The 134,098-nt window shown below is 60.6% G+C and overlaps 8 protein-coding genes and 2 non-coding genes across 36 annotated transcripts in view; 2 read left to right on the plus strand and 8 right to left on the minus strand.

The window, feature by feature from the left end:
* Positions 1-391: 391 nt before the first annotated feature.
* Positions 392-19,424, minus strand: TDRD10 (tudor domain containing 10). 5 transcript variants are annotated; one of them, XM_054010953.1, is made up of 13 exons: positions 19,390-19,424; positions 14,847-14,875; positions 13,923-13,999; positions 12,275-12,336; positions 11,535-11,605; positions 9,705-9,891; positions 9,162-9,204; positions 6,929-7,010; positions 6,209-6,356; positions 5,479-5,624; positions 4,265-4,419; positions 1,085-1,155; positions 392-717 (listed from the first exon to the last, which is right to left on the minus strand). In XM_054010953.1, coding segments are annotated over exons 2-13 (1,113 nt in total). In that variant the 5' UTR covers positions 14,849-14,875; positions 19,390-19,424; the 3' UTR covers positions 392-648. The 5 variants fall into 5 exon arrangements, with proteins under 5 accessions (XP_053866928.1, XP_053866931.1, XP_053866925.1 ...); XM_054010956.1 differs by lacking the exon at positions 19,390-19,424 and adding an exon at positions 19,100-19,362 and having other exon boundaries at positions 9,732-9,891; XM_054010950.1 differs by lacking the exon at positions 19,390-19,424 and adding an exon at positions 19,100-19,362.
* On the plus strand, positions 15,876-29,238 carry SHE (Src homology 2 domain containing E). Its single transcript, XM_054010948.1, has 6 exons — positions 15,876-16,784; positions 18,468-18,594; positions 22,750-23,064; positions 23,581-23,740; positions 24,433-24,552; positions 26,092-29,238. The coding sequence occupies exons 1-6, from the start codon at positions 16,317-16,319 to the stop codon at positions 26,276-26,278; spliced, it is 1,377 nt and encodes a 458-aa protein (XP_053866923.1). The 5' UTR covers positions 15,876-16,316; the 3' UTR covers positions 26,279-29,238.
* Positions 29,239-30,742: 1,504 nt separating this feature from the next.
* On the minus strand, positions 30,743-41,658 carry IL6R (interleukin 6 receptor). The gene is made up of 10 exons (XM_054010949.1): positions 41,488-41,658; positions 37,896-38,135; positions 37,477-37,600; positions 36,481-36,662; positions 35,023-35,183; positions 34,043-34,187; positions 33,901-33,944; positions 33,343-33,418; positions 32,821-32,929; positions 30,743-31,939 (listed from the first exon to the last, which is right to left on the minus strand). The coding sequence occupies exons 1-10, from the start codon at positions 41,558-41,560 to the stop codon at positions 31,726-31,728; spliced, it is 1,368 nt and encodes a 455-aa protein (XP_053866924.1). The 5' UTR covers positions 41,561-41,658; the 3' UTR covers positions 30,743-31,725.
* Positions 41,659-44,195: 2,537 nt separating this feature from the next.
* On the minus strand, positions 44,196-69,783 carry ATP8B2 (ATPase phospholipid transporting 8B2). 3 transcript variants are annotated; one of them, XM_054010849.1, is made up of 28 exons: positions 69,581-69,783; positions 64,071-64,138; positions 63,122-63,180; positions 61,814-61,927; positions 61,468-61,566; positions 61,118-61,179; positions 60,807-60,879; positions 60,488-60,558; positions 59,554-59,633; positions 58,284-58,442; positions 57,945-58,033; positions 57,357-57,553; positions 54,395-54,603; positions 53,920-53,963; positions 53,533-53,698; positions 53,221-53,409; positions 52,673-52,788; positions 52,272-52,436; positions 52,065-52,176; positions 51,668-51,773; positions 51,388-51,544; positions 50,905-51,088; positions 49,957-50,180; positions 49,170-49,253; positions 48,473-48,718; positions 48,012-48,150; positions 47,449-47,579; positions 44,196-46,913 (listed from the first exon to the last, which is right to left on the minus strand). In XM_054010849.1, the coding sequence occupies exons 2-28, from the start codon at positions 64,099-64,101 to the stop codon at positions 46,629-46,631; spliced, it is 3,591 nt and encodes a 1,196-aa protein (XP_053866824.1). In that variant the 5' UTR covers positions 64,102-64,138; positions 69,581-69,783; the 3' UTR covers positions 44,196-46,628. The 3 variants fall into 3 exon arrangements, 2 of the variants coding, with proteins under 2 accessions (XP_053866824.1, XP_053866823.1); XM_054010848.1 differs by lacking the exon at positions 69,581-69,783 and adding an exon at positions 68,416-68,557; XR_008442936.1 differs by lacking the exons at positions 44,196-46,913; positions 47,449-47,579; positions 48,012-48,150; positions 69,581-69,783 and adding an exon at positions 68,416-68,557 and having other exon boundaries at positions 48,702-48,718; positions 51,685-51,773.
* A 4,927-nt stretch (positions 69,784-74,710) lies between these two features.
* Positions 74,711-80,724, minus strand: HAX1 (HCLS1 associated protein X-1). 2 transcript variants are annotated; one of them, XM_054010537.1, is made up of 8 exons: positions 80,519-80,724; positions 77,543-77,766; positions 76,994-77,199; positions 76,665-76,710; positions 76,199-76,314; positions 75,805-75,940; positions 75,490-75,643; positions 74,711-75,015 (listed from the first exon to the last, which is right to left on the minus strand). In XM_054010537.1, the coding sequence occupies exons 1-7, from the start codon at positions 80,569-80,571 to the stop codon at positions 75,525-75,527; spliced, it is 900 nt and encodes a 299-aa protein (XP_053866512.1). In that variant the 5' UTR covers positions 80,572-80,724; the 3' UTR covers positions 74,711-75,015; positions 75,490-75,524. The 2 variants fall into 2 exon arrangements, with proteins under 2 accessions (XP_053866512.1, XP_053866511.1); XM_054010536.1 differs by having other exon boundaries at positions 74,711-74,855; positions 80,519-80,723.
* A 1,123-nt stretch (positions 80,725-81,847) lies between these two features.
* Positions 81,848-87,114, minus strand: LOC128827315 (pro-interleukin-16-like). The gene is made up of 7 exons (XM_054011176.1): positions 87,039-87,114; positions 84,558-85,869; positions 83,769-83,922; positions 83,297-83,395; positions 82,922-83,162; positions 82,722-82,841; positions 81,848-82,175 (listed from the first exon to the last, which is right to left on the minus strand). Exons 2-7 carry the CDS (start codon positions 85,607-85,609, stop codon positions 82,021-82,023), a joined length of 1,821 nt encoding a protein of 606 aa, XP_053867151.1. The 5' UTR covers positions 85,610-85,869; positions 87,039-87,114; the 3' UTR covers positions 81,848-82,020.
* Positions 87,115-89,437: 2,323 nt separating this feature from the next.
* Positions 89,438-131,825, minus strand: UBAP2L (ubiquitin associated protein 2 like). Of its 20 annotated transcripts, none has more exons than XM_054010438.1 (29): positions 131,777-131,825; positions 126,186-126,315; positions 124,999-125,076; positions 124,178-124,288; positions 121,055-121,223; positions 120,589-120,684; positions 119,807-119,852; positions 119,379-119,488; positions 117,500-117,559; positions 113,764-113,816; positions 112,127-112,212; positions 110,886-111,057; positions 109,574-109,775; positions 107,898-108,175; positions 107,156-107,328; positions 105,110-105,287; positions 103,686-103,740; positions 102,940-103,114; positions 102,375-102,447; positions 100,745-100,940; positions 100,312-100,400; positions 99,191-99,244; positions 98,438-98,519; positions 95,962-96,179; positions 95,760-95,865; positions 91,919-91,986; positions 91,214-91,411; positions 90,727-90,777; positions 89,438-90,032 (listed from the first exon to the last, which is right to left on the minus strand). In XM_054010438.1, the coding sequence occupies exons 2-29, from the start codon at positions 126,273-126,275 to the stop codon at positions 89,937-89,939; spliced, it is 3,363 nt and encodes a 1,120-aa protein (XP_053866413.1). In that variant the 5' UTR covers positions 126,276-126,315; positions 131,777-131,825; the 3' UTR covers positions 89,438-89,936. The 20 variants fall into 20 exon arrangements, with proteins under 20 accessions (XP_053866413.1, XP_053866415.1, XP_053866412.1 ...); XM_054010440.1 differs by having other exon boundaries at positions 117,542-117,559; positions 121,016-121,223; XM_054010437.1 differs by having other exon boundaries at positions 91,214-91,408; positions 121,016-121,223.
* LOC128827584 (small nucleolar RNA SNORA58) lies at positions 98,612-98,749 on the minus strand. The gene has a single exon (XR_008443003.1). It is a non-coding gene; the product is annotated as a small nucleolar RNA SNORA58 (small nucleolar RNA).
* On the minus strand, positions 106,685-106,822 carry LOC128827582 (small nucleolar RNA SNORA58). Its single transcript, XR_008443001.1, has one exon. It is a non-coding gene; the product is annotated as a small nucleolar RNA SNORA58 (small nucleolar RNA).
* A 218-nt stretch (positions 131,826-132,043) lies between the features above and the next one.
* C21H1orf43 (chromosome 21 C1orf43 homolog) overlaps positions 132,044-134,098 on the plus strand; it is a 5,641-nt gene continuing 3,586 nt past the window's right edge. The window contains exons 1-3 of the mRNA XM_054010521.1: positions 132,044-132,154; positions 132,754-132,855; positions 133,724-133,841. Coding sequence (XP_053866496.1) covers positions 132,086-132,154; positions 132,754-132,855; positions 133,724-133,841 — 289 coding nt within the window. The 5' untranslated portion in view covers positions 132,044-132,085. The remainder of the gene's footprint in view (positions 132,155-132,753; positions 132,856-133,723; positions 133,842-134,098) is intronic.

Genomic DNA, 134,098 nt, shown 5'->3' on the forward strand with positions numbered 1-134,098 from the left:
CTTCCCCCTTCAAAAACAAACCAACCTCTGCCCTTAGCAGTTCAGTCACTCTTAAGACCTGAGTATTTGGACCCTGTCCATGGTCTGTCAAAGTAACAAAGTGGGGATTTGTACGATCCTTTACCCAAAGGAGCTTGCGGGCACAGCCTGCCCCAAGGCAGTGGCTGAAGTCTCGAGTCCTGCTGAAGAAAGGGCTGCAGGGCCTTGTCCTTATAGCACTGAGGGAACAACCTTCCCTCTGGCTCTTAAAGCTGCCAGGGCATGTGCTGGTCTAAAGAGGTGATTCGTGCAGCGGACAGGCACTCTGAACAGAACCACACCTAGCCTCAGCATGCCTGTAAACACATCCGCTAGCTGAGACAGCGTTATTGGGACTTGCCAAGCCAGGACAGGCCTTTCCAGGGTCCATTTAATAGTCAGGTGCCAGAGGGACAGTTACCAGCTCCCTCACAATTTTACAGAAAAATCAAAACGAGATATCCCCTTTTAGCTATCACTAAACCTGGAGAAATAAGAGATGCCCCCTCCCCCCAATCACACCACTGCCGCCAGTTAATAAGGCTGGTTCAGGTTGAAGACGACTTTTCCAAGGTCCAGCAGTTCTCTGCCCCCTCCTGCTTTGGGCAGCTAGAGGCAGGGGACTTCAGCTCAGAGCTCCTGAGGGTCCCCGGCTTCCTCTTCCTCCTCGGCGCAGAAGGTGAATGTCAGGATGTGAGGCTGGCACAAGGCAAGTGGGGCAGAGTTAGCCGGTCTCTCCCACCATTTCCAAATCCCTCTACAAAGCTGCCAGAGGCCTCCCTCCCCCTCCTCCCGTTCCAGGGAAGCTGGTGTAGGATGGGTAAAGATCTCACAGAGGTGTGGGAAGGAGCCCCAGGGGAACTGGTCACTGCTGTACACACACCAGAAAGCTGGCTTGGGTATGTACGTTGGGTGTGAATGTCTCTAAACACTGGCCCAATGAAATATGACCCCAGGGTTGTGATGACAGACGGGACCAATGGTCCTGTGCATTTTGGGGAGGACAGCATCCTCTCAAACAACACACGAGCCTTTCACACACCCCAAGTGCTCAGGGCTATGTTACCTCCAGGCGAGACGGGCCAACCACCTTCCCTTGCAGGATTTGCCGGACCATGGGTCTTGCAGAGACCATCTCTAAAAGACAAAGAGGGTTCAGTGAGGTTCTGCCCTGCATCAGACGGAGGAACGCAGGATAGTAACTCAGCACTTTAAACAGCCAAGAGATTCCGGAGTTTACAGGGACCTGGCAGGTTGGTCCTGTGTATAGGCTGTGGGCCCGGGAGGTGGGAGACCCGGGGTTAAGGCCCAGCTCCATGTGACTTAATTCTCCACCCGTAAAATGCGGACATGGTACCCATCCCAGGGACGTTGTGAGGATACAAAGACAGGCAAATAGAAACCAGTGCTTCTGTTTCCAAGCATGCTGTGGCAGATCCCATTAACGAGGTGGTATTTTAATCAGAGGCATTAACTAGTGATGGCAGGGCGAGGGATGCAAACCAGCAGGAAATGAGAATTCCCAGAAAAGCCAGTACAAGGTGGGCTTCCCATTACACCCAACCCACACTAGAAGCTGACCTGCTCTGAGGAGCAGCAAACATTTTATGGGAAATTAGGAGTTTGTGATACGTCATCACTAGGCAGCAACCCAGCAGCAGGAGTGAGAAAGGAGAAAAAGGCATCAAAGACCTTCAGGGTAAGATAAGATCTACTATGTTCCTGGAAAAGCAGGTGAATGTTTTGCCACTGGGGCTGTAAGTATTCAAAGCAGAGAAAGCCACAGTGCTTTTACAGCTGCAGAGCGTTCTTCCAGCCCTGGTTTGCACCTCCACATTGGGAATTGGGGGATTTATACTGAAAATACTAAAAAAAACAGTATCAGAGGGGTAGCCGTGTTAGTCTGAATCTGTAAAAAGCAACAGAGGGTCCTGTGGCACCTTTAAGACTAACAGAAGAATTGGGAGCATAAGCTTTCATGGGTAAGAACCTCACTTCTTCAGATGCAAGAAATAGAAATTTCCAGAGGCAGGTATAAATCAGTGTGGAGATAACGAGGTTAGTTCAATCAGGGAGGGTGAGGTGCTCTGCTAGCAGTTGAGGTGTGAACACCAAGGGAGGAGAAACTGCTTCTGTAGTTGGATAGCCATTCACAGTCTTTGTTTAATCCTGATCTGATGGTGTCAAAATGTGCAAATGAACTGGAGTTCAGCACTTTCTCTTTGGACTCTGGTCCTGAAGTTTTTTTGCTGTAAGATGGCTACCTTTACATCTGCTATTGTGTGGCCAGGGAGGTTGAAGCGTTCTCAACAGCTTCCACCCCACCATCAACCTCAGCCTGGACCAATCTACATGGGAGGTCCACTTCCTAGACACCACAGTACAAATAAGCGATGGCCACGTTAACACCACCCTATACCGAAAAACTACCGACCGCTCCGCCTACCTTCATGCCTCCAGCTTCCACCCCGGACACACCACACGATCCATCGTCTACAGCCAAGCGCTGAGGTACAACCGCATCTGCTCCAACCCCTCAGACAGAGACCAACACCTACAAGATCTTCACCAAGCAGTCTCAAAACTACGATACCCACACAAGGAAATAAAGAAACAAATCAACAGAGCCAGACGCGTACCCAGAAGCCTCCTGCTACAAGACAGGCCCAAAAAAGAAACCAACAGAACTCCACTGGCCATCACCTACAGTCCTCAGCTTAAACCTCTCCAACGCATCATCAGTGATCTACAACCCATCCTGGACAATGATCCCTCACTTTCACAGACCTTGGGAGGCAGGCCAGTCCTCGCCCACAGACAACCTGCCAACTTTAAGCATATTCTCACCAGCAACCACGCACCGCACCATAACAACTCTAACTCAGGAAGCAACCCATGCAACAAACCTTGATGCCAACTCTGCCCACATATCTACACCAGCAACACCATCACAGGACCTAACCAGATCAGCTACACCATCACCGGCTCATTCACCTGCATGTCCATCAATGTTATATATGCCATCATATGCCAGCAATGCCCCTCTGCTATGTACATTGGTGTCACGGAGTGTGGGGGAGTTAGGGCCCTGCACCCCCGGCTTCCTGCGATTCACTGCGACTCTCAGCCAGCCAGTAAAGCAGAAGGTTTATTTGGATGACAGGAATACAGTCCAAGACAGGTCTTGCAGGCACAGACAACAGGGACCCCCTCAGTTAGGTCCATCTTGGGGTCCCAAGGCATCCCAGCCCAGCCCCCCTTGGGAGGTCAGAGCCATCTCTGCCTCCCAGCCATCTCTCCAGCCTGCTTCCCACACTCTCGCTGCCGCGACCCCTCCCACAGCCTTTGTTCAGTTTCCCGGGCTAAGGAGTCACCTGGCCTTCAACCCCTTCCTGGGTTCTCGTGTTACACCCTCAGGTATGCGCCCTCGGGCTGTCTCCCATCCTCCAATGCAGACTATTCCAGCCACACTTCCCTGTCAGCATTCACAGACCACAGTGAGAACAGGCCCAGTTCGTCACAATTGGCCAAACTGGACAGTCACTACGCAAGAGGATAAATGGACAAGTCAGATATCAGGAATGGCAATATACAAAAACCTGTAGGAGAACACTTCAACCTCCCTGGCCACACAATAGCAGATGTAAAGGTAGCCATCTTACAGCAAAAAAACTTCAGGACCAGAGTCCAAAGAGAAACTGCTGAGCTCCAGTTCATTTGCAAATTTGATACCATCAGATCAGGATTAAACAAAGACTGTGAATGGCTATCCAACTACAGAAGCAGTTTCTCCTCCCTTGGTGTTCACACCTCAACTGCTAGCAGAGCACCTCACCCTCCCTGATTGAACTGACCTCGTTATCTCCACACTGATTTATACCTGCCTCTGGAAATTTCAATTACTTGCATCTGAAGAAGTGAGGTTCTTACCCACGACAGCTTATGCTCCCAATACTTCTGTTAGTCTCAAAGGTGCCGCAGGACCCGCTGTTGTTTTTTTAGTGTAATGGAGAGACAAGAGATTAACCTTGCAGCTGGTCAAATGCAATTCACCTACCTGGCCAGCAAGTGACACTGCACAACCAGAAGGTTGTTTCTACCAAACTGAAGTTTAAAATCAGTTACAGACCACAGCTGTTGCCATGGGAGGCTGCAAAGGACCCAACGCCCCAGCTGTGCAAAGCGATCCAGGCAGAGCATCAGTGGGAACGGATCCCTTTGCAACATCGGGGCCTTATGCTAGCACCTTTTTGGAACATGAAGGGCTGGGCCAGCGGTTTTATGTCCCAGAAATCGTCTTCATCCAGCTTCCGCAGTGAGTTCAGAGGGACAGTGGCCGAACGGCCAAAGTCCACAAAGAGAACTACTGCAAGATCTTCCACTTTCTCCAAGACCCAGCACCTGTGAGGGTCAAACAAGAGAACGTGAGCCCAGAAAGAAGCTACAGGACCAGGGTTTAATACAGGGGGAGGTAACCTATGACACGCGTGCCGAAGGGGGCATGGCAAGCTGATTTTCAGTGGCACTCACACCGCCCGGGTCCTGGCCACCAGTCCAGGGGGCTCTGCATTTTAATTTAATTTTAAATTAAGCTTCTTAAAACATTTTAAAAACCTTATTTATTTTACAGACAACAATAGTTTAGTTATATTATAGACTTATAGAAAGAGACCTTCTAAAAATGTTAAAGTGTATGACTGGCGCATGAAACCTTAAATTAGAGTGAATAAATGAAGACTCGGCACCCCACTTCTGAAAGCTTGACGACCCCTGGTTTAATATTTGTCCTGCAAAGAGGAGGGAGAGAGAGAGGCCAGCTGACTGCCTCAGGGGTTAGGGAATTTTTGTTTTTTTTTTTAAACAGTGCAGCTTAAAATCTCAGCAAAATGGAGTTTTGACTGCAATATTATCTCCTGCCATCTCAGTAACTCAGACCGGGAGAGCGAAGCCAGGGCAGGCCGGGACAATACCTGCATGAGAGACTTTCAGGGAAGAAGCCAGGTGAGACGAGCTAGTTCTGGGCACTCAGCAGGGGGCGCCTTTCACCAGCATAGTGCGAGGTGACACCGTGTGGCTGGTGAACCGCAAAGCTTGGCTAGAGCGACGTGTGCTTTGTTTGAAGGCGGCCGGGGGTTCACCCCAACATGGGACAAACCCCAGCTTGGATAATTGCACTTGCTGAGTTCGACTGCCCCTCTGCCTGGGAATTCCCTGGTCTCAGCAGCGGCCAGGCGGTGCTGGCACAGAGCGGCTGCGGCTCGGTAATGGGGACAGAGGCTCCTGCACGTGGTGAAGGTGCGCTAAGAAACCTGCAGACCAGGAAAGTGCCACATGCCCTCCATGCACAGTGCGAGGGGAACCGATATCAGCGAATGTCCCCCCCACTCCCCCGCCCCTTTGGCCCCAGCGCTGCCTCTCGCCCAGCCGGTCCATTCTGAGCATGCAGCTTGTTCCCTAAACCTGTTCCACGCCGCGCCGTCGTCCCCCAGAATGCACTCTGCCATGCACCGGGTCCCTCGCTGCACCGCCTGCTTCGGCAGGTAGGGCTGCTTGGATTCCTCTTCCGCCAGCTGGCAGAACAGCTTGTGCATGTTCGAGTGACTTTCCTGCCGAGGAAAGAGCAGAGCACAGCACCCACTCAATCCCACCCCTCGCGCCAGGCTGCCAGCGCGACTGCACATCCACCACCACTCACTTGTACTCTGGTGCCAGCCGAGGTTCTCCACTCCCCCCCGCATCCAGCCACTCTGGCTCACTCCCTTTGCAATTCAGCAAATCACGCTTAGCCCCCCGGGATTTCAGCATGTCCCTGGCTTGGGAGCGAAGACCCCAGAGCAGAAACCAAACAGGGCGGGGGGAGGGATTGGAACTTGATCCCACGGTGCCTTTTCCTCGTTACATTTGAGCCTTGTAAATTCAAAGCGCAGAGTTCCCAGTGTGAAACCGTGCTTAGAATGGGCATCAATCATCCCGTCCCCGGAAATCAGAACTCCCTGCGGTTCCCTTTGCACATTTGGCCTTTTCCTCGTGGGCCTACATAATCATTACGCAGACTGCTTGTAGACCCCCCAGGATGGGCTAGCCCAGAAATACGCGTGTTACAGTCGGATACACGCACCCCAAGAACAAGGCGACCGTCTCACAGGGGCTCCGGTGAAAGGACTCACAGCCCGGCTTTCCCCATGCCTACCTCTGTGAGGTGTATGGCCCAGAAGTACGGGGTCTGTGGCAGAGCATCCGTCACCAGCAGCCCCGCCTCTCCGTGCAGCTTTGCAATGGACACCAACCAGTTCAAATCCTTAAAGCAGTCTTTCAGCATGAGGGCCAAGAAGGAACCCCTGGAGTGGAAACAAACTAGCTTAAGTCAGCAAAGGGAAGGCTTCTCACGTGGTGCAGCCCTTCGCAAGGTGGGGGAGAGAGGGTGCGATCTAGCCAACAGAACGCTTCTCGTCCCTTTCTCTCCAAGGCCCTGCATGCTCATTGACAGGCCTCCAGCAGCGGCTCTGTCTCTCTTCACCCACCAGCAGATTCGACAGGTGCCAAGCGAGGAGCAGCGGCTGGAATGAATTCGTTCTAAGAGTTCCGAGACGACTGAGTCTGGCAGGGGGAGGAGAGGCCGAGGCACAGGTTGTGGGGTGGGGGGGAATCAGGGGCTAGGTACCCGGGTCGGCGGAGTTATGGCGTTTGAGCTATTGGGGAGGAGGCGAGCGGATTGGTGCACTGGCCTGGCCTGGCGGAGGTCAGAGAACTGAGATCCTCTAACGAGGTTACCAGCAGGATGGAACGTGGCCACCTCGGCCAAGCAGCCAGGACTGAACGAGTGGCAGAGTGAGGAGCATTAAACGTCACAGCGTCGTTATCCCAGAGCCGGTGATGCTGGCAGGCCGGGGTCCCTGGCACTGGGGCTTACCTCATTTCCATGGGAACCGCGTAACAGATCTGCCTCACTGCATCGGGAGGTGCCGGCTGCAGGGTTTGGTTCTCTGCCTTTGCTAGGAGCAGAGGAAGAACAGGAGGGTTTGAGATTTAAACGAGCCCTTTAATTAAAATCCGCCAGACGGGATTTCAGTCGCCTTCCCCTCCTGCTCCGGGAGCTCGCGCGACTGCTGGAGAAGGGGTTTAGAAACCTTACAGCGAGATTTAACCAGAGCAACTGAAACGTGCCCAGCGGCATTGGTCACCCCCAGAACCTCCCCCAAATTAGCTAAGCCAGTCCCTCGTGCGACCGAATTCCCTCGTCCCCAGCAGGCCCACGTGCACCAGTCGCAGCCGCCTTTTCAGGCAGGAGAGTTCTGGTGTTTGGAGCCGGTTTGGTGTTTTGGCAGCCACAGGGTGAGCTGCTGACAACAGGGACTAAGGAACACACAGGCGAGCTCCTGCAAAGCCACGAACCCAGGGGATGTTCCCCTTTGAGACCGGCAGGGGACACTTGGGAATTCGATGAACAGCGAGCAGATCAGGGTACAGGTGGCTGCTGAATTAGAAGCCACTCCAGGTTCCTGGGCCTACCAGCCTGTGCAACCTCCAGTGCCCCTGGGTCTAGGACAGGCCAGCCGACGGGGGGGGGCAGAGGGGACAACTGACCTTCCTGCCCGCCCTCGCTCAGCACCGCTCCGGGAAGCGTCCGGAAAGTCCCTGCGGCCCTGGGGAGGGGGTCTCCACACGCTGCCCCCGCCCTGAGCACCAACTCCACAGCTCCCATTGGCCAGGAACTGCAGCCAATAGGAGCTGTGGGGGCGGTGCCTGTGGGCAGCAGCAAGCGGAGAACCCCTGCCCCCCCCCCCCCCCCCCAAGCAGCTGCTGCCAAAGGGTGTGTGGGTCGCTTTCAGGAGCCACCCGAGGTAAGTGTCGACCCCCTGACCTTCTCCTGTACCCCGACCCCCTGCCCCAGCCTAGAGCCCTGCACCCAAACTCCCTCCCAGAGCCTGACCCCAAACCCCCCCCCGCACCCAAACTCCCTCCCAGAGCCCACACCCCTCCCCCCCCACACCCAAACTCCCTCCCAGAGCCTGACCCCGAACCCCCCCGCACCCAAACTCCCTCCCAGAGCCCACACCCCTCCCCCCCACACCCAAACTCCCTCCCAGAGCCTGACCCCGAACCCCCCCCTGCACCCAAACTCCCTCCCAGAGCCCACACCCCTCCCCCCCCACACCCAAACTCCCTCCCAGAGCCTGACCCCTCACCCCTCCTGCACCCAAACTCCCTCCCAGGATCTGCACCACCCCCCCTCCAAGCAACTCCCTCCCAGACCCCGCACCCGTCACTCCCCCCGCACCCAAACTGCCCCCCAGGACCTGCACCCCTCACCCCTCCTGCACCCAAACTCCCCCCAGGACCTGCACCCCTCACCCCCTCCTGCACCCAAACTCCCCCCAGGACCTGCACCCCTCACCCCCTCCTGCACCCCAACCCCCCACCGAACCCAAACTCCCTCCCAGAGCCCGCACCCGTCACTCCCCCCGCACCCAAACTCCCCCCCAGGACCCGCACCCCTCACCCCCTCCTGCACTCCAACCCCCCCCCCCCCCCGAACCCAAACTCCCTCCCAGAGCCCAACCCCGAAACCTCCTGCTCCAGCCTGGTGAAAGTGAGTGAGGGTGGGGGAGAGCGAGCGATGGACGGAGTGAGGGTGGAGAGAACAGGGGTGGAGCCTTGGGAAAGGGGCGGGAGAGGGGCATGGTCTCAGGGAAGAGGTGGGGCAAGGGTCTTTGGGTTTGCGCGATTAGAGAGTTGGCAGCCCTACTGGGCGGGCACATAAAAGCCCTGGCCGTGCCGGAAGAACGCAGCGAAGCCGGCAGCTCGCTGGGCACCCATCAGCGCAGGCAAAGCACCGCTCGAATGTCAGGCATCCGCGGCTTGTGCATGCGGGGGGGCGGGCACTGACTGTTCTGCCCTGGGGCCCGGAATTGCTGTCCGGGGGCCTGGGCCAGGACATCTCCAGAGGCGTGTGGAACGAGCCCCTCCCTGATCATTCCTGTCACACACAGGCTGCTCCGTGCAGAGCAAAGGGGCGTGGGGCAGCCAGATAGCTCAGCTTACGAGCAGCCACCCAGCTTCGTTTCCCCGTGGGGGTGGGAGGTGGGGCGCTGCTGATGGAACCAGTGCCCGGAGGCAGCAGGCCGGGACCCCCCAGCGCTTACCCTGACTCAGACCAAGCTCTCCTCTGGGGACTCTCTCCAAAGCCTGCAAAGAAAACAGAGCTGATCTCACCATGCAAGACACGAGCCCCCACGGGCTGGAAGCGCTCAGAGAGCAGGAGCTCCCTCCTGCCCTCCCCACAGCGGGCAGCAGCTCAGGGCTGCAGGTGGTCGTATTCCAGCCAGCTCTGCGGGACAGGGAACATGGTGCGCCGACACCGGGGCTTTCCTCCAAAGAGCCCAGCGCACTTTGCAAAGGGGGGGGAGGTTATTCTCCCCTTACAACAGGCAGGTCTCTGACACTGCAGCCATCCCCCTCCCCGTTCTCCCATTCACAAAGTGACAGAGCTGGCAACATCACCCCGGCTTCCTGGTTCCCAGAGCCCGTCCTGCCTCCCACGCCCCCCTTCGGGCAGCAGCCCCCGTGTCTGACTGACATCGTGGGGAGAAGGGAAGGGCAAGGGACAAAGTGAGCACAGGGCTCGGTCCATCCGAAGCAGCCTTGGCCAAGCGTGCCGACAGGCGGCCTCCCCTACAGCTAGTTACACAGCTCAGAGCTAGCAGCAGCCCTACGGGCATTCCCACGGTGCTCTGGGTCCCAGCCGGGTCCTTCCTCCCGTTGCCTGCGCCCGTGCGGCTCAGAAACAGGCGACGTCCGTTCACGAGGTGCCCGCTGAAGCGCTGGATTGCGGCCTGCACCTGCTCAGAGGAGCCGAGATCTACAAAGGCATAGCTGGGGGGGAGGGGAAGGTGCCACGTTACCCTGGGACGGTGCACGCCCTATGGTTTATAGAAATATGCTGATGAGGGTGAATATGATGCAACTGGAATATGCTTCATGCAAAAGGTCTCTTGTAAGGTATCATTACAAAGCTTATAATCTACTGAATATATTCCTCCTATTTGTGTGCATGTATCATTCTTTATCTGAAGCTAGAAATATGAAGTACAACTCTGAGGTCCTCTTGTAATTATCCAAAGTGTGGGCCATTAATGGTGATTTAGAATCTTGATGGCTCCCACTGATTAGGACAATTGTTTGTAAATGGTTTATTTACCTGCAAGCCTTCCTGTGGACAAGTGGGCCAGCCCATGGGGAATGGAGACTAGGGGTCTTACAGTGACGTGTGACCATGGCACCTGATACTGGAATCCATCTTAAATCTGGTACTTTTCCATTTAGAAGCAGGGGTGGGGGCCCAGAGAAACAAGAGTCCCGCCTTGTGCCAAAGCTATAAAAGGGGGTGGAGCAGGACAAAGGGGCGGCCAGTCATGAGAAAATCCCTGCTTACCACCTGAGATGTCTGCTGGAACTAACAAGGACTGTACCAGGGGAAGGATTGGGCCCAGCCTAGGAAGGAGTCTAGTCTGTGAAAGAAGCTGATTGGAACAGCTCTGAGGGTGAGATTTACCTGTATTCAGTTTCTTAATGTATTAAGCTTAGACTTGCGTGTTTTGTTTTATTTTGATTGGTGACTTACTCTGGTCTGCCTGTTATTACTTGAAACCACGTAACTCCTACTTTTTATCCTTGATAAAATCAGTTTTGTTTATTAATAAACCCAGAGTAAGTGATTAATCCCTGGGGGAGCAAACAGCTGTGCATCTCTCTCTATCAGTGTTATAGAGGGCGAACAATTCATAAGCTTTATACAGAGTAAAATGGATTTATTTGGGGTTTGGGAGCTGGGTGCAGGAGGCAGGTGACCTGCTGAGCTGTTTTCAGTTAAGTCTGCAGCTTTGGGGGTGTGGTTCAGACCCTGGGTCTGTGTTGCAGCAGGCTAGCATGTCTGGCTCCACCAGGCAGGGTTCTGGAGTCCCAAGCTGGCAGGGAAAACGGGCTCAGAGGTAATTTCCACACGTCAGGTGACAGTCCCAAGGGGGTCTCTGTGACCGAACCTGTCACAGACCCATCCTGCTGTGTCCAATAACAAGAAGCTAGAAATGGCCCAGCAATGAACAAGTGCCACTGGGCGGACCCGCAGGGAGCTCCCGGCAACGAGCCAGACTGCCATAGGGCGGAGAGAAGCCCAAATCAAGGGGCTTAAGTTATCTCCAGGAACTGTACCCAAGACCCTACTCCTCAGGCTGCCTTTGGCCTCCTGTCGCACTAGCTTGGTAGGGACTCGGGGGCGGGGGGGCAGGTGGAGAAAAGCTTCCAGGGTGACCCCAGAATGTTGTTCTGCTGTTTCTGGACAGAAGGGAGAAGCTAGGGTGCCAGCGGGGGGCTCTTCCGAAGACACTCCCTAGAACGAAATAACTTGATAACTACCACGACCACCCAATCTGCGGAGCAAGCTAAGGAAAGGCCATTTGCTCTCCCAGGGAGTGGGGACTACAGAACTACACTGAGGGCAAAAGGAAAAACAAACCTACCTTCTCAACCCGGAATGGCACCTTTTAATACGCTGCGGGTGGAAGTCCCTGAGCAGGAGCAATATGTCCTCCTGGGAAAGCAAAGGAGCCCACGTTAAGGGGAGAGGCCTCGTTACAGCAGAGGCACTGACAGCGGCCGCAGCAGGCGGTTTATTTGGAAGATTCAGGACAGCGGTTTCCCACAGGGACGGGAGCGCATTTTATTTTGGGTGAGTCCAGCGATCGTCTGTGCCGAGAGAGGCAGCTGACAAGGCTGCAGCGAAACCTGTTACACACAGAACAGCCGGCCCTGGAACGGGATCAGCGTAACGGGTCACGCCAGCGGAGCAGACACCAGCTCCTGGTTCAGAAAGACGTACCGTAGGGAACGGGAGCAGAGTAACTATGGGGAGCAAGATGAAAGTTCCTCCTGCCCTGATAAGAGTCACGGCCATTATATTAAACTGCTGGGTTCCTGTTGCAGGTTCCCCCCAAGAGCATCGCTAATCCCATGACCAGCACCAACCTGCCACCTCCGTGTCCGCACTTACACAGGAACAAGTGCGGATGTTTGCAAGCCAGCTTTCGTCTCCCTTGGAAGATTATTTGGCGGCAGAGCGGGGAAATCAATCCGCGTAACCGCATTTCACAAAGAGTTAAAGACGGCAGACTACGTACGACTCGGTGGGACGTCAATGTTAACTGCTTAACTTATATCACTAAAGCAGAGAACGCCCCTTCCAAAACAGCGATGAAGATACCTCCTTCATTTCAGGCGGGACATTTCCGACATAAACTTCCGAATCCTTTTTCTTGACGACACCTTGAAAAACAAGCAAGAAAAACACCGAAAACTCCATTTTGTGCTTCCGGCGAAGCAGGGTCTTGACAAGCTTACGGATAAGGCTGAACGCAAGTTGCAGGCTGCAATTTTCTTCCAGAAACAGCAACTTTTTTTTAAATAATTGCAGCAAATTTGACTCAAATTTTGGCCCAGTCATCCAAGCATCATGCCTGCCTGTGAGATCCAAGCAGGACACGCAGGATCTCCTCTGTGCCGCTGCCCTGCTGCGGGAGGAGCACACCTGGAATCGCCACATTAACAAACTGTGGCTATAACTTTTGAACAACCAACCAAACAACTTTCTTACAGCCTTATTTGTGGATTAACAAACCGGAGAGTGGTTTGAAGTGGCCTCAGGGGAAAGGGACAAATACCTATTTTGGTAAACAGCTCCCCCTCAACGGGTTACACCGACAATTATAGAAATACATTTTGGGCTAAGTTCTGATGATGGACATTAGCCAACAGATGCTAACAATGCCAAGAACTTTATTGTTTCTCTTGCATATCTGTGCACCACACACACACACGCAATATCTCTGGGGCTTTAGCTACTTTACTCCTCAAAAGATCAACAAGCTCTATTTTGACACCATCAGATCAGGATTAAACAAAGACTGTGAATGGCTATCCAACTACAGAAGCAGTTTCTCCTCCCTTGGTGTTCACACCTCAACTGCTAGCAGAGCACCTCACCCTCCCTGATTGAACTAACCTCGTTATCTCCACACTGATTTATACCTGCCTCTGGACATTTCCATTACTTGCATCTGAAGAAGTGAGGTTCTTACCCACGAAAGCTTATGCTCCCCATACTTCTGTTAGTCTCAAAGGTGCCACAGGACCCTCTGTTGCTTTTTACAGATTCAGACTAACACGGCTACCCCTCTGAAGCTCTATTTTAGTGACAATAAAATGCATCTTTTATCTTAAAAGCCAAAGATGGATTCCCCCGTCACTCCCACCCTCCTGATCCAGGTTTTGGTTAATAGTTTGCAGGATGAGATGCCTGTTTCCCTTGAAACCCTGTGAAAGGGTTTATCATGGACATTCAGGTACAAACTTAGGTCTTGGTCCTGCAAAAAAATGACCCACGTCCTTAACGTCTATTCAGTTTAACATCTGCATTTTATGGGTTTAACCGTTTGCCAGATTAAGGATTTAGCTTGAACCACCACCCATGGATTATTTTATATCCCGTTGGTTTTGATAACAAACAAAGAGCAAAGTTGGTCACTGCTAAGAGCATGAGACTGCCCCACAAAAGCGCCTGCAACTCTAACGACGGACTCGTTTGCAATATTAAAAGCGCAGTTGTAAGACGGACACAGGTACAAGAGAGACCCGGCCTGTCACAGGACACAGCTGTACATCACACAGAACGGCTGTTTGTAGAGATCCTGCTGCAGCATTAAGCTCTGTTTGAGCAGTGCAACACACAGCATTAAATCCTGGACACGCAGAAAGTTAATGATTCTCTCGCCTTCTCGTGGAGGATGCAAAGTGAACAGTCACCTGAGCAACCCCAGCAGTGGCGAGGAAAAGGAATCAGGGTCTGAGTTTACCTGAGTATTTGAACTGCTCCGGTTTCCCATTCGGCTTGTGGGGCTGGGGAGGACCCCAGCCACCGTTGTTGCTTGCCCTGAAACGGCAGAAGGAACAGAGGACACGCGCGCTTTGTGACCTTCTCACCCACGACCCTACAGTCGTAATGTGGAAGGAGGGTGACGTGAGAGGGAGCTCTGGGCGCTCAGCACCGCTGGGAAGATCAATAAATCAAGCCAGACACTCGCTCAGGGCCCTGGGGCAGTGCAACATGCCACACCCACGATTCACCCCTAGCTCCAGGGCCTCTCTCTCGCGCGTGTGTGTGTTTCAAGCCTTCATGCCACCGAAATAACCTCAAAACAGGACCAGGGCCTAGATTCACAGAGCCCAAGGCCAGAAGGGACCACCGTGGTCATCACCTCAGTCCTCTGGCCTAGCACAAACCAGACATTAGAACTGCCCCAAAATAATTCCTAGAGACGATCTTTTAGGAAACCGATGCTGTGACCTGTCCTGAGTTTGCAGCAGCCTGAAACAGGTGTGAACTGAGCTGTGCCGATGCCAGCGGAGGGCCGCACTGCCAGATTTAATTCCTGCTAAAGATTTTCTGAACCTGCCTCTGGACCTGGGGATGCTGCTGCAGAACTGGGATCCACCTGGCCATGGGGCCCGATACAAGTCTGAGCTGGGGGCCGGAGCTTTGCGCTGGGAGGGCCGCCCCAGGGACGGGGTTGCCCATGACCCTCCCCAAACCGAGTGGTGCCTGGGGTTGCAGCACCACAGAACCCCATGGGGCTCATTGCAATGCTGGCGGCAGGGGGGCAGGAGCTGGGAGGGGCATTTCCCAGCCCAGAGCCAGGAGAGCCCCCCAGCCCCAGCCTGACAGACACCGAGCCCCCCAGTTCCCCGCCAGCAGGAGCTCATCTCCCCCAGCTACTCACATGGTTCAGGGGTCACGGGGCCCAGCAACCTGCAAAGAGACCAAGAGAGACCCAGTGAGCGTCTGACCATGCTGCTCCCAAGGGTGGGGCTGGCCGGACCCAGGGAGGGGCCCGCAGAGCTGTGCCCACCTCAGACAGGTGTGCACTGCTGGGCACCCCCACCACAGGGCCCCACCTGGGAGGGGCACCAGGGGCCTATGGGGGGGGCAATTTCCCTCCCGGGTCCCCCCAGAGGGGGACTATATAAGGGGGCCAGTTAGCCCCAGAAAGCCACAAAGGGGAAGGGGTGGGACGGTTCCCCGGGGGGCTCCGATAGGGAAGGTTGGGGGGGGGGGGCTCAGCCCCGGCCCTGGCCACAACCAGCCCCCGAGTCCCAGGCACCTATCGGGGCCCTGCAGCCCCGGTTTCGCCGCTGGGACAGGGCCAAGCCAGCCCCATGGCCCGGCCCCGGGGTGCAAACCTGGCGGGCGGGATGAACCGCCACCCCCGGGGAGCACGAGCCGGCCCCGCTCCGGAGCCCCTAGTACCCGGGTGCAAGCGGCGCTGCTAATTGCAATTAGTCCGGACATGTGGCGTTTGCCCGCGCTGCTTGCACGTTCACTGCCTGCGTGCAAAGCCGGCGGGGCGACCCCCCCCGTGCACCAGCTGCAGCCGTTGCGCGGGGGCCCCAGGGCTCCGCGCGCTGACTCGCAGCCGTGGCCCGTTGGGCGCAGTGTGTAATGATCACCCGCGCGCGCAGAGGCTTCGCGCTGATTTACAAAGCGGGCCCGGCGGCAAAGCGCGCAGCGCACTGACCGCGCAGCGCGCGCGCCCCGACGCCGCTGGAAATCGCCCTGCTCCCTGCGCGGCAGGTTGCGCCCCCTGGCGGCGGGGGCAGCTCTCTGCAGGCCGGTCCCTGCGCCGCCCCCTCCGGATCTGGGCGGGGAGCCCGGGCAGCGCTGGCCGGCGGCCGCGGAGCTGCAGGGAGCGAGGCGCAGGAGACACGGAGCCGACCCCGCTGCGCTGCGCCCCCGCAGACCCCCTCCAGGCCTCGGGGCGCCCAGCAGCGCTTCGTGAGGCCCCCGGGGCGGGGCGACGGACCTGGAGCGACCCCATCTGCCCCCCCGGCGAAGGAGGCTCCCCACCCCCCTTCTCCTGCAGGTGACATTGTCTCCCCCTCCCGCTGCACCCCCATGGGTTAAGGACCAGCCCCCCCCCCCCCCGAGTGACTCCCGCTCCCCACCTCTGCGATGGGGGCCCCCTTCCCCTGACTCTCCCCCCCACGCCGGGACTGTGATTTACCGGGGGCGGGGGGGAAGCAGGACCCCCCCTTCTCCCCACCCGCATCCCCTGCTGGCACGGAGCTCCCCCGCGGGTGGGGCACGCGCCCTCCCCCCAGCCACCAGGCTCCAGAGCCCCCCCTCCCCACCAAAGGTCACAGCCCCCTCCCTGGCATCTCCCAGCCATAGCCCGGCAGCCCCCCCCCGCCCCATGGCGGCCAAGTGGTTCAGGGAGTTCCCCTCCAGTCTGAAGACGGCTTCGGAGCGGGCCAGGCCGGGCAGCGGGAGCTTGGGCAAGCTGTGCAGCGCCTCCCGGAAGCCCCTGGGCCCCGCCGAGCCGGGCCCCGGCCCAGTGCAGGGCAAAAACCGCAAGAACTCGGCGGCCGAGCTGGGGGGCTGCCGGGCGGCTCCGGGGCCCGGCAAGGATGGCGGCAGCAGGCTGTCCCGGGACAACCTGCAGGGGCTGATCCAGGCGGCCACGGGCAAGATGCGCAAGAACTCACGGGCGGAAGGCAGCCCCCAGGAGGGCGCCCCCAAGGGCCCCGGCTGCAGCACCTACATGAACCGGCTCATCAAGGTGGACGCCCATGAGAAGAATGGGAAAAGCTACCCCAGCGGTAGCCCAGCGCCCAGCCCGGCGCCGGAGGAGGACAAGGGCAAGACCCCTAAACAGGAGACGGTAAGGGGCCGTGGCCTAGCGGGTAGCGCCCGGGGCTGGCGCTCACGGGAGCTGTTGTGTGGGCTTGGGGAACTCACCCAGGGGCGTCTACACGGCAGCAAATGGCTGTTCTTAACTCGGGGTCAGCCCCCCGGGAAGACACGGCTGCTCCGCTTTTAACGGGCGTTAGCAGTGCGGGTTCGCCCGCAGGCCGCCCTCTGGGCTTTAGCTCCCGCTGCTAACCCGCGGTCAGGACGCAGGGGCTGCGTACCCTGAGCCTGCCCTGTGCCTGGGAGGGGACAGTGCTGCCCTGCCGGATGGATGAAAACCCCGTTCGCTTCGGCCAAGTACTGGTGCCCCGAGGGAGCCAGCGCCCCCTGGGAGAGCGGCTGCCCCTGTGCTTGGCAGAGCTCTGGTGCGTGGCATTGGGCAGGTCACGTTCTCATTCCCTCTCCCCGGATCCTGGGAAATGAGGGACCCCAGAGCAGGAGGCGGCTTTCAATGCTGTGGGCTCAGCTGATTAGCCCGGCTCTGAGCCCTTTCCTAATTCCCTTTATCCCAATCTCGCTGTAATCTGCCAAAGGGAGAATAGGCGCTCTGTCCCCCCAGCTAACTGATCCCACGCTGACCTCGTTAGTCCCTGCTGGCGGGGCTGCTCGTTATGAAAAGTCTGGTTGGAAGGACCCCGTTTGCTGGGAAGTGGGACACGCTGGGCTAGGGGCTACGGTTTAGCTAAATAAAGCGCCTACGTCCTGGAATCGGAGAGCCCCTGGCAGCGCTGGCCTGAACCTGGGTCCCGACCTGCAGCTCTCCTGCTGCCCAGACAGAGGTGCCCATGGCTGGTCAGCCCTGACCCACAGACTCCCCCCCCCGCCCGTTGGCTTCTGCAGCCAATGGCCTCATTAATCCCCTACTCTCTGCCCCCGCTGGTACAAGAGCCTTCGCCTGGGCGCCCCCCACTGCCTGGAACCCACGCGGGTCTCGAATTCAGGGGGCTGCGGTGTGCTGGGCGCTGCACCGATGCAGAGGCCTTGTCTTCTCCAGGGACACTGCCGTGCTGCCACGATCCCCGTGGGCACAAGGCCATTGTGGTTGTCATGTGCGTTAGCAGGCTCCCCGCTAGCATCACCACGACCGGCCAGCATCTGTGACGGCTACAGGCTGCCTGGTCTGCCCTGGGAGCTCCCTGTGTGTTGGCTGCGGTGTCGTTGGGACGCATCGTGAGAGAGGGCTCATGGGTCTGAACAGGCAAAGTGTGGGAGGAGAAACTGAGGCAGAGAGGGGGGAAGGGACTTGCCCAAGGCTACCCAGCAGGGCAGGGGCAGAGCAGGGGATAGAAGCCAGGTCTAGGTTCTAGTCCAGGGCCCTCCCCACCAGGCCACACCACCTCGTCTCTCTGTCCCTACCAGCTTCTGATTCCGCTGGGATTATATTGTCTCCAACCGTGAAGCATTCCTGTCACCGTGCGTGTGAACACAGTCGTGTCGCACGGTTGTGCCAGCAGCACCAGTGGCAGTGAAGCAGGGCCTGGAGCTGGCAGGGGTGCTGCTGAGCTCTCTGGTTGAAGGTGTGGGGCGCTGTGGGGCCCAGCACCGCTGGAAACACAGGCCCTCCCACCCCATAACTGGGCGCGCTGATGCTGTGGCCCTTAGGGGGCTTGTGGTTGTCCTGGCCGACGTGTTGGGAACTCTTTGCCCCCCGCAGGTCATCATTCTGGAGGACTACGCCGACCCATACGACGCCAAGCACACCAAGGGCCAGCGGGAGGCGGAGCGGCTGGGGGAGAATGACGGATACATGGAGCCCTACGACGCGCAGCAGATGATAACGGGTGCGTGGCCGGGGAGCCCGGCGGGGCTGGCGAATGCCAATTTGACCCCGGGAAAAGGGAAACTCGGGGCGGGACGGGTCAATGTTGAAATTGGATATTTAAATCTGCCCCCTGCCAAATGGGGGAGGCTCATTCAAGTGGCATGAGGTTCTCTGCAGGGGGGATATTTGCAGATGTTAAAGACCCACCCCTGAAGCCAGAGCTGGGTACGATGTGGGATTGCTCCAGGCTGGGCAGACTCCATCCCTGCAGCAGCCCTGTGGAAACGAAACCGAGCTGGAGCAGGAAGCCGGCTCTTCTGTTTCCTGTTGCTCTGCGGGGAGAGATAAGGAGTCGAGCGGGCTCTGGCCAGGGCCTGACCCAGGGGCCGATGGACTCTGACCTCCGCTCACGTCCCTCAGTGAAGGGAAGTGAAACAAGCAGCCCCCGGGGCGGAGAAGAGGGGAACGAAACGGGGAATCCCTCGCGATGGGCCCGATCCTGGCGTTCAGAGCTCCCATCGTACCTGGAGTCCTTGGCCTTGGCCAAGGGGGGGCAGGCTCCAGAGCTGTGTCCCCCTGGGCCTGGGCCAGTTCGGTTCCCTCCCCGCTCTCGCCTGTGTTACTAGGCCGGCCGGCTCGGCTCCGCTGCACAAACGCCTGGCCAGCGACAGCCCCAGCGCGCGCCGGGCTCCTTCCCCATCCGGTGAGCTGGCTGGCTCCTGCCTTCGCCCTGTGCCGGCCCACCGGGGCTGGGAGTTTTTCGTTCCCAGTGCTCCCCGGGGGTGGGAGCCTGTCTCTGCCTTCGGTCACTGACCTGGGGGGTGGCTGGGGAGGCTTGGAGCGTCGCACGTGGACTCAGGGGAGGCTTGGAGCGTCGCACGTGGACTCCCAGGGACTGCAAAGCTCGCACGGCGTGAGTGCACGAAGGAGCTTTGAATTCCCCGGGCTACTGCTAACACCCATGGAAACCCGATTGGTGCCTGGCTGTGGGTCAGGTCTGGGGACACTGGTGTATTTGCGAAGTGACTAGCACAGCAAAGGGGTGTGTCCGCCCCCTTCCCCCAGCTGGCATGCTGGGCACGTGGCAACTCGCACTGCAGCACCTCTGGGGCAGGGTGCGGGTGGTAATCGGTGCCCGTGAGTCCACTCTGCTGGGTGGGCGACGCCTTGGGGAGAAGGGGGGGTGACCTGCAGGGGGGAGCAGAGTTAGGTGCCCGGGGCTGTTTGCGGCTGGAGCCTTTGAGTCCGTCCTGATCACTGCCGGGTTCCCTGCCCCGATTCTGGGCCCACACCCGAGTCTCGCCCCAGTCGGTGGGGCTGGAGCAAGTGTGTAGGGACTCTGTCAGTCGGGGGCTTGGCGCCGTCCCAAACCCAGGGTGTGTCCATCTGGAGAGTCCAGGCCTGGAGAGCTGCAGCTTCCACTGGTCAAATTGCAGGGCTTCAGCAGAGCCAGGGTGCCCCGGGCTGGGCTAGCAGGGGCTGTGGGTCGGGAGTGAGGGGCACTGGCAGAGCTGGGTGGGGTGCCCCGGGCTGGGCTAGCAGGGAGTGTGGGTCGGGAGTGAGGGGCACTGGCAGAGCTGGGTGGGGTGCCCCGTGCTGGGCCAGAGGAGGAGCTGTGGGTCGGGAGTGAGGGGCACTGGCAGAGCTGGGTGGGGTGCCCTGGGTTGGGCCAGAGGAGGGGCTGCGGGTCGGGAGTGAGGGGCACTGGCAGAGCTGGGTGGGGTGCCCCGGGCTGGGCTAGCAGGGAGTGTGGGTCGGGAGTGAGGGGCACTGGCAGAGCTGGGTGGGGTGCCCCGGGCTGGGCCAGAGGAGGGGCTGCGGGTCGGGAGTGAGGGGCACTGGCAGAGCTGGGTGGGGTGCCCTGGGTTGGGCCAGAGGAGGGGCTGCGGGTCGGGAGTGAGGGGCACAGGCAGAGCTGGGTGGGGTGCCCCGTGCTGGGCTAGCAGGAGCTGTGGGTCGGGAGTGAGGGGCACTGGCAGAGCTGGGTGGGGTGCCCCGGGCTGGGCTAGCAGGAGCTGTGGGTCGGGAGTGAGGGGCACTGGCAGAGCTGGGTGGGGTGCCCCGTGCTGGGCTAGCAGGAGCTGTGGGTCGGGAGTGAGGGGCACAGGCAGAGCTGGGTGGGGTGCCCCGTGCTGGGCTAGCAGGAGCTGTGGGTCGGGAGTGAGGGGCACTGGCAGAGCTGGGTGGGGTGCCCCGTGCTGGCCTAGCAGGAGCTGTGGGTCGGGAGTGAGGGGCACTGGCAGAGCTGGGTGGGGTGCCCCGTGCTGGGCTAGCAGGAGCTGTGGGTCGGGAGTGAGGGGCACTGGCAGAGCTGGGTGGGGTGCCCCGTGCTGGGCTAGCAGGAGCTGTGGGTCGGGAGTGAGGGGCACAGGCAGAGCTGGGTGGGGTGCCCCGTGCTGGGCTAGCAGGAGCTGTGGGTCGGGAGTGAGGGGCACTGGCAGAGCTGGGTGGGGTGCCCCGTGCTGGGCTAGCAGGAGCTGTGGGTCGGGAGTGAGGGGCACTGGCAGAGCTGGGTGGGGTGCCCCGTGCTGGCCTAGCAGGAGCTGTGGGTCGGGAGTGAGGGGCACTGGCAGAGCTGGGTGGGGTGCCCCGGGCTGGCCTAGCAGGAGCTGTGGGTCGGGAGTGAGGGGCACTGGCAGAGCTGGGTGGGGTGCCCCGGGCTGGGCCAGAGGAGGGGCTGTGGGTCAGGTTGGAGGGGTGCTGGCAGAGCCGCTGTGTGAGCTGTCTCAGCACGTCTCACGCTTTCGCCTCCGAGGTTCCCCCGGGCGTCTCCGTGGGCAGCGTGCTGAGGGTGGTAGCTCTCCCGGGCTGTCCGAGGGGCAGCAGCGGGGGCACGGGGAATATCTGGGAGCTCTGCGGTTCCCTCGAGCCCAGGGAATCGCGGTAATTTACAGCTCGTTTTACAGCCAAGTCCCCGAGCAGCAACTTTCTCCCGCTGCCCTTTGAAAAATACATCCCACGGGCGCCTAGCAACCCGGCGTGTTTGGCTGCCCGGCTCCCAGCACAGCCGCCCCAAGTCAGTGCCGCGCTGCGCTGGGCCCCGGCTCGCCCCGGCCAAGCAGCTGGGCGGAATAACAGGAAACGAGTGGAGCGGAAGCTGGAAATGAAAGATTTGCTGCTGGCTGATGGTTTTTTTCCATGCAGGGCACTTTGTCAGGCCTGGGGCGTCGGGGTTCGCGGTGGACGGAGAAGGGTTGGGGGTGGGCGGGCGGGTGGTTTTATTGATGGCTCGGCTGTGCCCGCGTGGGCCCCGGCCGCAGGGTGGGCTCCTGTTTGGTAGGCGCTGGGCAGGGTCCCTGCCCCACGCTGCCCACAGCGGGTTCACATCCCTGCTCCTCCCGGATGAGGGAGTTCGGCCCTGGGCCCCCTTCTCGCCGGGGAGCAGCTCAGCTCCGTGACTTGGGGGATAAGGGTCCCGGTGCTGAGTGTGAACATGGAGGGTGGCCCGTGATGGGGGCCCGGGGCGAGTCCCCAGCCCCTGGCCAGCTGCATGCATGTCCCGAGCATGATCCCAGCCCGGCTTCGCTGCGCCCGCTGGCCTGCCCCGGCGCAGGGGCTCCTATCGGACAGCCAGGGCGTAGCTTCCTGCCTGCATTTCCTCCGGGAGCCCGTCCGCACGTCCCACTCCATTCTCCCAGCAGGAAGGATCCCTTTGCAGCTCCAGGATTGTTTCTGTTCCCGCGGCGCCTTGGGGAGGGGCAGAGAGACCCCAGACCTACCCTGGCACTCATCGGTACCCCAGTGCTAAGCCCTGGGGGACACGCCCTCTTCCCAGCCCCACGGCTAGGACTGTCTTCCCAGCCCCATAGCATTCAGGGACAGCACCTCGCCCTTCCAGCTCCATGTGCCGATGTCTCACAAAGCAGCGTTAATTCCTTGCCTCCCGGAGCTTGGCTTTGCAGAGCCGGGGTGTTCCCAGGACCAGCTTGGGTCAGCCCTTGGGTACTGGCCTGGCCAGCGCCTGCGGGAGCCCGTGGGAGTCTCCCAGGGCGGGGCGTGTTGGATTGAGCCCTGACATTGCAGGTTCCAGGGTGTTCACCCCCACCTTTGGGTCTGGGGGTCACCTGGGCATTATTATGGGGCAGGGGGCAGGCCCCCTTGCTGCCCTCTCCCCCCACCCTGCCTGCAGGGCTCTGGGGGGCTGCCTGACTCTGGTTCTCCCCTGGCCTTTCAGAAATCCGCAGGCGGGGCTCCAAGGACCCGCTGGTCAAAGCCATCCTGCTGCTGGACGGGCCCGGGGAGCCGGGGGAGGGCGGTCCCCGGCCGGACGCGGCACCCAAGCGGCAGGGCTCCAAGGAGCAGCTAGGGAAGGCCCCGCCGCAGCTCTATGACACCCCCTATGAGCCCGGGGAGGCACCGGCCAGCACCCTGCAGGACAGGAGGGCGCGGGTGGTGGACAGCCGGCTCCCGGAGAACGACGAGCGCCCTGCCGCGGAGTACGAGCAGCCCTGGGAGTGGAAGAAGGAGCAGATAGTGAAGGCTCTGTCAGGTAGGGGGTGGGGCTGTGGGGCACTGGCCAGCGGTGGGGGGGAGAAGGCTCTGGCTGGTGGGGTACTGGGGACTCTGGGGCGGGCGGGGCGGTGGGCCTGCAGATGACAGAGGCATATGGGCACATGCCTGGAGCCTGCTCTCAGGGCTGCAGGGGAGCAGCCGTGGGGTCGCTCTGGTTTCCGCATGGCCCCAGGCTGCCATGGGGAGCTGCCCCACTCTCCTGCTAGCAGAGGCCAGGGACTGGCTCTCTTAGCAATATGCCAGGGTGTCCGTCCACGCCATGCGGTGCCCGTGTCCAGTGGGCAGCGCCCTCCCCCTGGCAGGGGCCCCGGGGCCCGTCCTTGGGGGTGAGGAGGGGATCTGGGCTCCCGAGCTGCTGGAGAGAATCTGGGCTGGGGAAGCCCGGGAGCTGAGGTAGGGCAAGCACGAGGGAGAGGAGCGTGGCCCATTCGGGGTGGGGAGAGTCGGGCACTTCTCCCCATTGCCGATCGGCGAACGGAGCCCTTCCTTCCAGTCCAGTTTGAGGGAGCAGAGCGGGCGGGCGCCCCCAAGGATGAGGCGCTGCGGCAGCACCATCGCCAGAAGAGCTGGACTCCCAAGACCCTGAAGCCGACGCTCCCAGACCACGGCGAGGGCGAGCGAGTGGACCCAGCCCTGGCGCTGGAGAAGCAGCCGTAAGCCCCGCCCCCCTCTCCTGCCCAGCCCCACGCCTGTTCCCCTCCTGCCCACCCCCTTGCCCGACCCCCCCTCCCCTGCCCAGCCCTGCATCCCAGGAGCTTCCCAAACAAAACGAGGCTGCATTGTGACTTTGGTTCGCCGTTGCCCCTTCCCACCAGCCTGTCCCTCCGAGGGAGTCGGGTGTCCCTCGTCTCGACCCCTCTGCCCCAGGCTCTCCCCGCTTGCTTGGGGAAATCAATTTTTCTCTCCTCCCCCTGCCTCCAAATCTTGGCTTTGGAACAAGGAAGCGGAGGAGCTGAGCGGTGGCTCTGGGCCAGCCCCAGGGTTGGGATTCCAGTGGGATCCGCAGTTCGCTGGGCCCCCTCCTGGCCCCATCTCCTCCCATCCCAGGAGCTCCAGCCACTTCCTAAGGCTAATGAGATTATCAGCCTCCGATGGCCTGGATACCCAGCCCTTAAATGCATCCCGCCCCCCAGGGCCCAGCCCTGCTTCCAGAGACGTGCTGGGCAAAGCAGGTGCCTTTTACTAACGTGAGAGGAAAGATGGAGCCTGTGCCGTGCCGTGCACCCCCAGAGCTAACCGCCCCCCCTCCAACCAGCACATGAGGGGTCCCTGTAACCCCACAGAGCCAGGACTCGGGCCCTGCAGGACATGCTCAGAAACCCAGCCCGTTCTCTGCTCCTCACAGCTGGTACCATGGAGCCATCACCCGGGCCGAGGCCGAGAGCCGGTTGCAGCCCTGCAAAGAGGCCGGTTACCTGGTGCGGACCAGCGAGACGGGGAATGGCAAATACTCCATCGCGCTCAAGTAAGTAGGGGCGACGTTTGCCTGCAGGGGGCAGGCGGAGCAGAGATCAGGGCCCCAGCCTCGGGGGCGTTGGATGGGGCTGGCTGGGAGATACGGCTCACCTGTGGCCAGGAGGTTCTCAGCTGGCAGGGCGGAGGTTGGGATCCATCGAAATGGGATAAAACGTGGGGGGCGACACCCCTGGGGCGGTCGTGTCCCGGGGCATAACGGGCACCTTGCACTGGCCACTACTAGACCCCACACCCCACCCTGGGCCACAGATAGAACCCAGGAGTCCTGGCTCCCAGCTCTAAGCACTGCACCCCACTCCCTTCCCAGGTAGAGAACCCAGGAGTCCTGGCTCCCAGCCCCTCACTGGACCCCACTCCCCTCCCTGAGCCGGAAATAGGACCCAGGCATTCTGGGAGGGCTCTGTGGGAAGCACAGGCATTACAGAAACACCTTTCCTGAGCTGAAGGGTCTCTGGAGAGCAGCCTGACCCCCTTGGATTCCAGGCCTTGTGGGCGTGGAGCGCTGTGGGAAGCCCCCGTGCCAGGCATGGGGCAAAGGCCCCGCGCCCCCCTCGGCCTCCCTGTTGCTGGCTGTGTCCTGGGAGACGCGGCCCCGAGGGCCGCCCCGGGTCGCGGCAGTGCCCGGCCCCTGGCTCTCTGGCGCAGCGCTGGAGGATCGTTGTCGGCAGTGCTGGCGGCGTTTCCTTCCTGAGGAAGTGGAGCCCCTGGAGCCGAAACAATCGGAGCAGGGAAGGGAACAAACAGGGGCTGGGCTGGTGACGAGGCGACCGTGGGGCCGGAATGGCCCTGGGCAGCCCCTAGCCGGGCCCAGCCCAGGGAAACGGGGAACGTACCCAGGGACTCGCCAGCGCCTCGTGCGGCTGCTCCCGTCATGCCTGGCGGGGGCGATGGTGTCGCTCTGGCCTGGGAAGCGGTGGGGCAGGCAGCAGAGAGCCAGGCCCTGGCAGCAGGGCTAGCTGGCAGAGCCTGGAGGTGGTGGTGCCCAGGGCTGTATCCCGGGAAACACCCCCTGCCCCCAGGGCAGCACACTGGACAAGGAGCCGGCCTGTAGCTCTGCACCCAGCAGTTCCTGTTGGGTCTGATCCATGGAGAAGTTTCCCTCTGGAGCCAGTCACTGCTGCTCTGGGGTCACCCTTCAGTGCCCAGTGTGGGGGGAGCAGGGCACTTGGAGCCAGGACTCCTGGGTTCTATTTACAACTCTGGGAGGGGCCTGGTGGTCAGGAGCCAAGACTCCCCCTGGGTTTTCTTCCTGGCTCCGGAGGGGGAGTGAATTCAAGTGCTTGGGAGCCAGGACTCCTGGGTCGGCCACTAACTTGCTGAGGCCAAGCCTCACCGTGCCTCAGTTTCCCCTCTGCACAGTGGGGATAACGAAGCTGCTCGGGCCTTGCGAGGTTTCATACATGAGGAGCCAGAGCAAGGACTAAGGTCAGTGCTGGCTGTAGCACGTGGGGCCCAGGGAGCCCCCCCGCGGTCACTCCCCAGCACATCTGATCTCCTCCCCCCCCCCCCCCCCATGGCTTTGCTGCAGGACCAGTCAGGGATGCGTCCACATCATCGTGGCCCAGACCAAGGACAACAAGTACACACTGAGCCAGACCAGCGGGGTCTTCGGCAGCGTCCCCGAAGTGGTGCATCACTACTCCACGGAGAAGCTGCCCTTCAAAGGGGCGGAGCACATGACCCTGCTGCACCCCGTGCACAGCAAGCTGCATTAGCGCGGCCATGCCCAGCCAGCTGCCTGGGGCTTCGCCACGGACTTCGGGGCAGCCAGGGGGCCGGGCGGGCTTGTGCGTGGAGCCAGGTGCATCGCGGGAGCGGCAAGCGCTCCGGGGCCCATCCTGGGCAGAGTCAAAGACCCCGCTCCCCAGCACATCTGATCTCGTTCCAGCCAGGGCCCGGTCACTGTCTGCAGGACGGCGCCCCCGTTGGCTAGCCGGGGCTGCAGTCTGGGAACGCTCTGCCCCACGGAGAGCCCCCTGGGCCCTGCACAGAGCCGGAGCTGCCAGGCTTTGGTGCCAGTATAAAGGGATGTTGGGATTGCCGGAGCGGATCGTCCCGCAGGCCGGCTGGCCCACTAGCCTGTCTCCCAATGCCCTGCTCCGGGGGGGTGACCCCGCGCTGCCTGGGACTGTCAGTCAGCGTGACCCTGGGCAGCAATGGGCACGGGGCCGAGCAGCTGCTCCTGGTCCCAATCCCCTTCAAGGCCTGGCACAGGCCAGAGCTCCTCCCCCGCTGGCTCCTGGCCACTGTCTGGGAGGGTGACGTCCCCTTTGGCTTCCTGGGGTCTCTGATGGTTGTGGGCAGCTGGGGCCCGGCTCCACTGGCACGTTGGGCAGCCGTTCTGCTTCCCTGACTCTCCCGCACCCCGGGAGGCCCCTTTGCCCCCCTGCTTTCTGTCCAGCGCAAGATGTTTGACTCGACCGCACGGTATCTCCCTGCTGGGAGCATCCTTGTGACCCTCCGCTGCAAGGTCATTCCCCCTCCAGGCCTTCTCTCCCTTCCAGTCTTCCCCACCCCTGGCGTAGCCCAAAGCCAGGGCCAAACGCCTGCAGCCGGCGCTGTCCAATACTGAGTCTGCAGCCGACTGCCCCGTGGGTTACGTGATCTCCCCAGCGAATTCTCAGCTTCCCCAGGTGGGCAGTAGGCTTGGCAGGCTGGTTGGACCACCTCAGCATAGGGGCAGGATGCGTGTGACAAATGGGAAAGGGATCCGCTGCTGTTCCCAATTGCCACCTTGGCTTCCTCTTCGCCCGGCCTGAAACGCTGCTGTTCTGGCCCAGGCCTGTGGGGTGAGTGACGGCCCTCGTGGCGGGGACCCAGGCCGTGAAAGCCAGCGAGCCAGGAGCTGGCTGGATAGGAGCCGGCGGTAGGAGTGGAGGGCAGCCTCTGTGTTCGGGTAGTGCAAGACACACACCCTGGCAAGTGGTAATGGCCAGGGCCCCCCCGGCAGGCGGTAATGGTCCCCCCCCGGCAGGTCTTGCACTAGGTTGCGGGAAGGGCATTTTTCTGACATGCTTTCACGTCCCAATAGGGTCATTAGATGGGCCGAGTCCTGGCTTCGAATGACGTCACTCCCATTCAGCCTGGGGCTCTTCACATGCCCTCTGCGGGGAAGTCCCCTACGGTTTTCCTCGGGGAGCAGCATTTGACAGAGGGGTCGTTCCGGGGTGCCCCTTGGGCCCGTTCCCAGGGGCCTGCCTGCCCGTACTGCTGGCAGTGCCTGAACGAGGACTTGCCCGATGGAAGGGGGCACACGGCGTTACGTACTCTGTAAGCCTGGCCGGTTGCCTCTCCAGACTCTTAAGTACCTGCCTGCTCCGGTGGGGCCTGAGTGAGGGGCAGCAGGACTGGCACTCTGGCTTTCTCCCTGTAACGGGGCCTGGTCCCGGAGCCACAAGCCCCAAGTCGGTTCAGGCGCTGCCCCCGGGAACAGGAGTAAACCCCTGGGAGCTGGCACTGCCGCCGTCCGGCACTGGGCTTCGTTCTGCCAGGCCTTGCTTCAGCAAAGCCCCCCGGCTGGTCGGGGCTCAGGTTAGCACCTGCTTTGCTGACTTGGTGCCTGGCAGGGGATGCAAACTGCCAGCAGAGCCCCCAATCCCCCGGCGGCCGCCCCCTCCCCACTGCTCTGCCCCCTACACAGAGCCAGGGGCTCCCCCGTCATCCCTGCCCCCTGGGGTGGGCAGAGTCCAGAAAGGGGCCAATTAGTGCTCGGGTCAACACTGCCACCGTGTGGCGAGGACTCTGCAGTACAGGGTGGGACCAGGCAAGGAAGGAAAATGTTCCCTTTAGTTGCATGGCCTGAGGAGTTCCCAGGCAGGTTCTCCCTGCTGGAGCGTGGCCGGAGACACAGGCCGGCCAGCTGTGGTCGCTCCAGGCTGAGGCTCTGTCCTCAATGCGGAGTTAGCTCTGCTCCATTTACCCTGTGCCAGCCACCTCCGGGCAACGCACCAACACCCTCGCGTGCAGGGTGGGGGCGACACGTGCGTTAGCTCTGCCGAGAGGACATGCCCTAAGCGCCTTTGCCCCTCCGACGGAATCGAATCCCCTTCCCCAAGCGAGCCAGGCTGCGGCTGGGTCTAGCCGGTGTCCCAGGGGAGTCGAGTTAGCATGTGCATGCAGCTCGCGTGCCTCCCAGGCAGGGCCGGCTCCAGGGTTTGGGCCGCCCCAAGCAGCCAAAAAAAAAAAAAAAAAAGCCGTGATCTGCGGCGGCAATTCGGCGGAAGGTCCTTCGCTCCAACTGGCAGTGTGGGATCATCCGCCGAATAGCTGGACCTGCCGCCCCTCTCCGGAGCGGCCGCCCCAAGCACCTGCTTGCCAAGCTGGTGCTGGAGCCGGCCCTGCTCCCGGGAAGCGGCCAGCTGGACTAAAGCTCTCGGAGACGCTCCTGGGTTGGGCAAGAGCGTGGCAGAGCGTCCCGGCAGGTCGTCATGCTTTCTTTGGGTCGGCTGTTAGCACAGCTGTGCCCCATGGGGCTGCATAGCCAGTGTTAGACCTTTGATCTTTGGAGACGGTGTCTTTAACCAGCTGCTTGTCTGTATTCATTGTTTTTAACGTATTTATGATGTTGCCCGAGGTGGTTTTATGACGTCTCTGACTGTCGGGTGAGAACTGACTCAAGGCTGCTTGCAGCCATGGTGCTCGGAGGAAATAAACTGTCACTTCAAGGAAAAGCCTGGCCCAGCGTCTGCGTGTTGCTGAGGCCTGGGCAGAAGAGACACTTGCTAGCGCTGCATTTGCAATAAGTGCTTGATTGCATCTTTGCAGTGGGGCCTGGTTCCAAGCCCATTGAAATCAGTGGCAAGGCTTGGGATTTTCTGATTTGCATCAGCACGAAGGAAAAAAAATCTGTCCTTCTCCCTTTTCAGCGCCTCTGCCGCAGAGACGGGGTTAGTCAGCTTCCTGCTCTCACCCTCACTTGGGGAACTTTGTGTCTTACAAAATGTGTGCACAGAAGTGAGCGACACACAACTCACGCAGCTGGCGTGAGCTGGATTCTGCGGCTAGCCTGGGGTCAATCTGGATTTACCACTGGGCTCAGGCCTTGTGCGGCTGGGGCCGGCAGCGTCGCTGTGGAAGAACCCGCTCTGCGTGAGCCAGTCTGGGCCCATGGCCGCTGGAGGCTCAGGTCTGGCACAGCGACGCCTCTGTTCCACCCAGGGGGGATCGTACCGGGCTGGGCAGTTCCCCCCACGGAGCCCAGGCGCCCGCCTGCTGTCTGGCCAAGGCTGGAAGCTGTGTGAGTTCCTGCTGCTCCTGGGGGGGCCAGGTTGGCAGAATGGTTCAGCTCCCCGTGAGCACAATGGCGAACCCCTTTCCCAAGGCACAGAGTGTGTGGGGGGTGTTTGTGGCTGGTTCCCAGCTTGTGGGCCTGGCTGTGTGAACCCTCACCCTGGGGGCAGAGGGCCGCTCGCTCACCTGTCAGCCGCCCCCGCCTGCTATTCTGGGCTCTGCGGGAAAGGGGCTGACTCAAACCCAGCCTAGAGCTGCTGGCAGCAGGTACTTTCAGGGTAGGCCATTTACATAGCAGGCAGCGAACCTTCCTCTGCACAGCCCTGGGCGGGGGCGGGGGCTGCCCCAGCCGCTCACAGGGAGAGGCAGAGGCAGCAGTGGGGCTAGCACCCCAGGGAGCCCTGAGCTTCAGCGCTCAGCCTGGCCCCTGCCCCGCGTGTTGCCCCTTTGAACCCCCGGGGCCCAGGGCTTGGCCCTGCCGTCCCCCAGCTGCTGCTGCTAAGAGGTGGCCAAGACCCTGCTGCCTTTGCACCCCGCCCCCACCCCGCGCTCGTCCCAGCCCCCGGAGCAACATCTGCATCCTGTGCAGCTTGGTACGGGCCAGGGGCCAGCCCCAAAGGGGAACTGTCTCCCCAGGGCAGCGGGCGAGACTGGCCTCCCGGCCTGTGGTTTCCTCCCCTCGCGGTGCCCGGTGAACGTGCGCCCGCTGCAGCCGCCAGTTTTCCTTCTCCCTGGTGCGAAACAAAGGGCAGCTCTAGGAGCCAGGACTCCTGGGTTCGCTGCGTGGCTCTGGCCTGGGCTCGCCAGCCCCGTAGGAACACGTCACTGCTGCCACTTACGCAGTCGCGGCCTCCCCGGCGCCCGGCTCGGCGTCTTCCCCGCCCAGAGCGGGGGGGTCGGCTAATGCCCCCGAGCAGCCCCCCAATTCCCCCCCAGCAGCAGCCCTCTGCCCCGCGTAAAAAAACATTTATTGGACACACGGTTGCCAACACACGGCTCTTCCTGTACAAAACCCTCTTCACACAAACACCAGTTTGATGGGGGGCGAGAGAATCCAACCCCCAGCACTGCATGGGGGGCGGGGGGAGCCTTTGTTACAGCCCCACGCAAGCAGCTGCAGGGAGGGGGTGAGGCCCAGTGGGGAGGGCACTGGGTGAGTTCGGCCACATCCTGCCCCCACTCTGAGCCGCTGTCCATCCCCCCCCTGTCCATATAGATGGTGAGTTCCCCGTGACAGGGTCGCTCCTGGCACCTCCAGCCCCGTACAATGGGGGGGGGGGCAGTGGGCTGGAGCTGCATCTCTAGCTGCCCGGTGGCAGGCCCTGAGTCATCCCACAGCTTGGGGGCCCTCGGGTGCCCCTGCCCCCTCGGACGGGGCGGCTGCAGCTGGCTCGGACTGGAGCCCGGGGTGCTGCTGGTCCTCACCCCAGCTCTGCAGCTGACTTCCCCTGGCGAGCGCCTGGCCGAGAGGCAGTGCCCTGAATGCCCGGCTCTACCGGTTAATGCCCCTCTCCCGGAACTGGGGCCCCGCCAGCCCTTGCCACCCTCCACGGGAAGTGGGCCCATCGGACGCCCTCCACGCTGCGTCACGAGGGTGCCGGCCCCACCCACCGCCAAAGACTGTCCAAACCCTGCCACGAGGCATGCCGGGAAACACTGGCTCCGGCTGCTTGGGGTAGACCGTGGGAGAGGTGCCAGCGGGCGCGGGTCCGTCTCCCAGGAAGGACAGAGAGGTTGACTCCTTCCAGCAGAGTCCCGGGAACCACGGCTGCTGGGAGCCCGGCGCTGCCCGGCACCGGCTCCAGCCCACCAGGGCAGAGGGAGCTATTGTTAAGGGCTGGGCTATTTATAGCCGAGCCACAAGGTCGGGCCCCTGCCTTGGCGCCTGATGGGGCAGTCGCTGCGTCGCAGGCTGGCGAGGCTGGTTCCCCGGCTACTGGGGGACGAGGAGGTAATCCATGTTGGTGACGTCGAAGGGGCCGAAGTCCCCGCTGCCAGGGGCGCCTGGTGACGCTGGAGGGGAGAGGAGCGGGGCCTCGCTCAGCGGGGACGTGGGGCTCGGAGGAGCCAGCGGCACCAAGGGGTGCTGGACCACAGCGCTGGCCTTGCCCTGGCCCAGGGAGCCCCTCCTCCATTTCTTCTTGTACCTTGAACACAGAGCAGGTCAGGAAGGGGCAGAGATTGGAGGCTCACCCCTCAGACACCCCGATCCCTGCTGGCCCCGGGACCACACCGTGGCTGCCCCAGGCCCGTGGCTCTCCCCAGGGGCAGGCAGGGGGCAAAGCCCCACTGAGTCTTCATCAGTAACAGCCTGTGAGATGAGCATTCAGGGCAGCTCTCCGTGGCACAAGGGTCAGCAGCAAATCAGTGACTGGGGGCCACAGAGAGCGAGAAGCACCCAGCTGCTCCCATGGCAGTTCGCCCGAGCCCCGCACCGCACCGTTTGGGTGAGTCACTCGCAGCTGGAAGGGGGAGAGTCGTGCTGGGGGCAGGGCCCGGGCCCCTCAGCCCCTCTGGGTTCCCCAGCACACAGGGCTCAGGAAAGGACCCCAGTGGAGAGCCAAGCAGGAGTCCATGAGCGGGGCTGGAGGGGGCTCTCCCAGCCCTGCCAGGGGCCTCAGGGGCATCTCTCAGCTGGAGGGAGACCAGGATCCCAGCCCCAGAGAACTGCTGGGGCCAGCAGTGGCCACCCATATAAGGGGGCAGGGGGCCCGTTCCTGTTCACCAGAAGACCCCCGGACTGCTCTATGGAGATGGCCTCTCTTGGCCGTCAGGAAGTCCGTCAGGAACTCGGCTGAGTCCAGCAGGCCAGATTCGGTCCTGCCCTGGTGCCCGGGAGTCACTCCAGAGTCACACCGGAGTAACAGATCCGACTCAGGGGGCACCAGCTGAAAGTGACTGTCCCTCCCTTAGTGCTTCCCCAGGAGGCCAGCCGGTGCCATCACCCCGCCCAGGGGCTTGGGGCCCAGCACCCCTCGGCACCAGCCCGGGCACAGGACCAGTGGCAGCTGGCCTGGCCGCGTCTCACCTGAGCACGATGCCAGCGAGCAGGCCGGTGCCCAGGAACAGGCTCCCTCCAGTGACCAGGAACGTGTACAGGGGCACGGTGGAGTGGTCGCCGACACCAAGACCCCCCACTGCAAACCAAGGGGACACGGGCATCGTTACCAGCACAGCAAGGCCCAGCCTGCCCCCCCCCTCCCCCCTTGCTCGCTTTGCAGGGCTGGATATTTCTGCGCCACCTGCCAGCGAGGGCTTTACAAAGGCCAGAAACCTGCTGCCACAGGCTGGGGAGCCCTGGAGAATGACCAAGACCTCCTGTGGGCCGGCACAGCCAGCCTGGGGCCCACCCATCGGGCTGCCCCCTGGCTCGGTTGCCCCGGATCAGACCGTCCCGAGGCAGCTGACCAGGGCTCTCTGTCCGGGTGCTCGGCCCATGCTGCCATCTGGGTTCTGGGTCGCCCCGCATGTCCCTGGTGTGGCAGCCCTGCCCGCCTGGGAGCCCTGGGCCTGACAGATCAGCACGGGGGGCAAGAGGGGGTCTCATTACCATTCGCGCCCTCTGTGCCATAGAGCCCGGGGGAGCCCGTGAACGTGTCGCTGTAGAAATCATAATCCGAGGGGAACTGGAGGAGAGAGATGGGGCAGAGGGGGTTAGCAACAGGGACAAAGGGTCCCCCCAGTCCCACCCACGACACCCCGAACACAAGGCCTGTCCCCCCTCCAGTTCCCCCATCCCTGCCGGTGACACCCCCCCACATGGCATGTCCCCCATCCTCCTCCCCCATCACCGCCTGTGACACCCCCAACACACGGCATGTCCCCCGTCCCACTCCCCCATCCCCGCCTGTGACACCCCCAACACACGGCATGTCCCCCGTCCCACTCCCCCATCCCCGCCTGTGACACCCCCAACACATGGCATGTCCCCCGTCCCCCTCCTCCTCCCCACCCCCAACACACAGCATGTCCCCCTCCTACTCCCTCAGGGCACAGAGCCCTTGGGTGAAGCACATACAGTCCTGAGCCCTGAGGCCTGTTCCCCCTCCCACCGGGGCCCACGGGCCCCTAGCAAACGGGCAGGCAGCCCCGGCACCCCCTGCCTTACCTGCGAGCTGTAGGATCCTGTCTGCCACTCGAGGCCGTTGGGATCTGCAATCCAAGGACAGCAGCAGTGAGGGAACAGCCCTGGGAATCGGGGCGAAGGGGGGTGGCACCCAGAGAACCCCTCCCCTCCCGCTCAGTCCTACCTGTCCACGGGGTGCCCACAGCCTCCTGGCTCCACTCGCTCCACGAGCCGTGGCCAAACTCCTCCAGCCCCCGCACCTGCACCCTGTGCCGTGCACCATGCCAGGCATCATGGATCACCAGGGATGTCTCTCTTAGCTCGTCGATCTGCAAGCAACAGGCAGAATTAAACCATGGGCACCAGCACTGGCACAGCTCCCCACCTCCTCCCCAGCTGGGACAGCCCGGGTCCCTGTGACCCCGGAACCTCGTGATGCCAACTAGCAGAGGGCACCGGGGGTGCAGAGTTTTACAGGGATCCCCTGAGTCCATTGTCTAGGATAATTCACTGATGAGGGGCAGGGGAGGTCTCTGCTGGGCGTCCAGATCCTCTGGGAGGAGGTGGGTCCCTTGACCGGGAGGTCTGGGAGTCAAGCAGGTCACCAGGTGCCGAACATCTTCCCTTCGGGCAGGCAGGAGATGCTAATGGAGCTTACAGACTCCAGAGGAGCAACCCCGCAGCCGGCGGGGGTCGGTGTGTGACTAAGGCTCGAAGGACTGTTCGGATCTCTCTGGGCTTGCAAGGGGCACCCAGGCTTGCTAAGGAATGGAAGAGCCCAGCCTTGCCTGGCTGCGGTACACTGGGAGGATCGGGGGCAGATTTTGCTCCTGGCCCGTACTAACGTCCCGTTAGCAACGTTCAGGCTCAGTCTAGGATGTGTGTTATGATGCTAGCGAGGCGCCTCCGAACCCGGGGTACACCCAGGAAGCATCACAGCCCCCCATTCCTTTCTAGCCCAGCTGTCCACAGGGAAACGCGATGCACCGGGCCCTTCTCCCCATGCTGTAGCTCTGGGGGCAGGGGCCCAGGCACGGGAGTTGGGGGGCAGGGGTTGTGGCAGGGGGAGACCATCCTGCCCAGCAGCTGCAGGATGGGGCATGCGTGGAGCTGGCCTGGCAGGGGCGGGGAGCCCAGGGCGATGGCGGGGGGCGGGGTGCTCACCTCCGTGTAGCTCTGGGAGCGCTCAGCCCGGTACCGGACCTGGAAGTGCAGCCGGTAGAACCTAGGGTCCCAGGAGGGCGGATATGTCCAGTTCACACGCAGTTTCTGGGGTGCGCTCTCCACTGGGTCCACCAGCACATTCACTGGGGGGTCCGGCTTCACTGTCAGGAGAGGGGGGGGTCACGTTATTGACTTGAACTGGGACCGTATAGAACATGGTTGCAACCAAGGTCCTGTAGTGACACCAAATCTTGTATAAAGGGGTTCAAATGGGGTGTCTAAGACAAGGTTATGGTTTACTGGTTAGGATTATGCTGTCTATATGCGTGTATCAGTGATGGAGTTGAAGTTATGAATATTGGCTCTATACTGTCTGTATTTCAAACTTGGGCTCTGCTTCTGGGTAACACTCCAGACAAGTTGGTGTCAGCTCTGCCTAGCCTGCCTGATGGCCCATTAAGGACCATCAGCTACACAATGGACCCATTGAGAGAAGGCAGATACGCCTTGTAACTCAGCAAAGTATGCAGGGACTGGCCCATGTGACTCCAGACTCCATTTTGCTGTAATTTTCCACAGTAAGAACAAAGAGGTGTTCTTACACCTGGAAAAGACTATATAAGGCTGATGCCTCATCTCCATCTTGTCTTCAATCCTGCTTCATACCTCTGGAGGGACTTTGCTACAAGCTGAAGCTCTGAACAAAGGACTGAGGACCCATCCCGGCTGGGGATGTTCCAGAGACTTGATTTGAACCTGCAGTTTATTCCATCGCTGCTGCAAGCCTGAACCAAGAACTTTGCCATCACTGTATAGAATTGATTCCATTTGACCAATTCTAACTCTCATCTCTATCTTTTCCCTTTTATGAATAAACCTTTAGATTTTAGATTCTAAAGGATTGGCAACAGCGTGATTTATGGGTAAGATCTGATTTGTATATTGACCTGGGTCTGGGGCTTGGTCCTTTGGGATCGGGGGAACCTTTTTTCTTTTACTGGGGTGTTGGTTTTCATAACTGTTCGTCCCCGTAACGAGTGGCACTGGTGGTAATACTGGGAAACTGGAATGTCTTAGGGAATTGCTTGTGTGACTTGCGGTTAGCCAGTGGGGTGAAACCAAAGTCCTCTTAGTCTGTCTGGTTTGGTTTGCCTTAGAGGTGGAGAAACCCGAGCCTTGGGCTGTAACTGCCCTGCTTTGAGCAATTTGTCCCGAATTGGCACTCTCAGTTGTGTCCTGCCAGAACCAGCATCGTTACAGGGGGTTGCCATGGCAGATGGGCCAGGGATGGGGGAGCTTCGGCTCTGCAGACTCAGCCAGCGCCAGCACCCAGCAGCCCCATGGGGAGAGAGACCTGGCTGGAAAACGGGGAGGGCAGCAGGCAAAGCTCCGGGGAGGGGCAGTGGGGTAGGCGTGGGGAGAAGGGGGGCAGCAGGAGGGGCAGGGGGTCATACGTACAGACACGGTTGGCCGAGATGACCTGGTCCTTGCTGACCGCACTCCCCGCCCCATTGCTGATGCACATGGACACCAGCAGGAAGGTGTCGTCCTCGCTGGGTGGCACCGTGACCCTGCACGTGAATTTCTCCACCTTGGGGAAGTAGCGGCAGCGCTGCTCCGTGGCGTTCTCCCCCGTGAGCCTGCCAGGGAGGGAACACGGCTCAGGGCCAGGCGCAGCACCCAGCCAGTGGGCCCTGCCACCGCCCCCCACCCACGTCCCCAGGTCGGGAACACCCCAGGACCCGGCAGAGCTACCGACATCAGCTCAAAGTCACAGCAGGGTCTGCCCCAGCCTGCAACATGCAACAGCAGCCTCCCGCCCCACTCGGGCATCTCCCCCGGCCAAGGGCTCCCTGCACACAGTGCTGCACTGCAGCCACTCTGGGGGGGAACGGAGCAGCCGCAGGGCCGCGCTTTCGAACAGGAAGAGGAGAAGAACTCTGTATGGAACTGAAAGTAGGGAGGGTGTGGGCATGGGGGGAGGACGCCTGGGAGAAGGCGCTCGGCTCTTTCCTGAGCAGGCACGGTCAAGCCCTCGGCGTTGGGTCTGATCTGAAGGCCAGCAGCACTCCTCCCCCACCCCCAGGGCTTGGCGCTGCCGGCCAAGGGAGAGAGTCCCAAGGGACCTCCACATCCAACCCTGCCGTGGCGTCCCCCCATCCAGCACCCGGCAAGGTGGGAGGGCAATTTGGTGCCGGGAAAGCAGGCCCCAGCTCTGTTTGCGGAGAGCCAGCCGCTGGGGGGGGGGGGGGGGGGACCCTGCCGGGCATCGACAGCCCAGCCATGCTGCCCGCGCCTGCACCAACTCCTGCCCTGGCCTCGCTCTCGTGCCCGGCTGGCTCCATGGCTAACAGCTAACTCCAGGGCTGGGTCCCAGGTGGGGTTACCCCCACGTGCTCCTCGAGGGCCTCAGGGTCAGCCCCAAACGCGGCTCAGCTCCCCCAGGCCTCTCACCACCTCTTCACCCACAGCACAGCCCTGGTCCGGGGCGACGGCCTCCGCTGCGGCTGCCACTCGCACAGGATGTCCTTGACGTGGCTCCTCCGGTAGCAGGAGAAACCGGGCGGCTCCGGGGGCTCTGGAGTCAGACAGAGCTGCGGTGAGGGGAGCCCCCGGACTGTGAGCAGGGGTTAGTGGCTGCAGGGCTGGGCAGGGGGCAGAAGGGGAGCCAGCCACGCGAGCCGGGCACGTCCCGACCCGCGCCGGGTACCGCGTGACGCTGCTCGCCCGATGCAGCCTTTGGACACTACAGGCCTGGACACTGCTGCAGCATCCCGCGGGCACAGCGGGACCCCCCCAGTCCTGGCGCCCATGGATCCGGACATGCCCCCCCAGCCCCTGCCACGGGCATCCCCGCCCCAAGCCAGACTCACCTTCCACCAGCAGCCGCAGCGAGCGCACCAGGCAGCCGCCCACATAGCAGCTGTATCTGCCCGAGTCGTCGTACTGCACCCGGCGCAGCAGCAGGCTGGCGCCCAGCACCGCGCGCTCCGAACTCCCAGCCTGGTTCTCCAGCTTCCAGCTGACGGTGCCATTTGGCTCCGGCTGCCGCTGCAGGCAGGGCAGGGTGACGTTTGCTCCCACGGTGCTCAGCACCGTGTCAGGCGGGAGGGCTGCAGGAGGGGAAGGGCCATTAATGCAGAGGGAAGGGAGTGCAGTCTAGGGGTTAGAGCTGGGGGGGCCAGGACTCCTGGGTTCCATGCCCAGCTGAGCCACTACTCATTGTATGACCCTAGGCAAATAACCCTGTTGTGCCTCAGTTTCCCCTTCTGTTCCATGGGGATTGCCACCTTCCCTGGGTGCCACAAGCTGACCAGGCTATGAGGGCACAGGAGAGGACTCTCACTGGCTGCTGTGTGCCATGGTGGTGCTGACCCTCCATCTCCCCACCAGGCTGGAGGGCAGAGGCTCCCGCTCCCAGGGGCCCCCTTCCCGGCTCCTAGGAAACACTGCCCAGGGGCTCCCTGCCGGAGGAGACAACCAGCCTGTGTCAATATTTGCTGGAGAGGACAAGCCTGAATGAGCATTGGCCTGGCTGAGCTCTCGCTTCCTCACCCACCTCTTTCCAAGTCACTGCACCGGGCCCCATCACCAGCAGATCCCCCCTTCCCAGCCCCAGAGCCCTCAGCCCGGCCAGCCATGCCCCAGCCTGGGCCCTCCTCATTTCCCTGGCAAGCTGGGGGCCCAGCAGCAAGGAGGGGGAGGGGTGTCCAGGGCTCCAGCGTGCACAGCAATCCCATGGGACCAGGGCCCAGGCTGCTGGCCTCAAAGGCTTAATCCTCAAGGCCACCCCTGGGACAGTCACCACCGGCACCGGGATGGGGCCAGAGCTGGGTTTCTCTCAGTTGGATCATGGCTGGGCCAGGCAGTTTGTAACGGTCAGAGGGGGACAGCTCCCCCCTGTCCCCCTCCCTTACATGCCCCCCCCCCACACACACACACACAACCGGGTTCACGGGAGCTGGGACTTTTGCAAACCCACAAATGTCAATAGCGAAAGCAAACACTCCAGTTTCCCGGTGCCCGGTGCCTGCGCGGCCCTGCCGGGAACAGCCAGTTCTACCCGAACCCACTTACGCAACCAGCCAGCTCAGCACAGAGAACTCTCGGCTGCCTGCTAATCCCAGGGGCCGGGCACCTGCGCTACAGGGACCAGCCCCCCATGCGTGGGGCTGCGAGCCAGGAGAGCTGGGGTCGAATCCAGGCTGAGCCTTGGGCAGCAACCCCCCCGTCCCCGTAAACTGGGGGTAATAGGGCACCCCGGGCAGGGGGAGGGGGACACCTCTCCACTGAAGGGACCACACACTGGGCTGGGACCCAGGAGAGCTGGGTTCTCTTCCCAGCTCTGTCACAGGCTCCCTTGGGGCAGCTCCGGCACCTCCCTGGCCCTCAGCTCCCTGAAGATCCAGCCGGGGGAACCGTCCTGCCTCCCTTGGCCCCTTAGGCGAAGCTTCTGGGGCAGGAGCCGTCTCTGTGCAGTGCCTGGCTCAAGGACCCTGCACGGGCGCCTCTAAGCCAGGCCCTCAAACGCCCCCGGCACAGGCACGCTGGTGCCCAGGGTCCGTGGGACAGAGTTCCTGGGCCCTGGAGGCCACGACTGGGCAGTTCCAGAACTGCCCTTTTCCCCGTCTGGGACCCCTGGGCTGGGGTCCTGACCCCGCCGGGTGGTTTAACCCTTACATCACCGAGGGGCGCCCTGGGTATCAATAACCAGTGACAACGCGAGGCCTGGAGGCTCAGGGGAGACGCACATGGCGGCAGGCAGCTCAGAGCCCAGCCAAACCCAGCACCAGGGGCTGGGCAGCTCCGCACCGCCTGGCCTGCGCCCGAGGGACCCACTCCCCACTTGCCCAGCAGCAGCAACTCAGCCCTTGGCACTTCCCCATTGCGCTGAGAAGTTTCATTTCCTCCCTGGGGAGAGCAGTGGGGGGCTGGGAGCCAGGACGCCTGGGTTCGTTTCTTGGCTCTCCCCAGAGCCAGCAGCACATTGGTCTTTGTGTGGCAAGATCCCACTACTGCCACCGGGGTCTCCGCTGCCCCGGCACGGTCCCCGGGTGGCCACGGCCAGACACCAGAGCAGGGAAGCTCAGAGGCTGCAGGCAGGAGGACCCCAGACTCCAGGCACAGATGTGGGGCAGTTGGGAAGCCCCACTCATGAGCCTCTGCGCTGGCCCGACCAGCCTGGTGCAGCCCAGCCGACAGGGGCAGTGGGGTGGTGCTGGGTCATGCAGGCTGAGAGTGGGGAGGCAGAAGGGCACCCCCCAGCCTGGGCCAAAGTTACCCTCCTACAAGTGCAGAGTTCGTTGCAGCCCCCAGAGCCCCCGTCTGGCCCCCTGGGGGGGAGGGGTCTGTGCCGGCTTTGGGGAGGGCAGAATGAGAGCGGCAGCAGCCTCTGCCCACATCCCCCTGCCCAGGCTGCAGTGGGCTCCACACCAGTTCCTCTGGTGCCCGCTGGTCACAAGGGCCCAGGTGCCCCCTTTGCAGCATGGGGTCCCCCCACTGCCCAATCCTGGCCCAGGGCAGGGTGCTCCCTGTGCCGCGCTCCCCACCCCTGGCAGCTGCACAGTGACTGGGATGGGGGCTCAGAGCACACGGGTCTCTCACAGGCTGCCATGCCCCCCCCCCCCCCCGCGGACCAGCTCTTCCCCTAGAGCGCCATGGCACCGGGCAAGGGAGGGGGGCAGCCCCCAGGCAACACCAGCTGGGAGCCCTGGAGTTAAGGGCCTCTGCCCAGCTCGGCTCAGCCCAGGGACCTCCGGCCAGGAAGGGGAGCAGGAGCCGGCCCGCGTGGGGAGCCCCAGGTGGGGCCCCGCCGTTCAGGGGACAGAAGAGGAGGTTGGGGGGGGTCCCAGTAGAAGTACGCCGGGGGGAGGGGCAACGCTCACCCCGAGTCACTGGGAGCGGGACGGAGGGGGAGAACCAGGAGTAAATAAATCTCAGCCCCGACTGAAAACACCGCGCGGCGCGGCCATTCCCCAACCCCGCGGAGCGCGGACAGAACCCAGGAGTCCTCCCCCTCCCTCCCCCGGAGCCGGGAACGGAACCCAGGAGTCCTGGCTCCCAGCCCCCTCCCCTGACCCCCCAGACCCCACTCCCCTCCCCGAGCCCGGAACAGAACCCAGGAGTCTTAACCCTCCCTCCCCCTCAGACGGGAACGGAACCCAGGAGTCCTGGCTTCTACCCCCACTCCCCTACCCAAGCCAGGGGCAGAACCCAGGAGTCCTGGCTCCCAGCCCCATCTCTAACCCAGCAGACCCCACTCCCCTCCCGGAGCCGGGGAGAGAACCCAAGAGTCCTGGCCCCCAGCCCCCCCATCTGTGCAATGTTCCCGGGGCGAAAGAGGACCCCCCCCCCCCGCCCGCGGCTGCCCGGAGCCCCGATCTCCCCCCGGGGTCTGGCTCCAGGCAGCCCCGCAGGGAGCGCCGCCCGCAGCCCCTCGCGCCGCCCCCCGGGCCCCGCACCCACCTGGCCGCGGGCAGGGCCCCGCCGCGGCGGCCACCAGCAGCCAGAGCACCCCGGCGGCCCGCAGCGCCCACATCCTCCTGCGCCCCGGGGGCTGCCGGCGTCCGCCCCGCAGCGCGCATCGCTCTGCCTCGGGCTCCGCCAGCCCGTGCGCGGGGCGCGGCTCCCGGGGCTTCCCCCGGCACGTGGCGGGCGGGGGGCGCGGCTGGCAGCAGAGAACATTTGAGGAACTGGGGGAGCGGGGGGGCTGCAATTGTGAAAGGGCCGATTGAGCAACGGGGGGGCGGAGCGCGTGGGAGGGTGGGGGGCACCTGCCGAGACGCCCCCCCCCCGCGACTCCCACCCCCAGGAGCTCCGCTCCCCCCTCCCAGGTGCAGGCTGACGTGGTGTCAAGGGGAGGGGGCTGGGAGCCAGGACTCCTGGGTTCTACCCGGGTCCCTGGGGGGTGTCCCGTGGTTAGGGTTGGGAGCCAGGACTCCTGGGTTCTACCGGGGGCTGGGGGGGGGGGGGGTGTCCCGTGGTTAGGGTAGGGAGCCAGGACTCCTGGGTTCTATGGGCCTCTGGGGTGGGGGGTAAGTGGGGTAACAGGCAGCCCCCTCTCCTAGGGCCTGCTTGAAAGTTTGGATCAGATGCCCCCAGAAGGGGGGAGCTGTGTGTGACGGGGGGAGGGGGGATCCAGCTGCTCTGCCCTGTCTGTGCCTTGGTACCCTGCCCCCCCAGTCCAGCACTGGTATCTCTGAATGGGGGGGGGAGCATGGGTCAGTGCTTGCTTGGAGCCAGAGCAGCCCTTGGCACTAGGGAGACCCAACTTACGCCCCTGCTGTGGGTACGGTCAGGGCTGGGAGGGGGCAGCTGTTTGTGTACCAGCCTCGTTAATCAGTGACAGCACCAGGGGACATTAACACAGACAGAGGCCTGGCCTGCCCCTGTTCAAGGTGAGCCCCCCTCCTGCTCCAGCTGTGGCCTGTTAACCCCCTCCTGACTGGGGCAGTGCCCCTGCCCTGCTCCCACGGGGGTAAGACTCTGCCCCAGGTCACTCCTGATTTCCAGCGGGAGAGCGGAATGGGGGCCCCGCGCCAGCAGCCTGGGGCCAGGGACAGAGTCAGAGAAGAGTCCATCACAACGGCTGTATGTCCCAGGCCCCCAGCCCCACACTAAACCCACCCACCAACCGGGACCAGGTATGCCAGGAGCCTAGACTAGCGTGTGCCAGAGAGCGGGAGGCCCCGGAAATGAGACACCCCAATCATCGTGCCAGGGACCTGCACCCCAAGCTGCAGAGGAAGGCGAAACCCCCCAAGGGCCCTGCCAGCCGTACCTGGGTGGCAATTCCTCCCCCCCCCCACCCGTGGCCTGCAGTGAGACCCTGAGCACGTGAGCAGGAACCAGGCAAGCTCCGTGCCTGGCCCTGCCCATCCTGGCCAGCCCCGCTGCTTCCGAGGGAGGAAATACCCCCCCAATACCGGGGGGGGGGGTCCCTCGAGCTCATGGGCCGACTCCTCAGCTGGTGTAAAGCAGCCATGCAGTGGGGGCCGTCCAGCAGCCGAGCACTGGGCCCCGGGGCGTAGAGAAGCTAGGCCCAGTCCCTTGGGCCGGTTCAGGCTAAACAATGGTCATGGGAACTTGCCCTGCTCCTGCATGCGACCGGCTCAGCCCCTGCGGGGGGGGGGGAGAGATACTCTCCCCTTCTCCTGCGCCTGCCCAAGGCAGCACCGTTTCTCTGCCACCCACAAAGCAGGAAGAATTTGGGATTTAAAATAAAGGGCATGAAATCCTGACCTCAGAGCGCCAGGCAGGCGAAGCGCTGCCCGGGGTGCTAGCCTGCGTCTCTGGGGAAGGGGGCGCAAAGCTGACCCGAAAGGCCAGCTGGGGCTCCAATGGGGCAGCTCAGAGCAGGCGGACGGGGGATTCTCCTGGGCAGTGAAGGGCTCAGGGTTGGGGGAACTTTTGCTCGTTAAACAAAACCTGACGTTTGGGGGCTAGAGCTGAGCTCACAGGTTCCTCCAGTAACACAGAGTTAAAATCCAGAGCCTGCCCCACAAGGGAGCTGCTGGGTAAATGTCCCAGGCTGAGCCCCCCCCCCCCACCTGACTCTGGGGGCGCCACGCTCTCCAGCTCAGGCCCTGGCTGCAGAACAGAGAGGACTGTCTACGGAGAACAGAAACCTGAGCTGGGCTAACGGGGGGCGGAGACGGAGGCTCCACACCCCTTGCTCCTGATACAAACAGGGCCCTTGGATGCCACACACACAGACTCAAGCCCTCGCCCCAGCATCACAAAAAACAAGACGTTTCTACGCCGTGCAGATGCCATGACACTCTTGAAAATACCAATGTAACTGATGCCTGCCTGAGTTTACAGAGAGCCTAAAACAGCAGCTCCACAAGGTGTGAACTGACCCTCACTCAGGGCCCCGGTTTGTGTGTGCGAGCGACATTTGGCATTTCCCACATACCACAGAATTCAGCTTGCCAGCTGCCAGAGGGGCGCTCGCACTGCAGAGCCCGGCCTGCGTGCAGGTGACGGCCTTGCACGGAGACGCAACAAACGACCTGGTCCTGTATCTGCAGAGCACCCAGGGCCGGGGATGTGAGGAGTGGCCCGGTGGCAGGGCTGGGGGAGTCGGGGGCAAGCAGCAGCCCTCAGACACGGGCAGGGCCTTGGCCCCCTCCCCTTTCACGCTCAGAAAACAGAGGCTACATGAGACGATCTCAGAAAGAGACGTTTTTATAAAAGGCTATTTTTTTTCTCTCTTTATACCCATAAAATGATACAATTCTGCAAGTATAGAAATGTGTAATAAATTATACGGACTGCTCCTCGGGCCCGGCCCAACGCCCCCTTCCCCCCCCGAACAAACAGAAAGAACCAAAAATAGATACTCTAGCACACGAGCGCCCAGCCAGCTCCCAAACAGACAGTTCCTCTTTGGTATAAAAGTCAGACTCCGGGGGCTGCTCCAGCCCTCGCCCCTTCCCAGAAGGGCTTAACACAACGACAGCAATGCCCGAGGATACTTCGACCTTCCAGAACCCAGCCCCCCGAGGGACTCTAGCACTTCACAGAGAGGAGGGAAACCGAGGCACAGAGCCCATCACAGCCGGGAATAGAACCCAGAAGTCCTGGTTCCCAGACCTCCCCTCCCCCGTTCTAAGCACGTGGGTAGAGCTCCGTAGTCACCCCCAGCAGCCAGGAGCTGTAACCCTTGGGGGTGCCCTGTGACACCTCCCCCCCACCGGAACCTGCCCCTGGCTTGCAAGGCCCCTCACCTTCAAAGGCAGAATGGGATGGGGGGCGTGAACACTGGGTCCTTCTCCCCCCCCCCCATCGTATTTGGCACCCTGCACAGACAGATCAAGGGGAGGGAGGCGGGTGGATCAGGAGGCATCCCCTGCACAAGACTGGCCTGGGCCCATTGGGCCCCCTCCCCAGGGGGCCTTTTCACCCCTCTGCCTCCAGCTGGATCCCACCTCACTGGGGCCGGCCCCTGAGCTGATCCCCATCCTAGGGGCCCCGGGATCTTTCCCAGCCTGGCCACAGCCCAGGGTCTCCGACATCCTGCAGCCTCAAGCAACTCTACTTCCGAGGGGCCCCCCAAGCTCTCGGGACCCACAGCAGCTGGGGGCACTGACAGCAGTGAGCCGGGCATGGGCAGTGTGCGTGCCAGGGGGTGGTACCGGTGGGGAGGGGCTGTGCAAAGGACAGGAGGAATGCATCACAAGAAGCGTGCGGAGGTGAGCTACGAATACGTGTGCGAGAGAAGGGCCGTGTACCTGCCAGTGCTGCATGAGGGGGCGGCCAGCAGGCTGGGGGAGCATGGGTGGGAGGTGGATGGCTGGGGAGCCCCAAGGAAGGTGGCTCAGGAGACACCCCCCACCCCCGCCTATTCCCAGCACAGAGGGGAAGGGAAACAGGGCCCAGAACACCAGGCGATTGTGAAAGGCTCCCTGGTGCGGGGAATGAATCACAATCAGCCCGTCAACAACGCTGACCCCAGGACCCGGCCCCTCGCCTGAGCCTCTGGCACGCAGCAAAGAACTGGGGTGGGGGGGGTGGTTCCCCTTTCGAATCCATCAGCTGGGCTGGTCCCAGGACCTGGGCAGAGGTTGCACGAGGCCAGAGCCAAGCTCCACCAGCTGGGGGGTGGGTGGGGGGGGAGAGAAGTGCCAGCCAAGGGTCCCATGGCTGCGCCGCGCCCCCCCCCCCAAGCTGGGAGACCCTCAGGGCTGCCCCTGCAACCAGGAACCCCCAGAGCCCAACTTAGGTCAGACATTGGGTGTTTCCGTGGCCTTCCCACCACGGTTTTGCTCTGGTCTGTAACAGCTCCCTAGGGCCCAGTTCGCTCCCCAGCTCCAGGGGCCACAGCCCTCCAGCCCAGGGGCGGGCACTGACTGGGCGCAGCACCCAGGGGGTTGGGTCTCCGCCCAGCCATGTACGGTTTCACCATGTGTAGAAACCAGCCGGGGCAGAGGAGGGCCCAGCCTTGCGACAGCACCTGCCCTGCTCCAGAGAGGGCAGGGCCCATAACGCCTCCGTGCCAGGGCATCCCTCTCCCAGCCCAGGGTCCCCCCACCCCAGTCCATGCCCCCTCTGGGGCACCCACGCAGCCCTGGGACTCACGCTGCCTGTGTGGGGAGAGCATCTGTGCCCCTCTCTGCTCAGCCGGCTCCTCCCGAGAAGCAGCCAGTGCCGGCGGGGACAGAGAAGTCACTTTGTAAACGTGGGGGCTCCGTTTGCTGCTGCTTTTCTCATTTGATAGATAGAAAAAAGACACATGTGGCGGCGGAGGGGGCAGGGGACACGCTGCCCGGCCCGGCCTGGCCCTCCCCGTGTCTCCAGCATGTTACATTCGCGTGTGACTCAGGGTAGCTGGACACTCCGGGCGGGTGGATGTCCCGATACAAGACGCTGCCGGCGCTCTCTGCGCCCGGGCTCCGGACGGGGGCGCCGCGCCGGGGCTGCCGGACGGGGTTTTTTTGGTTACACGGTTGGCTGTGGTCCAGACGACGCCTCCAAACCTCAGCACCTGGAGCGCCTCCCCGGGCGCCCCTACCCCTTGCCAGCCGGGGTCCGCGTGGGAACAGCCGGGGGCACTGCCGGGCCGTCCAGCCCCTGGCGGGGGTGAGAATCGGAGCCCCCCAGCCTCACCCCTTGAGCGGCTTGTCGGCCCCCCCGCTGGGGCTGCTGGCGGTGCTGTCTCCGCCCTTCTTCTTGCGCAGGGTCTCGATCCAGCTGGAGCTGGAGCGGGCGGCGAAGCTGGAGAGCGCCAGGGAGCTGAGCCGCATGTTCTTGCCCGACATGATGAGCTCGCCGAAGCCCTCCTGGTGGGAGAAGGCGTAGCCGGAGCGCCGCGAGCCGGCACGCCCCACCCGCCGCATACAGCGGTGCTGCGCCCGCTGCTTCTTCCGCACCAGCTGGGTGTAGCGCACCTGGGGGGGGGGGGGGGGGCAGAGTCAGGAGCCCGGCCAAAGACCCCACAACCCGCCCTCCTGTGAGACTGCAGGGGAAAGGCCCAGCCAGGGTGACTGGTAGCCTGCCCGAGATGCCCCCCCGTCCTCCCCTCCCCAGGCAGCTCCAGAACAAGGCGCTGGTCGGAGAAGGGGGCAGGAGCGTTGGGGACGTTCCAGTGAGGGGGCAGTAGCCTGGGGTGGGGCAGGTGGAGCTGGCCCCTGCCCCACCATGAGATCACTCGGGGCAGACAACTCCCCCCCAACCCTGGCCGAATGGAGATGGATCCGGCCCCCATGCTCCATGGCGAGGCCTTTCCCTGCGCTGGTCAGAGGGAGCACTGCGGGGCAGCCCACCTGCCCTCAGCCAAGCATGGGGCGCTGGGGGCGAGGGACGTCCGATCTCTGGGGAGGGGGCCCGCTCCGCAATGGGGTCGAGGGATGGCCGATCTCTGGGGAGGGGCCGGCTCCGCAATGGGGGACGCGCGAGGGTCCCGGCTCGGCTGCACGCGCTCACCGTGTCCGACAGCTCGGGCTTCAGGTCTAGCTTGAGGAAACGGAAGGCCACGACTGGCATGATGCAGACCACGGTGGTGAGGGTGATGGTGAGCCAGACCGTGGGCTGGGCCAGCGTGTTCTGGGCATTACCTGGGCATCAGGAGGGGGAGAAACCTGAGAGCCAGGCAGGCAGGGGGGAGCGGCCTGCCCCATTTCCCCTCCTCCCGCGGCAGGAGTCAGCAGAGATATGAGGCCGTCACCGGGGTGTCCCTCGGCCCCAGTGCTGGGGGAGCAGCAGAGCTCAGAGGGCACTGATCGGGGGAGAAGGGGCACCCCAGCAACCACTGCCCTCGCCTACCTTGGGGAGCCCCCCAGTGGGGTCAAAAGTGAATTTCCCCCCAGGTCAGATTGGCAGGCACCTTGGGGGGGGTCCCCTTCCTCTGCAGCGTGGGGCGTGGTCACCGGGGTACGTCTCATGCAGTCGGCCCCTGGCGTCGTGGGGACCTCGGGGACACCTCGGTCCCGCCTGCCCTCTGCCTGCGGCCCCCAGCCCCCCGGGCGAATGCAGCTGCTTGGACTCACCCACGAAGCGGAACTGGTTGGGGAACATCTGGAAGAGGCCGTCGCTGTGCATGGCGAAGAGGATGGCGAAGTACACAGCCAGGCTGCCCCAGATGAAGAAGTGGTTGATGGCCGTCCAGAACCCCGTGTCCAGCCCAATCTGGGGAAAGAGGGGAGAGCTCAGGGGGCAGCGCAGACCGGCTGCCGAGCCAGGCAGGGAGAGCCGATGGGCAGCCCCAGGGCAGTGCCCTCGGTCCCCCAGTGTCGCACAGGCCCACCGCCCTTCACCGCGCACTCCGCCCAGCACCAAGATGCAGCCACCTCTGGGGTGGGGCACAGCAGCTGTTCAACAGCTTAGATCCAGGCTCCTCCGCTTCCCGGGCTAACGAGAGACACGTCGGGCTGGAAGGGACCCGAGAGGCCACGGAGGCCGAGCCGAATGCCGGCACCGCACGAGCCGGGGCTAGACGGGGGCAGCCCACCTGCACGCTGACCACGATCACCAGGGAGGTTGCCACGGTGACAGCGAAGGACTGGTAGTCGGCCAGCTGGGCACCGTCGTCGCGGGTGGCGTCGGCGAAGACGCCGTAGGGGATGAAGAACATGAGGACGGAGGTGTAGATGCCCTGGGCGATGCAGATGAAGAACTCCCGCTTGTTGAAGAGTAGGTTGAGTTGGCCCGGCTCGTAGAGCTTGGGGTACTCCATGCTGCGCTGCTCCGTCACGTCCTGGGGGGCATGGCAGGGGTGAGCCTGGGGACCCCCCGCCCAGGAGCAACCCTCTGCAGGGAGACTGAGGGCTGGACAGGCCCTGGACCGAGCCCACCTCTTGCCCCTGAGGAGGGGTCCCAGCAGGGCAGACGGGTCCCATGGGGGGAGGGAAACTCGCCCTGACCCCACCCAGCTGGGTTAGGGCCCACAGTGCCCAGGGTCCCAGAGATGGGGGAGCCCAGAGCCCGCCTCGGGCTGCTGCGGCCCTTCCAAGCGGCACCCCCAGAATTCCCTGTGTCCCCACCCGCAGCCCCTCTGCAGGGTGGAGGCTCCCTGCTACCATCGCAGGCCACGAGGCTCCATGAGAACAGGAGACAGGCTGGGCCCCCCCAGCCAGCCACCCCCCGCCTCACCCCAGCAGGAGCAGATCTCCACCCTGCCCCAGCCCCCCTGATCGGGGGAGACGTACCTGGTCGAACACCCCCATGGCGAGCACAGGCAGCGAGGTGTAGACGATGTTGTACAGGGTGATGAAGTACTGGTCATAGACCGTCTGCCGAGAGAGAGGGGGGGTCAGGCCGGGGGGGCGGGGAAAACACCCCTGCCCCACTGCACGCGGGAACGGGCAAGCAACTCGCTTTCCTGCCTTGGAGACACATGCGCTCCCCCCAGTCAGACACCCCCCGGCTCTGAGCTCCCCCCACACAGACACCCCCCAGCTCTGTGCTCCCCCCAGCCAGACATGCTTTCCCCCGGCTCTGTGCTCCCCCCAGTCAGACACCCCCCGGCTCTGTGCTCACCCCTGGCCATCCCCAAGTGCCGAAAGACCCAACGACCAGCCGGTTTCTCTCTGCCCCCCCCCAATGAACCAGCCCAGGGCAGGGTGGCCAGAAGGGAGCTCACCTGGGGCCTGCCAGTCCAAAAGCACCAGCCTGCCCTGCCTGGGCATCCTCCAAGCTCTTCCAGCAAGGCAGGGAGGATTTAGCCATCGCAGGCTGGCGCTGGGCTGCCCCCGGGACCCCAGCACTACACTCTGGGCCCCAGTCGCGTTGCAGCGGCTGGAGCTTTCGCCCGGGTTCAGTGCCAGCTGCTGACCCACGACAGGCTGGGCACTCGAGGCCCCAGCACAGCCCCCTCCCCCATCACCCTGCAGGGCAGGGCCTGTCCCTCCCCGTGGCCACGCAGCACCCGGCATAGCGGGGCCCTGATCGGCCCCACGGCCTCAGGTACCCCTGCCCAGCAGCCTGGCACCGCACCTGGGCTGAGAAGCCGCAGAAGAAGCCGAACCAGAAGTGGACCATGGTGAAGGCGAAGTTCTTGTAGAAGAAGTAGCAGAGGAATTTGCACATGCGCAGGTAGGACCAGCGGCCGTGCACCAGCAGGAGGCGCTGCAGGAACTTGAACTGGGAGAAGGAATAGTCGGAAGCCAGCACGGCCTGGATGCCCTCCTGCCCGCTGATGCCCACGCCGATGTGGGCAGCTGTGGGGGGAAGAGACGTGTGGGTCAGCAGGGAACTCAGAGCAGCCCCACACAACGCCCTGCAGTGGGAGAATGCTGCTGCCCTGCCCTGCCCTCCCCGCCCGGCCCTGACCCCGGCCCCACAGGCAGAGCCCCTCCCCACCCATTCCCACCCAGCCCAGCCCCAGCCCCACAGGCAGAGCCCCTTCCCACCCCAACCATCCCCTTCCCTCCCCTCCCCCTAGCCCCGGCCCCACGGGCAGAGCCCCTCCCCACCCCAACCATCCCCTTCCCTCCCCTCTCCCTAGCCCCGGCCCCACAGGCAGAGCCCCTCCCCTCCCCCTAACCCTGGCCCCATCCCCATGGGCAGAGCCCCTCCCCACCCCCTAACCCTGGCCCCATCCCCATGGGCAGAGCCCCTCCCCACCCATTCCCACCCAGCCCAGCCCCAGCCCCACAGGCAGATCCCCTTCCCACCCCAACCATCCCCTTCCCTCCCCTCCCCCTATCCCCGGCCCCACGGGCAGAGCCCCTCCCCTCCCCTCCCCACCCAGCCCAGCCCCGGCCCCACAGGCAGAGCCCATCCCCTCCCCACCCAGCCCAGCCCCACAGGCAGAGCCCCTTCCCACCCCAACCATCCCCTTCCCTCCCCTCTCCCTAGCCCCGGCCCCACGGGCAGAGCCCCTCCGCTCCCCTCCCCACCCAGCCCAGCCCTGGCCCCGCAGGCAGAGCTCCCCGCGCTCACTCTTGATCATGCTGACGTCGTTGGCGCCATCCCCGATGGCCAGCGTCACGGCCTTCTTGTACTTCTTCACCAGCTCCACCACCTGGGCCTTCTGCAGCGGGGTGACGCGGCAGCAGATCACGGCCTTGCAAGCGCAGGCCGTCTCCAGGAACTCCAGCTCCATGTCGGCCTCCAGCGCGTGGGCCTGTGGGGAGGGGCACGGACGGGTGAGCGGCAGGGAAGTGCCCCAGAGACCCGCTCCGCTCACAGGGGAGGGGGCTCACCTGGGCCCAGCAGGGACACCCAGCGTTGGGGGCAATCAGGGACAGCAAGGGAGCAATGGCAGGGGGTTACCGGTCGGGAGGGGGGCACCGGCAGAGTTGGGGGTAGGGTAGGGGGGAGCCGGGGCTGCGGGTCAGGACTGAGGGGCACCAAAAGGGGAGAGGGGAGTTTGCCCTCGGTAACACTGCTCCCCTCCCTGCCCAGCATTGCCGCGCCCCTTACCAGGCTGTGCCCGTTGATGACCAGGGCGTACTCGCCCGCGATGGCCTCCAGCACGGAGGTGAGCCGGGACGCCGACGAGGAAGAGGCGAGTTTCTCCTGGCAGGAGAAGCCGTTGCCCATGGAACGCGACGAGTCCGTCATCTTCTCCCGGGCTTTCCTGGGGGAGAGGAGACGGCTCAGCCGGGCTCGTCAGCAGCGCAGGGACCGGGATGGGGCGTCTTCCCTGCTCCCCCCAGCAGGCCCTGTCCCAGGCCCCCCCGAGCCCCTGCCCACCCCTCACCTGAGCTCCTCCCGCACCTCCAGCACCGTGTGGCCCGTCACGATGAACACCTCCGTCATGTCGTCCGTCAGCATCTTGCAGGAGTAGCCGATGTTCACGGCCGTCTCTGGGGAGGGGAGACGCGGGCTGAGCTGGGGAGCTTGTGCCCGAGCGCTGCCCCTCAGGCCCCCTGGGGAGCCCCCCACAAACCAGAGGGGATCAACTCCCCCAGCCCACTCCCCCTCTGCCGCACCCCAGACTTGATCACCCCTCCCCCCGTGACCCTGGCCATCAGATGCCTATGGGTGGTCCTGTCCCCCAGGCCAGAGGGGCTGGGTGCTCTGGCAGCAGAGACACCGGCAATGCCAGCCCAGAACGGCTCCCCTCCACCCAGCCCCCGGCGCAGAGCCAGCCTCACCTTGCTTGTCCCCGGTCAGCACCCAGATCTTGATGTTGGCCAGCGTTAGGATGGCAATGGTTTCGGGGACGCCCTGCTGCAGTTTGTCCTCAATGGCGGTGGCCCCCAGCAGCTGGGCAGAGAGAGGAGACACAACAGTGATTCTGGGGCACCGCCTCGCGCCATGGGCCCGGCCTGCCCCTCGGGCGGCGCTCCCAGCCCACCTACCGTCATGTCCCGCTCCACCTCCTCGTAGAGCCGGGCCAGCCGGTCCTCACGGCCCTCGGAGGGCGTGCTCGCTCGCAGCAGCTGCTCAGCCCACTCCTCGTAGTACCCGTCCTCCAGGTCCTTGTAGGCCAGCACCAGCGTCCGCAGCCCCTCGCCGGCGTACTCCTGCGGGACAGCGGGTGCGTCAGCCAGACGGGGGCCCAGGCCAGTCCCAGCGCGGTGAGGATGGGGGCCCCCCAGCCAGCCCTGCGGGGGGCAGAGTCTGGCAGGGACGCCCCACAGCAGCACCCAGGACCCCGGGTTGATTTGAGGCTGCCCGGTGATCCACCCAGCCCCCAAAGGATCAGGGCCCCCGGCCCCCCGAGGGCCCGCTGCGGCCAGCGCCCGGGACCCCCACTCACATTCAGATGGTCGGTGGTTACACTCAGCAGCTCGTGGTGGGCCGGGTGCAGCCGCTCCAGGAGGATGGTGTCGGCCCCTTTGCAGTACAGGCGGATCCGGCCCTCGGGGCTGCGCACTGGAGGGGAAGGAAGGAACTGCTGGGACATGCAGGGACCAGAGCAGCCAGAGACCCCCGAGCCCAGCACTGCCTGGGCCCAGCCAGGTCAATGTGCTCTCCCTGTCAGGGTCAGGCCCTCGGAGCTGAGGGAGGGGAGAGGGGAGCGTCTCTCGGGGGGGCAGAGCCCCCCGTGTTCTCCAGCCCCACCCTGCTCACTGCATGGGGCCCGGCACGCTCGGCGACTGGACCCCCAACCCACGGGGCAGCAGGAGCCTCTCCACAACCCCCGGCTCCCAGTCCCTGCAGCCGAGCCCCCTGTGCCCCCAGGCAGACACTGCCAGTCCCCACAGGACCCTGCCCCGCCGCCCTCTGCCCCACTGGTCACAGGATCCCCCCCAAGTCTGCCCCATTCCCCACCCCCTCTGTGCCCAGTCGCCCGGCCCAGCTCACCGATGACGGACATGCGCTTGCGGACGTTGTTGAAGTCCAGGATGGCGAGTAGCTGGTAGGTGACGGCCCGGCCCAGCTCCTGCACCGTGATGGTCTTGGGCGTGCGTGAGCGGAAGACGAAGCTGAAGTTCCTGGCGGCCGTGACCAGCGCCCCCTCGTCCGGGGACTGCGCCTTGTAGTACAGCTCCCCTGGGGGGCACGGCGGGGGGGGTGTCAGTGCTGGGCCTCCACCACCAACGCCCCCCATGGGAGACGGGCCGAGCTCCCCTGCACCCCCAGGGGACAGCCCGAGCCCCCCGGGAGGCCACCCACCTTCCTTCCTCTCCTCGGACATGACGGTGTGGCAGAGCGAGAGCAGGCGGAAGAACTCGTGCACGTGGGAGTTGCCGAGCTGCACGGCCTGCAGCAGGCTGGCGTCCCAGAACCGGAACCGTGGGTCGGCCAGCGGGTTGAAGGAGAAGTCGACCGGCTCCGTCCTCTAGGGAGGGGGAGAGAGTTACCCCCCCCGTCCGGCCCCTGCCATGGCCAGGGGCACCCCAGAGCCTGCCCTCTGCCCAACATGGAGAGGCCTGGAGGGCAGGGCTCCTCCTTGAAATGCAGAGACCACCCCCTGCATCCCAAGCCCCCTACGGAGCCCATCTCCCTGGGACTCCCCACTCCATCTCCGTCACCTCCCCCCCGGGATGGGGTAGCTCGTACCTCCCCCAGCTCCGCCTTGTGCCCGAGCACGTCCAGCACGTCACCTGCAAACGCAGAGGGCAAAGGGTTAACATGGAGACACCAGCCAGCACAGCACAGCGGGGGGTGGGGGGGCATGCTGGGAACCCCACCCCACAGGAGCCGCGCTCTCCCCAGGACAGAGCCGCCCAATGGAACGAACAGCTGCCCCCGTCCCACCCCCCACAGACCGAGAACAGATGGACATGGGGGGAGGTAGCTCCTTTGGCAGCAGCCCCCCGGGGTGCAGCAGCCAGAGCGGCTGGTCCCCCCAGAGCTGCTGCCTGGCATCCGCACGTCGAAGCTAGGACGGCCCTCGCAGGGAGCTGGGGTGCACCCCACAGTAAGTGCCCCAGGGAGCAGAGGGGCCTGACCTGGCGATGGGGAGCGCCCCCACCAGGGCCGGGGGAAGACATCCTCTCCCCCTCCCACTGCCCAGCCCCCCGGCCCGGCTCACCGTAGCTGCGCCCGTTGATGGAGCACTTGCTGAAGACCATGATGTTCTGGGTGAGGGTGCCGGTCTTGTCGGAGAAGATGTACTCCACCTGGCCCAGCTCCTCGTTGAGCGTGGTGGTGCGGGCCTCGGCCGGCGTCTGGCGCTGCGCACAGTACATCTTCTTGTCCCAGTTGATGAAGTAGCTGTGGCCGAGGCGGATCACTTCCACGCTGCACACGGGGAGGGAGGGGACACAAGGCTCGGCACGGCTGGGCGGGCAGCACCCCCCGGGGGAGCAACTCGCTGCTACCAGCCGGGAACCCCACAGCACCCCCGGCGCGTCCATCAGCTAAGCCATTTCACAGGGTCGGCACTTACCCTACATCACCCGGAGCTGGGGCAGAGCCGGGGAGAGAACCCAGGAGTCCTGGCTCCCAGCCCCCCCCTGCTCTAACCCACCAGGCCCCACTCCCCACTGGAGGGATAGAACCCAGGAGTCCTGGCTCCCGGCCCCACTCTAATCACTAGACCCCACTCCCCTCCCAGAGCTGGGGAGAGACTCCAGGAGTCCTGGCTCCCCGGCCCAGTGCCCACTTTCTGGACCACACTACCGCCTCCTACATTGGTTTCCGGGCCCCCCCACGCTCATACTGACCAACACAGGCGAGCGCAGCCCCTTGGCCGTGGTCTCTGGCCGGCCAGCAGGAGAAGCGCCGCAAGCCGAGAGGCTCAGAGGAAGGGGGGGTTCGAGTGGGAGTGAGGTGCAGCAGCAGTTGACCCCCCAGGAATCCTGCACCAGGCCCGGTGCTAGAGCCATGGACTAGGGGTGCCCCCATCCCCCCGGCAAGTCCCCCTGGCTCCCCCAGCAGGAAATGGAGGGGCTAGGCTCGGGGGCAGGGCGGGCGTGACCGGTTCTTACCTCGGGGCTAAGGGGACAGAACCATGCTGGGGAACGAAAAGAGAGAGAAATTAAAAGAGAGAGAGAAGGGGTGGCAGGGGCAGGGCGAGATGGGCACCGGCAGCTGGGTCAGACAGAGCCGCACGGAGCCAGGCCCGGAGGGACCAGCAGGATGGGACGGGCAGCTCTGTGCCCCGGAGACGCCGACTTGTTCCTCCACCAGAGAGCAGCAGCACCGTCCTTCCCCAGTACCCCCACACAGCCCGGTACCCCCTCCCCAGCACCCCCAGCCCAGTACCCCCTCCCCACAGCCAGATACCCCCTCACACACAGCCCAACACTGTCCTTCCCCAGCACCCCCCCACAGCCCAGTATCCTCTCCCTAGCACCCCCCCCCGACAGCACCCCCACACACAGCCCGGTACCCGCTCCCAGGCACCCCCACACACAGCCTGGTATCCTCTCCCTGGCACCCCCCCCACAGCCCAGTACCCCCTCACACACAGCCCAGCACTGTCCTTCCCCAGCACCCCCACACAGCCCGGTACCCCCTCCCCAGCACCCCCAGCCCAGTACCCCCTCCCCACAGCCCGATACCCCCTCACACACAGCCCAGCACTGTCCTTCCCCAGCACCCCCACACAGCCCAGTACCCCCTCCCCAGCACCCCCAGCCCAGTACCCCCTCCCCACAGCCCGATACCCCCTCACACACAGCCCAGCACTGTTCTACCCCCTCCCCACAGCCCGATACCCCCTCACACACAGCCCAGCACTGTTCTACCCCCTCCCCACAGCCCGGTACCCCCTCCCAGGCACCCCCAAACACAGCCCGGTACCCCCTCCCCAGCACCACCCCCCACAGCCCGGTACCCCCTCACACACAGCTCAGCACTGTCCCTCCCCAGCACCACCACACAGCCCAGTACCCCCTCCCCGGCACCCCCAGCCCGGTACCCCCTCCCCACAGCCCAGCACTGTCCTTCCCCAGCACCCCCCACAGCCCGGTACCCTCTCCCTAGCACCCCCCCCGACAGCACCCCCACACACAGCCCGTTACCCCCTCACAAACAGCCCCAGCACTGTCCTTCCCCAGCACCCCCCACCACCCGGTACCTCCTCCCCGGCTCCCCCCAGCCCGGTACCCGCTCCCAGGCACCCCCAAACACAGCCCGGTACTCCCTCCCCAGCACCCCCCCACAGCCCGGTACCCCCTCACGCACAGCCCAGCACTGTCCTTCCCCAGCACCCCACACACAGCCCGGTACCCCCTCCCCTCCCCAGCACCCCCACACACAGCCCGGTACCCCCTCCCCTCCCCAGCACCCCCCCACAGCCCGGTACCCCCTCCCCAGCATCCACACACAGAGCATGCTACCCCATCACACACAGCCCAGCACCATCCTTCCCCAGCACCCCCACACAGCCGGACACCCTGTCCCCGGCACCCCCCCCCCCGACACAGCCCGGCACCACCCTTCCTGGCACCTCCCCCGCACATACACAGCCCAGCGCCACCTTCTGCGGCACCTCCACATACAGCCTGGTACCCCCTCCCTGGCACCCCCCCCCCAATACCTACACATACACACACACACAGCCAGATACCCCCTCCCCAACACCAGCCCCCACACAGCCCAGAACCCCCCCCCCCGAAACACAGACAGGTACCCCCTCCCCGGGTGCTCACACACACAGAGCCCGGTACCCCCTCCCCAACACCACCACACACATAGCCAGGTACCCCGTCCTCAGGCACCCCCCTCAAACACAGCCCGGTACCCCCTCCCCAGCACCCCCCTACACACTCAGGTACCCCTTCTCCACTGGACTCTTGTCCCTCCCCCCATCTCCACCACCCCACACTCCCTGGATTCCCCTCCATGCACCCTCTTTCCCTGAGCCCCCCAATCACAGGCCCCTTTCTTTGGGCTTCTATCCGTATCTCCCATGTGCCCACCTCCCTGGCCTTCCCAGGCTGCCCCACCGGGCCTAGGCTTCTGCCCCCCAAGTGACGGTGTCCCCTGCCCCAGGGAAGCGCCACGCAGGAGCCCGGCAGCAGCCCCCAGCCCCACGTGCTGCCTACCTGACGTAGAGCGAGATGGGCACCACGGTGTTGAGGATGATGATGTAGGACCAGAAGGAGAGGAAGCCGGAGAAGAAGGCACTGTTCACCGCCACGTCCCAGGGCAGGTAGATCTGGAAGCAGGCTCCCACCTCGTGCTCCCAGATGGCATTGCCGATGGCCAAGATTACCCCCATGCAGACCAGGAACCCGAAGATCTGCCAGAGGGAGGGCAGGGGTCAGAGCTCAGAGAGAGACGGGCACTGCTCCCCCAGCCTGATCGGGGCCGCGTCCCCCAGCCCGGGATCGGGGCTGGCTGCACCCCCGGGGGCTGGGGCTTCTGCGGTTCTTTGAGCCATCCCAGGTTTAAAAGCTTCCAGGAACGTCATGTCCTGGCACCTCGGCACCACTAGAGGGCAGCCCCAGGGGGGAGCGATGGGGGGGGGGGGCGCTCCGGGCGCCACACGCTGTAGCCGAGACGGGCGCTGCTGCTCCACGGGGTAATGGAGCCAGCACACGGCAGATCTTCCACCCGCCCAGGACGTCTCCTACCTGCCGGGCACGCCCCGGGCGTCTCCCCGACCCACAGCCCCTGTCCCACCCACGCACCCAGAGCACCAGCGTGTTCATCAGCCGGTCGATGCTTGTCCTCTTGAACTTGGTCCGCCCGCTGTTCTGCATCAGCTTGGTGTCGGGACCTGGGGGGCGGGAAACACGTCACCGGGAGCCCCGTGGGGGCCCAGGGCCTCGCCCCCACCCCAGAGCCCCCCGGGACCCTCCCCTCCTGGCCCATGCGGAGGGACCCCGCTGAAGTTCTGCCTGACACCGGGCCGCCCGTAGGGCCGGGAACAGCCCCCTGCATGGGGAGGACTGATTAGACGGCCGAGCCGGCCGTGGGACGAGGGGACAGGCCCCGGCGTTAACACCCCCCCCCCCCCGCGCCCCCACCTGCGAAGACGACGAGGCCGAAGCACCACTCGGTGTTGCGAAGCATGCAGCCCCGCAGCAACATGTTCTGGTTGCTGAGCTGGTATTTGTTCTCCTTCCAGTACAGGGTCCCGCTGAACTTGTCCAGTTTGTTGTTGGGGGGCTCGCAGATCACCTCACCTGGGGAGAGAGCCAGCAGCCTGGTACCCCTCAGCTCAGCTCCTGGCACCGCCCCGAGCCCCACAGACTTCGGGCAACCCGGGCGCGGGGGCTGGGAGCTTCATTCAGACATTCCCGGCCCCTCCCAGCAGGGAGCGGGGCAGGAGCAGTGCTGGCTCCGCGGATGAGCCACCTGCACCTACACTGAAGGAGATTCTCCCCCCCACGCCCTGGGGACAGATACAGCTGGCAGGAGACGGCAGGTCTATCACCCCCTGTCTGACCATCTCCTCGGTACTCGGCCCCAGGGGGTTGGCACTGGCCTGGCTCCTGCGAGGTGTGTGTGGGGGAAACAATTTCAGAGCGAGGTGCCGTGGGAAGGGAGCAGGGAGCTGCCCCAGCCAGGCTGAGAACACGGACACCCGCCAGCCAGCCTGTGTTTCCTGGCCGGAGACCTCCAGGGACCAGCCAACCCCGAGAGTTCCTGGCAGAGGGGCCGCTGGGCTCAGAGACTGTGGGAGCAGAACCGGCCCAAGGGGACTCCGCCAGCAGGGGCTGGCTCATGACAAGTGGGTCCCAACTCTCTGGCCGGGACAAGCGCTGCAGGGACCAGGCAGGGGGGGAGAAATGCCGGGGGAGACAGGAAAGTCACTGGTTACTACGGCCAGGCTATAAACGGCGTCTGACGTGTTTCTTTTACCTGTGGCCTTACAGTCCCAGATCCTTAGGCTGGCTTGGGTTGGTCTCTCTCCCTCGAGCTGTTAAACCAGCGTCAGGCTGGCTTTACTCCAAAGCTGCCAACGTGCCTCGTGCTAAGGAGAGTGTCGAACTTGGGGGGGGGAACCAGGGACCTGGGTGCCACTGGGGGGTGCTGGAAGCTGGGGACGGGGCACTCGAGTACCAAAGTGGCTGTGTAAACCGCTGGGCTGCACTGGGAAAGGGGAGGGCTCCCGGAGCGCAGCGCCTGTGTGGCTAGGGAGAGTTTCCCCTGGTGGGCACAGACTGGGCTCCCTCCCGCTGTGAGCAGGGAGTAGGAATTCACCCCAACGCCTCAGGGAACCCCCCCAAAGCACGTCAGGAGAATGCAGAGAGAGAGGCTGAGCGTGCAGGGCTCCCCGGCCCCCGCACTCACCATCAAACTGGGCCAGCTTGCTGATGTCCCCCAGCGCCGAGGTGACAGGAATGGCCTGGCGCACTTTCATGTTGGTCTCTCTGGAAGGAAGAGAGGCAGCGTGGGCTGGGGCCCGGACACCTGGCCCGTTCCCTGCCCAGCCTGGGTCTGTCTCATGCATGTAGTGCGAGGGCTGGGGACAGGCTGTCTCCTGCTGCGACGCCCCTGTCCTGGCCAGCGGCCGTGCCAGCGCAGGAACGGCCTGCGATCGCGCCGGGCAGCAACTCACTGGACTTGGCGCTGCCAGCCCAAGCGTGCCAATGGGGGGACGAACTGCTCCGGGGCAGAGCTGTGTCACAGAACTGGCCAGGGCAGCCTGGCTGGGTCCTCACTCAACCCCCTGCGGGGATGGAGGGGCCATAAAGACCGAGCAAGTGACGCTCACCCCCGGGACTCTCCTGAATTCAACCGGGCCTGCGGGAGCTGACTTTGGGGAGAGACACACAGCGCTCACCCCAGGGGTGGAGCCCACAGCGCCCGGCTGCGTGGGACGGGGGCCAGGCCAGCCGAGAATTTAACCTTTATTCGGTGGGCGAGTCTCAGACTCCCCACACTGGGCTCCGGGCCCAAGAAACCCAACTGCTCTGAAACCCATGCCGGGAGCCCTGCCAGCACCGGGGGATGCCTGGACCCAGCAGGGCCGCAGGCGTCTGGCCCAGTCGGACTCGCTGGGCAGAGCTGACGGGGCGAAGCAGGAGGGCTGCAGCCCAGAGGCTCCGTCTGGGAGGCGCTGAGGCCCCAAACTGCCCCTGGCTTGCAGATCCTGCTGGCTCTGAACGGCCTCGCCGACGGATGCAGCATCCATGCTGAGGGTGCCCCCCACGCCCCTCGAGGCTGGGGTCCTGCCCCCTTCGCCCCGTGGCTGGCCGGGCGGAGGAGAGGCGAGGTCACTCACCCGTCGAGCTCGGCCGTCTCGATGTAGCACAGCCCATGGGGTTCGCTGCTGGAGAGGAGCAGGAGGTCAGCCTGTCGGGGGAGAGGAACGGCCAGCGCTGAGCTGCCATCGGGGTCCCTGCCACTGGGGGAGACGCAGGCCCCTCGCCCGTCCGAGACCCAGACAGGCCAGCCCGCGCCGGCTGCCCAGAGCGCCCCTTGCCAAGGCGGCAGGCGCTAGCGCATTCCCGGGGGAGGACGAGGGGAGAGACTCCTGCCCCCCACCTGGAAGGCAGCTCTGGGTTGGGGGCTCCCCACACAGGCCGCGGGGCCGGACTCACCGCCACAAAGTGGTTGTTCTCCAGCTTGATGATGTCTCCGACACGCACGTTCATCCACTGCTCCTGCTGGAGGCTGTGGGGGCGTGAGGAGCAGAGTCAGGGGGGCCAGGGAGCAGGAGGCCCCCCCGTTATCTCAGCTGTGCCCCAAGGCCTTTCCCCCCGCCACCCTTCTTCAGAGGAGGCCTGCTCCCTCCCAGCCCCTCTCCCTCTGTGCCGGATGCTGGGGGGCAGACAGCCCATCTTCAGCTGGGGAACCTGCCTCCCTGTGGCCCCCCAGGGGCTCCCCCAGGCCGGGGCCCCGGGACACTCACGTTCCGTTGATCAGCACCTGAGATTGGCGATTGTTCACCTGGTTGTCGCTCTTGTGGCGGAACTGGAGGGGGAGGGCAGAGACCTCGGTCAGGGGATCCTGGGAGGGGCCCCATTCCCCCCACCTGCCCCCAACACGGGCTGCCGAGCCTGGGCCTGGCCAGGAGTGGGGGGGGACAGCGGCTTGGCCTGGCAGTACCCGCCCCCCTGCCCCCGAGTAGCGTCCCACTCCATCCTGACCACACACTGGACCGCGGACCCAGCTCCACCCCCATGCCCAGGGGCAGCTGGAGGGAATGCTGCTCCCCCCCAGCGCCCCGCCCCCCACCCCGGGCACGGCGGGGGCACTCACGTAGTCGTCAGTGGCATCTTTGACAGCTGTGATAGTTAAGACAAGAACCAAAGGCACGATGGTGGTGAACCAGGAGAGCGAGGAGATCTGGGGGATCAGCTAGAGAGAGGGGGGTGGGGTTAAACACAAAGGGCACCCCACCATCACCGCCCCGGGGACCCGTGCAGGGAGGGATGCTGCATGCAGAAGGCACTGGACCCCCCTAACCTAGGCAGGGATCCCCAGCAGGGTTCCACCCGGGGGCCCATCCCCTCTGATCCCGATGGGACCCCCCACGCCAGCCACTGTATGGTACCCCAGGGAGGGAGGGACCGTGTCCCCACACCACAGCCCCCCTCCCCCCCACCTGCAGGATGAGGAGAAAGAGGAAATAGGTGTTGGCCACTTCCTGGAACTGCTCGAAGAGGTTGACGGGCAGGAAAGTGATGATATTGTACTTGGAGGTCTGGATACAGTTACTCTGCAGAGAGATGGGGGTGAGATGGGCAGGATTAGGAGAGACACGGACCACAGGCCCCACCCTGAAGGGCCCAACCCCACCCATGGGGACCCCCCACGAACCCCCCCCAGCTCTCCTAGATTCCGCTCGTTCCAAGATTCAGAGAGGAGGAAAACCACTGTCTGAGCTGGCAGCTCGGACTCCTGGGTTCTGGTCCCAGCTCTGACTCACAGGCATGTTCTGGCCCTCTCTCGGCCTCTGTTTACCCCCCTGTACATGGGGGAGGGTATCGAGAGCCCCAGGAGGGAGGACGGGGCGAACAAGCAGAACCAGCGTCACTTGGGCACCACCACCTCCCAATGCCAGACACCCCCCAGACCAGGCCCCCGAGCAGCAGCCCGGCTCCCGGGTCCAGCTGTCCTAAAATAGCACCAGGAAGAGCAAGAGGTTGGGCCCAGGGAGCAGCTAAAAATAACCTTTCCCTGCCCCCTCCCACAGCAAAAAAGGGGGGGAGGCCAAGGTGAGCTGCTCCCATCCCCCCACCGCAGCGCTGGCGGAAGAAGCTGGTTAATTAGCCAGACATGTAAATGCATCGGGGACTCCTGTGGGACCTCCAGAAGCCGGGGGCGGGGGGGAGGGTTTGCAGAGCAGGACCCGGGCACCATCCTCTGCCCGGCTGTGGTGGCAGCCCCACCCAGCTGGGACGTCCAAGTGCCTTCAGCGCCGCGTTATTAATAGATAGCAGCAGCAGAATTTTCTCATGGACAAAAGCCCATTTTTAGCTCCTACCCCCCCGACCCCTGGAGGAGTCGGGCGAGGACAGTGACCCACAATCCAGAACCACGATCCCCCACCAGCACTGCACGCCCCACATCCCCCAGGCCCCTCTGCCAACAGGGCCACCACCCCCAGCCCCGCATTTCCCCGGCTGGGCCCCACGCCCCCAGCCCCACGCGAGGAACCCAAGCCAGAGCCCGCCTCTGCAGTGACCCTGCGCAGGAGGAGAACAGAATTAGGGTTCGGGGACAGATGGGGAGAAACCTTTGGGGTGGGCCCCTCCGCCTGGCACTGGAGACAGAGAGTCTGTGGGTCACTAACCCCCACCCCATCAGCCATGCCCTGCAGCCCCGCCCCGCAGCCCCCTGCCCATACTAGCCGGGCCCTGCAAGGCGGGGGGCAGCCGCCGCACCCCCCTGTGGGCTCCGTGGCACTCACCGCATACTGGAACTTTTCGTTGTACTCTCGGGCGTTGGCCTTCACCCGCCTTTCTTCCTCTGCAACAGAACCCGGGTCAGCCGGAGCCCTGGCACATGCCCCCCGCCCAGGGCCAGCTCCACGCACCAGCTTAACAAGCAGGTGCTTGGGGCAGCCAAGGGAGAGGGACGGCACCAGCGGCAATTCGGGGGCGGCAGGTCCCTCACTCCCTCTAGAAGCGAAGGACCTGACGCTGAACTGCCCGCCGATCGCGGCTTTTATTTTTTTTTTTTTTAGTTGGGGCGGCAGAAATACGGGAGCTGTCCCTGCCCCCGCCAGGACCACTACACCAGCCCATGGCCAACGCTCTGGGTACAGAATAACCTTGATGGGACATGGGCCCACTCTCCGCCCCAGCTCTGCCGGTGCCCCTCACTCCCAACCTGCAGCCCCCAAGCTCTGCCGGGCCCTCCAATCCTGACCCACAACCCCCCAGCTCCGCCGGGCCCCCCAATCCCAACCCATAGCCCCCCAGCTCTGCCAGGCTCCCCAATCCTGACCCGCAGCCCCCCAGCTCTGCCAGGCCCCCCAGTCCTGACCCGCAGCCCCACAGCTCTCACCCCGGAGATTAAGGGAGTGAGAACTCTGTGCCCCAAGGGATGTATAAGCACTCCCTGCTCTCCAACCCCCACCCCCGGGCACACAGGAACCCGAACCCGAACCCGAGCTGCAGGCCCAGGGCAAGGGGGGAGAAGAGAAGCAATGTCTGTAGTGTACGTCCGACCCCATGGAACCCCCTTGGCACCGAAACCCTTCAGTGCCCCCAGACGATAGCCCTCCGCCCCAACGACTTTAGCCTCATTTAAATATTTAAAGGAACTCTGCTCCAGCAGTGGGTGGGACTCGCAGAAGGAAAATGTGACGCTCCCCATTACACGGACCCGCCCCCCGGGGCCAGAGGACCCCTTACCTGGGGGGTGTTTTTTTGCACACAGCTCCATGGCATCCACGTCCGGCTAGTCAGGCCCATGGGAGACCCTGCACCGAGGGGAAGGGGGAGAGAAACACGTCAGGAGAGCCAGAGACCCCCCTTCCCACCCTGCGGCTCCAGGACCCACCGCCCAGAAAGTGCCGGCAGCTTCTGTGGCTCCCCCCCCCGCCCGGGGGGCTGAGGGAGGGGAGGGAATTGGGGGTGATTGTGATCAAGTCAAACTGACCAGAGCCAGCACAACCCGAACCCCTCAGTGCCAACCCGCGATGCCCCCTCTGCCCCAAGGCCACCCAGAGGGGGGCAAGTGGGGCAATTTGCCCCAGGCCCCGCAGGGGCCCCCACGAGACTATAGTATGCTATAGTATTGCAACTTTTTTTATGGAAGGGGCCCCCGAAATTGCTTTGCCCCGGGCCCCCTGAATCCTCTGGGCGGCCCTGCTCTGCCTCCCCTCTGCACACAGACCTCTGTCCACGCTCCTCGGTCCCGACCTGCAGCCCCCTGCTACCCCAGCCCTGGCCCCGTCGCTCAGCAGTTGCTCTAGAACGGGGTCAGCCACCTTTCAGAAGTGGGGTGCCGAGTCTTCATTCATTCACTCTCATTGAAGGTTTCGCGTGCCAGTCATACATGTTAACGTTTTTAGAGGGTCTCTTTCTACAACTCTATAATATAGAACTAAACTAGTGTTGTATGTAAAGTAAATAAGGTTTTTAAAATGTTTAAGAAGCTTCATTTAAAATTCAATTAAAATGCAGAGCCCCCCCGGACTGGTGGCCAGGACCTGGGCAGTGTGAGTGTCACTGAAAATCAGCTCGCGTGCTACCTTGGGCACACATGCCACAGGTTGCCTACCCCTGCTCTAGAAAGTCCCTAGATGCACCCCAGTCTCTGTGCCTCCCCCGGGACTGGGCTGTAGACGCCCCCTTCCCACACACCAGCAGATAGTGCCGGGGATCCCATGCCCGATGGGGCCCGTGGGGAGTGGAGGCAGCCCCGGCTGGGGGAGCCTCCCCACCCAGCAGGGTGAGCGGACACAGCTCAGCTACGCAGCCCCAGGACACCGCCGGGACGTGCAGCCGGGAGCTCAGATGGCAGCCGCTTGCTTGTAGCCGGCCTGCTCCAGGCTGGGAGTGCGGGGGGCGCACAGCACAGGCCCCGTTCACACGCTGTCGACAGAGGCGCTTAGAACCACCACCCCTTGTGCCCAGGCCTGGCCCTCCCAACCTGCCCCAGACACACCCTGTGAGCCAGGTTACTAGCCGCACAGCTCTGCACATGGCCCCAGTGGAGACACGGAGCTCAGGGCCGGCCCCAAGGGTCTGAGACAGAACGATCAGACCAGGGGGTGATAGGGAACCACGCAGCCCCACGCATGGTAGCACCCAGGGGCTTGGCTGTTTCCTGTCCAGTGTCTGTGGGCAGCAGGGACAGCGGCGTCTGGAGCTCCTGCCCGGGGACGGGCCTGGCCCACCCCGCAGGGAGATGTCTCCAAGCCGCCCAGAGAGCCGGACCTCCAGGCATTCAGCTCTCATGCTGCCCAGGGAAGGGAGGTTGCTGGAGGCTGCTCCCAGAGACCCTGGACTCAGCCCAGGGAACCTGGCGCAAGGCCCTGTCCTAGATCTCTTGCACTGTGTCCTAGGAGCCCTGGAGAGGCTGCAGGCAGTTAGACCAGAGCCCCACATGGCTATGTCAGAGCCACTGACAGCACAGAAAGCACAGCCCCATGCACCCCACTCCCCTGCTCTAGCATCGCCCCAACTTCCAGAGGGGAAACTGAGGCATGGAGGCTGGCTGGCCCAGTGGTTTGGGTGCTGGTCTGTGACTTGGAGGACCTAGGTTCAGTTCCCAGCTCTGAGACAGTCTCCCTGTGAAGTGGGGAGGGTCTCTCTCTCCCTGGGTGTCTGCAGCCCCTGGCACAAGGGGGTCCCAATATGCTGCTGCTGCCAGCGCATCCCCAGCTCGGCTCTGACTCCCCTCCAGGCCCCCGGGGCTCCCCCTCCCCGGATAACACTGCCACGGGCCTCCATCAGGGACACACCCAGCGCAGGATGGAGCCACGGAGATGTCACCGAGGCAAGAGCCTGAATGGTGGGGAAAGGCCGCACAGGCAGTGGCACGGCCGGGCAGAGAACCCAGGCATCCTGGCTGCTCATCACACCCCTGCGTGTGGTCACGAGGTGCAGGCCAGCGAGCCAGGCCCAGCCACGACCTGAGAATCGAGCAGCAGCGACAGGAAGTGGAGGGGGGATGGGTCGGAGGCGGTAGGTGCAGAGACCACAATGAATGGGAGGAGGAGGGAGCCTGAAGCACATGGAGCCCTGCGATGGGGGGTGAGCGGAGGGCCCCCGCTTCACCCCCCTCCCTGCCCCATACCCACACCCCTGGGGACTCCACAGGTGGCAGCAGCTGGGCCTTGGGGGCAGAGACCGCCCCAGGAGGGGCTACCCAGAGCAGAGAGCCCAAGCCAAGGGTGCAGGGGCACCACAATCTAGTAGCCAGGCCTGGACAGGAGCCAGGACTCCTGGGTTCTATTCCCAGCTCTGGGAGGGGAGCGCGGTCTAGTGGGGGGTGAACAGGTCTCCTCTCCAAGCCCCTTACCCCCTGCTAGAGGCCTGTAACCCCTAGCAGGGCCGCCCAGAGGGGGTGGCAAGTGGGGCAATTTGCCCCGGGCCCCACAGGGGCCCCCACGAGACTATAGTATGCTATAGTATTGCAACTTATTTTATGGAAGGGGCCCCCGAAATTGCTTTGCCCCAGGCCCCCTGAATCCTCTGGGCGGCCCTGACCCCTAGAGTGTTAGGACCAGACAGCCCGGACGGCACACAGGGCCTCCGTCTCCCTCTGCCTGCACAGCGCCCAGCACCACAGGGCCGCGGCACCAGACCTCGCCTGCCTGGCTGCAGCTGCTCAGAGGAGACTGAGCTGGGACAGGGCCCCCAGCTCGCTTCCATTCCTGGCTTTGCCACCGGCTCCCCGAGGGCCCTTGGCCCCGTCACTGATGCCCTCTGGTGCCAACCGTAAAAGGGGAGAATAATCCTGCCTAGGCCCATTCAGATGGTGATGGCAGGGACTGCGTTTCCCTGGGTCTGCACAGTGCTGGCACAACGGGGTGGCCCCGATCCTCGATCGGGGCCCGAGCGCACCTGGCACAACAGGGCATCCCCGGGTTCTCGATCGGGACCCAGCCAGCACCTGGCACAACAGGGTGGCCCCAGGTTCTCAGTTGGGGCCCGGGCAGCACCTGGCAGAACAGGGCGGACTTGGGTTCTCGATCGGGGACCAGGCAGCACCTGGCACAACAGGGCGGACCCGGGCTCTCGGTCGGGGCCCCCCAGGTGCTACTCTGACACGCAGAATAAAACTAAAAGAAACAGCCTCAGGGGACCTGGCTGATTTCTACACCCAGGGGCCAGTTGGGCTCCCCCAGCCCCTTTCGTGGGGGCAGGTGAAGGCCTCCCCCCAAAAAACCCTCCTCCCAGGTTTAAATATGTCCCCAGCGCATTTGGAGCCAAACGCGGTGCGACTCCCCCGAGCTCCTCCAACAGGCGGACAGATGCGGGGGGCGCGGGCCCCACGTGGGGGCTGCGGGGGGGGGGGCGCTGCACTCCAGCTGGGGCTTAGAGCTCGGGGGATCTGGGTCCCCCCTACCCCGGCCCCGGCCCGGCCCCGGGGAGCGGCCCAGGCGGGGATGCGGCGCGGCCCGGGGGGGCTCTCCCAGCCCGGGGGACACGAAAGCAGATTCTGCTCCAGCCGCAGCGAGAACCAGAGCCGGGCCGCACAGGCCCCCCCGCGCCAAAAACCGGAGCGGGGCTGGGAAAACCCTTCGCCGCCGCGTCCCGCACTGCCCGGCGGAGAGACCGGGAGCCGGGATCCCGCATCCTCCTCCCCCTGCCTCCCCCGCGGCACCCCCCCGCCCCGCAGCATCCCCTCCCCCAATACCCCCTCCCCGCCCCGCAGCATCCCCTCCCCTCCCCCAATACCCCCTCCCCGCTCCGCGGCATCCCCTCCCCTCCCCCAATACCCCCTCCCCGCCCCGCAGCATCCCCTCCCCTCCCCCAATACCCCCTCCCCGCCCCGCGGCATCCCCTCCCCTCCCCCAATACCCCCTCTCCGCCCCGCGGCATCCCCCAACGCCCTCTCCCCGCCCCGCAGCATCCCCTCCCTTCCCCCAATGCCCCCTCCCCCCCGCAGCATCCCCCAATGCCCCCTCCCTGCAGGAGCCCCCCCTTCCCGCATCACCTCCGAGGAGCCGCTGCCTGCCCCCCCCCCAGCGGCAGAGACCCCCCCGGGGGGGCAGCGCCTGCCTCTGTCCCAGCCCCCCCTCACCTCTGCGAGCAGCCCCCCCGCGCTCCGTCCTTGCAGCTGCGGGGTCCGCCGGGGCGTGGGGGGAGGCGGCCCCGGTGCTGAGCGCTGCCCCCCTCGGCCGGCCCCGCCGCGCTCACAGCCCCATGGCGGCCCCCGCCGCAGCCCCAGCGCCTCGGTGCCAGCTCCGGGGGCCGGGGCGGAAGTGATGAAAGAGGCAGAGCCCGGCCGGCTGCGGAGCTGCCATGGGGGGGGGGGGGGGCAGGTTGGGGGGCGGGTTAACCCCTGGCGCGCCGGGGAGAGGCGGGATCCGCCGGGACCCTCCTCGGCTCCGGCCTGTGACCCGACCGGGGTCTGCGCAGAGCCCTGCTGCAGCCCGGGCCCCTGGGACCCCCGCCCGGCCCCCCGGCCCCTTCTCCGGCTAGCCCTGACCGGGTACCCGGCCCCCCGGCCCCTTCTCCCAGCCCTCCGCTAGCCCTGACCGGGTACCCGGCCCCCCGGCCCCTTCTCCCAGCCCTCCGCTAGCCCTGACCGGGTACCCGGCCCCCCGGCCCCTTCTCCCAGCCCTCCGCTAGCCCTGACCGGGTACCCGGCCCCCCGGCCCCTTCTCCGGCTAGCCCTGACCGGGTACCCGGCCCCCCCCCCGGCCCCTTCTCCGGCTAGCCCTGACCCAGTACCCGGCCCCCCCAGCCCCTTCTCCCAGCCCTCCGCTAGCCCTGACCGGGTACCCGGCCCCCCCCAGCCCCTTCTCCGGCTAGTCCTGACCGGGTACCCAGCCCCCCCAGCCCCTTCTCCCAGCCGTCCGCTAACCCTGACCTGGTACCCGGCCCCTTCTCCGGCTAGCCCTGACCTGGTACCCGGCCCCTTCTCCCAGCCCTCCGCTAACCCTGACCTGGTACCCCGGCCCCTTCTCCGGCTAGCCCTGACTGGGTACCCGGCCCCCCCAACCCCTTCTCCCAGCCCTCCGCTAGCCCCTTCTCCGGCTAGCTGACCTGGTACCCGGCCCCTTCTCCCACTAGCCCTGACTGGGTACCCGGCTCCCCCAGCCCCTTCTCCGGCTAGTCCTGACCGGGTACCCGGCCCCCCCAGCCCCTTCTCCCAGCCCTCCGCTAACCCTGACCTGGTACCCGGCCCCTTCTCCGCTACCTCAGGGAGCTGGTACCCGGCCCCCCTCAGCCCCCTGTGCTACCTGGCCTGCCCGGCTCCTTCTCTGCCTGCCGTGCTGTTGTGCCCTGTGGTCCCAGCGTCGCCGAGAGACAAGGTGGGTGAGGGAGGATCTTTTATGGAACCAGCCTCCATGTGGGGAGAAGCTTTGGAGCCAGGCACAGCTCTTCCCCCGGCCCGGCAATGCTGGGTGAGAGCTGGAGAGCCTGTCCCTGCCCCGGCAGAGCTGGGCTATCGCCGCCCCCACCTCGTCACATTCATCCGTCTCCGAACCGAACCCATCACCAGGCTGCTCCGGGCGGCACATGCTCAGTCCGTGCCAAGCCAACCGGCAATGCAGCCCCTCCCGTAACGCCGCATCGCCTGGCTCCTACGCGTGGTTAACGTCAATGGTCCCACCCGGGGCCACGCGCCCACCCCTGATCCCAGCCTGGAGCCGCAGTCCCACCCGGAGAGCCAGCTTTGGGTTTTACACCCTGTACAGTGCTGGTACGGCCAGCAGGGGACGCCCTCCCGCTGCCCACCCGGGGCACAGTGCCACCCACCCACGGAGATGGCAGCAGCTCTGGGGCATGACACAGACACGGCCGCTTTGCACGCCATGCTGGGCCGGTCGCCTCCGCCAGCCCCACACCCCCCCACGTTGGCTGGTGCTGTCCCTGCAGCCACCTCTGACAAGCAGTGGCAGCTGTTTATCTCCCCCCAGCAGGAGGCTGCCTTTAGCCTGGAGGAGGGGGTGAGGGGGGGCTAGGAGAAAAGGGGTGGGAGTCACAAAGGTTTATAAGGGCTGGGGAGCCGCGGGACATTTACGCCCCGGCCTTAGGGAACAGTCCTGGCCTGGCCCCCGGAGCTATCTCAGCTCAGCGCCTGGGCCAGGCTAAGCAGGCCAGACTGCTCCGACTCCGGAGGTGCCGGTGACTCGGGGAGCCCTAGAGTAGCAGGCTGAGGGATGTATCAGCGGGGGAATTCCGCTGCCCTGCTCCCTCCAGGCCCTGGGCCAACCCCTGCTCCACACTGCACCAGGCCTGGGCCAGCCGAGCCCCCCTGGGGTTTGCTGCACTGGGCTCTGGGGCAGTTGTGCAGGCCCAGCGTCTGCCGCCCGCCCTGCTCAGCTCACATTCTTGGGCGCTCCTGGAAGGCCAGGAATGCCGCAGCTGGCAGCCGGCATGTGTGTACAAGCCCATGTGCAAGGGGCAGTGGCGGCCTCTAGTGGGGCACACGTGCACCCCAGGAAATGCTGCACCAGGGCCAGGCGTGCCGGCATCCTGCTTGCTGGCTGCCCGCCCTGCCAGGCTGTGAGCCTGCCAAGGGTGGGGCTGGGGAGACGGCGGGTGCAGCCAGCGGCAGGGCCGGGGATGGGACGAGATGCCTTGGCTTTCACTCCCCGTGCTGGGGGGAGCTGGGTCTGTAGGGAGGCAGAGACTGAGCCAGCCTGGAGCCCCAGGCAGGGGCTCGGCTCAGTGGCAGGCCGCAAACCCAAACCCTAAAGGGGCCCCCTGTGCCTGGGGACCGGGGCAGGCACTGGCGAATGCTGGCTACACAGCCCTGCTGCTGCCCACAATCCCAGGCTGCAGACCCCTGGACTCCCCTCCTCCTCCTCCCCCTATCTGCAACCCCCCAGCCCTCTGCTACCAGCCCTAGTGCTCTAAACCAGCCACACCCCCGCCGCCCCCAGTGTCCTCTGGCTATTTTCTGATGTGCAAGAGCAGAACTTCTGCTTTGGCCCTAACGACAGTTACTGACGTCATTATCGCCAGCATGTCGGCTGTGGCCAGCTCAGGGCCTGGGAACGCCAGCCGCTGGCCAGTTCATGTCTATACCGCCGGCGAGGGGGAAGGACCGAGAAATCCCTTGGATCTACACAGGCGAGGATGCCTGAGGAACCCCAGCGTCCTGCACCGAGCAGCCACCCTGTGCCAATTGCACCGGGAATCCATCAGTTGCTCTTGCCAGGATGGGACCTGCTGGTTAATTCCCCAGCCGCTGACTTGCAGAGTAGCAGGTCACTTCTCCCCTTCTGCTGTGCTGCCAGGCCTGGGGATCTCGGGTCACCAGTGGGGTACGAGTGCTGTCCCGGATCCCTTCTCACCTGGTCACGTGCCAGCCTGGGCCATCTCTGCTTGGGATTTACCTGGAGCCTTCAATCTGTCTGGGTCTGCCCCATCCGTAACAGCAGGTTGACCCTGGAGGATGCTAGAGGCAGGGACTGCGGCTCAGACATGCGTCCGCACAGGCTTCACCCTTAAGGGCAGAAAGATTTCCTGCCCCTCCTATGCCCAGGCTGGGGGGCCCCGTGACTGGCCCAGCCTCCTGCAAAGGATGGGTGGCAGAGGGCGGCGCCCAAACTGACCGTGCTGGAGGCAGCACTAGGGGAGAGCGCACAGGGCGAGGGGCAGGTCAGACGTGCCAAGGGACGCGGTGTGACGGAGCAGGGAGCAGGGCAGATTTGACCTGGGAATGTTGCAGGGGGGTTGCAGTGGGGATGTGGGACTTCCCTTGAAGGAAGCTACCTGAGCTGTAACCTGAGCCAGGAACGGGGGTGGGGAGAATTAACACCTTCTGCCCGGGAGACTGGACAAAGGAGAGGAGCAGCGGGAGGGGCTTGGAGTTTAGTTTCGGTTGGGGCTGGGTGGTGCAACGCAGGGAACCCCAAGCTGGGGTCTAAGCTCCCTGAACCTCCCAGAGGGACCTAATTGAGGGGGTCTGGTCGTACCTACACACTCTGCTTGAGACGGTGTTCCTGTCCTTAAATAAACCTTCTGCTTTACTGGCTGGTTGAGAGTCGCAGTGAATCTCGGGAAGAGGGGTGCAGGGCCCTAACTCCCCCACACTCCGCAACACGCGGAGACAGGGCGGTGGTAGGAAGAGGGCATTACCCAGAGCAGGGGGCTGAATCCCGGCAAAGAGCCGTGCAATGCAGCCCCACGGGCCCCTGGGGTAAATAAAAGGGGGTGGGTACTCCCGAGCCAGACCCGGCCAGGGCTGTGTTTGAGGCCAGGTGGGGGGATGTGTGTGTGGGGGGGCACCTGCTGGAGAGCAGGGAATGTGCCCCACACCCTTTCCCTGCTCTGTGCCCCCGGCCAGCAGTCCAGCCCACCACAGGCAGGAGCTGCCACCGGAGTTGGGTACATTTCCTGTTGGCTGAAGGGCTCAGCCTGGGGCAAGGCGGAGCTCAGAGACGCGCCCCCGCCCCCGCCGCTCGAGCTCCCTCTGACCAGCTAAAAGGAACTAGGCAAGAATCTTTCCTCCCCCGGCCCCACCCAGGCCTCTGCCAAGGAGACGGTGCCCAGGGAGTTTTCACCATCCCCTTTCCTCCAGCTGCCAGGCTGGGGCCCTGAGCCCCTTGTGATCCCCACAGCACCTTGGGGCTGGCCTGGTGCCTGGAGCACCCCCACCAGCCACAGGGGTTTTGCCCTCACACCCTCCTGAAGACCTGGGTGCCCCAGCCTGCCACGAATACGGAGTCGCAGCCTGAAGTCCCAGGGCTGGTGCAGCTGCAGCGGGAGCCCATGGAGAGGCCACTAGCTAGAACCAGCGGCCCCATGGCCCCTGGGGGATGTCCTCGTTCCCGCATTCATGATGCCCAGCATCAGCAGCTCTGTGCCCATCACCAGCCAGAGGAACCACAGGGACAGGGAGCTGATCTGCCTGACTCCCAGCCCCCACAGGGCAAGGGGGCATGGCGGGGAGCAGGCCAGCACACACCCCTAGGGGCCCTGCAGGACTACAAGGACCGTGTGTTGGAGCAGACAGACTGGAGACAGTGTGACTGACAGACAGATACTGGAGGCTGACCCATTCAGGGCACGGGGGCACCTCTTCCTCTCTCCAGTTCTTACACCTTGGGCCATGCGGGAAGGTGACCATGGTCCCAGGCACAAAGGGCTCCGGCCGATTGCATGCGGGGAGCTGTGGTGTCCACTGGCTGCAGCTCTGCAGGGAGCACTGGCCCCACGGGGCTGCTGTTGGCCCCATTTCATGCCAGTTCAGCCCAGCCTGAGGGCTCCCGATGGGGCTCTCGCCTGGGAGCAGCCTGGGGTGGGGGCACCTGCCATGACCTTTGTTTTGGGGCAGGGGAGAGGGGCTGCAGCAGCCTGAACTGCCCAGTGCCCCCAGCAGGGCGGGCAGCATGGTCGCCGCACAGGCTGGCTCTCAGCTCTGTGCCCCCACGGGCGATTTGCATAGCAGTACCCACGATGCTTAGCACCTCGCGGCATGAGCTCAGACTTCAGGCACCAGGGTTCCGCTCATCGGGGACGTGTGTCGACTCCCTGCCTCTGCAGTGAAATCAACCGTCTTCCTGGGAACTGGTGTGTCCCCCACCCACGCAGGGTGCTTGGACGCAGAGAGAGAAACCCCACTATGAGCATGGGGTGGGACAGCTGGGAAGGGCCACACCCTCCTCCCCCAAACAGGCCTGATGTCTCACTGTTCCCCGGCTCGGCCAATCAGGGTCTTGCTGAGCGCTGTGTAGGCTCTCACCCCGCTGGGGCTGCCCCTCATTCCTGACCTGCTGCCCTGACTGCAGCGTGCCAGTCAGGTGGCTCTGGCATTTCAGGAGCGCTCATTAAACTGGCCTTGGACCAGCCCCAGGGCTCACGCGGGGCCCAGGGGAGGCGTTAGCTGGCACAGGACAGAGCCATGCAGGCAGGAGAGCATGGAGCCAGGGTGGGCAGGCCCTGCAACCAGCGCTGCCAGCAATGCCCCAAGCCATTTGCCACAGGGGTGTTCGCCTCTGGGCTGAGAGTTCTCGACCCCTCCGGGGACGCTCCAGCAGCTGGGGGAAGCTTGAGCTCCGTCCCAGAGCAACCGCGCTCCCCACACCTAGCGTCGTGCCTTCGCCCCAGGCTCAGTGCCAGCGGCTGCTGCCTTGTGCACCCGGCTAAGGAGTCTCCATTATCCCAGCGCCACACAGCCCTCAGAGCTGGTTCATGCCCATCACCTCCCGTTGGTAGGTGCCAGCCCTGCGCCCAGGGCAGGTCACCAACCCCCTCTCATTCCTGCCAGTGGCTGCAGATGGGAGGGGAAGTGCCTCCCAGGACTGGTTCCCTCACTGTTCTAGCTCCCCCAGAGTGAGGGGCACAGAGCAGGGCACAGGGGCTCTGCCCTGCACTGGTGGGCACCAGGCACTCCCAGACAGCTCACACCACGCCTGTAGCATAAATAGACTTTATTCCTCTGCATGTACAGGGGCAGGAAGGAACTGCAGCTCAGTGATCCCCTGGAAAGCAGGCAGCCCGTCCAGCACGGCACCAGGGCCTGGCGTACCCTCGGGTTTCGCTGCTGGGCTTCGGACACGCCTGCAATACAGGGCAGCTGGAGTGAGAGCGCCCCCTGGTGCTCACCCCTGCACCCAGCAGCAGACCCAGAAGAGAGGCAAGTGTCTCCTGCAGCCAGGGGAGCGAGCGAGCGCCTATCAGGCTTGCAATGGGGCAGAACCGCCAGCCAGCCAGGCCCCACCTGTCGGACCAGATGAACTATCAATGCCCCAGCTCTGAGCCTGCTGCCACTGTCCCACCCCACGTGCAGGGGACTCAACGGAGCCTCTTCCTCCCCGGTCTGAGAGCCCCCAAGCGGCTGCCACTGCCTGGGCCAGGCCTTGAGGAGCTGGCCTCTCTGCACCGCCTTCGGGCTCAACCCTGCTGCCAGCCAAGCCCTAGCCCTGAGGGGGCTGAATCCAGGAGCCCCCAGCACTGCAGCAGGCAGTGCCCAGCTCAGGAATGTGTCTCTACCGCTCACCCTGCTGCCTGGCAGCCAGCCAAGGCTCAATGCAGCTAGAGGCAGGGTCACCCCGTCTCCTCTGGCAGCCAGGGAGGGAAGGCTGAAAATGCAGAGTCCCCAGCACTGCAGGCTCGAGAGACACCCTCTTCCAGGGCCTAGGAAGTAGGGATGTTTGTGCCCAGTGTCCTGGCACCCCCCCCCAGGGTTACGTACGGGGACTCCCAGGGATGCTCCAAGGGAGGCCAGGGCTATCGTCTTGAGAACCAGCCACGGAAGACGGTCTCCAGGAAGGAGAAGGGGTCGCCCAGGTTTGGAGCGCGGAGCCCCCTCCTCTGCTGCCAGTCGCCCACAAACTGCGCCAGCTCCCCTGGAGAGCAGAAGGAAGGAATCAATGGAGCCGAGCGCTCCCAGACAGTCCCCAATAACCCTGCCTGGTCCAGCCCTCTTCCTGACTCCCCCACTGGCTCCAGTCACCACCCGCCTCCAGGCCCAGACAGCGGCAGAGCCCAGCCCCGGGCCCACACTCACCATCATCCGGGATGGTGTCCTCGCCCTGCCCGCCCTCCGGGATGGTGGTGACAAGGGTCTGATCCCCTCTGCGGCGAGTGACGACGGTCTCTCTGCGCCCCTGGCTGTCCTGCACCGTCCGACGCTCCTCCACGGTCTGAGGACGGGACGGCAGGCACTAGTCACACCCAGCCCGGAGCAGCCCTGGCTCCTCCCGCGGGAGCCCACTGTCAGCCACGAGGCATGGTAGGCAGTGCAGGGTGGGAACTGTGGCAGAGCAGAGGGCCAGGGACTATCCCAGCCACAACGAGCACCTGCCCGCGTGTGCTAGCCCCCGATGAGAGAAGAGGAGACAGCCCTTCCCACCACAGTTCCGAGGAGTCACCCCCTTGATCCCTGGCCCTGCAGCACTCACCCCATCGGGCCCCGTCACCGTGGTAACGGACACGCTCTGGAAATAAGAGTGGGCCTTTGGCTCCCCCGGTCTCAGGATGGTCTCCAGCCCCTCCGAGGAGACTCGGGAATCCAGATCTGTGCAGAGGATGGAAGTGCATGAGGCAGGGGCACAGACAAAGTGTCTCCCTCCAGGAGCTCAGGGACCCCATCCTGGGAAGGGCCCGGGAGAGAGTGGGGCTCTGCAGCGGTGACACCAAGATGTGTCTCGTGTGCCAAACCACCTGCTGGGGCACCCGGCCCAGACGGAGCAGCAGGAGCTCAGGTCTCAAGGCTCCGACACCCCCTCCCAGTTCAAAGAGTTCTGGAACAGCACCTACCACTGCCAGCACAGCCTGGGGGTCCCAGCTGCACCCTCCCCCCAAAGCTCAGAGCCTCATGCAATCCCCCCAGGGCACAAGCTGCCTCCAGACCCGATAGGCACTGACCTTTGTCCTCCCTGGCACTCGGGAGAGCCGGATGCATCTCTCCCAGCTAGGATGGAAAGCAAAGAGCCAGTTAACGGAGGGTGGAGGCATTACAGCGGCATACAGGGCAAGCAATAGGGCCTCTGATGGCTTGTTACAGACCTGTCTGGCTTTCTGAGGAGGCTTCTGCCCACCAGCTTGTGCCAACACCAGCCAGGAGGGCCCCTGCTATCCCTGAGGAGGTACCGACAGAGGGCGAGGGTAGTGCCCCTGCCATGCCAGCAATGAGAGAGAGGCTGCTGCGAGACCCAGATGAGGCAGCTCAAGAAGGCTCCCGCATGTTCACTCACCCCAGCAAATGGCCGCCAAGGCCTCATGCCTGGAGCTGCCAGGCCCGCACTGTCCCCCAAGTCCCTCCCAGGGACCGGGCCTTCTGCAGAGATCCTGGGCTGGTGACTGTCCGGATATCTGAGCATCGAGTCCCGCAGCGCCTGCCGTTTCTGCTCCTCACTCAGGTGGCCCGAGGCAGGTGGGGCAGCCTGAGTGCCAGGAAGCTCTATGGAGCAGAGAAGGAAAGCAGCACATCACACCCCTGTTCTACTAACAGCCCTCAGCCGTGACGTGTACCCCCACCCCCACCCCGTGCTGCTCTCCTAACCCTGGGCTACCCCCACCCCAGGGCCGCTGGTGCCCCTCAATCCTGACTCGCAGCCTATCATCTCTAGGTGTTCTCTCCAGCACATGATGCCAATCATAAAAAGCAGGGGCTAGAGAAACCACAGTCAATGGAGCTGTCTGCTCAGAGCCAATACCAGCCCCATACAGGGAAAGGCCCAGCAGCACCCCCCCCCGGACTCTGCCGATCCCAGCCCTGCTCCCAGCCTGGCGCAGCGCCCTACCAAAGGGCTGGCAGGGCAGGGTCCAGGCCCCCATCTCATTGAAGAGCTCGTTAAAGTCACGGAAAAGCTCGTCAAAGCCGAAGTTGTCATGGAAGTGCATCCCGCCAAAGCTGAACCCAAAGTCCTCATTGGGGTGCACCCCAAATGAGGGGCCCCCATCTTCGTCGTATTCGTCGTCCTCATCCTCATCCCGGGTGATGCCCCCAAAGAAGGGGTCTCGGGGCCTATGGGGGGGAGAGAAGGAGTCACAGCAAAGCATATCGGCATTTGAGGGGAAGGCCCCCCACCCTCTGAGGGAACATCCCACTCCCGAGCTGGGGGCACCTCAGGGGGCCTTGCCGAGCACCATGACATGGCCATCATGGGGGAGGGGTGCTGGACTTGGGCCTGGGAAGAGGAGGGAGGGAGGGGTGCTCGGATCAGGCCAGGCCGCGGCCGATGAGGAGGGGCCGAGTGGGGTTGGGGCCAGACTTGGGGGGCCAAGACCGGAGAGGGAGGGGGAGAGACCAGGCGGCACATCCTGGAGAGGGGGTTGCTAGGCTTGGCCCAGGGGGACATGGGGGGGGGAGAGGGGGGCAAGCCGGGCTATGCTGGGCCATGGAGGGATGGATGGAGATGTTGGGCTTGGGCCCGGTGGGGGAAGGGGGGCAGGGCCCGGGAAGGGGCAATGGGGGGGGTTGGGCTGGGCTCAGGCTGGAGGAGCCATGGGAGGGGTCCGAGCCCTGGGGGGCCATGGGGGGACCGAGCCCCAGGGGGGTCCGAGCCCGGTGCGGTGGAGACGGGCTCGGTGGGGGGGGGGGCTGGGCTCGGGCCGGGGGAGGCCGAACCCGGGGGGGGGGGTGGAGACAGGCTCGGGGGGGGGCTGGGCTCGGGCCGGGGGAGGCCGAACCCGGGGGGGAGGTTTGCTGGGGTGGGGGGGTGGAGACAGGCTCGGGCCGGGGAGGGGGGGGCTGAACCCGGGGGGGGGGGTTGCTCGGGTGGGGGGGTGGAGACAGGCTCGGGGGGGGGAGGGGGCTGGGCTCGGGCCGGGGAGCACCCATCCCCCAACACTGCCCCCAACGAGCCCGGGGGGGGTTGCTGGGGTGGGGGTGTGGAGACAGGCTCGGGGGGGGGGCTGGAGACAGGCTCGGGGAGAGGAGGGGGCCGAACCCGGGGGGGGTTGCTGGGGTGGGGGGGGGGGGCTGGGCTCGGGGAGGGGGGGCCGAGCCCCCGGGTGGGGGTTGCTGGGGTGGGGGTGTGGAGACAGGCTCGGGGGGGGGGGCTGGGCTCGGGGAGAGGAGGGGGCCGAGCCCGGGGGGGGGGTTGCTGGGCTGGGGGGGGGGATTGGGCTCGGGGAGGGGGGGCCGAGCCCCCGGGGGGGGTTGCTGGGGTGGGGGTGTGGAGACAGGCTCGGGGGGGGGGGCTGGGCTCGGGGAGAGGAGGGGGCCGAGCCCGGGGGGGGGTTGCTGGGCTGGGGGGGGGGATTGGGCTCGGGGAGGGGGGGCCGAGCCCCCGGGGGGGGTTGCTGGGGTGGGGGTGTGGAGACAGGCTCGGGGGGGGGCTGGAGACAGGCTCGGGGGGGGGCTGGGCTCGGGGAGGGGGGGCCGAGCCCCCGGGGGGGGGGTTGCTGGGGTGGGGGGGGGGGCTGGGCTCGGGGAGGGGGGGCCGAGCCCCCGGGGGGGGGTTGCTGGGGTGGGGGTGTGGAGACAGGCTCGGGGAGGGGGGGCCGAGGCCCCGGGGGGGGGGTTGCTGGGCTGGGGGGGGGATTGGGCTCGGGGAGGGGGGGCCGAGCCCCCGGGGGGGGGTTGCTGGGGTGGGGGTGTGGAGACAGGCTCGGGGGGGGGGGGCTGGGCTCGGGGAGAGGAGGGGGCCGAGCCCGGGGGGGGGTTGCTGGGCTGGGGGGGGGGATTGGGCTCGGGGAGGGGGGGCCGAGCCCCCGGGGGGGGTTGCTGGGGTGGGGGTGTGGAGACAGGCTCGGGGGGGGGCTGGAGACAGGCTCGGGGGGGGGCTGGGCTCGGGGAGGGGGGGCCGAGCCCCCGGGGGGGGGGTTGCTGGGCTGGGGGGGGGATTGGGCTCGGGGAGGGGGGGCCGAGCCCCCGGGGGGGGGTTGCTGGGGTGGGGGTGTGGAGACAGGCTCGGGGAGGGGGGGCCGAGGCCCCGGGGGGGGGGTTGCTGGGCTGGGGGGGGGATTGGGCTCGGGGAGGGGGGGCCGAGCCCCCGGGGGGGGTTGCTGGGGTGGGGGGGGGATTGGGCTCGGGGAGAGGAGGGGGCCGAGCCCGGGGGGGGTTGCTGGGGTGGGGGTGTGGAGACAGGCTCGGGGAGAGGAGGGGGCCGAGCCCGGGGGGGGGTTGCTGGGGTGGGGGGGGGATTGGGCTCGGGGAGGGGGGGCCGAGCCCCCGGGGGGGGGTTGCTGGGGTGGGGGTGTGGAGACAGGCTCGGGGAGAGGAGGGGGCCGAGCCCGGGGGGGGGTTGCTGGGGTGGGGGGGGGATTGGGCTCGGGGAGGGGGGGCCGAGCCCCCGGGGGGGGGTTGCTGGGGTGGGGGTGTGGAGACAGGCTCGGGGAGAGGAGGGGGCCGAGCCCGGGGGGGGGTTGCTGGGGTGGGGGGGGGATTGGGCTCGGGGAGGGGGGGCCGAGCCCCCGGGGGGGGGTTGCTGGGGTGGGGGTGTGGAGACAGGCTCGGGGGGGGGCTGGGCTCGGAGAGAGGAGGGGGCCGAGCCCGGGGGGGGGTTGCTGGGGTGGGGGGGGGGATTGGGCTCGGGGAGGGGGGGCCGAGCCCCCGGGGGGGGGTTGCTGGGGTGGGGGTGTGGAGACAGGCTCGGGGAGGGGGGGCCGAGCCCCCGGGGGGGGGTTGCTGGGGTGGGGGTGTGGAGACAGGCTCGGGGGGGGGCTGAGCCCCCGGGGGGGGGTTGCTGGGGTGGGGGTGTGGAGACAGGCTCGGGGGGGGGGCTGAGCCCCCGGGGGGGGGTTGCTGGTCCAGGCGGCTCCGCGTCTCGAACCTGCGGCCCCGGGGGAAGCCGAAGAACCCCCGGAACAGCTCGTAAAGGCTCATCCCGCTACTGCCGTAAAGCCAGACGGCCCCTCTGTCGCGCCGCCGCCTCTACCGCAAAGCGCGGCCGCCGCCGCGACTCCCCCCTTCGCACGTCAAGCCCGGCCCGATTGGTGCCGCGCCGCCGTAAAGCGACACCAGCCCGCCGCTCTGGCGATTTCCCACAATCCTCGGGCGCGCTGCGCGCCGCCGTAAAGCGAAACCTCCCACGTCGTACGGCTATGTCCGCCTCGCCACCGAAAAACAAGGCCACTGTCGTGAGTCTCGCTCTAGCTCTCCCTTCTGCCGTAAACCGAGGCAGCCTATGCCGCCGTAAAGCAAATCACGCAAGAGTCGTAAAACGTTGTGGGGGGTTTCTGCGCAGCTGTCTGGCCCCGCCCCTCCCGTTGTTGTGTTTGGGTCGCAGGGGGAGGGTCAGACGGGGACACGCGGGATTCCCGCCCCGCCCTTCGGAAATTACCATAAACAATAAAAGTAACAACTTGTAACAAACCCACATCCCATTGTTCTGCCTTTTATGTGTTTACTTTTCACCCCTCCCCCACCATGTCCCCCCCACCCCAGAGAGATCGGGGCCCCTCATCCCCCCACCCCAGAGAGATCGGGGCCCCTCATGCCGGGCACAGCCCCGACCCCATCCCACAGAGATTGGGGCCCCTTGTCCCCCAGCCCCATAGAGATCAGGGCCCCTCGTGCCGGGCACAGACCCCCACCCCCACCCCCCGCCCCACAGAGATCGGGGCCCCTCGTGCCGGGCACAGCCCCCCCCCTCCCCCCGCCCCACAGAGATCGGGGCCCCTCGTGCCAGGTACAGCCTCCACCCCATCCCACAGAGATCGGGGCCCCTCGTGCCGGGCACAGCCCCCACCCCATCCCACAGAGATTGGGGCCCCTTGTCCCCCAGCCCCATAGAGATCAGGGCCCCTTGTGCCGGGCACAGCCCCCCCCCCGCCCCACAGAGATCAGGGCTCCTCATGGCGGGCCCGGCCCCCACCCCAAAGAGATCAGGGCCCCTTGTGCCGGGTGCAGCCCCCCCATCCCAGAGAGATCAGGGCTCCCCGTCCCCCCGCCCCACAGAGATCGGGGCCCCTCGTGCCGAGCACGGCCCCCACCAAGAGCAATGCCGGGCACGGCCCAGAGCCCCTTGTGCTGAGCGTGGCACAGACCCTGAGCGAGATCAGGGGCCCCGTCCTGCCAGATCCCCACCAAACCCAGGGCCCGTCACACGGGGACTGTCCCTCCCCTGAAGTGCTCACGATATAAACAGGCCAGTCCAAGGCAGGATTATGTTCCCCATTGTATGGAGAGAGAAACTGAGGCCCAGGAAACAAGGCCCCCGCAGAGAAACCCATCTCTGTGCTGGCGCTGCGGGAGGCATGTGTCTGCCCAGCCATCTGGAGACACCAGCGCTGATGGGGGCTAAGTCCAGTTTGGGTGCAGATCTCACGGCTGTCAGGGCTTTCCCTTCTTTCGCACGAGGAGCTGGACGGGTCCCATGGGCAGGGCCCTGATGAGCTGCCAGGCCTCGAGCCGCATCAGCCCCTGCAGGCTCCTCTCCCCGATCTGGAGCACCTCGTCCCCAGGCTGCAGCAGGTCCTTGGGGCCCCCTGCAGGAGACACCGGGGGACCTGGATCGAGGGGCTGCTGGGGCCACATGCAGCCAGCGTGATGAAGCAGCCCCAGAGACCATGGGGAGAGGGACAGCTGGAGGGAGAGCCCAGGGGGCGGGGGGATTTCTCCGCTTGCAATGGGGGACTCTCCCCCGACGGGGCTGCTGGGAGGGTAAAGCCAGGCCTCCCTGATGACACAGTCGCTGGGACCCACAGGGCAGCCATGGGCTGGGAGCTGCTCCTGTGCAGAGCGCGACCCCCCGCCACTGTCTCCCTCCCTCTCCAGCTCTGCCAGCTCCGCAGACCGCTGACCGCAGGTCTCTGCTCAGGGCGCAGGGGCAGCGCAGGGAGCCCCGGGCGAGCTCCGATCCCCCCATGCCCTCCGTCTCCCTGGCCGGCCACTGGGGTCTCTAATGCCATCACTGGCCAGAGCCCCCCAGACCTGCTTCACACAGAGGCCTCTGAAGGGGGCTTGGTTCAGTTGCTGACCACCCTGGCCGGGCAGCCCTGTCTGCCCCCTACACTGCCCCCCCGGTCTCTCACCCTGGAAGATCTTCTGGACGGTTAGTGGCCTGTCCCCCTGCAGCGACCCCCGTCCCCCGTCCAGGCTGAATCCGAGTCCGTTGGAGTCTTTCACCAGCTGCAGGGACCTCACCATGGTGTCTGTGGGGGGACAGACAGACGGAGCCGTCAGACGCCAGCCCCTCCCTGTTCAGCTCAGGGCCTTGTCTGGCCACACTCACCTGGTGCTGATGGAGGAGGCTGTGGGCCCGGCGCTGGGAGGGAGCCGTTGGGGAGCCCATCCACTCCCCCCTTCCGCAGCACCACAATGGCCTGCCGGGCGGTCCGGGCCCGGTGCAGCGTTCGCAGCGCCTCCGCGTGGCTGCAGCCCGTCAGCGAGTGTCCGTTGATGGAGAGAACTTCATCCCCTGGCTGGATGGTGCCCTTCTGGGAGGCCAGGCCGCCGGCAAAGACGCGTTGGATCTGCAGGGGATCATGGCAGGGGGCTGAAGCATTAGCCCCTAGAGTCAAGGCCCACCCTCCACTCTCATCCTGCTGGCCCTGCCGGTCCCAGGCTCCCCTCCCCCCGCTGCTCCCTGGGGGATCCCGGCACTCACCGTCACCCTCTTGTGCTGGTCGCTCCCCCCTGCGAGGCTGAAGCCCAGCCCGGCCCCCTCGTCCTTGTGCAGCACGACCACCTGGATCTCCTGGAGGTGCTGCTGGGAGAGAGGAGAGTCAGGGGCTGGGGCCTCTGCAGAGCCCAGGAGGGGCAAGGCTCCCCTCCATCCCGGTCTGCGCCCGGGCACCTGGGCTGGGGAACGACGTGCCCCCACCAGCTGCAGCCATTGCCTGTGTCCTCCGGCAGCTGGACCCAGGCCTCAGGAAGGATCAGCTTTAACTCCCCTGCTCCAACTGGCCCGACGCGGAGCCCCGGAGCCCCGGCCCGACGGGGAACCCCAGCCCAAGCCTCTCACTCTGACCCCACCCAACCCAGCTCAATCGTGCCTGCGGCCCGGGGCCCAGCCAGGACAGGTCCCTGCACCAGGTGAAGGGACAGACGAGCAGACGGCGCCCTCGGGCAGCACATACCTGCTGGCTCTCGTCTCCCAGGCCCTTCACCTCCTCCAGCAGCTGCTCCAGGTCTTGGGCTGAGATCAGGGACACCATGGACAGGCCGGACAGGCTGGAGTTCAGTGACGCCGAGTGTCCCTCGTCCAGGCCAAACTCCCTCAGCTCGGCCACACTGGGGGCAGGAGAAACCCCATCACGGCCAGTCGCCCGCCCCACCATGGTGCCCCAGCACCCAACCCTGTCCCCCAGCACTACCCCCATTCCCCATCCCCCAGCACTCCCTAGCACCCCCACCAACCCTGCCCCCCAGCACCCATGCCTGCCCCCCAGCACTGTCCCCAGCACCCCCCAGCACCCACGCCTGCCCCCACCAACCCTACCCCCAGCACCCGTCCCCCACCCCCTGGCACTGCCCCCCAGCACCCACACCTACTCCCCAGCACTGCCCCCCAGAACCCATCCCCCACCCCCCAGCACTGCTCCATCTCCCTAGGGTTCAGGGACCCTGGACCAACCCCAGCTGCCCCCCAAAGGCCGTCACCCATCCCGGCAGAGCCCTGCTCCCTGCCCCTCCCGCTCAGCTCCTGGACCCTGCCCGGCTCTGCCAAGGGTGGCTGGCACTGGGCTCTCAGTGCCACGTTCGCACATCCAGCAACCCTGGGTTACCCTGGCTTTGGTGCCGGCAGGGTGCCAGGCCCCCCGGCATAGAGAAAGGGGGAGAGAGCTCCCCAGGCCCCGGCTGGCAGGCAGGACTGCTTGGAGGGGAGATGGGGAGACCCCAGGGCCGGCTCCAGCCCGGCTACCCACCTGAGGGCGAAGCTCCGGCCGTCGGGCTGGCTCTGCTCACTGGGGGCGGTGAGTGAGGACTCTGTGGAGTCAGAGTCGTCCCCGTCGGACTCCCCCAGGCCCCAGGGGGCGGGGGGCAGGGCCGTGGGCGGCTCTGAGGCCCTGCCCTCTGCGGGGAGCGGGGAGGATGTCAGGGGGCTGCACCTGGGCAGGTGACTCTGGCATGGCCCCCCAGCAGGCCTGACCCCTGGCAGCCCCTCACCAGCTGGACCTTCCCCCTGGGCCGCCTCGGGTCTGCCGGTGTCTGTGGGGGGCTGGGGCAGCCCCAGGGCTCCAGCTCCGGCCCTCCTGACACCCTGGGGCTGCTCAGGGGCTGGTGGCTCCGGCTGGGGCGGGCACAGCCTGGCTGGCAGGGCTGAGAGTCGTTGCCCTTTCCCGGGGGGCCGTGGTTCCTGCTCCCTGCCCCAGGCTGCCCGGCTTTGCTGGGGCCCGGCTGCTGGGGCCCCCGTCAGCCTGCCCCTGCCCCGGGGGGCGGCAGCCGCACAGGGAGCCTGGCTCGCCCCGAAGCGCAGCTCGAAGGAGCGAACCTGCTCCCTGACGGAGCAGCCTGGCCCCACGCTGGGGCCCCTGCCCCTGCCCCCGCCGGGGGGAGGCCGTGTCTCCCCAGCTGGCTCCATCCGCTCCCTCTGGGCAGGGGGCCCGGCGCTGCTGGGACGCAGGGCTGGGCCCCTGCTGGACGGGACTCTCTCCTCACTCCTGCGGGGCGGCCAGTCCCTTCCACTGGGCCTCGGCCCCCAGGCCCTGGGGCTGGGGGGCCGGGGGCCGGGTTCCTCGCTTGCGGCCGAGCTCTTCTGGAAGAACCTGATCCGCTCCTGCAGGCCGAGGCTCGGGAGGCCAAGGGCCCTCTGGGCCGACGCCTCCTGCAGGGGCCTCACTCGGAAAAGCGGAGAGGGCCCCGGCCCCCGCAGGACGTCACAGCTCCCAGCTCGCCAAGGCCTGGCGGTGGTGGCCCAGCTCCTAGGCCGTGGTTGGCCAGGTCCCGGGCAGGGGGGCTGGGCAGCGTCTGGCTCCATTCCCAGCAGCGGGTGAGGGAACTACGAGTCCGTGTCCCACGGGGCGACTGGGGGATCCCCAGCTGATCCCGCTGGATCCCTTGTAGCTGGTCCCACTAGATCCGTCAGCTTCCCCCAGCCAATCCCGGCATGTCCATCCTCGGGGGATGCTCCCCCGTGCGCTGGGCTTCTTCCCAGAGTGACGGAGCCTCCCAGCCTCGCCCGCCTGCACCGGGACAGCGACTGAGGAGGTGCCCTGGGCTGCTGCGTCCCTCCTGGACCTGTCGGAAGCAGAGGCGAAAGGGGGGTTGATTCCCTAGATCCTGCTCCGTCTCCGTGCGACAGGCCCTGGCCTGGGCACTCCCCCACCGGAGTCTCACGCCCCCAAGCGTGTCATTACCGGGCTCTTTGCAGCCACCGAGTTATTTAAGGTGCCATCTAGACAGAACCTGCCCTGGCGTGGGAGGGAGCCATTTAACCCTCGCATGACCAGGGGCAGGCATGGCGCCGGCTGTCTCGTGTTCTGGTTGGGGCTGGGACCGAGCAAACTCCAGTGTCTTTGGGATTTGGCTGCCCGCGAGAGCGATGAGGCTCTGGGAGAGGGCGGGCAGCGCCCGCCGCTGGGTGAGCAGGACTCGAGCCAGACCAGTTGAATCCTGCACCCAGAAGCACTTTACAAACGAGCCAGGGATGGCTTCAGCCACCTCTAGGATGCAACACGTCAGCTGGAGAACAGGGAGAACGGGATGGTGGGGGGTCGTTCAGTGCCCAGAGCCAGGTTTTGTTAGAGGGGAAAATACAATTTGAAGAAAAAAAAAAAAAAACAAACAAACAGCAGCAGATTTGAAATGAGATTTACAAAAATAAATAAAACGGGTTTTATTCTGCTGCAAGTTTGCAGCCTGGATCCCCACGGCCTGAAGGGCACCGGCCACCCAGATGCCAGGGGCATTGTCTGCCCAGACCCCGCTGCATTTCTACCCGCCCATGGGACCCCAAGCGCACGTGGCCTGTTTGCGTTCAGCCGGGCGTTGGACCTAGCTGGCTGTGTGCACAGGGCAGCTCAGTTCGTTCCTTGCTCCTCTCCGGGAGCAGCGAGAGGCCGGAGGTTTGCGTTGAACTGTCTGATGGTGAGCTGGGCAACGTGTCTTAAATGGGCCTGTTGAAGCCAGCTGTTGAGGGCAGGGATGCACCCACCCCAGCTGCCGGGGAAGCACCTACCCCAAAACACACCGCCGAGGGGCCAGGTAACCTCCCCCCACGTCTCACCCCTGTCCCCATCCCCCAACCTCCTGAGCAGCTGCCCAGGGTACACTCGATAAACCCTCCAATGGGGAAGGCACCAACTGGCACATGGGATCTGCCCTCCCCCCAATACTGCTGGCAGAAGGGGCGGGGGGTCTCTGTCAGTCTCTGGCCCCCACCCCCAGCAGGTCTGACCTGGGCTTACCCTGCAGAAGAGCCCCAGCCCTGGGGGTGCAGGGAGCTGGTGCTGTACCCCACCCGGACTGGGGCACCACCAGGCGGCCCGGAGCCGGAAGAGGCCGTTGCTGTGCACGTGGGGTGCCGAGCAGCCTCTGGGTTAGAAAGGCAGCCCCCCCCCCCCCCCGCTCTCTGCGGGCAGCTCAGCAAGGTGCAGGGGCGACTTCCTGCCCGCCTGCTTCCGCTGGGCCTGGGGACAAGCCACCACCGCTTCCCTTCTCGACAGAGCCCGCCACGGGGCTGCTGCGCAGGGAGGTGTCTGCAGCCCCTTGGTGCAGCCGCGCTGCGGTAAAGGGGCTGTCAGACAATGAGGTGTGAGGGCCACAGCTCCCCCCTCACTCCGCCTGCCCCCCACCCCTTGTTGCACGGTCCTGCTGCTGCAGGAACAGCCACCCTGAGCACCATTAACCCCTGGCCCAGAGAGCCCTAGTAAGGGTTAACTGCCCCCTGGGGCACAGCTTGGAGCCTACGGGATCCCACTGCTGAGGGGCCCTGCACAGCACCAACTGGAGACAAGGGGGGAGCCACTCCCCTCGAGGAACCACGGGCCAGCCTGGATGTCCCTAGCCCCCGCCACACGCAGCTCTGGCCCAGGGCAGGGCCCTGCCGGCACCCCCTCGCACCCCCTGCAAAGCCCCGACTGGGGAAGGGGCGGCTCCTGCCCCCAGCGGGTTGATCACTATGTGCCAGGCTCACATCAATCTGTGTTATTCACACCACGTACGCCAGCATGCATGGCCAGGGCGCTACATGGGGCATAGGGATTTCTAACCAGTCCAGGGCCCAAAGGGCTGCGAAGCCCAGAGCACTTTGCAATGCTGACGTCAGCTTTGGTATCGGAAAACAGGAAACTTGTCAAAGGTGCAAAGAGCAACGTTCTGCCCTGGTACAAGCGGGGGACCGGATCAGTACCTGGAACGCGAGTATCCAGACCAAAGAAAAGGCAGGGACAGAGCCAGACGTGAAGGATGGGTCGGCCATTAGGGGCAGGTAGAGAGTTCTGCAACTTGTCACATCAGCCTACGAATGCTCCCAGCAGAAGCGCGTAGCTTCCCTTGAGCCACGCTGCACACAACAGCTTCCCGGGAACATTTTCCTGCACTACGTGATTGACTTTACCAAAAAACCTGGCTGATGTCAACCTTCTGGTCTTGAGTATGTTTCACTATGAACCAAGGTGTGATCAACCAATTGCCTGGTCAATTTACCAACCCTGAGACAGCTCCTCCCATGGGGCTACAACCCACCCACCCCTCCTGCCTCCCAGGCAGAGAGGAGGATTGCTGGGCGCTGCGAGGCAGGACCCCAAAAGCCAGCAGCTCTTGGAGAAAACTGAGGGGGAGGACGTGTGCTCTGGGGCGAGGCTGGGACAGCTGTCTCCGTGCAGCTGAGACCCTCCCAGCACTTTGAACCCCAGCCCAGGTGTGGGCTCTGCAGCACCGTAGCCAGGCAGTGTGGGGGCTGTAAAGCCAGCCCCCATCCTCCCCATGCAGGGAAGTCAGCAGGAGCTAGTCTATTAGTCACCACTGGGTGGCAGCCCCTGCCCAGGAGAGACTCCTGCACCATCCCCTGCAGGAGAGGAACGTGTGGGAATGGCCTTGGGGGATTCTGGCCAGAACCCCTGCACAGCCTTAGACAGGGGGCAGGAAGGAGGGACCAGGCCAGCCCACCTGGCCATGGCATGCAGGAGACACGCAGCCTCAGGGTGGGGACTAAGCAAAGAGCTCCTAATGAGAGCACAGTTCCGTTGGGTCACCGCCCGCAGCCAGTGACTACTTCCACTTCGTCTTGGGCCGAGAACATGCCTGTACCTGGGCCCTGGAAAGGGCAAAGATGCCTGGGGACCACATTGAGGAGGGCCAGCAGCTGTTGAGACATAGGTGTAAACAAAAAGGGGGCAGGCAGGCCCAGAGATGGAGCGGGCCTGGCCTCCTCCACTACCCATCAGTATACTGGGACAGGGTCTGGCCTGCTGCTTTCCCCCCGCCAGCACCTGTAACCTGCTCCAGGGCCCAGGGCCAAAAATCCTGACCAAGGCTCAGAAGGTAGGGATTAAAAAATACACACATCACTTTGTGAGTTTTATTCTCTTTTAGTAAATAACCCGCGCGGGGGCTTCATTTGAAGTGACCAGTTCCAACTGAAAAATACAAGATCTGGACTGCATAGAAAAAAAGACCAAAAAAACCCAAAAGCAGAATATACTTACAGCGTGCAAGGGGGGAGGGGAAGGACCTGGTCTGGGGCCCACTGTGGGGAAAGGGGCAGATGGAGAACTGAAAAGAAAGAGGGGTTTCCCTCCACATACCCTCCTGGGCTTGTGGGAGCGATGGAGTGTGCGGAGGAAATGAGGACTCCAGGACGGCGTGGGGTTTTCGTTTTTATATACAAGACACATTTATCCATTAAATTTAGAACACAGTACAAAAAACACTTCAACTAATTCATCGGACAATGCTGTTCATATCAATTACTGTTCTTATTCCTAATATTAAAGGGGGTTTGCTGTAGGTGGGCTTGCAGCTTTCCACTCCTTTGGGTCCACCGGGGTCAGGGGGCAGCAGGATGTGGGGAGAAGGGGGGAGAGAAAGGAGTAAAAACCAAAAAAGGCCCCTACGGCAAACGGTTCAGAGTCTGAACGCAGAGAGAGAGAAAAAGAGAAAATACAAATTCTATATTACATACAACAGGAAAGGTGGCTGAAAACAGACACAATGCAGAGCCAAGTGGCCGGCCTGCCCCGGGGGCTGCTGGCGCTGTGCCGGGGGATAGGGGGCACTCTCTCCTCCCCGGGTTCCTTTGTTGTCATTTCCGGTACGTTTCTCTTCCAGAAGCGAGTGGCGAGGTGCGCAGGGCCGCCGCAGCCTCAGTTGGCGCCCCAGTTGTAGCTGTTGTAGGTGGACTTGTTGGCCTGGGATTTCTGGGGGATGGAGCTGCCCTGGCTGCGCTGTCCGGTGCCGCTCTGAGGGGGGGGTGGAGGGGAAGCAGAGGGTTACTGGGGGGAGCTGGAAGCCCTAAGAATCCCCGGGGTCCTGAGCCCGGCCTGCTCTGGACGTGCCTTGCCCTCAAAGCCAGGAGTCCCGCACCGGCGCTTAACAGCACGAGCTGCAGACCTGCGAGACCAGTTCCAGGTGACCTGCCCCATCCTCACCGTGCCAGGTGAGCTCTAGGCCGCAGCGTCACTCTGCTGCACAAGGCAGCCATGGTGCCAAACTGCTGCCGCTCTAGCCCAGAGAGACGGCCCAGCCGCCCGCACCGCACCCCCAGCCCAGCGGCTCTCTCAGCCCTGCTTTTCAGCAGGCTGACACCAGCTCATAGCCCCCGACCCAGCTGGGACCCCCCGCCTTCCCCTTCCACATGAGCCACTCCGTGCATCTTCCTCCGGACCAGGAATGCTTCCAATACCACCACGCAGCAGCAGCTGGAGGGCTCGGCCAGGGCTGGGGCTCAGGGAACTGGGGGGTGGGGTGGGCGGGGGTGAGCATGGGCGTGTGTGTGTGCCGCGGGTGTGAGTGTGTGCGCACTTACTGACTGAGGGCCTCCCTCCTCGCCTGGCAGGGTGGTACGGGGGAGTCTGAAGGGCTAGTCGGGGCTGAGGGGCCTAGGGGCGGGGGTGGGGAGGGGGCAAGGCATTATCATTCAGAGAGGTTCATTACCTGGTCCTCCTGCTGGCGTTGGCAGCACAGTATCATCTGCAAATATGGAAGCTGTTGCAGTACCAGGATATGTAAAATAAAGGGACAAACTATGACAATAGAAATCCACGGTTAGACCTGACAGCTACGGCGGGATCGTGGGGGTGGCAATTAACCCCTCCACTGCTGGCCTGCGGAGCCGCCATTCCAAGGAACGGGGAGGTCAGGACGTACCAGGTATGTTCCCGGGGGGAGGGGCAATGGCTGAACGTACCTGGTACGGCCCAGCAGCAATGGGGTGGCGCTGAGTACCCCCCAGCTGAGTGCACCCCGGGCCTTCCTCACCTCTTCCTCTCACAGGCCGTGTATGTGCGGGCGTGAACGAGCGTGTGCATGTCACCGCGTGTCTGCATGTGTCCGCTGTGGGGCATGAGAAGGGAGGGGGGGGCCAGGGGAGCGAGAGAGCGCCCTAGGAAATAACCCGGCAGGGGGCTAGGGGGCTGCTTACCTGGCCATCCTGCTGCAAATGGTGGTGGAGGATCTGCGAGTGAGGCTGCTGATGCGGGGTGAGGATGTGCATGAACGGCGCCGGTGGGTACGCTGCGGCTGTCGCGGGGTTGAGGGGGCCGCCGCTGCCTAGTGCTGAAGGCAAGTTGAACGAGGCTGCCGGGGTTCCAGTGTGAAATCCCTGCTTCTCGAAGGACTGCTGCCGAGGAGACACCACGGGGGTGAGGGGCGCCAAGGAGATCCACGCTGGCAAATGCCTGTGTCTCCCCAGCACCAGTGGCCGCGGTGTGGGCAGGTGCAGGGTGAGGCTCCTTCACCCTGCCTGCTTCAGAGGGGAGACGTTTCCCAGCCCCTGGCCGCTCTCTCAAATCCCACCTGGCCAGATCTCCTCTGCCAGGAGAGACAATCGCCCCACAGAGCCCCCTGTATTAGGGGGCATGTCTACACTGCAGCTGGGCGCGTGCTTCTCAGTCCAGCGTGGACGTCGCAACAACGGCAGAGGCTTGGGCCATGTCCACAGCGGTTTGAAGTGCACTAGCTCGAGCCAAGCTAGTGAAAGTGTCTAACTGGCCCGAGAGGCACGCTCCCAGCTGCACTGCAGACACCCAGACAGGCCAGCAGTCCTCACAAAGCCTGGCACGTGTCCCCCCGGAGCGCCCCCCCCCCCAGCTACTATCTGCCCAGAGACCATGGACGAGACACCAACCTGGGTCTTGGAGTAGACGGAGCCCGAGATGTCTGGCACTCCCGTGTTACTGGATGTCACGGATACACCTGTGGAGGGAGGAATCCAAAAGGCTGCGTCAGGCAGGGCAGGGGTTGGGCACCCTGGGGTTACCAGGGGAACCAGCGCCACTCCTGGGCAGGAAGGAGCCACTGCACCGAATGCAGCCATTGGAGAGTCACCCCCCTCCTAGGTGGGTTTGAAGAGCCCCCCCACCCGGCAGCAGGAAGCCCCTTCTCAGGAGTGGAGAATCTGTAACATTCCCGGCTTGAATGCCCTGGCCTCAGACACCCCACCCTGCTCCCACCCCCCACCTCAACCCGATTATACCAGGAGAAGAAATCCTCTGCTTTGTGTGAGGTGCCAGATGGCACCCGGCAGGGGCAGGGCTCCTATGAAGGGCACGACAGCTCTGTCCTTCTAGACAACGGTCCCCAGAGGGGTTGACCTTGGCCATCCACGGCCATCCATTTCTAACAGCTGCCATTTCCTCATCTCTCCGGTTCCACTAGTGCGTGCTCCCGAGACCGCTGAATGCGCCGCTAGGGGCATGCCCGCAGAGCTTACGCACTGTCGCCGGGTAGCTTCAGCACTACTAAGGGTGTGCTGAGATGGCCCAACACCAGCATTCAGTCAACATCCCAGCCCTCCTGTGTGGAGCCGTTTGGCACCTTGCTAATGCTGGTACAGGGAACAGCTCCGATGGCACCAAGCCCCACGTTCAGGGGAGCGTGGCTCTGCAGAATTAGCAAAGCTGTTCAGACAAGAGGAAGAACTCCTGCTGCAAGGATCCTGACTGGAGTGGACTTCGATCTGGTTCTGGGACGATCCGTCAAGGAGGAGACGATCAGGAAAGGGTGACAGGCAGCTCTTGGCTCCCAGAACAGAACAATTCGCTGCCAAAGCAGTTTCTTTGGGTTTCCGATGAGAAATGTGGTCTAGATAAATTATAAGGTGGGTGCAGAACTGGTTGGAAGACTGAACTCAAAGGAGTTATCAGCAGTTTGCTCTCAGATTGGGAGGGTGTATCTAGTGGGGTCCTGCAGGGGACAGGCCTGGGACTGATACTAGTCAATATTTTCATTAATGACTTGGATAACGCAGTGGAGAGCGTGTTTATCAAGCACGCAGATGACACCAAGCTGGGAGGGGCTGCGAGCACGATGGAGGAGAGGACTGGAATGCAGAACAACCATGACAAATTGGAGAGTTGGTCTGAAATCAACAAGGTGAAATTAAATAAAGACAGTGCAAAGTCCTTCACTTCGGAAGGAAAAAATTCAATGCACAACTAAAAGTGGGGAATAACTGGCTAGGTGGTAGTTCTGCTGAAAAGAACCTGGGGGCTCGAGTGGATGCAGGTGGAAAAAAGGCTGCTCATACCCCCAGAGTGAGAACAGGAGTGTCGCACGTAAGACATGGGAGGTCATTGTCCCAGCTCTACTCAGCACTGGCAAAGCCTCAGCAGAATCCTGTGTCCGGTTCTGGGGGCTGGTTCAGGAAAGATGTGGAAGAATTGGAGAGTGTCCAGAGGAGAGCAACAAAAATGATGGAAGGTTTAGAAAACCAGACCTAGGAGGAAAGGTTAAACTGGGCAGATTCAGTCCTGAGAGACGACGACAGAGCGTAGGGATTAAGAACCGGATAGTCTTTGAATACATGAAGGGAGGTTACATGGCGGACAATGATCAATTGCTCTCCACGGCCACGGGAGGTAGGATAAGAAGTAACGGCTCAATCTGCAGCAAGGGAGATGTAGGTGAGATCAGGGAAAAACTTCCTAGCTCTCAGGGGAGTTAAGCTCCGTCATTAGTGTCCGAGGGAGGAGGTTTAAGAACAGGTTGGTCGAACAGCAGTCAGGGCTGGTCTAAGTTTACTTGGGCCTGCTTCAGCTCAGGGGCGGGACTTGATTACCTCTTGAAGTCCCTTCTAGCCCAACATTTCCAGGATATCCTGGATGCCACAACGAAGGGGATGGAACATTTCCCCATCTCTTGAACTAGCCAGGGCTTTGCAACCACGGAGGTGGGGCTGAGAGCAAGAGGGCTGTGGCCACAGCATTTTGGGGACAGCAGGGGCGAAGCACATTCCCGCCCCTACAAGGCACAGAAAGGGCAGGGTAGCCCCTTAATACACCACACTCATTAGGAGCGGGGCAAGTCTAACGCACACCCAGGCCCAGTGCTAGCTAAAGCCCTTGATTTGTAGGCAACATTTGTTCGTGGGGACTGAGTACACACACACACACACACACACACCACCAGATGGGCGGAGATTTCACTTCAGCTTGCAACTTCCCAGCAAACGACATGCCAGGTCCAGACTTCGGCACACAGAGCAACAGGTGCCGTCGCTCAGGGTCTTGGGGGAAGAGAGATGACCGTGGCCTAGGGGCAGAAATGGATCTAGGTTCCAGGCTGCTGAGAAGTCCCCTGGCCTTAAGCGCTGACCTTGGCAGTAAGAAGAGTGGCCAGTGCATTTCCCACCTCCAGTGCACCAAGGACAGGCTGGAAAGGCCAGGGCAGGGTCAGTGGACTCACCGGGCCAGCGCAGCAGCAAGAATTACTCTGATGTACAGGTCATGGTGGGGGACACAGACCAGCTGGGCCTTCTCACCCTGATGCTGGGCACAAACACTAGAGACACCTGCTATTTGTCAAAGCCCAGTGGAGACAGCACATACTGTCTGGTGTCAGACAAAGCCCAGCCTGTCAACACACGGGCAGAAATCTTAGAGAAATTCCAGACGCCTGGGAGAATGCAAATATTGTGCCAACATTAAAACAAGAAAAGACAAGCAGGATGACCTGGGTAACTACAGGCCAGGCACCCTGACATCAATCCCAGACAAAATAATGGAAAAGCTGATACGGGATTCAACTGATAAAAAGAATTCAAGGACAGGAATATAATAATGCCAGTCAACCTGGTTTTACAGAAAATAGGGCTTGTCAAACAAGCCTTACTTCCTTGAGATTCCAAGTTTGGGTGATAAAGGTAAATGCACAGATGTAATACAGTTTTGGAAGGTGTCTGACTTAGTGCCCCACGACTTTCTCATGGAAAAACTGGCACTGTACAACTCCCGTGGGGTACACGTTACATGGATTAAGAACCGGCTGACATCTCAAACAGTAGCTGTCAATGGGTGTTTCTGTGGGATTGGTACTAAGTCGGACCCTGTTCATCATTTTCACCAGTGATCAGGAAACAAATATAAAGTCACTGATGATGAAACAGAGACTGGCAGAGTGATCAACAATGAGGAGGCCAGGGCAGTCAGACAGTGCAATCCGGATTGTTTGGTAAGCTGGGCTATTTGAATAAAATGGGTTTGAATAGAAAATTGTACATCTAGGAATAAGTAATTCCCTACAGAGTGGGGGGCTGTCTCTCGGAGGTAGTGACGTCGCTGTTCAACTCAGGACTCCACAGCACTGCTTCTAATTAGCCAGCAGGCGCCCACTCCATGAGGTGTAAACGCCCCTGGATAAGCGGCCACCCCAGCCCCAGGGCTCTTGAAGTCAGTCCCAGGACGTTTGGCACAGTTCAACACAAGGATGATTTCTGATGGATCTCCCTGGCCTGGGATTGAAAGTGGTGTTTGTCCAGACCACAGCAGCACTTTGTTTCCAACAGCAACCTGGAGAGACCCAATGCCGAAAGGCATCATCTGTGACGGCCCAGCAGCCCAGAGCAGGCAGGCTCAGTGGACTAGTTTGTTCCAGCCCAGGACAATTGCCCGGTTCCTCTCCTGTGACCCCCTGACAACCCTCCACATGTTACAGGCGTACCGACTGACTGGCCACCGAATGTCTCTTACCAGTGCTGTATCCATGAGAGCCATAGCCGCTGGGCTGTTGGAAAGGGGTTGCTGATGCGTTGACGCTGACATTCACACCATGCTGCTTGGAAGAGGTAGGAGCGACCTAGAGAAAGAAAGGGACCAGGGCGGTGAGCACGGGGCCAGCCAGGCTCCTACGCCCTGCCCCTCCCCCCGAGGCGTGGGAAGGGGGAGCACTCACAGGGAACACGGCGGGCCCATACTGGAAGGTACTGGGGAGCCCTGGTACCCCTGTGTAGTAGGGCAGACTGGTGTAACTGTAGCCAGGAGGCAGAGCTGGGTTCAGGAACGTCTGCTGCGTGGTATGGTGCGTCTGCGTCTGGTTCTGCTGAGGCTGCGCCAGAGTTGTTGCTGGAGCAGGGGAGGAGGCGTCGCCTCGGCCGAACTTCGTGAGGTCACCTGGAGCGGGGAGGGATACAGGTGGGAACGAGGCCGCCGGGCTGAGCGACAGACACGTGAGCGACTGCTTTGCACTGCCACCTTTCACAAGGATCTCGAAGAACTTGGCCAACAACCAGCCTCGCCCCCCCGTGGGGGACAGGGGAGGCTCAGGGAGGGGAGCTGGCTTGCCCAGGCTCCCAGAGTGACAGCTGCAGAGCCAGGAACACAAGGCAGGCCCCTGCCCCAACCTCCAGATGATCCTTCGAGGATTCCAAGCCATTAAATCACAGGGGCCTGGTACACGGAGAGAACTCATTTCGGACCCCTCTGCACACAGCAGCCACGCAAGGCTGGACAGTTACTAAACCAACTGCTTTCCCCAAAGCCCCTGTCCTCTGTGCCCCTCACAACCCACCGGCAAGCAGACCCCAAAGGGAGAGGGGTTCCTGTAACCAGCTCCCCAGGGGCTAAACTACACGATGTAGTGTCCTGCCAAAGGGCTTCAAGCCCTTATAGAAGCCTATGGCCTTCACACTCCAAGCCCCGCACAGAGCGAGTGAGACCCACCCACACTGGGGTTTGTCGGAGAGACTCCTACAGGCCCCACTCGCAGCCTGAGCGCCAGGATCTCGCAAGCAGAGTCCCGGAGTTTATGGCAATTCCAAACGAAGCTTGGAACAGGCCCAGGACAAAGCAGCAGCTCACTAGCGATCCCAAGCTGCACGGGTAGGTGTACGCCAGGGGGCCTGCAGGCTTGGGCTCACGTAGGCGTTTAGGCTGCAGCCCAGGCTCTAGGCCCTTGCAAGGCGGGAGGGTCTCAGACCTCAGGCTGCAGCCCAAGCATCTCACCACTGTTCAACGGCCCCTTAGCCTGAGTCCGCTGGCCCAGGCCAGCTGCGGGTGTCTAAAGCGCAGTGTAGACAGACCCTAAGAGCCCTGCCCCGTCAGCCAGTAGCTGCCCGGTGCTCGGATCTCACTGAACGCGGGAGTCAGCTATTGACTAGCTGAAGACGTGAAGAGTTTCTTTTTACAGTGCTGCTCACACCTCCATCCTCTCCACGCCATGGCAGAGAACCAGAACCTTGCAGAGGCCCCATGACCTGCAGAGAATACTCGCAAATATCACTTCCTCTGCTCCTGCCAGCAGCTGGCCCTGCCGACTGGGCACAGGCCGAGGGGTCTGGGAAGCCTCCATTTGCATTTCTTTAAGAGCACCTGCTTGCTCTTCCCTGCAAACACTCTCCCCATTCAGAGCGCACACAGTAAGGCAGTGACTTCGGCGAGAGCCAGCTCCAGGACAACCACAAATGCGAATTATGGCTCCAGTGCGAACTTGGCAAATGCTGCAGGCGACAGCCCAGTAGCCTGGGGCTGGGATTCTGAGCTCAGCGGGCTGAAGCAGGAGGAGAAGCCATGCCCAGGAAAGCAAAGACAAGCGGCTAAAGGAGCAAATTGCAGGCCTCAGTGCTGGGGTTGGGACGGGAAGCCCCTTTTAGGCCAGGTGGCCCCTCCTAATTCCAGCTCCGGACTGGCCCCTAGGGCGCATTTGCCTGTGTGTTGCCCAGTCAAGATTTTAAATGCCCCACCGGACTCTTCCCTTGGGACTCTTCCACGCCAAAACGAGCTGATTTTCTAGCTATTCCGTCTGAATTTCATGCTGTTACTTCTCAGCGTTCCTGTCCCTCCCCCTCCACCTTCCCCTGCTCAGACACTGCTTTGCCAAGCCACACAAGCAGCTCTTCATCTGCCTACTCAATGGACCCCTCTAGACATTTTCCTGCAATGAGGTGTCCAGTCATGGTCACACCAGAAACGGGATTGTCAGAGGAACCAATAGGAAAGGAACAAAGCCACTAAGCTGGATAACCACCGCAAGCCACAGGTAGTGCCTGCTCCGCTAGCCACCCCAACACTCCCGAGGATCGAACCGCGCAGTGCTAGTCCCAGTGGGGCAGTGCACTGGAAGCTACAACGAACAGCAGGAGTTCGAGGCGGCTCAGAAACAAGCGGCTGATGTCAAAGCCCTTCCCTAGCACGGCAGGTTAAGTGCAGGGTGAGCAAAGCACAGGCAATGCCACACGCTCATTGGGAGAGACTCCAGCAGAGCCTGCCACGTGGAACATCCAGAATCTAAGAGCTTCGCTGCGTGGCTGCTTCCAGGTGCAGTGTTCACACCTCATGCACCTGGAGATTTTGCTTTCAGAAGAGAACACTGCCCCAGTGCTCACACTATAGCCCAGCCACCCAAACCCGAGGGATGAGGGCCTCTCTCCTACCAGAATACGGATTGCTGCTCAGGCTGCCGTCCCTTCCAGTCAGCGGGGTGGTGGGGGTAGGGAATGGGATGCTGTAATAATCCTGAAAGAGACATGGAGAAAGCGCACTGAGCTACATACTGTTACAAAGGTGGGCCTCTTGGAGAAACAGGATTTCCAGGCTGCAACAGCCCAGCGTGTTGGAGTCATGCAGTTCAGATCAGTCACATGGTAGGCTGATCGCATCTGGTAGCAACTCCGGATTTGCTCTTGCATTTACCATCCCCCCTGTCTGGCCATTAGAAGAGCTAGAAAAGGTCTACTGGTATGCATGCTCTTTAAAGGACCAGGACGGTACCTGCAGCATCACAGCCACGGGAATAAGAATAACTTCCCTTCTGCAGAACACGTGCCGCATCCCGGGGGCAAGCAGTCCCTCTATTTCTGGAGAAAGTCAGTCTAGCCAGCACCATCCGCCGCTCACAGCGAGCAGAGCTCGGCTTGTTCGGCTCCATAAACCTACTCTCCCAATAATTAATGCTACTGATTCTCAAGTGCCCGAGAGCACGTGAAGGAGCTGAACTGATCAAATTGATTAGACTGACCTCTACAGAAAGCACCACAGCTGTATACATACAGAATCCCATTTTGCTAGTCTCTCACCAATACTTTACAACCTGGTATGCCTGTCTGGATTCACTGGTTAGGTCCAGAGACGCAGGCCGGCTGCTAGGATTAGAGAAGCGCCTTACAGATCTTATTTTACGTACTCACCAATGGGAATCTCGTCTGAAGCATCTGCAAGTCGTCATAACCATACACTTGTGGCTAAGAAAGGAACAGGAGATTGCGTTAGGTACACAAATCGTACAGCTCATTACCAAGCAGCCATGGCAGACCATGTCCATATAATTATCTGACCAAGGATGAAGACCAGCCCCCCCCCCCCCCCCCCATGACAACAAGAGACAGAGTGACTGGAAAGAGAGAAACTGCTACGGGACCTGGCCAAAGATCTCTAGTTCGCTGCTATGTGATGTGGTGCCATGTGGGATTCTAGGGCTCATCAAATATCAGTGGGACAATCCCAGCTTGTAAGTAGTTTGCAGAAGTTGTATACGCAAATGTGTCACTTCTCTAGTTTCTCTCTCTCTCACACACTCACACACACACACATAGCTAAGCTTGTGGGCTCCTGACCGAGGGGGGCACCTCACAACCACCAGACACAACGGTGGCCGGTATGGAAAAGCTGAGCACCTCGGTTAAGATCTTTGGTTCAGTCTGTCACCCTGGTCCCCAGCTTCTGACACCATTCCCCAGGACAGACACTGCAATCAGTGCTCCAGGGCTCCTGCTTCTCTACCGCAAGGAGAAAGCTCTGTGGCGAGTCCTAGTGCCCCACTGCTGCCCACTTCCCATTCCAGCTGTTTGCACGTTAACCCACCAAGGAGCTGGCACTGCTCCAAACCTCTGCTCCCAGGGACCTTGGATCAATAGGTGCTGCTGGCTGACCAGGCTGGGAACCAGGGCTCCTCGCTCTGCATTGCATGGGGGTGGGGGTGTCTGTATATGCCCTACTTGCTGGAGGTTAGCGACGCTGACCGAGTGAACACCCCTGCAGTCATCTCCACCAAGTGACACTTACCCCTGCACACAAACATTGCTCCCTCCCGCAGGGCCCTTTCACAGCCCAGGGGCCTCCCACCTAGCGGAGCCCCATTGATTAGCTTTTGTAAGAGTTTTATGTTGCAAGTTCAACCAGGTGGTGTCTGCTTGACTGCATCTGGTACCAACTCTGATTCCTCTGGCATGCACTGTCCCTCCTTGCTAGCTACAGAGAGAGCTAGGAAGGATCTACTGGCATGCGGCACCTCGGCTGGAGCCCCACTCACCGGATAGGCATGTAAGAGCCCTGGAGCCATGATGTACGGATTAGGCAACAATGGTGGAACTCCAGGAGGGAGGTTGGGAGGGGCTTTTCCTGAAGGAGGAAAACACAGTGACACAGTGAAACAAACAAACGTTGATCAGATCATCTTCTCCCCCTCCCCCCCAAGGCAGCCCTCCCCCCCAGTACCAGATCATCTTCTCGCCCTCCCCCCCTCCCTGGCAGCCCTACCCTCCCCCAGTACCAGATCAGCTTCTCCCGCCCCTCCCCCCCCCCCCCGCAGCCCTCCCCCCCAGTACCAGATCAGTTTCTCACGCCCCTCCCGCCCCGCCCCCGCAGCCCTTCCACCCCCAGTACCAGATCAGCTTCTCGCCCTCCCCCATCCCCCGGCAGCCCCCCCCCCCCAGTACCAGATCAGCTCCCCCCGCCCCCAGCACCTGATGTTGTGGCCACAGAGCTGCGCGTGGAGGCGGTCACGGTGGAGTTGTTGCTGAGGTTCAGGCCCAAGCTGCTGACGCTGCTCAGACTGGAGGAGACGCTGACCACAGGTGGGGCAGCCGAGACTGTGCTGGAGGAGGTGGAAAAAGTGCTAGCAGAAGAATGGAGGCTTGCTTCACTCTCCACACTAGTGTGCTAAAGGGGGGTGGGGAGAGAGAGAGTTAGAGGCCCAGGCAGTCTCCATGTAGCCAAGCAGGGGTGAACCACCCCCACCCCCCGCAGGAGCAGTATGCAGGGGGGAGGGTGCAAACAGCTGTCTGGACCTGGAAATCCCTAACTGCAGCAGCGAGCTGGCTTTGCTGGTGCACTGGGCATGCAGCTCTCCCGGTTTTAGTTACACAGCTCCGGCTAACAAACGGTGCCACGTGGCTGCAGGCAGAACAAAACAGCCAGGGAAACCCAGCGCAGCAGCTCCCAAAGTCACAAGGTGGAGGAGTTTACCTACACTAGGAAAACAAAACCCGCCCGAAACCCCCCCTCAGCCACCAGGGCAAATCTTACGGTCCCAGGTTTTAAGGGCTCCCCTACCCCTCCAGCACTCCCAAACGGGCAGCTGGGGGACAAGGACAAGGGGAAGATGGGGGAGAAAATCCACTGAAGCAAGACGCTGTTGGCTCTTCACACCCCGTCACCGACTCTGCAAAGAGCCGTCCCTCTGGCAGATTCCCTGTTCAGACTCAGGTGAGATCCTCGAACCTGGGGAACTGGCTGCCCAACAGCCAGCATGAGAAACCACCCCCGAGACTCAAGGCTCTTCGAGCTACTGATACAGGATGAAAAGGCCCTTTGGTCTGGAAGGGGCAGTACTGAAAGGACCCATCATTAAAAAGGGAGCAAACCCCCTAAGCGAGCCCGGAGCCTGCCCCAGCACACAGGGAACAATATAGCACTGCAAGAGAGACCAGGAGAAAGGGACCGCTCATCCCATGTGTTACCGGGGTAAGAGCAACGTCCCAGGAACACCCAGCTCCCTGATGCTTCCAATGAAACCAGACCCCCCCCTGCTCCCATAAGCAAACAGTGCAGAGCCGCCGCCGGGGGTTTAAGCATGCCGAGGGCAGCTCCAGAGCAATCCCAGGAGAGCGGTGTCTGGGCCCAGGATTTCAGCTCTGCCAGCAGTCGGTATGTCGGAGCGCTGCAGTTCAACCAGCCACAGTCTAGTCTGACTGCATCTGGTTGCAACTCCGGGTTTCTGTGGCATGCGCTCCTCCCTTAATGGCTACAGCAAGCTAGTAAGGAGCTATTGGTATGCGACAAACAGGCACGGCCTCCTCTTGTCTGGAGCCACGGACAGGCATGCAATATGTTGAAACAAATGCCCTCCCCCCAACCTTTAGATCGCCACCCAGCCCCCTCCATGGCCAACCTGGCTGAGCCCCGCCCCATCTCAGACTGACTGGCTGCCCTCGTTACTTGGCTGTGGGCAGTTCTGCCACCAGATCTAGGTTATACACATCGACCGGGGCCTGGCTTTCCCAGGGGACGGTGCACCCATATTTCCAGCGAGTGGGGCCGGAGTCACAGGCGCTCAGTGCCTTCGCAGATCTGCACTGCAGCATCTGGACTCACCAGAAGCGTTGACGTTGATGTGCGCCCAGAGGACGTGGACGAGGAGAGGCTGTTCTGCTGGGTGGGTAACGTGCTGCAGGAGGAGAGAAAAAGCTGTCAAGCCAACCGCAGAGTTAGACAGCAGGGCTCCACTCCCCCTCCAATGCTACCAAACAGCTCCATTCTCTTCCTCCACAGGAACGTCAGGTGTCAGGACTGGACCGCGTTTAGGATGGACAAGAGACATGGAAGCCAGGTGCAGTCCAGTCCCTGGCAGCAAAGCTGGGCTTGCTTCCCAGGCAAACAGCACGGGACATTTCAAGGGAAGGGCCCCTGACAGCACTTTCCTTGGTGGAGCCAGTGCTTCCCTGACGCCTTGGCCAGGTAGAGGAAGGGGCACCTTTTCTTGCCAAGAATGACTGAAACTCCATCACATGGTGTCGGAGTGAGGGGATCCTGGAGGCCCCTCTGGAGAGAGGAGGGGTGCCGCATCCCCACATGGGCAGCAAGTGGTCCCCTCCACTCACCACTTCTGTACAGGGCCTAGCATTCTGCTTCTCCAGTGATTGGAACGCCCCGAGCTCACCTGCTGAGTTGGGCGGTGGTCGTACTGGGGAGCTCCTCAGCGTGGTTCAGGCTACTCAGAGCTGATGAGTGCTGGCTGGCTGTTGTCAGCAGGGATGATGCTGATACTGCATCGTTCAGAGGTGCGATATTGGGGGCAGAGGGGGAATCTGATTTCACCACAGGGCCTGGAGCACCTATGAATGAAAGCTGTGGTTAGGGGCCTTCCGAGCACTGGAAGAACACCAGCAATTTCCACCTGTAAACATTCCCCCTCCCAACAGCCCGTGGAGGAAGGGGATGCAGCATGAACTGGCGGCGAGAGCACAGAATTAGGAGATGGGAGACCTGGAGCTTACTTCCGTCTCTGCTGCTGACCTGCTGCATGACCATGGTCAAGCCACTGCACCTCTGTGCCTCAGTTTCCCTCAACTGTAAAACAGAAGCAATGATCCTTACCCAGCTTCACACAGAGCTGAGATCTAGGAATGAAAAGCCCTTGCTAAGTGCCAAGGATCATCATCGGGAATAGACTGTCCCACTTCACAGGCACACAAGTTAAGTGACCTGCCCAAAGTCACAGAGGCAAGTGGTAAAAGACAGAACATTTTAGGGTAAGCCAATCAAACAAGCAGCACAGAGCGGGCCAGCACGGTGAGGATTTTCTGCCAGCCTGGATCAAGGCTGCTGCTCACAACCCCCAAAGGAGCACAAGGGCACATGTGGTGTGAGCAAACCCAACCCCCCGCATGTCATGCTGGCACTCACCTTCGACGGCCTGCGTGGTTTGTAACTGCGTGGGCTGCACAGAGCTGAAACCATTCTGGAAAAGAAAGGGGAGAGTTCGGTAAAGGCTGCGGCTTGTCCTCACTGACCCCTCTGCATTTGTTTCACTCCCCTCCAGGCCCACACAATAGCTCCCGGAGCAGACTTGTGACCGTACAAATTGTCAGACTGGATTGGACACGAGGCTAACCTCGTTCAGGCTCCCCTCGGACCATGGGCAGTACCAGATGCTTCAGAGAAAGGTGCAAGAAACCTCCTAATCCCTAGTAGAGGCCGGCTCAAGCGCTGATCAAGATGTCTGCATCGCCTCCAACACAGATGTTTCCATTAACTGTTCCCAGTCTGGATAGTTTTGTGATCCATAGGAATGTACAGTCTCAACCTCAGCACTACCCTTCTGCAGTGAGTACCACAGGTGTGTGTGAAAAGCAGAACTGGCTGTCAGTTTGCATTTGGCCACCAGTGAATTTCACTGCAGGCGAACAAATCTCAGCGCTGGGACGCTTGATACCAGTGCATTCGGCAGGCACATGACATGTGACCAACTGTGAGGGGTTCTCAGTACATTTATCAGATTCCACAAGACAAGAGGCGACACTAAAGAATCCTCGAGGCGATTCTCCCACCCCACCCAGAGAGGTCACCAGGCCACCCCGAGCAGCCTGCAGGGATGACCAGAAAGGGACAGACTCTCCAAGCAGCAGCACCAGCCCTCTCAGCAGCTGACCCAGGTGTGGCGTGGCAGGCTCCAGGATGCTGTGTGCAGCCCTTGGCCAGAGAGAGGGGAGACACTAGGGATCACGGGAAGGAAAGAGAAAATCCCACACATTCCCCATCCCAAGAAATAACTAGATCATCCACTGTTGGCACTGTAAACGCACCCTCCACACCAGCACCCAAGGGGCCGCACTGCAGCTCCAAGGCCGGATTACACCTATGCCTACTTGGGGCTAAATGAACGATAAAGCTCCAATTTACAACAAATATTGACAGACCCTGCCACTAGCTGGTGGTGCAGATTTTGCAAGGAAGTTTGAGGAAACCCATGATTCCACTCTCTCACCTCTCCATTTAAAGTGACCCACTCCCACCTCTCCTCCTTCAGTCCTGAGCAAGGCCAGTTTGCAGACAACCATCACATCCTGTGGTGAGGACAGCAGCTAGCCCCTAGCTCAGGCAGAGGAGAGGGCTTTTCCATAGCAAGCCAGCAAAACTGAGCACTCGGCTCTCCCTCTGCCGGGATCTGCAGGGCCCAGTTATCAGCTTTTTGATTTCTCTTACGCCTTTCCTGTCCTGCAGAATTACAGCCACCCCTCCACACAGGGTTTCACACTCTCCCACGGTAAGACAGCACCACCGAGAGGGGATGCGCTGGCCCCGGAAGGCAGTCAAGGCCAGCTCCCTACCTTGGCCTGGGTCAGGTCTTTCTGGGGCGAGGAGGAGATGGAGTTTGGGTATCGCCTGGTCTGGGTGGATCTCTGTTCATACAGTGGTCCCTGAGCGCTGTTCTGGGAGGTATACGTTGCTGTCTGTATTGTGCCGCCCTGGTAACCAGACTCCTGGCTTTGATTGGACGAAGATTCACTACACAGAAAGAAAGGAAGGCGTTTATTTTCTCTCCAAAATGACCCTGCTGGGCTGGCAGCCTCAAGCCTTTGCTTAAATGTGCTAACCAATGTAGCTGATCAAACCCAGCAGAGGGACGACCGAGCCACAGAGAGAGACTCACTGAAAAAGGCTTGTGGTGCTGTGGACTGAGCACTGGACTGGAAGCCAGGAACTCCCAAGTTCTGACGCTACTGACTCTCTGCGTGGCCCAGGCCAAGTCACTTCATCTCTTTGGGCTTCCTTTTCTCACCCATACAATGGAGCTAGTACTTAGGAGGAGGCTGTGAGGACCGGCTAATGCAGGGATACTCAGAGTGAGGCTTGCAGCAGCTCTTTAATGGATCGCCTGCAGCTATTAAACCCCTGTGCGATTTAATCACTAAAGTTATTAACCAATCAGGATGCTTTTACTAGGTTATTAACCAGCTGTAGTCGATAAAACAATAATACTTGGTCAGTCATTTTGCTGTGAGAATTGTCTACATTTCCCCGGCCAGGCTGTTTAAATATGAATTTATAGCACTCTAGTAAATGAAACATGAATTCCCACAACTGTGACTCTTGGGTAATGCTGATGGCTAATTTGGCTCCTGAACCACTGAGGTCTGAGTATCTCTAGGCTAACGGGTCTGTAATGCTCAGAATAAAACTAAGCATGAAAAATCCAGGCAAGTTTTCCCCTTTCTGACAGACTCAGGAGTTTGATAAGGAGAGAGGATACAAATCTATGTAAAATCAGACTGGACAAGCACATAAACCGGGGACACACAGCAATGGCTGGAGGAGGAACTGCCGAACGTTACAGGTCTTCCCCAGCTCTTCCACCATTCCACCCAGCTCTGAGCAGTAATCACACAGAACCCAGACGTCACTGAAACCCTTGGGAATTACTGTACCACGGACCTTGCACAGGAAGGGGCTGGGGCAGGCAGCTCAGCTGTAAGTCACTGTTTACATTAGAGCTCCTGAGGGCCACTTCCTCCACTCCCCGGCCTGAAGGCCAGACATCTCCAGTAACTCCGCCGGGACAAAAGGGCCAACGGCTTCCTGTTCAGCATCTCATCGGGGGCAATGTTGTTGCGCAATAAGGGATGCTAGGGACTGGGAGTGGCAGCAGCTCTCGGAGGAAGATCAGCTAGCCAGTCTGGGGTGAGAACCCTTCCATATGACAAGGCACGCTCAGTCGGAACGGACAGACATGCTCAGCTCTCTCCCGGTTTGCTACAGAAGTCTCCACAGTCTGTATTTATAGTGTGAAGAAGGCGGCACACTGAACCTGTTCACCTGGAACAAGGCGCAGTTGTGCTGGGATTCCCCTCTCATTATTCGCAGGGAGTGGTTTAACAGCAGCAGGAAACCTGCCCGAATTTACTTTCTGTTTAAGTACCGCAGGCCAATCAGCCATAGGTTTGTCTGAATGAGTCCGCTGGCAACTTAACTGTTTACTGTTGCATACGCTGTCCCCCCTTTATGGCTATGAGACCAGCCAGAAAGGGTCTACTGGTATGCAGTATGGTTCGGGAGCTCCCGGAGCAGGCTGCAGGGTCAGCTCATTGACACAGGCAGCTTGGACACCAAGGAAACTCCCGCCCCACTGTGCTGTGGCTGGTACAGGAGACCCCAGAATCTCAGCAGTACAAACAAGGTGCCCCTATGGTAAGGGTGAAGCTGTTTCTCCTCCTGACCCTGCAATGGGTTAGAGCATAGAGGCTCTTTATAGCAGGGCCATTGAGACCCAGACGGAGCTAGAAGCAAGGCTGCCCCTAATGGCTAAGGAGCAAGTGCTACCTGCCTCTGTCCACCATGGGCATTGGGGTGTTTCCCTGCGCGCCCCAGGCCTTTACCTCGCAGTGCTGGTGTAGAGGCTGCTTTGAGACTGGCTCACAGAGGCGCTCGTCGTGGGCGTTGATTCGTACTCCGAGAGAACAGGCTCCGAACCAAACTGTAATGCCCCAAACTGCAGGTTTAGCCCTGAGATATCTGCTGAGCCAGGCATTTCCACCGCGAGAGCAGGAATCTGCAAAGGAAGGAGGTGTCCCTGAAAGGCAAGTCACTGCAAGGACAACCGAACTGGGCAAAGGGGACTTCGCGCGAGCGTCCTGCAGGGATAACCACCTTGAACACCACATCAGACTGAAGCGGGCAGAGAAAATTCGACATGTGCACAGGAGGGCTCTGACCTCAGCTCGCCGCACATTTCAGTGTCACGATGCTAGAGCGAGGTCAGCTGACCAGCAGCCCCAGAATACAGGGATCAGGCCACAGGGGCTCACCTACATAGATGTCTGCAGGGTTACAACTCTGCAGTCAGATATTGAGAACCCCAGACTTGACTTCAGTGACACCCACCCTCACCCTGCTGGAATTTCGAACACGCTCTCCCCTGTGGTCTGCAGGTGCTCTGGGCGCTCCGGATTACGCTGTGAACATGAATCTGTTCAGCCTGGAACACAGAAGCCTACGAAGAGCCTAATCCAACTCAGGATAGTCAAATCCAGCTCCACTCCCATTAACAGGGTGGGAGAATGCTACAACTCCACACTGCTCTGCCTCGATCCTGCTGCCACCTCCCTGCACACCCCATACCTTGGATGTCAAGGAGGCTTTCTTCTTCTGCTGCTTGAGCTTCTGCTGCACTGGCTGGGGACTGGAGGACTGGTTGTCCGATGACCCTGGGGACATCTGGGGAACAGGGTTGGTTTTGCTGGGCAGAGGGGAAGATGGGGGGGGCGGTGCCGTTGTAGAGGCTGTCACCACAGGCTGCTTGTCCTGCATGAACACCTCCATCATCGCTGAGGCTGGCGTGAAAGCCTGACGCTTGGTGAAGGGGCTGTGAACGGATGAGTCCGTCGGGTTCTTTAGATCTGCCACGTGAAACAAGGTTGGATCAATACCGGTTGTTTTGTGAGAGCGAACGCTAGTCCTGCCACTTTTAGGTTTCAGTAATGAAATAAATGATTGGGGCCTTGCCCCTCCCTGGAGCCTTTCATCGAGCATCTCAAAGCTCTTCACAGTTAGTTAACCTCCAGGGAGATATTAGGCCCCTCCTACATGGGGAATACCACTCCCAAGGGAGTCAGGGGCATTGCTGGGAAAAGAACCGCAGGAGCCCTGCCTCCCAGTCCAGCATTCGAACCAGACCCCTGCCCTCTTCCACGGGCGGCGTGCTGAGGTGTCGAGCACTCCACCTTTCAGCTCAGCGTGCAAGGCCTCGCTGCGGCTCTTGCCATGAAGTTTAGGGGAGGAAGGAAGCAGATATAGTCAGCAGAGCTCCTCCATCACAGAACAACTGCAAATGCCTCTCACACGAGAGCACGGAACACCGCCTCTCACAGAAACCTGGCTTTGCTTCCCTGCCCTCCTCTGCAAGTTTGGCTGCATTGGATTGCCCAATTCTTTTGCTTCACCTACCGCGTACCCAGCAAGTAACACCAGGCCTTCCTCCCCTGAGCACAGCTGCACCTCCTGCACCCCTCAGCACCCCGGCTTACTAAACACGACTCCCATTCTCTCTGCCTCTGCTCTGGGACTCCTGATCTGAAACGCTCAGAGGATGCCAACACCGGCGGCTGCTGGAACAGGGTTTTTTCCTCAGCTCATATTTGAACCAGAGCCATTTCCCCGAGCAAGAAACAACGTGTAGGAGCTGAAAGAACAGCATCAGCACTAGACCATGCAGGGCTCGGAGAGATCTTCGAAGAGCAGAACCGCTAGAGCTGCTCTCGTATCGCAGGCATTCCCCAGGGCCAGGAAAATCGCTTCCTTTCCCCACTGGCCTCTGGCATGAGAGCCACCAGCACAGGCTAGTTTCCTTTCCAAGGGGCCGATGAGATCAGCAGCCCAGCTCCCTCCAGCAGACGGAGGTGACACATGCCTGTGTCTCGGCGATCTAGTCCGCAGGCTTGCTCCTGGACTCCCAGTACTTGAGGCCACCACTCACCAAATTCCCCTCTACAGATCTCTGCATTTAGAGAACATGCCAGGCTACGGAAATGGCCAGGGGACCGGTCAGCAGATGCCTGCGGGCGAGTGTCCGTGTGGCAGGCTGGCAGTGCAATGGGCTCATTTCGGCGGCTGGGAGCGGAGAAGGGACGAGGAAAGACCCTGACAGTGTCTTAATGAGCCATAATTACTCTCCAATCAGATGCATGTTCCCAGAGATTATTTCTGAATGGCAATGAGCCCAAAGGCTCCAGGGCTCGCTCCTCCACGCCACCCACTGCAGCCCTGGCTGCGATCCATTCCCCGCCCGGGAACCTTACCGTACTGCACGAGAGCCGAGGACTGCGCCGGGGATCCCATGTCCCAGGAGGAGGAGGCGTTGCTCCCACCAGGCTGGGCGTGCTGAGCGGCTAGCTGCGCCAGAGCCTGAGCTGTCTTGAACTGCTCCAGGAATTGAGAGCCTGTGGTGCTGCTGCTTTTGGCCTCTCCGACGTCTCCAAAGCCCTTCCCCAGCATGCTCACCTGGGGTAACGAGGAAAGGGAAAGTCACCACTAAAAGCAGGGGCTAAGATTGCCTGAGTGCCCCTGCGCTGCCTGTTTCACACACAGGCTGTGCTGCCAGTGGATGTATGGTGGGTGCTGTCTGGAACGAGAGGCTTTATGCTCGTATTTTGCCCTGCGCTGCGTGTGATGCCAGGTTAAGGGGATGGACGCAGCACAGGTGAGCTCTCCAATAAAGGTAACAGGTGGATCTGCAAGAATCCCTAAGTGCCAATGAAAGTCCAGGGGGCTCCTGCTCCCCAGTCACATAGGTGCTTTGGGAAATGCCACCCATCGTTATCCTCCCAATCTTTCTGCCAGGGCGACACAAAGAAGCAGTTGTCCAGCTCCAGGCACCTCTCTGGGACCATTTCAACAATTCCCTTCTTCGCTCTTCAATACAGGACTGCTGGGCTCTCAGCGGCTGCGGGGTACCCCTGTGTTCGGCTGCTGGTTGGCCAAGAACCAACCCGGCACAAGCCATGCCTGAGATGCAGGGACTGAGTGGAGGAGGGACATGCAGGACAGAGCACAATGGCAGCACTCACCTGCCTTAAGGAACAGGCACATTTGGTGCTTTGAAACCAGGGTCTGTCCTTGGACAAGTCACCTCCCTGAGAGGGAGAAATCGACTCTCTGTGAAGCCTCCAGAGGGAAGTACAGAACGGGAGACACCCAGCAGGTCCAGCTGCCCAGACACACTCGGGGCATGCTCCCTTGCTGTGGTTACCACCCCTCAGTCGCCCTTTCAGACAACACAGCTCACAGCTGCTCACAGGCTCTGGGATTCACTTTTCCTCTTTTGTAGGGAGAAAGAGGCACATGGCCTAGCGTTAGCAAGGACCGAACACTGCTCCCGCACCGAGGCTACCCTGCTCAGTCACCTAATTCCCATGAACTCACAACATCGGGAGCCAGGAGCGCAGGCTGAAGCTGTAAGTCACGCAGCTCGGGGATTCTCAACTAAATGGTTGCACCCACTCTGCCCCTCCCCTATTACGCACAGGGAGGGTCTCAGAAGGTGGCTGAGAACCAGTGAAGTCCACAGGCCCCCTGCCGTGCCTAGGCAGAGGTGAGCAGCAGCTTCCTTACCATGCTGTGATGAGGGAAGGCGTTCCCAGATGCAGGCTGGGATATAGCAGTCTGCTTGGAATTGCTGAACACAAGAGGCTGGGCAAGAGAAGGAGCCTGGGTTGAATCCAGGTTTGAGGACTCATTCTCCAGAGAAGAGGGAGTCTTTCCTAACAGCACCGCAAGATCAATTCTGGGAGAAGGAAAAGGATGAAACCACCAAGATTAACAGGAGCCGTACCATCCCTTGAGGGTTAATAGCGGTCTATTCCCGCCAAGAACATCCTTCCCCGCCCCCGTGACCACACAAAGAGTCACACACCACCACCTCAGCAACTGTCTCTAGCAATCTCAAAGGACCGACTGAAAGGAGCAGCCACCTGTACCTACTACAAGAAACCAAAAGGAAAAACCAGGCCTAAGAGCAACTATGACGTTTGGGCACCTGGGCAAGACACACCTGTGCTACTTATCGGCTAGGCTGAGTAAGTGGAGCGAATGTAACCCTGCCAAACTCCTAAGAAAAGTCTGGCAAGCAACACAATGGACAGAGACAGAAAGGTTTATGCTTGGTAACGCAGGGCAATCAAATTAAGTTACACAAAACAGAGTCACATCCAAGCAGGTGAAACCTTGACTAATAAATGAACAGGCCACTGATGTAACTGTTTTCCTGGGACCAACAACTGATATGTTAATGGTTTTCACTTACATGTTGAGCTCAATTGTCTGCAAGAATAAATCTACGCTCATGGGGATAATTCTGAATTTTGATCGGACCTTTTGGAGGAACTCAAAGCTTTCTACAGACATGAATAACCCTCACATCCTCCTGGGAAGTAGTTAAGCATCTTGGCTGAGATGTTCAAATCGGTCTAGGGGGTTTAGACACATGCTTGTCATGAAAATCAATAGAAGATGTGCCTAAATCCCTTAGTATGTTCTGAAAATCTCAAAGCTGTTTTATAAAGGGAGAATCCGATGAGCCCATGCCAGAGATTATAACAGAACTTGGGAATTCCTGGCTTCCAAACCTGGGCTCCAAGCACTTAGCCCTTCCACTCAAACCCACGTGACCTTATCCAGAGCTCCTCAATTTTGTCCAAGTGGATAGCCATCTGACACAACAAATCCTGCACCTTGGCAGGGCGTTAGACTACGTGACCCTTGCGGTCCCTTCTAACCCTATGGTTCTATGAAGCAATGCCCTGCCCCCAGACCATCATATCGCTATTGCCATAGCATTGTTATTAAGCCATCACCTCTGGCCAGCTGTGATTGTCACATTCTCTGCAGGCAGAGGCACTGAAGACACATTGGAGGCAGTGAAGATCTTGGTCTCCGAAAGCTAGAAGACAGAAGAGGGAGGTAACCCACATATTAGAACCGTGCTTTAGGGCTCCAAATAAAAGAGATTTCAAAGTTAAAGCAAAAATGCAAAGGAACTGGGGCTGGGCAGAACATGTGCAGGAAGGTTCGCTCATGGCATCCCACAAGAATCAGCGTGTGGCGTTAGCGCTGATACTATGTTTGGTGCTGATCAGAAGCAGCCAGCCCTTGGTTTTGCCTGGGTTCACCCTCCTCAGTGACTCAGTCAATCAGCTGCCAGGCTTAGACAGCATTTCCACTCAGCGCGGGCAGCCCCTCAGTCAGTGAAAAATCCGCTGGGAAACGGGCATCTGGAAACTCACCAAGTGCAGCACCCCAAACCCACCCGACATGGAGGAGGAAACATCTGTGAGTGGAGAGTCAGCTAGGCCTCAATTCCCACAGCCAAGGTGAGGACTTCTGGCTACTGGGCCAAGGACCCACAGGCCTGCTCGGGCGGGTGAGGAAGAACTGCTAAGTTAGGCCCTGAGCCAGCAAAGCCCCTCAGCACGTGCTTGCATTTCACTCATGTCAACGGACAAGCCGAAGTGGGTCTACAACCAGCAAAGGGGCAGTCTGCTTTCTACAGCCCCAGGAACTACTGTCTGAAGTCTAAGGAATGCTCAGGATAGAGGGATGGGACGTTTTAGAGCAGCCACCAACCACATAGTTTAGAGTGGACTATATTTGTATACAAACAGCTTTTATCCCTGAGAGAGAAGCCCAAGAACGGTTGCAAGCACCTCTGCAAGTAATGGCAAAAAAAAAAATCACAGAAAACCATCCCCAGGCCAGAGCGTTTGCTTTGCGTGCAAAGGGCCTTCATGTAACACAAGAAAGGGTGTCCAGACTGCCTTCAAGCAGAGACCTGATGAGCGCAGGAACAGCTCTAACTGCCTGTGTTTCTACACACAGCACTAACACTTCCTTCGGACAGCGCCTGAAGAATGAATGCCTTTTCCTTTGCTGTCAACTCCAGCTGCCCAGCTGAAAGGAAGTGAAAAAATGTACAATAAAGGGCTCAGTCCTGCAGCCATTTAAGGTGATAGCAAAACTCTCCCTTGATTTAAATGGCAGCTGGATCAGGGCCAAAGTTAGGAGAACTTTAAAAACCAAGGCAAAGTTTCTTCTGAAGCAGTGGAATTGGATGCCGAGAACACAGATAAAGCAACAAGATGAAAATGAGACAAGCCACAGATTAACACAGAAGGAAGAGCTCAGAGCTCCTGGAAATGGGCATAAAAAGCACAACCTTGGCAATAAAGACAAGCAAAGGTACTTGACATTCTGCACCCAGACTCCCTCCCCCCAGCCCCAGAGTAGATATTACAGATCCACAAGGCCGAGCTTTCCAAGCTGCAAACTCGCAGTGTTAACTTTCCACAGAGTTCGGTAGCGACAATATTTAATCCACCTGAGTCGTGCAGTGCAGTTCCTGGAACAAGGAGCCTGGTTTGGGGCTATTCCTACAGTCCTCAGCTAGCAGGTTTTGTTCCCCTTCTATCATGGGGAGGGGATTGAGAGTACCTACATCTTCATTCCAGTCCTCTGTTCCCCACTCCTCCGTCGCTGTCCTCCATGCACCTACAAGGAAAGCAAGAGTTTGGGACGTTTGCTGCGTGTCGTAGCCCCATTTCTTACAAAAGCCAGGAAAGTGGTTTGGGAGCATAGCAGGCAGCTGGCTGGGTTCTTACTCACCAACCAGGCACAGGCGAGAGGCTAAGAAAGGCTGCGCACAGACACACCCCAACACCAAAGCAGAAACTCAGGGTATTGGGTTTAGCCAGGGGGCTCCCTGGGTTCTTCCCCAGCCCCTTTGCTCAGAACCATCCGTTTTCCTGCTTCCCCCTCTCCTTGCAGAAGCTGCACCCACAACCAGCTACCCCCAAGCCCAGCAGAGACCAAGAGCACCACCTCTAGAGGGTCTTCTGCCAGAGGTGGTGCCAAAGTCCAGCTCTCTTGTGGGACATCACCATGCAGCTAGACTGGCTAGCAATCATTTGGGTTTTCTTAAAAGGACACCATCAGATCAAAGTTCAGTCCCAAGTTTCAGGGACTTTTATAAGACCCAAGAACTGAAATGTTTACCTGGGTTTATTTTTGTTTCAATGAGAACGTTTCCCTGCAGTGTTTGAAACCCAACACGGGGGGCACTTTGCCTAGTGCATGAGACTCTGAAAGTGAAATCTACTAGGAATCTGTGATTCATGAATTTTCCTTGCCCAATTTCAGACAAATGCAAAAGGTGAACAGATAAAATACTGCAGTGAAAAGATCATCATGTCGGTTTCAATGCTCCAAGGTTTGATTTGTAAAGATAAGAGAAATTTACTTTTTTTAAAATTTGTTTTTAACCTGACTGCATCCCCTACAAGCCAGTTCCAAGTCTCTTGCCCGCCCCCATACACGCACACACCTCAGTTTGAACTGAGCACTCTGGGCGTAGCATGCTTACTTCAGAGTCCACTAGAAACTTAATTTTAGGTCCTGGGGTGGGAGGAGAGGGGGAGCATTTCACATCAGAAAAATCGGCACAAAAGCAGCCTGCCACTTTTCGGCAGGTCATTTTCACCCATCCAAACCAGACTAACCAAAAACAAATAAATAAAATAAAAAAAGCCACACAGCCAACAGGGTTAATTCTAGAGACATTTACAAGAATAGGACGAGTTCTGCCCATGACAACACCTTAATCAGCTGACGAGCTTTTTAGAACGTGTAAAAATGGAACATGTTGGTCTCTGGTTCGTAGAGGCTAGTCCAAACCCCCCCGATTTGGAGGTGGGGGAGGGGAATTTCCAGAGAGTCTATCATTGTCAGGCCAAGATTTGAAAAGTCTCCCAGTTCCAGAGATGCAGCTGCTTGAGAGCACCAAGGAAGCAAATTACTAGCAAAGCCTATTGTTTATTTTGCCTGGCAAACAGAGCCTATTCAAACCTCCAAATATTTTATTCTATTAAGGATCAAAACATTAATCCAGTTTAACCCCTTGGGTCCTTGCAGCCTCCGGGCACCCCACACTTAGACACACACACACCCCTGCGCCCCAGATGGTAGAACACAGGCAGGGGAAGAGTACATGCTACCTTTTGGGGGGTGGGGAAGAGTTAACGCCAGCTTTCCCCATTTCTCATCTGCTTTTTTGCTCCCTCAGCAGCGGTGTGACGGCTCCTTTCCAGGCCTTCAGGCACGAGAGCCCGTCTCCCTACCCAGGCAGCGGCTAGGTACCGCAATCCAATTGCGATGGGCAGAAAGCAAGAAACAGAGCCTGTGCTGAGGGACATGGCCCTGGGCTCCATTTTCTTTCCCCCTCTCAGCTCACTTTTGGGAACAAGAGGAAGAGCAGAGGGGCAGGGAAGGCTGAGCTAAACTCTTCAGCTTCCAGACCCATGAGAAAGGCTTTCGCTACACTCCAAAACATCTCCCCTACCAGGCTGCTTCACAGGGGTCACATACCCAGTCCAGCCCGGTCCGAGATTTCTTGTGCATGGGGAGGGAAGGAGGAGTGTATGCAAAGAGCTGCTTTCTATCCAAGATGCTCTCCAGAAAGGAAATGGATGGTTTCCTAACCAGCACATGGTATATCTACCTTGCTGAAAATACACCAAACGTCCCACTGAGCTCCTGGCCGGGCGAGATCTCCAGCGAATCCAGCCCTCTGACACTCAAGACGGTGTCCTATTCAGAAAGACAGGAGATTGCCCGCCCTGCCCTCTCCCGCCTGCTGAAAGAGTCTCTTCCAGGGCCATTGCTCCTCTCTTTTAGGGAAGGAGCTGGCTGGGAGGAATATTATCCATTGTCAAGGCAGCAATTGAGTCAGCTAGTACCGGACAGTGGCTCAGGTGACTTCCCAGACACAGAGCCTGCTCCTGTAACAGCAGCTAGCCGTTCCCTCTGGACAGCCCGGTGCCCTGGTGTACTTGCCCTAAGCTTGAGGGGGGGGGGGGGGACTCCTCGGTGGCCCCATTTCTTTTCTTTTCTTTTCTGACATCTCTCCAACATTAACATCGGAGTCTGCTGCTTCCGTAACTGACCAGGAGGCCTGCAGGTGCCACAAGTCACTAGCTGGATACTCACTGACCTAATTCAGAGAAGAGCGACTGGGCCCGAGAAGCTCCATGCCCTGGAATGTCAATCCAGATGCACACACAAAGGGGTGCGACACTGAATGGCAGAACTCCCGCAGCTGGGTTCACACGAACAGCTTGTGCGCTACCCACTGCTGGAGGTCTCAGCTCAGCACTGCAAACCGGCCATAAAGGAACAGGAAACTGCAGATGAAAGGGACATGCAGGCTTAATCTCGGGCGGAAAACTGGGAGGAGAAGCGGGTAATGGAAAACCTGCACCCGAACACTCAGAGGATCCTCATCCAGACAAACAGGCTTGGACTTCAGTGGCGAAGCTTTCCCCCCTTTAGTCTTCACGTTCCACGGGAAAGCGGTGGATTCTCCATTCCTTGAAGTCTTCAGATTGAGACTGGCTGCCTTTCTGGGAGATCTGCTGTAGTCAAGCAAGCTAGTGGGCTCAATGCAGGGATGACTGTGAAATTCTCCGGCCTGTGTGACACAGGAGCTCAGAACTGATGATCTAATGGGCCCTTCGGGTCTTAAAGTGTGTAATAGTAAAGATCCCAAAGGCAGGAGGCAAAGTGACAAAGCCCTAAATCTCGGAGGCATCAAGTGTGCAAGGAATCTCAGAAATCCAGGAACCTCGGGCACATCTGTGCACAGGAAGGAGGCGTGGTGGCATGCCACAGCAGCGACTAATCAATGCACTGCTTACCAAGAAGCAGTTGTAAGTGGGAGTGATGTGCTGAGATAGCCTAGAAGGTCTAATTAGACCTGCAGCAGCATTCCGAACCCTCCGCAGAAACTTGTTCTGGAGGCCAGGGAGCAGAGCGCTGCAATCACTGAGCCTGGGACTCTAGGAGCTAGCCAAGTCCGAAACTTTTGCATTTGAGTGAGAGAGACAGGAGCTGGAGCTGCCCAGCACTTCCTTGTACTGGGTAGGATGTTGTCAGGGCCATAAACCTGGTGGTGCTGAGGGTGCAGACAAGCAGTGGCTGAACCTGGAATTTACATCACCCATGTGCCTTTAGACATAACCGCTCCTGATTTACATTTAAGGTGTCAGCATTAGTAAAAGCACAGTCAGAACAAACATCAAATATTCATAAGAATGACATATCCACAGATATTTCAGTTTTTAAAATAAGCTATAAAGTAAAGGTATCCGGGGCAGTTAGTGCGCCTGGATGTATCATACCAGGAGCAGTGTCAAATTTTCGGGGATAATTTGAGCCCTCACCCCCAATGAAATCAAGTCCTGAAACAAAAAAGAAAAGAAAAAGAAAAACAACCAGTGAAATTTTGGCTTGAGAACAAGTTCCATTGCCCCCACGTACACCAGTCACATTGTACCTGTGGATATTGCTCAAATTAAAGAGATGCTCAAGGCTGCTAAAATGGAAAAACAAAATGATCATGCAGGACATGTTTGTACAGAACTTATCATGAAATTACACTATAGACACATTGTAGCACAGAAGCAAACCTGGATCCTTCTATGTGGACTGAAGCAATGGTCTCTCCCCACCCAGTAATTACAGACTCTGTTTAGATTTACCCTTCCTAAGAACACTGGTTTGGGTGTACACACAATGAAAATCTACTTGGAAAAGAAAGGTATGAACTTGCAGTAAGAAGAAGTGGTGCATTTCTATCCATTCTTTTATCCTATGCAGTGTAAACACAGACATCCCCTTGCCCCAGAGGTATGGATTCTTATCCAGCCCCCTGACAGTCCAGATTAAATGGCTACACTGTCTCAGACCCATCAGTAGGAGTTTCAATCTGTTAAAAAGCTGTGACCAAAAAAGCGATCTTTTTGAAAAGGCTATTCCCGGTCTTCAAAAGAGGAACAAAATTAGAGCTGCACGCTGTGGAGGTGCAATAATCCATTCTAATGAACAACAGCTTTGAAAGTGAGACAGAAAAATGCATTTGCTAGATTACCGTAACTACAGCATAATTATGATATTAACCACTTCCTTACACAGACAGAACGTACTCAATGGAAACTAACAAGTAACAGGACTTCAGTTGGTATTTTGGAAGAAGGAGAATAAAACTGAACTGTCATGGCTGAGGCAGGCAGGCAGGCAAACGGGACAGTGTCAGAATCGTCTGTTTTAAAAGTCTGATGTATGGTGGCGAGAGCTTGGGCTCACTTGAGTAACTCAGAGGACAGAGCTGAGCAGCACAGAAGTTCTGACCTCACTGTGGTGTAAGATACTGCTCCGGAAGAAAACCTCCCCTCTAAACGCACCGATGTCTCAAGACTAGCTTTAATTAGAGAGTGTCCCATGAGACTATGTCCAGTTACTGCATTGCGAAAATTGCATCTACTCAAATCTCACAACCCACCCCCAGCGTCTGTATGAAAAACACAAAACCCCATTTTCACAATGCAAGAAAATGGCAAGAGAAGAGTGCTTGGACAGCTCAGCAAGGAGCAGAACTCCTGGGGGGCCCTGGCCCTGAGTATCGATTCCCCAGAAACCAGCTTTCTGTATTGAGATCTCGTCTCGCAGACAGTTTGGGGTAGGAAGCAGAGCACTCCCATGTCGGAATACAGCGAAAGCTGATATCTGAATGCAGAAAGCACGCCTCGGGAGGATGCACTATGTGCAAGGAAAAGCTGCCACCGGTCAGCCGTCTGGTTGTTTACACAATGTCCTCTGTGCTGACAGGTGTGCCAAAACACAGCCCCTATGTCAGGAAGCAGTCAGAGGCAAGTGTGCCCGTGCCCTCAGTCGGCACCTTCGCCAGCTCATAGCAGGGCACTGCACGACTCAGCTGTTTCCAGTGCACAGGCTAGATCTGACTGTCCAGCTGTCACACTTCCACTGATAACCCCAAAGTGTCGAATAGTAAAACTTACCGGGAAACCCAATGAACACACACCGGACACTTGCAACAAGAACAGCATTGGGCATAAGGAAAGCAGGTCACTGAATTTCTGCCCTGAATCCACAATCCATTCCCTTGCTATTTTATCCACGTGACTGAAGGGGACTTGCAAGAAACCTATTTTTGATCTAACCAGCAAGTAGTAATGGGACGGAAGCATAGAGGTCACTTACTTGTCCCATCGTCGGGCTCAAAGCTACCGGTACTGTTCCATGTGTTGTTGCTATTCCCATAGTTCTCCTCCGTGCTGGTTGGCTCTGCATAATCAGCTGGGTTGAAAGTTCTGAAACACAGATTGGGGGGAGCAAGTTTAGATTTCCTCGTAACTGCTGTGAATGAAAAATCCATCACATTTAAACCAGGACATAGCTAAACGATTCCTAGCAGACCCCGTCCACTTTGTAAGACAAACCTACTGCGGTCTTAGCCATTCCAAATGCAACTCAGTATGATACAGCTGCTGCAATGGGACAGGTACACAAACCAGCAAGGAATGACAGAACCCACCAGTTAGACTTATCTTGTCCCCTACCCACCCCCGTGCAGAGACAAACTCACAAATGATCTTGCTTTTCTTGTTTTGTATCCAATAAAAACTTACCCCATTCCCTGGGCAGAAAATCTTCCCCCCCGCCTTCCAGAGCCACCTGTAAGAGACAAACACACATCAGTGTAGTCCTGCTGTCAAACAGCAAGGCTCACAGCTGTGCTGTGTGTTGCTGGGAAGGTAAGTGTTTAACACTATGTGGCATTTCAGACGCCTAGTATGACAATGTCCAGCATCTTCCTGCATTGATAAGGTTTCAGACTGCTCCTTTTACATGCATGCGAATTACACATTAGAGGTGTAATTAGGGATAAATTATTCCAGCCACAGATTAGCTCCCCGTCGGTCACAAGGCACAAATATGAGAGGCCAGACTCCAAATCTATAGGACATGGCCTCATCAGCAATTATCAAACAGCTCAGGTTGTTTCATGGAAAGATTTATTTTTAGACTCTCAGCAATGAGAACGAATGAGTGCAGCTCACACTGCCCAGAGGTACCAGCACTTAGATTCTGCTGCTAACAAATGCTTTCCCTGAACTCATATAATAGCCACCTTTGTTTTAGTCCCCCCCCCCCACCTGTAAAATGGGGTAATATTTAACTAAGCCTCAGGGGTAGGGTATGAGAACTAGTTAATGGCTCTACTGTGCTTACCAGGTACAAAGCAATATGTAGGTGCTAAGCATTAACACAAGAATAGAGATGACAAATATTTACTGCCCGTGACTTCTATTCAGCCCCTCAAGACCTCTCTACGGAAGAGCTTTTTGAAGTCAGTGGGAAATAGCTACATCAGACCCACCACCCCGGCACACAACCCCGCTTTGTGTACCTCTGCCTCGTCCGCGGCCCCGTCTCCCTCTCTCTGTGCCTCTTCCAGAGGAGCCTCCACTCTTACCACCATCCAGTCCATTCTCCTGGCCCCGAACTGAAAGACACAGAGATGACACTAGGACAACTTCCATCATCCTTTTGGACTAGGGGAAGGAGACCCTAGAGCACATGGTGGGGGTGGCGTGGGAAACGGACACAGAGCTATAGATGCTATGGCACCATGTTTTGTTCCCGTTAGTGCCATTTGGCAGCTATGGCGTGAATCCATAACCCAGGGACTCAGATGTCAAAGGGTCAGGGAATTGGCTGCCGGCACCAGATGGGACCCTGCACACATACAAGAGGATGATTTTTGTAGTCATTTTTCTAGACTTATGAGCTTTAACACGAACATCAGCACAACGCTTTAAGTGCCTGCCATGTACCATGATAGTTATAGTTGCTATTAAAGGGCAGGCTCATACACTCTCTTCCACGGCTGGTGCCTCGGCCTCGTCTCGGTGGCCCGCCACGTCGCCGGCTGTAATCCCGATCCCTGTCCCGGTTCTCTTTGCCTTCTTCACTGGGTTCTGTCTGCCCACTGTCCTTCTGCCCCGAGACTCCTTTCTTCTTCCCAACCATTTCCCAGGAATGCTGCAGTTTAGCAGAGGGGGAAAAGTTCATCATTTGATCAACACTGGATGCAGGCTACATGCATAATGTAACATCCTAGGGAGAATATAATGAGGGAAGACAGAAACCTGTGCCGATAAACCGAGATAGGCACTTATCCAAAGCTTCACATCACAGCCCGTCGACTTCCTCTCCACTGTCTGAGCTGACAGGCCCCTGGCAGCTTTCGCTCAGACACTCACCCGCCCAGGAATGCTGGTTCCTCGGTTTGCAGTCTTTCGTTTTAAGTGATGTTCAACTGAGCCCTCAGAACAGACCCAGCATGGACAAGACAGGCCTCTCCCCTGATGACTTGCAGGCAGTTGTACAGGGCTGGGGGGTGCTGTTCTGTTTTAGCCCATCGCAGAGGCCAATCAATGATTTGAGCTGTGCTTGCTCTTATAACCCAAACAGCTCTGCCCCAGGAACTGAAGAAAGAACCATCATCTCTTTTAAGTCACACCCCATGTTGGCCAATTTGACTTTTCTCTGCTGCCTGAGACCCCTCAGGCTACAGCCCCCCAGACAGGGTTCTCACTTGCCCTCAACAGCCACAGAAACTTTTTTAAAGTTCCAGTGATCACTCAGCTCATTACCTAGGGATCTTGGGCACAGATCTGCGCTGGGTCACTCACCCCAGAGAAGACCCAATTAAAGGATTGCCAGAAAAACATTACGTTATCTCAGTCATTTGAAAAGTAACATTTTTGCTGTAAGGAGAGGAAGGGACTGCTCGTGTTTTTTGGCAAGACAACCCAAAAAGGTGTCACTTGCTTGAGTCCCAGTATCTGTCCACATAATATGTTAACTCTGGAAATTACAAAAAACTCCCAGGGTACCTGCTGTTCCCACCACACAGGCATCCCTACACACCTATCTGGTTCCAGGGAGGAGAGTATTGCGAGAGGCACCAAAAACCCCACAAACAGGAATGCTCCAGTCATTCTGAGTTTAATTAAACAACACATCACCACCTCATCCCAATCATCCAAGGCAGTTTTATTTCATGCCAGTATGAAATGGTTTCACATTCATATTGAACCAATGCTGTACGCTGTTAGCACAATTAACACCGAGTCACAAGTCACCGACAAACACCTGAAAACATGACTTGCTGACTAATGAACAGCTGGCCTTGGATGGCAACACACAGAGTGTGGCAAAAAGGCTTTTAGGCACACACTGGCCTCAAACCAGAGGAGTCTCTCTTCACAGGCAACTGACTCAGAAGGAAGTCAGGATAATATTTACTTTGATTTTTTTTTTTTTTTTATATTATTGTGCTGTACAAACTCAGAACTAATATCCTGTCTGCCCTTCTAGCCCCTGAAGTGTGAGACGTTCCAATACTACTCCGTTAAGCAAGTGAGCTCACTAGTGTTAGGGCATCTTTGAGACACTCGTTATCAATGGCGCATCATCCTAACAAACATCTTTTCACTGAGTTGTTCAGCAGAAGTTGAACTCAGACCAGGAGACTCAGAAAGTCTTCACCAATTTCAGTGCAGATGAAGACTTTGCTCAGATTGCTGCAGGTGGCAACCTGCAAGCCCCTCATGGCACTGCAGATTAAAGAAGTGGCTGGCGCGGAGAGGGTTTTACCCTGCCAACTCTGGTCCTGCCTTTGCAAAGTGACGGTGTCTGGCATCTCATACCGCTGAGTGCCTCAGCTGCCCACGTAAAGGAAATAGGGCATACCTTCAGATTTGATATAACCCACAACATTATTTTCATGAGCAACTCGTTCATTTAAGAAATTAAACTGTTAAGATTTTAATGACATGTCAGTTTTATTGGAAGAAGCCCTGGAAATGATTCTGGGTGAAGCACAGAATCACAGCTAAGATTTGCCTAGGTTAGATGTACTCCTGTTATTTTTAAAATGAGTTTACAGCTAACCGACAGGCAGGTTTTGCATGCTTCTGGGCAGAAAGGGCTGGTCCTTAAACCCACATGGCTCTGTGAAGGCACGGAAGCATCCACCACGCGGACAGTACAGAACTCAGTATATGCCAAAGCATGTGGGAGTCCACTGATCGGAAGGAGAGATGTTATGCAGAATACAGATGGCAGGGACATACAGTTCAGTAATTAGAACATCCTTTTTTGACTTTTAACTAAAAGAAACCCAGCTAATGCACCACACACTAAAGTGAGAGTCTCAAACCCAGTAGGGCTAGGAAATCTGGTTAAGATCAGCCTTCCAATACCAACAGTACCTCACTGTACCCAGATAGGCAAGATCTGACCTTCAACTGCAGTCTGGAAGGGCCTGACAGCTTTGACATTATTCACTGATTGATTCTGTTACAACTGATGAAACTATGTTTGGGTTCCTTTCCCATCGAGGTGATGGACACTCCCTGGCGCTAGGTGGGAGGCCTTTTGGGCAGATGCCTATTGAGAGGGTCATTCTGAGGGTTAATGAAGTATGAGAGAATGTGGCACTCACATGAACCATGGAGCTCAAGTCTAACTAGCAGACACACTGCACCTAGCAGCGCTGGACCCTAGCATGCCATAGTAGGGACAACCCATGCAAGGCCGAACGTGTCAGCTGAGAGACACGGGATTGCACCAAGATCAGGGTAAAAACCCAGGGCCAAAGATGTTATAGTTCAGGAGACAGACAGAAACAGAGGTTTACTAGGTTACTGTAAACAAGGCTGTCAGATGACTGTACCCTTGATCTGTTCCCCAGTGCACAAACAGGAAAGGCCGTTAAACAAGCCAGGGCACGGCCCCCCATTACAGACACCCTGCACTCTTAACTGTCGGGGCCTCCTGACTGGCACTGTACAGACAGCCCTTTACAAGCTACCCCATCCCATGTGCTCTTCAGGCGCCCTTAGCTGTATTACCTGGCGATCACTAGCTCCAACCAGGCTTCACACAACCACCTTTTTGCTAATCAAAGCCGAAGGAGCCCGTCCTACCGTGTCCGGATTCCCCTCCAGCAGCACGTTGATGGCTCTGTTGACATCCCCGTTACAGTCGTGCAGAGCAATCACACACTCATCTTGGTTCTTGCCCGTGATATCAATCAGCTGTGGGGAGGAAGAGGACACAATCAGCTCATTCCAAACCCAGAGAGGACTGACACCTCCTTAGAACTAAGAAATGCCTTGGGTTCGAGGGGAGAGAAAACCTGTAATTGCAGAAGAGAAGAGCTACCAAGAGGTGTCCAGGCGTGGATGTCTCCTTGCTGTCCCGTAGTTTAACGGTGTCTCCCAGAACATACACTGGGGGGCCAGAGAAGCAGGACTGAGGGTGCCCTCATATCTCAGAAGTCACCTCTCACCAGTCAGCGTGGAGGCAGAGCCTCGCAAAGCCCAAAGTGACTCCAGGTGTCGGCCAAAGGCCCTCACAATAATGCTGCAGAGAGAACGGAAGGGCTGATGGCTCAACCTCAGGAGCTCACATGTGGGACACAAAAGCTTTAGTATCTGCCTCCTCTGACCGAGGCCCCTTATTATCCCAAGGGCAGCTCTCCCTGGGTCTGCCCCACTGCACAGAAAGCTCTTAACAGAAGGAACAAGATGACCATGAAGGGCAGACTTCCTGGCCTGGTAAAAGTATCTGAGTTAGCTGCCCTTTTGACCTGCTTCCCCCCAGCCCTAGCCTGTTCTGGCTTATTTCAGAATTGCCATTGTTGTTCTCAGCCTCAACACAGCTGGCACTTCAGCTCCTGAAAACAGAGCTGCCAACTTCCACTCTGGCTAGAGACATTGCTCAACCCTGAGTTCTCCCCACTCACTTGTTTCACCTTCTCCTCGAAGTCAGCATCGTTGTGGTCCGAAATCATCTGTGCAAGTCGAATCTGTTCTGCAGTGGCCTGGAGAGATTGTGGATGATAACGGAGGAGGGTTAGAGCCGTGCATTTCAAACTAACTCTCTTCTAAGCACTTACAGCTTCCTTGAGAACACTAGTAGGGAGTGGGGGGAAGAGGGGCACACAAGTGGGAGGTCTCAAAGTGGAGATAAAGATGAAAGAGAAGCAGGTGGCGAGGTCTGGAGGAGAACAAAATGCCATTGAACCTGTGTGAGCCAACGATCTCACAATAAACTAGCTTTCCAGGACAGATCCCTCAGTACAGGCAGAAACAAGAACCTCAAAGCAAACTCTGCAAGTGGCACATCAGCCAGCCGGGTTTACCTACAGCGAGAGGGAACAGTCAGGAAAATGCAGAGAGGTTCCAGCTCAGGCTCTCACTTGGACACACTGAAGCAGTGACCGCACTGTCAGAGAGCCCCTGGTTAGCCTGTCCACCTGCCTTTAACAGCAGCGCACTTCAGCATAGAGGAAGCTGTTCTAGGAGGTATGTTAGGCTAATGGTTCTCAGCCGGCGTCTGCATCCCTCTAGGGGTCTGCGAGCTGGTTTTAGGGGGCCATACGGACCTGTGGCTAAGGCAAAGGGCTGAAACCAGAAGCAGAACTGCAGGGAGCCCTGAGCCATGGCACCCCAGTGGGGCTGAAACCCCAAGCGCCAGCACTCCCTCCGGGTCTAAAGCCCTGAGCCCCAGTGCCCACACGAGGCAGAAGCCGTGAGGGCCCCCCCACCGAGCCAAACCCCCACCCATAGCCCCGAGCCCCTCCACCCCACGGCTGAAGCACCAGTCCTGTCCCATGGCTGAAGTCCAGAGCATGGAGCCCCCTCCCCCCACGGCTGAAGCCCCAAATCTCACAGGGCTAAAGCCTCAAACCCCCCACCCCCCCACACCCCTGGTGGCTGAAACCAGGAGCCCCGAGTGCCCCCCCATCCCTGCTGCGGCCTGGAGTTTTTATAGTATGTTTGGGGGGGGGGGGGGGGGGGAGACTCTGAAAGAAAAAGGTTGAGAACCCCTGTGTTAGGCCAAGCCCAGTTATTAGTCAACTGCTTGGAGCAGCTGAGGGTGCCAGGTCTCCACCTCCAAGCCAACTGGTTTCCATGGACACTCCCTTACCTGTGGCCGCTGCTTGTGCTGTGTCTGGCTCTGTGTCTGTGTCTGCTCCCAGTTCCCCCGGGCTCGGTTAGTGCCCACCGATGTCATCATTTACAGTATATACAAATAACAGTATTTACAAGGTAGAACTCTGCGGGTGGGGGAGAGGAGAGAACCGACTGTTAGAAACTGGAAATAAAAGGCAGCACCGAGACTCTGGGTACTGAGTGGGTGGGACACCAAAGTCAAGTTTATACCCCCAAAACCACTATACACCAACTCTGTTTCCAGAGATGTCAAACTAAAAGGCCACCCACCTTTTCCTATTTACTGGAGCCCTAACACATAATATGCAATATCTGAAAGGAACAACATTGCACCCACGCTGAGATACCCTGGGCTGTTCCCACAGGGAGGATTGCCTCCCATCCCCTCCTGCGCCCCAAATCTAAGCGACTAAGTCTTAGGAGCAGAAATACTTTTCTCCCTGGTATGAGGCGCCTTTAACATTCCACTGCTCAAATGCAAGAGGCTGAGGAATATAAATTAGCATTCGTCAACACCGATCCTTCCATCTGCATGGCTTAGAGGCACCTCAATGCTACCCGGACGTGCACAAAACAAACAGCTCAACGCCCCAAGACCATCAACTGAATCTCTGTTCATCCTCTGCTCTCACAAGCTCACCTCTCATCCCAGAGAAAGGTGGGGAAGCGACTCCCCAAGTCAAGATGTTTCCAACATTAAACAGGTTTGTGGGCTTGGTTTGTTTGTTTGAAATAGACAGAGCTCGCATCTTCAAACACAAACCCAGCTTAGTTGGGCTGTGACCTTGTTCTAGGAATATTAATTTTTCATCTATAATCCAACACACGCCGGAAAGAAAAGTGCTATAAATATCATCTGAGGGATTCCAAAAATTCTACACAGGATTCAATCACTTCGCCCATGACCGATGTAGGGCACAGCACCTAGGGAGACGCTCTCAGCAATGCTATACAAGAATTTCAGGACTTCCTGTCCAGACACAGTTCAGCACAGGGAATAGATCCCAGCCAAATTAAATTGCAAACCCCTACACCCCCAATGCAAGGAAAGTCCAGCAGTGACAGTAACACCTTGTGCAATCTCACCATACCAAAACGAATAAGGAATGCCAGGTACATTTAAAAGCACCAAGCAGGATTTCAGTTATTTACCAGCCTCTGAAACAAGTAACTTGGAACTTAATACTTTACCACTGGGGTAATAAGGTTATCTATCAACTCTACCTCTGGAGCAACAGGCCCTTCACTAGCAGCATGTGGAACTTCCCTAATCTAAGAAGGAACAAATAATACATGCAGGCAGATATTTGGCTAGGAAACCTCAACAAGAGAAACAAGTGATCAGTATCTTATCTGAAACTTTATTCACCAAGATCAATTGTGTCCCCTCAAGGGGGAACCAATGTACTGTAGGAGGGTGGGAGCGAGTGAAAAGCCTCTCAGCATGAGGCAGTGCTAAGGGATGGGAAATCTAACTCTTCGAAGACAGTGAGTAGACACAGTGCAACTAGATCTTTCCTTTGGAGCACAAAGCAGAGGCCCCTAAAGTTAGTTTTGCACTGTCTTTGTAAACCTGCAATACTATTTTGCTGCTCCAGTGAGAGATGGCCTGTACCAGCTTCTGTTGTTCACTTGAATGCACGCTTCTAATGCAATCTTTCCTGCAACTTCCCACAAAAGGTCAACTCGTCCACCTCCGTGGGATATCCACATCTTGCAGCTATTTAAACATACAAAGACTCCTAAATAATACTGATTTTTCAGAACTTTTTTAAACTTCCAGATCTTGCTCAGTTCCTTCGGCAATAAAATCTGTTACCTGTTGGGCAAGTCTGCAAAAATCTTATTGCCAAATAAAGTTTGACACACAAATCACCTCAGCACTCCTGAGTTCTAGCTCAGGCTGATACTCTGACAAATCACAACCTCTGCCTCGCTCTTCCGGTCTGTAACATGGGGGTAACAACCACCTGCCTTTGTTATTTGCATTACCTCAGCACTTAGGAGTCCTAATCATGGACACTGTGCACTATACAGAAACAGAACAAGAAGATAATCTCTGCCCCAAGCAGCTTAAAATCCAAGTATAACACAAGAGATGGATACACACAGAGGGGGAACACCAGGAAACAATGAGACAATATTAGTTAGCATTGGAGGCTGTTGTCTCAGGGCACCAGGAGCCTAGCTGTTGCCAAGTGTTTTGTAGGCACCACTGCAAAGGGGACTATAAGGGGGAGGGTTGAAGATGGATAATGAGGTAGCTTGGGGGAGGTTTTGGGGGACCTACCTTACAAGTGTAGCTGTGAGGACTCGTGTTTGTGATGTGCTGCAGAAATGCTGAGGATTACAGACATTTCTTGTTGTATTAAACGCACTACATGCGCAAGATCCGGCTGTGAGGGTGTGTGCAGGGCACAATTAACTTTCAGACTCTGTGAATAACATTTAGACTCACCAAGTTCCAACTTCCCTTCCAATCCCTGAAACACCTTCAGACAATACAGACAGATGGCTCCCCCTGAATTTATACTGCTGTCACTAACATAGACGCCTAATTATTTGCCAGTATGGTTCTAACAGTATCACCGCCTAATACAAAGCATACTAACCTATGCTACGGGGCTCATCCCTCAATAAGAACATTTGGGGGTAGAGTCAATGAAGAAAAAACTTTTTCCCCCCTCCTTAAAGCACTGCAGAAACTTTAATAGAAGTCAGAAAACGAAAAACGATCTCAGGCTATTTAGCAAACTCCCCCCCAATTCTTCCCCTAGCATTCCTCTTATTCCCCCCTGGTACATCTATTACAGTACTAAGTACTTTACAGACAAACAAGTTATCATATTAAACTAATTTGGCATCAGAATTGCAGGCCCAGAGGGAAGTATACTGCATGTTTCATACTACAGTAACTTAATCTGCCATTTCAGTAGGATATGGCTCTATTACTTTTTTGTCCTAAACCCTTATGCAGTTACTAGGCACTGTTTTAACAGCTGCCATGTTCCAATCCTGGCACAACAGCATTTCAATGGTGAATTAAATAACCACTATGCATAAAGCTCACCAAGCAACTACTGTTCTGATCCCAACCCCACAATGAGCTCCGTGCAAGTGCCCCACAGACTTCAGTGAGGCTCTGTGTAGGCCCAGGGTTCCACCTACCAAGAATTCACTTCAGGATCATACTCTAGTTTGTGCAGCACTTCGGAATCCTTAGGGATTAAGCACTATTAAAAATGCAAAATATTAGTTCAGTAGTCGGACATCTGAAACGCTACCACACAGAAACAGCGACAGTCGGATCTAACTGCAGTTTCTAACTGGTATTTTGGTCACTCATTTCACCTGAATATTTCTTTTTAAATTGGAAGGCATCTTGTACTTCGAGGCAGATGCTATATAAATAAAATAGTGATTCCATTTCCCTTCCATTGTGTCCCTGGTATTCTAGAATGAAATGAACTAGAGAAATGAAAAACATTATCAAATCAGTTTGACTTCTGAATATGTCAAAAAGGGAAACACTGTATTTATATAGCATCAGACAAAGCCACAGGGCTCCTCAACTACGTTATGACATGATCACTACACCTCAAGGAGCTTGCAATTTAATCATTTTAATTTAATGTTTTTAATAATTTACTCTGCAGTTACTCTTCACTTTCTGTACTTAATTGCCACTGCTTTTCATTCCACATGTAGAAGAGATTCCTGTCTATGCAGGCTAGTAGGTATTTTGGGGTCTTTAGGAAAAAGGGAGACAGAGAAATGTAAAATTTAGAATAATCTATGTGTTCCATCAAAAATCCTGGCTCAGTTGCATTTTGTAGAGCAGTGATCTCTCAGTCAAATGCACGATTGCAAGAAGTGTTCAGGGCACAAAACAGATTCAGGTGACTGGGTTCTATTCCCAGCTCCGCCAGACTTCCTAGGTGACTTTAGGCAAGTCACAGCATGACTCAGCCTCAGTTTCCCTATCTGTTAGAAGGAAACGATGATATTTTCACACCCCCTCCATGAAGCTTAATTAACATTTACAAAAGGCTCTGAGGTCTCAGATGAAAGGACTACAGAAGGGCAAAGTATTTAAAATGATTATTCTGCACTGCTGGGGAGCATGTGCACCGGAAAGAGCCCGGCACAGAGGGATATTCTGTAAGGGTTAGGCCACATTTCGCAAAGAAGTGAGTACATTCCGGTTATGGATGAAATAATTCATGGGTATAGAGAATACAGATTTTTGAAAGTGCTTTGAGATAGAGCACTTTGCAAAATGTAGTATTAGCAGCCATTATTTTACTGGGAAGCTCTGAATAGACAGTTTCAAAGGCTACATAAATATGCTGTTACATGAGATTCTGAACTGTGTGGATACCAATGAAATGGAATGATCCTTCAGGAGCTATAGCCAGCTATAGGTACTAAATATTATTCTTCCAAGTTGCTGCAGGTTCCTGTGAACACGCTGGTAATTAGAGCTCTGCCTAAACTAAGATTATGCTGGATTGTCGAGGGCAGGTTATGTAATAAAAGCATGAGATGCACGGCCCTACAGAAGTGTATAAGACTGGATCATTTCCTTTAATTCACCCTCTTCCAGCCCAGAGATGCGTTAGCGCTGGGTACTAGGATGCTGCATATAGTTATGGCTCGCACATACAGTCAGTAAAGCCCTTTCGAGCCCACCTGAGCAAAGGGTGCCACACACAAGCGTCTGCACAATTGCTACAAGCGGTCAGAAGCGCCTTTCCAAAGCAACCTGGTATGGGGCCCGCTACGGAACTCAAGCCACCATTGTTCTAGCCGCCAGCAGGACACCTGCACGGACAGTGGGAGAGCTCTAGAAGGGGAGTGCCCAGGGGCCAGCCTGCTTGGGAGAGAGAAGGGCCGATCCCACAGCAGACAATGGGAATGAGCCGCCCACAGGGCCAAGAAGGTTTCACGCCCTGAGGGCCAAGAGCCGTGGAGCGGCTGGCTCTCTCGGGCACGGCGGGGCTGGCCCGCAGAGGGGGACGGGATCAGGCCGCGGGGCTGCCCGTCCATGGGGGGAGGCGCTGCTGCGAGGCACTCGGCGCCAGGAGCGCGGCCCGGGGAGCGGCTGCCTGGCCATCGGGCGGGGCGGGGGCCGCAGCCCGGGAGCTCCAGCCGGCGGGGAGGGCCAGGCAGGCAGCGGCCGGGCTCTGAGGGCGCGGGGCCGGGCCGGGCAGGCGGCTCCCCGGAGCCGGCGGGACGGGGGCGTTAGGAGCCCGGCCGCGGCGCCGCTTCCGCCCTCATGGCCGCTGCCGCCATTCGCCGCCCGGGCCCGGCCGCGCGCACTACGCGAGCCCCCGGCTTCGGCCGGGCCCGCTAGGCCGCGAACCCGACCATAAACAAAACCCGCCGCACGGCGTCCGGATCCGGGCAGGGAGGGGGCCCCGCACCGCCTCGCCCTGGCCGGGGGGCCCCGCGCCGGCCGAGGCCGCCCTCCCCGGGGTGATGCCCCCCCCCGCCCGGGCCGGGATTTAAAGGGGCCGCGCGCAATTACCGGGGCCGCCGCCGCCTCCGCGTTGCCAACTTTACCTGAGTCTCCACCACACTGACAACTACCCAGCGGCGCCCGCCCCATCACGTGACCCGGGAGAGGGCGGGGCCGGGCCGGCCTCAGGCCGCCCCCGCCACGTGACCCCGGCGCGCTCCTCTTTCGCCTCTCCCGCCTGTCACGTGGCTCGGCCTCGCGCCTCTCCTTGGCCCTCCCCGTGTCACGTGGTTTCTGGCGGTTGGCCGGCGCGCGCCCCCCCCGCCTCGACGTCCCGCCCGCGTCACGTGACGGGGGCGCACTGTGGCCTCAGCGGCCGCCATGTTGTTGCGGGGCCCCGGGCCGGGCCGGGGATGGCGACGTCCGGCAGCAACTGGCTCTCCGGGGTCAACGTGGTGCTGGTGATGGCCTACGGGAGCCTGGTGAGGGCCCGGCCCCAGGGGCGCCGCGCGCGCTGCCCGGCTCGGCGGAGCGAGCTCCTGCCTTGGGCCCCCACCTCGAGCCTGGCGGAGCGGGGCCCCGCGGGGGTGGGGCACTGGCCACCCAGCCCGGGGGTCCCGATTGCATCCCCGTGGGGCGGGGCTCCCTGAGAGCCGGGGGGGGGATTGGGAGGGGCCCGTAGTGGGGGTCCCGATTGCATCCCCGTGGGGCGGGGCTCCCTGAGAGCCGGGGGGGATTGGGAGGGGCCCGTAGTGGGGGGGGTTACGAGATGTCTCTAACATCCCCTCCCCCCGCACAGGGGAGGCTGCGGGCTGGGAGGGATGCAGCCCCTTTACAATGGCCATTGTGGGCTGTACACTCAGGCGCCCCACACACACACCCACCCACCCCCTCTCTTGTCCTACGGGAGCTGCCAGAACCAGCTCCTGGTAACATGGTAGTGGAAGCTCCAGGCTTGACTCGTTGCGGGCAAGGGGAGACGGGCCCCAGTGCAGGCAGGGCAGGTGCTTTGGCCTCCAAAGTAAAAGTATTTTGGCTCTGCTGGGTCCTAACGGCTTTTCTTTCCGCTGCGTTTAACTAGGTGTTTGTGCTGCTGTTCATCTTCGTGAAAAGACAGATAATGCGCTTCGCCATGAAGTCGCGCCGGGGGCCCCATGTGCCGGTTGGACAACACGCCCCCAAGGTCTGTTTGTGGGGTTTGTCTCCGATTGGCTGCGGGGGGAGGGTTACGCTTTGGGCGATCAATTTGCTTATTTAGATAAGGCTTTGTGTTGATGCTTCCTATTTCCGAAGGCTGCAGCTATATCCCAAGCTAAACAGGGCCAGATGGGGCCAGTTCTTAGATGGGAGACCTTCAGGGAGCAGCCAGGTGCTGCACGAAATGGTCTTGGCCCTTCTTTTCCCCATGATTCACTACTGAATCCAGTGCTTCAGCTGGGAGCGAGGGAATGCCCTGCTCCTGGAGGATACCATCTTTCTGCTGAGTCTTAAAATCAATGCTTTTGTTAAAGAGTCTGTGATGCATTTTGTAATAGTCAGGACATTAGCTGTGGTGTCCTGGCTAAAGGAAAGCTCTGATGGCCACGTCTACACTCTGAGCACTACAGCACCACCGCTGTGGCACCGTAGCCATGCCGACGTAGGGCTGTAGCGCAGAATCTTCCTGCAGTGACCAAAGGAGTTTTTCTGTTGCGGTAGGAACTCCACCTCTCCGATGATAGCTGGGTCAGTGGACGTTTTTCATTCGACTTAGCTGTGCCTACACTTGGGGCTAGTGCGGCTCTGAGGTGTGAATTTTTCACACCCCAGAGCGCTATAGCTATGTTGATCTAACTTTTAAGTGGACACCAGGCCTGAGAGCTGTGCTCTGACTCTCTGAATTCTCCTTGATTATGGGAATTTTCACTTCCTGGATTAAATGGTTGCAGAGTGTTACTTTCTATTGTTAAGTAATTGCTGCATCTCAGGGCTGGGTGCAGTGATCCCTGTCTACTGGGATTCATAGGAGGGGGCTCTTTAAATGTAAGATGCTCTTGTTCTCTTCTGGACAGGACCTGAAAGAGGAAATTGATGTTCGCCTCTCAAGGGTACAGGACATTAAGTATGAACCCCGACTGCTAGCTGAAGATGATGCCAGGCTCCTGCAGCTAGAGACACCAGGAAGCCAATGTACTGTGTCTTCTAAATATATGCACCCTAACTTATTGAGGAGTATAGTGGGTGGAGGGGGAGGATGATCCAGAGCCTTCCTGTTCAGCCTTCCAGCCTCCACAGTGCAAACGTCATCCCCGCGACGGCTCTCAGAATCGGGGAATGCTGAAGTTACGTTGGTAGCTTTTGAGCCTGTCAGGCTCTTCCCACAGTATTCACTGTCCTGCTGCAGTGTGGTTCTGGGCCCAGTCCTTCCCCGTGGGGCAGGTGGCACT

This window comes from Malaclemys terrapin, chromosome 21, assembly GCF_027887155.1.
Source record: "Malaclemys terrapin pileata isolate rMalTer1 chromosome 21, rMalTer1.hap1, whole genome shotgun sequence".
In the NCBI taxonomy this organism is placed as follows: domain Eukaryota; kingdom Metazoa; phylum Chordata; order Testudines; family Emydidae; genus Malaclemys; species Malaclemys terrapin.

Bases quoted from the DNA above. Each gene is read 5' to 3' on its own strand.
- TDRD10 (XM_054010953.1), bottom strand. The intron at 12,337-13,922 runs GTAAACTCAGAC...TTGTTTTTCAAG, and splicing joins GGAGCAGTTCAAATACTCAG to GTGTCGTCAAGAAAAAGGAT. The intron at 9,892-11,534 runs GTAGGTTTGTTT...CCTCCCCCCCAG, and splicing joins TGCCATTCCGGGTTGAGAAG to CTATGCCTTTGTAGATCTCG.
- SHE (XM_054010948.1), top strand. From the start codon at position 16,317: ATGGCGGCCAAGTGGTTCAGGGAGTTCCCCTCCAGTCTGAAGACGGCT. The intron at 18,595-22,749 runs GTGCGTGGCCGG...CTGGCCTTTCAG, and splicing joins CGCGCAGCAGATGATAACGG to AAATCCGCAGGCGGGGCTCC. The intron at 23,741-24,432 runs GTAAGCCCCGCC...TGCTCCTCACAG, and splicing joins CTGGCGCTGGAGAAGCAGCC to CTGGTACCATGGAGCCATCA.
- IL6R (XM_054010949.1), bottom strand. From the start codon at position 41,560: ATGTGGGCGCTGCGGGCCGCCGGGGTGCTCTGGCTGCTGGTGGCCGCC. The intron at 37,601-37,895 runs GTGAGTCTGGCT...GTCTGACTCCAG, and splicing joins GCTGCGGCTGCTGGTGGAAG to AGCCCCCGGAGCCGCCCGGT. The intron at 33,419-33,900 runs GTAAGGCAGGGG...TCTCTCCTCCAG, and splicing joins CAGGATCCTACAGCTCGCAG to TTCCCCTCGGATTATGATTT.
- ATP8B2 (XM_054010849.1), bottom strand. From the start codon at position 64,101: ATGGAGCTGTGTGCAAAAAAACACCCCCCAG. The intron at 63,181-64,070 runs GTAAGGGGTCCT...GTTCTGTTGCAG, and splicing joins TGCAAAAAAACACCCCCCAG to AGGAAGAAAGGCGGGTGAAG. The intron at 57,554-57,944 runs GTGCGTGGGTGG...TCCCTCTGGCAG, and splicing joins TGAACACGCTGGTGCTCTGG to ATCTTCGGGTTCCTGGTCTG.
- HAX1 (XM_054010537.1), bottom strand. From the start codon at position 80,571: ATGAGCCTTTACGAGCTGTTCCGGGGGTTCTTCGGCTTCCCCCGGGGC. The intron at 76,315-76,664 runs GTCAGTGCCTAT...TCCTCTGCACAG, and splicing joins GAGTGCCAGGGAGGACAAAG to ATCTGGATTCCCGAGTCTCC. The intron at 75,941-76,198 runs GTGAGTGCTGCA...TCCCGTCCTCAG, and splicing joins CGGTGACGGGGCCCGATGGG to ACCGTGGAGGAGCGTCGGAC.
- LOC128827315 (XM_054011176.1), bottom strand. From the start codon at position 85,609: ATGGAGCCAGACGCTGCCCAGCCCCCCTGCCCGGGACCTGGCCAACCA. The intron at 83,396-83,768 runs GTATGTGCTGCC...CTCTCCCAGCAG, and splicing joins TGGGAGACGAGAGCCAGCAG to CACCTCCAGGAGATCCAGGT. The intron at 83,163-83,296 runs GTGAGTGCCGGG...GATCCCCTGCAG, and splicing joins ACCAGCACAAGAGGGTGACG to ATCCAACGCGTCTTTGCCGG.
- UBAP2L (XM_054010431.1), bottom strand. From the start codon at position 126,275: ATGATGACATCGGTGGGCACTAACCGAGCCCGGGGGAACTGGGAGCAG. The intron at 119,853-120,588 runs GTACACAAAGCG...TGTCTCTTACAG, and splicing joins GGGCCGCGGACGAGGCAGAG to GTGGCTCTGGAAGGCGGGGG. The intron at 100,941-102,374 runs GTGAGTCCAGAT...ACCCCCCTTTAG, and splicing joins CATCAACGTCAACGCTTCTG to CACACTAGTGTGGAGAGTGA.